This window comes from Rattus rattus, chromosome 9, assembly GCF_011064425.1.
Source record: "Rattus rattus isolate New Zealand chromosome 9, Rrattus_CSIRO_v1, whole genome shotgun sequence".
Taxonomy (NCBI): Eukaryota; Metazoa; Chordata; class Mammalia; order Rodentia; family Muridae; genus Rattus; species Rattus rattus.
Window position 1 is genome coordinate 28,771,495 of NC_046162.1, and position 142,752 is coordinate 28,914,246.

At 47.0% G+C, this 142,752-nt stretch overlaps 3 protein-coding genes and 1 non-coding gene across 4 annotated transcripts in view; 1 reads left to right on the forward strand and 3 right to left on the reverse strand.

The window, feature by feature from the left end:
- Positions 1-657: 657 nt before the first annotated feature.
- LOC116910760 lies at positions 658-764 on the reverse strand. Its single transcript, XR_004389270.1, has one exon. It is a non-coding gene; the product is annotated as a U6 spliceosomal RNA (small nuclear RNA).
- Positions 765-6,500: 5,736 nt separating this feature from the next.
- On the forward strand, positions 6,501-96,687 carry Adam19 (ADAM metallopeptidase domain 19). Its single transcript, XM_032912071.1, has 23 exons — positions 6,501-6,730; positions 10,852-10,937; positions 14,945-15,015; positions 44,162-44,240; positions 50,592-50,668; positions 62,709-62,901; positions 63,517-63,582; positions 68,279-68,350; positions 71,250-71,416; positions 73,098-73,182; positions 75,070-75,209; positions 76,988-77,165; positions 78,518-78,607; positions 81,429-81,624; positions 83,769-83,877; positions 85,077-85,290; positions 85,941-86,018; positions 86,127-86,235; positions 87,416-87,554; positions 88,281-88,365; positions 88,605-88,829; positions 92,335-92,487; positions 93,210-96,687. The coding sequence occupies exons 1-23, from the start codon at positions 6,634-6,636 to the stop codon at positions 93,261-93,263; spliced, it is 2,763 nt and encodes a 920-aa protein (XP_032767962.1). The 5' UTR covers positions 6,501-6,633; the 3' UTR covers positions 93,264-96,687.
- A 1,259-nt stretch (positions 96,688-97,946) lies between these two features.
- On the reverse strand, positions 97,947-115,075 carry Nipal4 (NIPA like domain containing 4). The gene is made up of 6 exons (XM_032913688.1): positions 114,956-115,075; positions 110,637-110,876; positions 105,974-106,030; positions 103,785-103,875; positions 100,692-100,852; positions 97,947-100,219 (listed from the first exon to the last, which is right to left on the reverse strand). The coding sequence occupies exons 1-6, from the start codon at positions 114,996-114,998 to the stop codon at positions 99,591-99,593; spliced, it is 1,221 nt and encodes a 406-aa protein (XP_032769579.1). The 5' UTR covers positions 114,999-115,075; the 3' UTR covers positions 97,947-99,590.
- A 21,860-nt stretch (positions 115,076-136,935) lies between these two features.
- The window catches only part of Cyfip2 (cytoplasmic FMR1 interacting protein 2), a 100,865-nt gene continuing 95,048 nt past the window's right edge, over positions 136,936-142,752 (reverse strand). The window contains exons 30-32 of the mRNA XM_032913809.1: positions 141,296-141,534; positions 139,636-139,783; positions 136,936-137,341 (exon numbers count right to left, since the gene is read on the reverse strand). Of these exons, the coding sequence (XP_032769700.1) occupies positions 137,174-137,341; positions 139,636-139,783; positions 141,296-141,534 (555 nt within the window). The 3' untranslated portion in view covers positions 136,936-137,173. The remainder of the gene's footprint in view (positions 137,342-139,635; positions 139,784-141,295; positions 141,535-142,752) is intronic.

The following is a 142,752-nucleotide window of genomic DNA, read 5'->3' on the forward strand; positions in this document are numbered from 1 at the left end:
TTTCTGTTTCCATGATTTGTCCATTGATGAGAGTGGGGTGTTGAAATCTCTCCCTATTATTGTGTGAGGTGCAATATGTGCTTTGAGCTTTAGTAAGGTTTCTTTTATGTATGTAAGTGCCCTTGTATTTGGAGCATAGATATTTAGGATTGAGAGTTCATCTTGGTGGATTTTTCCTTTGATGAATATGAAGTGTCCTTCTTTATCTTTTTTGATGACTTTTAGTTGAAAATCGATTTTATTCGATATTAGAATGGCTACTCCAGCTTGCTTCTTCCTACCATTTGCTTGGAAAGTTGTTTTCCAGCCTTTCACTCTGAGGTAGTGTCTGTCTTTGTCTCTGAGGTGTGTTTCCTGTAGGCACAGAATGCAGGGTCCTCATTGCATATCCAGTTTGTTAATCTATGTCTTTTTGTTGTAGCATTGAGACAATTGATGTTGAGAGATATTAAGGAATAGTGATTATTGCTTCCTGTTATATTCATACTTGGATGTCAGATTATGTTTGTGTGCTTTTCTTCTCTTTGTTTTGTTGCCAAGACAATTAGTTTATTTCTTTTTCTAGGGTGTAGCTTGCCTCCTTATGTTGGGCTTTACCATTTATTTTCCTTTGTAGTGCTGGGTTTGTAGAGAGATATTGTGTAAATTTGGTTTTGTAAAAATATGGAATGTTTCTCGAATTTGTGTGTCATCCTTGCGCAGGGGCCATGCTAATCTTCTCTGTATCGTTCCAATTTTAGTGTATGTGCTGCCGAAGCGAGCACTCTTCTATTCTTTTCTTTCTTTTTCTTTTTCTTTTTTTTTTTTCGGAGCTGGGGACCGAACCCAGGGCCTTCTGCTTGCTAGGCAAGTGCTCTACCACTGAGCTAAATCCCCAACCCCTTCTATTCTTTTAAGACAGGGTTTCTCACTGAACTGCAACTATGGCTGACCAGTGACATTTGGGGATGTATCTGTCTCCACACTCTTCCCAACCTGTGACATTTGGGGATGTATCTGTCTCCACACTCTTCCCAACCTGGGCACTATGCTTTTTTCTTCCTTCCTTCTTCCCTTCTTTCCTTCCTCCCTTCCTTCCTTCCTTCCTTCCTTCCTTCCTTCTTTTGAAGATTCATTTTTATGTATCTATGTGTTTGTGTGAGAAAAATGGCAAGAACGCTCAGGTTCTTACGGCGGCCAGAAGGGGGTGTCAGATGCCCTGGAACTGGAGCTACAGACTGTGGAGCTCACAGATTGAAGAACAGCACTTGTTCTTAGCCACCTACTGTCTTTCCAGATCTCCTGTCCAGGGATTTGAACTCAGGTCTTTGTGCTCACACAGCAAGGGCTTATACCCACTGAGACACTTTTCTACCCTCTTATTATACTATTTTTTTTTTCAGTTGTTCTGTTTGTTTAAGAAGTTTTCTGGGGATGGAGTTTAGTTGGTAGAGTGCTGGACCAGCATACGTGAAGTCCTTCCTGGTACAGTAGTACCAGCGCACTTTGGAGGTAGAGGGTTGAGGGGCAGAAGTTTAAGGCCATCTTCAGCTACTTAGTATGTTTGAGGCCAGCTTGGGATAATGAGACCCTGCTTCATGGGGAGGAAAAAGTTTGCCTTTCTAGGAACACTATTCACTTCCCCACATTTTCATTCACTCTTTTTTTCAATTCATTTTGTTTTCTTTTTCTAAGCAGCAGCCATCGTGTTCCCAGGCTTGATGGTAACAGTAAAGGAAAGAAGTTTTTTTTTTTTTTTTTTTTTTTTTTTGCTGAATCGTTCATAACAGCACCTCAGAAACTAAAGGGAAAGTTTCTCCAGGAAACTCTGAGGTCTGCCTTGTGACTCAAATTCTACAGTTTATGCTGCGTCCAATGTTTTGCATTGAAAACTGTCTTACATGTTGCAAAAGAAGAGAAAAAGAGGCCCCATGCTGTGCTTGGCTTTAGTCTTCAAATACATACTACGATCCTGGGAACTTGGTATCAGATTACTATAAGAACCTGCCTGCTTCGTCAATTCCTCATAGGCTTCTACTCTCAATTTTTAATTCTTTTTTTTTTTTTTTTAGATTTATTCATTTATTATATATAAGTACACTCTAGTTGTCTTCAGACACACCAGAAGAGGGCATCGGATCTCTTTACAGATGGTTGTGAGCCACCATGTGGTTGCTGGGAATTGAACTCAGGACCTCTGGAAGAGCAGTCGGGTACTCTTAACCGCTGAGCCATCTCTCCAGCCCTCAATTTTTAATTCTTAAGAAATTCTTCTTCTCTCTTCCCCCACCGTGTGTGTGTGTGTGTGTGTGTGTGTGTGTGTGTGTGTGTGTGTGTGTGTTTAGGACAACATAACAGAACCAGTTTTCTCCCTTTACCCTGTGGATCCTGGCTATCAAACTCAGGTCATCAACCTTGGAGGTCAACACCTTCACCTGCTAATCCACCTGGCTGGGCCCCTTCTGCTCTAATTATCTAAGGGTAAACGGTCCTTAAATACCCAGCAAATCAGTGCCAGCAAATGGAATTTTCTCAACGTATGACAAGACTCATCTTCTTGTAAGAAGAGGGACATCAGAGTTCCCCTCACTCCCACCCCTCCTACAACCCTCCTCCCTGTGCACGTGGGGAAATGGGGCATAAATGCAGAATATTGAAAAAAAACAAACAAACAAAAAAAACGGTAGCCATCTGCAGGCTGGAGAGGTCTAACCAGAAACTAGCCCCGAAGGCACCTTAATAGACACAGTAAATTGTGTGACGCAAGGCACTGATCAGTTATTTTGGCATAGCACTCTTACCAAAACAATGCAGATTTAGGTGCTGGTAAACTGAGTGTCCCGGAACGATGGCGACTCAGGAGCTGAGAAATGGGTGGGTGCTTCCAGAGCTGTGAGGAGTGTGTTTATAAAGAACCAAGCGTCCCCTGAAGAGTGCAGAAAGGCAGAAATTAGGTGATTCTAGCAAGGGCTGAGTCAGGAAAAAAAAACCCAACGAATCGAAAATGTCTTAGTTCCAGGAGGTACTTATTTTATCGTGAACATAAGAGATAGAAATATGAACATTAATGGTGATTCAAGATGAGTTGATAACTCATGCCTGTGATCCCAGTATTATAGGATATCCACAAGTTCAAAGCCAGTCTTGACTGTTTCCATCCGTCCGTCCGTCCGTCCGTCCATCCATCCATCCATCCATCCATCCATCCATCCATCAAATAAAAACCAAAGTGACTCTGGGGAGATCTTAGGAACCAGTGTTGGCAGTCAGAACCACATTATGAACTGTGCTCCACTGTTCTGTGCCAAGCAGAAGCTGCAAACAAACTTGGATACCCATGTTAGCCTCGTATCGCCATGACAAAGACCTGAGATAAACACCTAGGAGGAGAGAATTATTTGGGCTCATGGTTTCTTTCCATGGTCACTCGGCTTCGTGGCACTGAGGTCTATAGCAAGACAGAATTATGAAGGGAGTGTGGAGGGGAACTCAGAGTATGGCCTCCCTACCCCCAGAAAGCAAAGAAGGGTCCGGGTGGAGAAGATAGCCTTCAAAGGCAGAACCCCAGGAGCTTACTTCCTCTAAGCCAAATGGACCTCCCAATGGTCCATTCAGAAAGATTAACCCACTGAAGAAGTCAGCAACCTCAATAGGCGATCATCTCTGGATGGTGCCAGCAGCCGGGGGCCAAACCTTCCTACACAGGGACCTTAGGTGGGGACACTTCCTGTGTCCCAACCACAGCAGGTCTGCCCTAGGCTGTGGAGATGCCTAGCAGAAGCATCTTGATTTCTGGGTGTTGCTCATTTAAATGCCAGAAAGAGACAAAAGAGAGGAATTGCAAGGGAACCTCACCCTGTTGATTTGGCTCAGTCTAGACCTATTCGTTTGCAAATAGTAGAGAGAACTTGAGAGGTCATTCATCTGTCTCCATCAGCCAGTTCTGCAGAAGCTGAGGATACAGAAGGGATCCTAGGAGTACAGTCAGGGAATAAGTGAGGCTATCAGCTACCTGCTTCTCCTTGAAGAGTAGGGAACAAGGACTCAGTGACCTTCCATAGTTCACCAGGACTTCCACTCCTACCACAAACCGAGGGCATTTTTTTTTTTTTTTTTTTTAGGATGCAGGGTCCTCTCTTCCTTTTGCTCCCATACTCTGGCTCTGACAGAGAGCTGTGGGGTTGAAGGATGACGCTGCCATGCCAGGTCACCTGGAGGCCAGATAAGACATTTGGCCTGGCTAAAGCTGGACTCCTTGGTACCTGCATTCCATTTTTTTTTTTTTATTACTCTCTTTGAAATACCCTCCTTTGTAGTGCACATCTTTAATCCCAGCAGCACTCGGGAAGCAGAGGCAGGTCGATCTCTGAGTTTGAGGCCAGCCTGGGCTACAGGGCGAATTCTGGGATAGTCAAAGCAAGAGAGAAAGCCTACCTTGAAAAAAAAGAAGGAAAAACAACAAAAAGAAATGCTATCCTTAGGATGTTCACACCTCGTCAAGCTCCTAGGACTGAGGAATAGTTTTGCCTGAGGGCAAGCCACTCCTCTCTCAGACATTCCTAATTCAGACGCTGTTCAGATGGGATTTTGGACTTTCAATCTATGCTAGTATGAGCTGGCTTTGAGGGCCATTGGAAGACATTGGTGAATTTTTTTTTTTTTTTGCATTTTTGCATGTGAAAACACGATCTCTGAAGAATGAGGAGATAGTATTCGATGAGCAAAATCACTCCCCTCATTTGTTCGTTGGAACCCAAGCCCCAGTTGTATGTGGAAATGGTACCCACAGAGAGATAATAAGGTTTATCGGGCCCATGAGTGTTGGCTCACATATAGCATGGGTTTCCTCAGAAGACACCAGCGCTTGCTCTCTCTACTCCCACGGCCAGGGCCAGGTGAAGACACAGTTGTTTACAAACGAACAGAAGTTTATCAGAATCTGACCTGGTGACACGTAGGACTGGACACTCCAGCTTTCCAGGACAGACAGATGACTCTAATGCCTCAGACCAGTCACACCACTTGCGGCCCCCGGGTGACAAGGCAACTCTCTAAGCCACTATCTGCTTCTCCATCGCAGCAGATGGAGAGAACTCACACAGTTCCTGTCCACACCAGTGGTCAGAATGGTTTGATCTCCCTTCCCCCAGTGAAATCCTTGCAGACTCACCCAGGCATTCTTTTTGAGAGTTACGGGCCTGACGCCTTTGGTTATGCTCCCTAGCTTTGGCCAGAGAGGTTCAGGATGTGGGGTGGGGGGTGGGGGGTGGGGAAAGGAACTGACAAGAGTAGGTGCCAGACTAGGCTTCTAGAACCTCCCCCTTGAAAGTGAGCTAACCAATTCTATACAGATTACTTCTGGTTATCTTCTCTTCTGTTCATCGCTCATCAACTAAGGCATGTTGCACCGGGCTTTGTAATATTGAAACCCAGACGTTAGGGACTTAACTTTGTGCAGGTTTGATTCCCTTCCCCAGAAGGGAGATATCAGAGATAATGCTAATACCTACCCCCTCCAGAAGACCAGCCTAATTATCATTGTTCTTCTACACTGTGTCAAGCGGTCCGGATTGGCCTCAAATTTACCACCTAGCAAAGAATAACCTCGAGCTCTTGATCCTCAGGCCTCCGCCCCGCTAAGTGCTGCGATCACAGTGGTGCACCACACTCCTGGAATTATGAGGTGCTGGGGATAGAACCCGGGGCTTCATGAGTGCACGGCAAACATTCTACCAGCAGAGATACATTTCCAGTCCACAGCGACTCATTACAAGATCAGGTATCAGAGGCCTTAGAACGCAGGGAGTGTCAATAAAAGCAAGCCCTAAGTGTCTGCTACTGTAATTTTCTTAGTGATAGTCATTACTTGTGGGTTTCATCAATTCCATCCCAAATTCTGCTCTCTCCTGCCCCCTCTTCGTCCCCACCACACAGCCCAAGGCTTCCCTCCTCCGTAATTGTGTCTAGGCTGTTTCTTGGGCTTGGTGTTCGGTTTCTGCTCTCCTGGAGTACAGAAGCCCGGTCCTCTGGGATGCTGGATCCACAACCACCCCGCCTCCCACCCCTCCCCCCTGTCAGAAGGAATGGACTAAAGGCCCAGATTGGAGTCCTGATAAGAAAACAACTTCTTTTAGCACTTATTTCAGTGCCTTGGAATTAACTCTTTCAGAGCCTGCCTACAAGAGTAGTCAGTTCTGGAAGGCAGCGCTGGAAAGAGTCGCCCAAAGAGCTTAGCATAAAGTAGGATAAAATAAACTAGCTTCAGTGATGTAGATGGAGGGGTGGTGGTCTGGATTTAACACTTTCAATCCCAGCCCTGTAACCTTCCAGGTCTCCAAAATGATGAATTATTTCAGAAATTCGGACCATCTCTTCCCCCTGGGTGTCCTTCACCTGAGTCAGCGATGCTCCCAGGGGGCTTCGCTCGCTCCTCCCCTGCTGTCCCTCCAGCTACCACCACCCCCCTCCTCCGCGTGGCGCCTCCACTCCTCCCTCTCCAGGCTGAGCCCTGAGGGGCTAGGGGCGGAGCGTCTGGGCTGTGGGCTGGGTGGCTTTTAGGCCAGCGTTTGCTTGAAAACCGCCGCCGCCGCTAGGCCGGGGGCAGGCAATGGCAGGGGATGTGTGATTGCGGACAGTGAGAGGGCCATTGCTATCATGCCCGGGCGCGCGGGCGTCGCCCGGTTCTGCTTGCTGGCTCTCGCTCTACAGCTACAGTGGCCGCTGGCGGCATGCGAGCCGGAATGGACCACAAGTAAGTGGTAGCGCACAGAGGGGTCGGGGGATGACTTGGGGTGGTGGTGATGACTGGGGGTGTCTGAGAGTCGCTCTCGCAGGCCAGGATCTCAATGACCGCTCTCCCTGAGCTCTCCGCCACTCCCCGGGGCATGAGCACCGCCACCCCTAAGCCTAAGAGCCCACGCTTTGTTCTCATGTGGTGAGCCACGGGAGGTCGTGGAGCTGGTGCGCTCACTGAGCAATCAGAAGGCTTTGTGTCTCTCTTTGCTTGCCTTCCTTTCTCCATCTCCTCCTGTTTTCCTACTTTGGGCTTCTCTTTCCGCTGCTTTCCCGGTCTTTGCTGTTTTCTCATGGCTCATCTCCGCTCCGCCTCTCTCATCGCTATTTTGCGCCCGCTGCTTTAGCAACCCCAGAGCATCCCCAGAGGAGCACCCCAAGCATCCTATGCAGAATGGGTAAAGGGAGCCGCTCCCTGGCTCTTGCTGGGGGTCAAATGCATACCAGTGGGGTAGAAAATCAAAAGCTTCCAATAGGGTAGGGAGGTTTACTGGTTATCTCTGAAGTACACTTAGCATCCCTGCGTTGGCAGCGACCCTACTAAAAGACCATAAAGGGCGATGAGCACCCATTATGCAAATTCGTAAGGTGAAGTTCACTAACGAAAAACCAGATGTGTTTAGGTATGCCCCACAACAAAGATCTCCGGACACTGGAAACAGGAGCTTTCTTTCCACCTCACCCATAGCCCACCTCCTCTTGGTCTCAGTTTCCCCATATGTGAAGAAAATGGGATGGGCTCCGCGCTTCCAGTTTGGACGCTGGATAATGTCTGTTTCTCACAACTGTTTTCCCAGACAACACTCCTTCCCGGGCCGCATCCCTCAGAGGCTCTCATAGGATTTCGCGGAAGGGACGGTCCCGGAGGGGCAATGCCTGGCTTCTGTCATTTTGACCCGGGAGAGCTTACTAAGCCTTAGCTCTGCAGTAGCTGGAGAGCTGGGCTGACTCCAGAGGGGTGCTTGCTGTACCAACCGTCAGCGTTTTTTGTTTTTGGTTTTTTTTTTGGTTCTTTTTTTTTTTTTCGGAGCTGGGGACCGAACCCAGGGCCTTGCGCTTCCTAGGTAAGCGCTCTATCACTGAGCTAAATCCCCAGCCCGTCAGCGTTTTTTAAATCAGGCTAGCGACACCCTGGTATGTACGGGCTGGGCAGGCTGCAGCCCCCGCCCCATCCTTGCAAGAACTGGTCCTCCAGCCAGCAGACGAAGCCTTCTTTCAACGCTCTTGTCTCTAAAGGGAAACTGGGTTTCACAGGAAGGAGTAGGTTCTTTTGTTGGGCATGGGGTTCCTTGAGGAAGAGGGAGCCAGGTCCTGTTGAAGTTTGATTTTCCAACCCTAACACTTGCACGGAAGGAAGACAAGGAAAGTAAACTTCACTGAATCTGGGGCCTTAAGAACAGTCAGTGAGGCAGAGTCACTGCAGACCTGGGAAGAAATAAAAATCTATGAGTTGTAAAGTGACCCATGATCCCCAAATGAGCAGTTGCTATTAATACTTTGCTTTCCCTCTTCCTGCCTTTCTATGATTATATACTGATGAATCTGGAAACATACCACACACACACACACACACACACACACACACACACACACACACACACACTTTAAAAGGTACTTCCCAAACCATGACATTTTCCCCAAACTATGATTTTTTTTTCATGGCTCTAAAGGTTCTACCAAAGGGCCACAGAAATAATATCCCCAAAGTTAAACTCCAGGCTCTTATACAAATGTGACAAAGATCTTTCTTCATTTATGAGGTGGCCAAAGCGGCCCCTAACGCCAGTCAAAAGCATTAGCAGACCTCTGGGGATAAAGGGATTGGCTCAGCGAAGTCCTTTCCGGTGAGACAGAATCAAGCAATTGTTGGTTATCTCTCTCCTATCCTGAAGTCACTGGAATCTTTGTCATAGGTCTACAGTTAATGTTAAACTCCATGGAATACAAGGCCTTCCCACCAAAAGCTAATAGGAGAGCCAGAGATAACATTCTCTTAGCCAAGTCACCCATCCTTTTGTTAAACGGTGCTCCGGAGGGCTCTGATGCTGAAAGCATGATTCCATGTGCGTCTGGCCGTATTTCCAAGTTGTGAGCGACCCTTCTTCAGCTGTGTCGTGTTCTTAATCGGTACTGTTTGTCAAGACTTGAGACTGCTCTCAGTGCTCTTCACCACCCTGAGACCTTTAGTCATTCTCTACTACACCGCACACGGCCCTTCTGTTTAAGAGTTAGACTCATCAGTCTCTACAGAGGTCTGTATGTCTGACTTGTTCTCCCCTGAACGTGAATCACCGGGCACAGCAGCAGACGGTTAGGAACTCAGAATGTTTTGGATAGAGATGTAAATGTATCTGTCCCTTCTGATTTGTACCAATGTAAATGGAACCAAACCAATGAGATTTTTTTTAATCACATTTTTGAAAAGGAATTTAGTCAATGGTAATCCAACCACTCTAGCTTTTTTTTTTTTAAAGACAGGGTTTTGGGTTTTGTTGTTGTTGTTGGTGTTGGTGTTTTTTGTTCTTTTTTTTTTTAGTGTATCTTTGGCTGTCCAGGAACTAGGTCTGTAGACCAGGCTGGCCTTGAACTCAGAGATCTGCCTGCCTCTACCTGAGTGCTGCCCGGCTCTAGCTACCTTTGTAGTTTAATGGTTCTCTGGGACAGGATTCTATGTAGCCAGACGCTGTCTGAGAACTTCCTATGTAGCCAAGATGGCCCCGGAACTCTAGTCGTCTTGCTGGGGTTACAGATGTGTACCACAAAAGCTCAGCCATCTTTCATATTCCTCATGGGTGAGTTACAAGGACCAGAACACTGGGGTCCTTGGTGACATCTCTGGGAGTCTTCAGATTTATCCTGTTTCAGAGACTTAGTTTGCTTAGGGACCAGGAAATTCCCAATTTTTAAACGGTGATCTGTAGGTAGCGTTGAGGTTTCCCATCCTTGAACATGGCTCTTCTGCGGTTTTGGCCTCTTTTCTTGGGAATTCTCTGCCTACCTCCAAGGGAAGAGAAGAGAAGATTGGAAGTGAGAAGATTTGGAGCCAAAGAAGTGAAATACGTCTTTGAAGTCAACACTGGGAAAGTCAAGTTAATGCTAATGGTTGGTCGGTTGGGAGCCAATGCCACCTTTACTCCTACCTGTGGCCCTGAAAGACCTCCCAGGGAGGTGACTGTCAGCTCCAAAGGGAAAATTAAAGCTCTTTAGTCCCAAACGCATCTCAACCTACTGCTTATCCCTGGCCTGCCTCACCACTTCATTACCCTCCATGATGCTATCCAAGTTAGAGCCCCTGTCATCTCTCACCAGGGCTCTGGTGCGTCTCCAGCCTTGCTGCCAACCTCCCTGCTTCTCCTCTGTCCCTGTCCCCTTCCCCCATTCTCCCAGCAGGCAGAGTCACCTTTCAAAACAAAAACAAAACTAATACAGATCATACTGCTCTTGTGATCTTTTTTTCTAAAGACACCAGAACCTTCCAGATACGTTCGTAATGAGATCCAGACCCTCCTCATACCTTTGTGTTATTACAACCACAGCCATCTCACTTAATGCATCTCCTACCAACATCCTGACTTAACAGACTCCCCATCCTTGCATAGCATATTTACCAATGTCCCCGACTTTGTAGACTAGTTCTCCTTCAGGCCCGTGTCTGCAGTTGTCACTCTGTGCTCTTCCCCAGAGTTTTGCACAACTGGCTTCCTCTGGCTCCTCAGGTCTTCAACATCACCCATTTGGGCCATCCTGTTTAAAACAGGAAGCCTGCTAACTTCCCTTTATCCTGTGGCCCAATCTTATTATTACTTTTTTTTTTTTTTTTCAGGGCAGCTAAGTATCACCTGAGAATGTCTGCTTATTTCCTGACTCTTGGCAGGGACTAACCTTTATCACTTTGTCACCAAGGCACAATGGCGCCCAGCAGGTCTGCTGAGACCACTGGGAGGAGCACCTTCCCGGAAGCAATGGCTGCCTCCAAGTGATTTGGAGCACCACTTGGGCTTCTGAACCATATGCCTGCTCCTGAGTGCGGGAGATGTGGAGGTCAGGGATTCTTATGGTTATGTTGTCTTGCGTTGGCAGGAGGAAGCAAAGAAGACAGCCCTCCGCTACAACATGAACTCATAATACCTCAGTGGAGGACTTCAGAAAGCCCCGGGGGAGGAAAGGTAAGATGCCCAAGCTCCTTGTTGGAGAAGCAGGAGTGACAGTTCCCTTCTTGGGGCCTGGAGCCACCCACTCATCGCCACCACTTCTGTTTCTGCTGCTGGCCCTACCCTCTCGCTGTGTCAACTTGGGATATCTTAGCAGGGACTTTCTTCCACTCTATGACGAACTTGTAGGGCCATTCCCAAGCCCTTTTAGTTAAGGAAATGAAAATTCACAGTAATACCGACATGAATTGGGGCTGGAGAGATGGCTTAGGAGTTTAGAGAACTTGCTGTTCTTGATAGAATCGGGGTTCAGGTCCAAGCACCCAGATGATGGTTCACAACCATCTGTAACTCCAGTTCCAGGAGATACCTCTGAGGGCACCTGGCATGCATATGGTGCTAATATATACATATACTATGTTATATATGTATATATAATATATGCAGGCAAAACACTCATGTACACACAAACACAATCTTTTAAAAATGCACAGGTTAAGTGCAAATGTGTGATTTTTGTCATAGCTCTTGCTTGGAATTTTTGTCTTGTTTATTTTTCTGTCTTTTTTGTTTTCTGAGGCAGGTTCTCTGAACTCGTGTCTCGGTCTCCTGGATCTAGGCTTACAGGCATATTCCAGGGCGCCAACATGTGGCGTACCCAGCTCTCTTTTGAGGTAGTCTCCATTGTAGCTTAGGCTGACCTGTATGTAAATCTTTACCTACCTGCCTCCATTTCAGAGATTTAAAGATTACACTGTGTGTCACAGTATCCAGGCATTTTTTTTTTTTAATAAGAAGCAAGATAGGGAGATAGGATTAGGTTATATAGCTCAAACTATCTTACAGATTCCTTGGTCCAGAACAGTAGCAAAAGTGAAGGCAGTTGGAACATGGTCCACAGAGAGAACTCGCATTCAGGATGTTCTCAGAAGGGAGATACGGTAGTTGCGTGACAGTAACGTGTTGTGTGACTTTCCACTTTACTTGTGCTTCCTCATTTATAAATGAGTTTTAGTGGGAATAAAGAGGAGCAGAGCTGTGGGGAAGGGCTAACACTCCTTTTCAGCAGGATCTTGCTATGCTCCCCCCTCTGGCCTCTAACTTGAGAGACTCTGTTGCTTCGCTTTGCCTTCCCAGTGCCAGGATTGATTGCATGGATACGCTGCTGTGCCCACTTTGAAGGACTGGTTTCTGTGATCTCTTAGGGGCCAAATGGCCTGTGGTTTATTGGGCAACAGATAGGAGCAGGATTAAAGCTGGGGAGAGAAGTGTCAGGAACAACTTCAGACAATTGTGGCCTTGGAATCTGGAAAGATAAACAGACGAGAAACGCCCAGAATTCCTTAAGTGACTATAGAGTCATCCAGACATGTCGCCGGCTTGGGCTTAGTAAGGGAACATACAGAGAAATCGCAAGACAATAAAAGTAGGGAACATTTTACCCTAAAAGCGAAGAAAAAAAAAAATTCATGGACTCATTTCATCCTCGAGCAGGAAAGGCTGAAAATAGCTTCAAGGAAGCGTTAGACAAATTAATGGATGACCGTTCTCGGGCGGATTATGTTTTTTGAAATGTAAGGTCTTGTATATTTCATCCACCACCATTACTGCCAAAGAATGGGTATGACGCTTTTTATAGAGGCTCCTTTGTTGCCTCCAGATGTTGGACGCTGGGTATCCTCAGGAAGGGCCTGAGAAACAAAGCGGAGGACCAGATCCTGTCTTTGTTCCCAGCCATTGTCTGCCCAGAACGTGGCTTATTGTATTCTACAAGGACTATCAGCCCAGTGCCTGGCACCATAAATATTTGTTGAGAGAGAGAGAGAGAGAGAGAGAGAGAGAGAGAGAGAGAGAGAGAGAGAGAGAGATGTGTTAGTTTACTATGATTCTTATTTGCACTTGAGTAATTCATTGATTAGACCTTGCTTAGACGCCGACTGTCTATGAACTCTAATAGAGATTTTTGAGGAGGACGATTGTGCACCAGGCGAGCTTGTCAGACGGTGCCTAGCTGCTTAATTTTGTTCTAAACAGATAGGATTAGGAGCCCTTCTCTCAGGGAAGGAAGGACAGTGGGGTCACCTTCCAGTGCTTCTCAGGGGGCACATGTTGACCCTTCCTCCGGCGGTGCTGAAGTTCCAGGAGGAACTGTCTGTGGTAGAGCGGGACAGGGAAGCTTCGCAGAGCTGTGGCATGCAGTTTCGTTGTTTTGCTCGAACCGTTTCTTGGAAACAGGGAACATCTGATTTTAAACCTCTGTGTCAGAGCACACCCTCCAGAAACAGATAATTTTGGATTACCTACATAAAAATAAACATTAGTTCTCATGTGTCAGGTAATGTGTCTGTGGGGGCCACATGGTATCACTTGCTCTGTGCCAAGATTCTTTTTGTGTGTGGGCCATCACATGGGTGATGGCCTCAGGCCTGGGTAAGGACTTGCTGGACTTCTGTTGTCATGTGCTCAAATGCCCGCTGGGGCTGTGCGTCCTTGATACTCAATGTGACTGGACTGGGCAGGGCTCTCACTCCAGAAGTCCCCAGGGCGAAAAACCACAAGTGGGAGGCAATCACATCTTGGGGGTGGGGAGGCACTGGCCACGTGCTGAATCAGTGCTTCAGAATTTGGGAAGTGAGTCTCTTAGTGGAAACGCCTGGGCACGCATCTGTCTCCCTGTTTCCTGAATTTCCAATGTCCCCTCTTAAGATGAGGCAACAGGAGGATTAGCTGGGCATTGGGCAAGGTACTTGATTGGGAATGTTCTTATCTCATCTGAGGCCTTGGTGGTCTCCAAGTCCACAGCTAAGATCCCAATTGGGAGTGAGTGGAACAGGGGTTAAGAAAGGAGTGTGATTGGGCTGTGGGTGCTGCCCAGTTTATATTGAGCTTGCCTGACGTCCTGGGTTTCTTGCACAATACACACATGGACAGCAAAAAGCAAAAAAAAAAAAAAAAAAAAAAAAAAAAAAAAAGGACGTAACAAGTGTCATTGGCTCCCTTCAGATGGCCTTATATTGATGAGTTAGTTTAAAGATTAAAAAAATTTTGGTCCATATTGTCAAATTATTTTTCAAAGGGTTCCAGTTAAATCTTTCTGGCAAAGGGTCCAAGGGTGACCATTTTAAAGTATACTCCACAGCATTGCGATTCGCAGTTTTAAATGGTCTATGTCACTTTGGGTTTTGTTTAGGATATCCTCTTTTTAAAAAATATTGTCTGTCTGTCTGTCTCGCTGGGGAGAGGAGAGTTCTTACCCATGATGCTTAGCATTGCTCTTCATGCTTGCTGGCCATTTGCATGTCTTAGATGATCTGGGCTGGGTGTGTGGTGTGTTTGGCCGTTGACAATCCGTTTATGTGTAAAATACACCCGACCCTGGGCTTAGTATACAACCCTAATTTGTGGGCCTTTTTGGTTGGCATCCCTTAGATGATTGGAGTTTGCAAATTGAAGGCCCAAATGAAAGAAAGCAAAACGTAAGAGAACCCACTTGGCTAGTTTTTAAGATGGTACCCAGTGTGAGGGTAAGAGCTTCCTCTGAACTTGGCATTGTGACACACCCTTTACATCCGTTTGTTCGTCTGGCCCTTAAGGGTCCTCAGAAGGCTGATTATGGCCATCTCGTGTCATGGAAGAGACACAGGGAGGCTTGGTAACAGCCCAGGGTTACACGGTCACAGGTGACACCCTGCACACCACTCCAGGGTCTGACTCTCCTGGAGTTCACATCTGGGGACCTTCACAGGATTCCATACACCTGCTCAGCCTCCAGCCTCAGCTCCAGTTTCTCTCCTTTGCTTCTGGGAGAAAGCAGATGGGGGGAAGATTCGGGTTGTTTGGAGGCTGAGGTCACTCCAAGCTCAGGCTAGAAGAAAGGCTAGTGACCTTTCCTCGCTGGCTTCCGGAGGATCCCTGTGTTGGCACTGTGTCAGATCCGGTGAGGGGGGGTCGGTGGGGCGGGGGCGCCTGGGAGCCTAGGTCCCTGCTTCCAGGAACTGACTTGCTTCTATTGTTGTTTTTAGCATCCACTCACAGCAGAGCTCAGGGTCATGGCTGAAGGGCGAGAGCTGATCCTGGACCTGGAGAAGAACGAGTAAGTGGGTTTCTCCCTTCTGTCGTCTGACACAAAACGATGAACTCACGTTCGGTGCCAGTCGGACGAGGTGTCACAGTTGGAAAGGAAGAAGTTTAGCGGTGTGGGCCCCAAGCTCGGCATCCTTGGTCCCTTTGTGGGGGCATCTTGCCAAAATAGAGCTCTTCCCTGGTCTCTTGACTGCTGGGAGATTGGCGGGATATTTCACGTCCTGCTTGGACTTCCTTAGGCTGCGTTTCCGGTGCTTCGTGGAGTTCACTGGGGGCAAGCGTGTGTGTGTGTGTGTGTGTGTGTGTGTGTGTGTGTGTGTGTGTGTGTGTGTGTGTGTGAAGGGCGGGAAGGGACTGGAGGCAGCTGCTGTCTTAGTTCCAGCTCAGTGTAGGCAGGAAATGAAGGCGATTAGAGGGAGACCAGGAGCAGCAGCAGGCTGGGCAGGGATTTGGCACCTCTGACCCCGATTCTTTCATCTACCCAAGATTCTGCTGAGACACGCATTTGCTTGAAGCCTTCTGGCTTCCACAACCAGCTTTTCCCTAACCTCATTCATGCTGGGCGGTGGCCTAGTTCAGAAATATCTCCACATTGATTCGCCTTCCCTCATAACTGTCTCGATTCATGGATGCAGGGTTGAATAGATGACCCTGCCTAGCTGTGTCCATTGATTGTCTGCCCATTCAACCCCAGTCCACCTGGCCTCCCAGAGCTCTTTCTGCTTGGCCAGGGACTCCGAAGGCTTTTATAATTTCTCCACCAACGGTCCCACTTTTTATCATCCACATCGACATTGTAGATAAGGATGCTTGGTTTGGAGAGCTGCCCGTCTGCTCTTGGCAGTCTCAAAAACACCCTGGAAGCTGATGAGTAATGAAAGCCTCGCTGCCAAGAAGGGGCTAGAGCAAGGCCTTCCCCCATCCAAACTGGTGGGAATGGCTGCTTGGCTTTGGTGGAATGGGAGAAGAAGGATTTATTCCAAATTTGGGCTCGTTGGACACTTGCAGAGGAGGATCGGTGGAATCCCCAGTGTGGTGAGAGGGCAGCCGGTACAGGGACAGAGTGTTTTATGACCCTACTCTAGGGAGATGTGGACAAACATCTGCTTGCCAATGACAGATCCAAGTAAGGGTGCCATCAAAGTCCAAATTTGTGAACCAGTAATTTTTATTGAGGTTGTTTATAGTAATAGGGGTGAGGGGTTCCCTATGGGCATAGAAGTGACTCAAAAGATAGCAGCCTCTCCAAGGCCCACTCAGCACGAGTAACAGCCCAAGGTTCACTACATGGCTTACAGGCAGTTCTGATGGTCTGAGCCTGGTCCAGGACCTGGGCTGGCTGGGCTGGGCTGGGCTAGGTTGGGTTGGGCTGGGCTGGGCTGGGCTGAGCCTCAGGGAGAGAGGCAATCCTTTCTGTTTATATATTGTTGAGGAGGGAGGGGTGGGCCTAGTGATTCTGGTCATCTTCAGGGACTTCCTTGAAGCCCTGGGTTGTTGATTGTTTACTTCCTGAGTTTAATGAGCTTCCTAGTGGAATGGAATGTTTTAACTCTCTAGCACCCACCCTTTGTCTTGAAAGAGTCAAGGTGGATGGGAGGATATGGCCCAGGTTTCAGCACCAATGTTGTGTTGATAAAAAGACCAGGAGAGGGTGATATGTTCTGTGGAGATCTGAGGAAAGGGGGTGCCTCAGTGGGCCCATGTTGAGACATCCCTTACCCCTGAGGGACCAGTCACATGACAGTATAGTATAGAATAGAGTTTATTCAGGACATGGGGAGGGGAGTTAAGAGGGTAGTAAGGCAGAGAAAGAGAGAGAAGTAGAGAAATAGAAGAGTAGAGTAGAGGAATAGAGGCTGGCCATGGGCACGTGGAAAGAAGGGGGGGGAAAGGAAGGGGAGAAAGGGAACAAAGGGAGAAGAGGGTAAGAGAGCAAGAGAGCAAGAGAAAACAAGATATCAAGAGAGTGAGGAGGGGGCAAGCAGCCTCCTTTATAGTATAAGGCATACCTGGCTATTGCCAGGTAACTGTGGGGTGGAGCTTAGACAGAATGCTAACAGTTATCCTGGAGGGGATTGCTACGTAAAACAGGACTCTGTCCCTCTCTCTCTTCCCTCTGCCTCTAGGACACTGGCTTTTGGCACTCCAAAAAGATGGACATCACTGCCATGTTGGCTCCCCTCCCCCAGAGCAAAACCAGCCTTTTACTGGTTTGCTGGAATGTTTCTTTCCTTCTACCTTAGAATAGGGCTGGCCTGATGGCTGGCTACCCAGAGTGGGAAGCTCCTCCTTGCTCAGGGCTTCCCCTTTGACTGTGATGCTGTGCTCCTGCAAGGCCCAGGGAGGGCTAGGTTGCGTTTGGCCTCTCTTAGGGATCTGCTTGCTGCCTTACTGGCTCTGTGGAGTAACTGTTTCAATATTCCTGATTGCTGTCGGTGTCTGTCCTATTTACTCTGCTCTTCCTGCACTCCATTGAATGGATGATACCTTCAGGGGCAGATCCTTAGCTGGGTCAGCTAAGCAGGGACCCTTGTTCTTTCCTTCTGCATTGGGACTTCTGCAGAAGATCACAAGAAGTTAGACTAGGAAGATTTCTCAGATCAACAGTTCCCAATCTGTGAGCTACGACCTCTTTCTTTGGCAAACCTCTGTCCCCCCAAAAAATTTACATCAGGATTCATAACAGTAGCAAAATAAAAGTTATGAAGTAGTAATGAAAATCATCTTATGGTCGAGGGGGGTCACCACCACACAAGGAACTGTATTTAAAGGGTCACAGTGTTAGGAAGGTTGAGAACCACTGCCCTAGAGACTACTGAATGCTGTGGTCTTGTGCCCAAGTACGGAAACGTCATCACAGAACGGGAGAGGCACTTACTTGCCTAAAGTCACCCAGCAACTGTACGAAGAGGGCGAGGATGAGTGGAAATTGTGCTCTTGGGTTGGATGTGGAGTTGTAGCCTGTGACCTAGGGCAAGCTGCTGAAATCTGAAAGGAGAGTAGTGATGGCTGCCTCCTGGGGTGGTTGTGAAGGATGGGCCGAGTGGGCAAATCGTAGAATGTGAGCACACGGAGTTGTCTATATGGTGATTTTTAAAATTTCTTTTTAATTTGTGTGTGTGTGTGTGTGTGTGTGTGTGTGTGTGTGTGTGTGTGAGAGAGAGAGAGAGAGAGAGAGAGAGAGAGAGAGAGAGAGAGAAACAGGTTCCAACATTGATATATCTGCTCAGAGGTCAGGGGATAGCCTCCTCTGTCACTCTTTTTTTTTTGAGCTGGGGACCGAACCCAGGGCCTTGCGCTTGCTAGACAAGTGCTCTACCACTGAGCTAAATCCCCAACCCATCCTCTGTCACTCTTAAGGAATTCTGCCTGCTTTATTTTGAAACAAGATCTCCCATTGGCCTAGAGTTCCCTCATTTGGCTAGTCTGGTTAGCTAAAGAGCCCCAGGAATCTGTCTGTCTCCCCTTCCTCATCTTTGAGATGACAAGTACCTGTTACCATACCTGGCTTTTTTTTTTTTTTTTTTTTTTTTCTTTTTTTTTTTTTTTTTTTTACATGCGTTCAAGGATTTAAGGGAGGAAGTCAGGGCTTCAGTGAGCAGGCCCTGTTTGATCTTTAACATACCCACTGAACTGCCAGGGGCTTTATATAGGTGCCACCTATTGTCTGCGCCTGGCTGCCAACTTCCAGGGAGGCCTGTGAGAGCCTGGCCTCCTGGAGCCCACAGAAGGCTGGAGGCCTGACCAGAATGGAAACGGCATAGCCAAACAGCATGATCTCACCAGGTGTCCCTGGGGAAGGACTTCCTGCTATTTTCATCCAAATTGGGCTTTTTGTTTTTGCACACGTGTGACTGAACTGAATTCACTCCAACTGCACACAACTTCCGGATGTGTTTATTTTCCCCACGTCCTCTCATTCATAACACCAGCAAGCCCAGATTTAAAACACCTCTGGGGTGAGGAGAGGGGATTCTGTTTTTCTGAGTTTTCAAGTTACTGGGTTAACATTTTTTTCCTTCTGGTGGAATCTAATGAATCTAGGTCCTGTGCTCCAGCCAGGGTTTCCCAAGCCCTGTTGCTTTCCACTCTTAGTGGACTCCTCTGCTCTCCCTGTAGGGGTTCATCTGTGATGGTCATTGCCCTAGTGTAGGTCCCAGAGTTGAACTGTGAGGAAAAGAGTTCTGGTAGCCTGGAGCTCTTGTTATAGTGAGAGGGGAAACAGGGAGTGAACGGTTGGTTAGTGTACAGTGTATCAAATAATGAGAACTGTATACAGGAAGCAAAACACTGGGCTCAGGAAGAGCGCGGTGGGGGTGGGAGGGAGCCGATGTTGATGAACAGTAGTTAGGAATGACCATGGGAAATCTGAGCAGAGGCCTGAAGGAGTAAGCTGTTGAGACAGCTGAGGGAGACAGTTTCAGGGAGGGAATAGTCAAGTTCAGAGTCCTGTAGATTACGAGGATTTCAGCATCGGTGTCCCACTTCCTTGTGTCTCCCTATTCATTGGATTCTCTGGCCTCTCAGGAGCCATGGACAAAGGTTTCTGAGACAATGGTGAGGGGAAGGAGATTGAAATTTGCTTTTCATCACTCTGAGGTGTCTGGCTTTCCCCCTATCGATTCAAAGTCCTCGTGCTAATGCACAGCCCGAAATAGCAGTGAGCAGGCCCTTAATGGAATTCACACATGGAGAAATCAACGCCAAGAATGGTGCGGACAGGGGAGCAGGGGGAGGGGTCAGAGATGGGACGGGGCGGGGCGGAGCTTTAGCGGAGTCAACCGCCAAGGGGCAACATTTTCTCCACTTGGAAGCAGCTCAGGATAAGCTGATCACAGCCGCTTTTCTGTGGAGCGCTGGCAAAACAGAAATGACCCTGTGAGAAAGGGAGCACAGGGCTTCACGGTGTGGCTTGCACTCACATGCTGACCTTATCATTCAGCAGCGACATGTTCTCTCTCTTTAAGTCTCAGTCCCTTGGCCCAGGACTATAATCACAATCCTGCCTCTCAGAGCCGTGAGGAGGCAGAGATGCTGCGTGTGTGGAAAGGACCTAACTCAGAGTCTAGCGTACACTTAGTAAAAAGCAACTATTATTTCTTGCTCCGCTGTTTGCAAATTGCATAAGTGGGGGCATGTTCACTATAAAACACAGAAGGGCCGAGCAAATAAAGAGGTGGAGTGCACTGCTGCCTGATGGGGATTTTCTAGTCCTTTCTTGCTTGTTCCTCTGAGAACTTGGATCCTGTCGATGAGCAGTCTAAGGGAAGCTGATAGAGACTTCTAGTGTAGCTGAAAAAGAAAAAAAAATTAAAAATATTTATATTTGTTTTACGTGCATGAGTGTTTTGCCTGCATGTGTGTATGAGTACCATGTGTGTGCCCGGTACCCTCAGTAGTATCAGATCCCCTGGAACTGGAGTTACAGAAGGTTTTAAACCGCCATGTGGGTGCTAGGAATAGAAGCTGGGTCCTCTGGAAGAATAGTCAATCTCTTAGCCTCTAAGGCCTATCTCCAGCCTCCAGAAAATAGGTTTTTACCATATAAACCGTTCTGTTCAATTTATTGTATACACCCGAGTGTCATGAAAACTATACTGCTCAGTCTCAGAGAAGCATTATAATTTATTTACTATAACATCTAACATTTACAAGCTACATACCTTGGGACAGTTGCCTAGTTGTTAGGAGACAGTCACTTGTCACCCAGGCACCCGGTCTGGTGGACACAGTCCTAAGCTCATAGAAATAACATAGAGTTGACGGACACACCAGCCCACCCTCCTGAACCTCAACCTTCTCATCTGTCAAATGGGCTTTTTGTTTGAGTTGGGCTTAGAGAGCCTCTTGAGTCTATGTAAAGGACACTGTGTGCGTGGCAAAATGAAGTTCCTCCCCCCCCCCACCAAACAGTGTGTAGCAGGATGATGAGAAACCACGTCTCAAACCGTGTCCTTGAAGTAGGGGTGAACTGTTAGCTTAGGTCTCATCAGTTCAGGCAGCAGAAAGAACAGAAGGGGGGCCGATTACAGGGTAGAAATGACAGGCTCCGAGTCACAGCCTGTAATTTGGTGGCATACATCCATAATATTTTTTCTCTGTGACTCGCTCCCTCACTGAGGACTGCCATTAACCTTAGGGGCCATGTCTGACAAACCTCATGTGCTGTGCAATTAGGTGGACTCTTCTTATGCTGAAGTCACCATAGAAGACAAACTTCTCTAGGGAGCTGTGGACTCTAGTTCTCTTGCCTCGTGGTTACTTTTTCTAAGAGAGGCTCCACTAACCTCTCAAGCTGATGCCAAGACAGAGCTTTTGACCCAGTGGGCAAAAGCCAATGTATTACAAAGTCACCTTCAAAAACAAGTGAGGCCTGGGGATGGAGCTCAGCTCAAGTGCTTGGCTAGCATGCACGAGGCCCTGGATTCAATTCCCTGTCAGCTATGAATTGGCCATGGTGGTACATGCCTGAAATCCCAGCACTCCAGAGGTGGAGGAGGGAGGGTCAGCAGTTCAAGGCCATCCTCGCCTACACTTGAGATTGAACACAACTGGGCTATATGAGACCCTGTCTTAAAAACAGTCAAAACAACCAAAGGAGAAACAGTACCAGCACTATCTGGGTGGCCATGTCGGTCTTGCCACTTATCCCCTGGGCACACCCTGAGGCTGACTCTTCTCTCTTGAGGATAATACTCTCCTGACTTGAGTCCAAACCATAGTAATGTTTAGATTTGGTCTCAAGAAGGGGTGTGGCAGGCGGTGGCAGCCCATACTGTTGGAGTTGCAGGCACCAGGCAGAGGCGGGCCCATCTCAGTGAGTTCAAGGCCAGTCTGGTCTACAGAGCAAGTTCTAGGACAGTCAGGGCTGCACAAAGAAACTAAGAAACATAAAACATGCAGGGTTTATACGCACACACACACACACACACACACACACACACACACACACACACACACACACGGGGTGGGGGGGGGGGGGGGAGGACTTGTCCTTTGATCTTAAGGTACAAAGCTCATCAGTAACAATGGATATCTGTGCTATGCTGTCATTAAGGCAGAACTTGGGCACGTAGAGCTTTAGGGGTTTGAATACCCATTATAGCTTTTGATGGGTTAGAGTTTTAGGAGCCTTAATATCCACTACGGCTTTTTGACAATAAGCTTTCTTCCTAGCTCAGATATTATAGGACAGGAGATTGATTTTATCGTCCCGAAACTTGAGAGTCAGCCTAGAAAATTAAGTCATTTCTGAATTGTTTTGCTTTTGCCTTCCTTCCTCCCTCCCTCCCTCCCTCCTTCCTTCTTTCCTTCCTTTCTTTTTCTAAAGACTGGATCTTACTCTGTAGCCCAGGATGTCACCAAGCTCATGACAGGCCTCTGCCCTCCTCTTCCCAAGTAATGAGATTACAGGCAGGAGCCGCCACCACACCCGCTAACGGCCACTTGTTATCAGCCTCCTGAGTCTCTTCTCTTTCCCCTTAGCCCTAGTTGGATCGTTTAATGATAGTGGGACAGAGGCATGGCAAGTCGCCAGGCAGAGGGTTCTCTTCAACAGACAACTCGATTACTTACTGCCTCTCACTCCCAAATTTTTCTGTCTTACGGAGTTCTCTTAGAAATATTCAGCCTGAATCAAACAAGAGACAGACACAGCACTCCTGCTCCCGTGCTCCATCCAGCACCTTCTCAGATGGGGACAGATTTCAGTGTCTTACCTAGAGGCGAGGACACCTCCCTTGGACCCTGTCTGGTCGGAAATTCCATTGGTTGTTGGCAAAATTCAGTTTCCTGGGTCAAAGAGACGCTGGGAAAGGCTTAGCTGGTGTCCCGGTGCCCTTAGCAGACCGTGCTTTGCTGAGTTGCATTTAAATGAGTCACGGGCATATGGGTCACATTTCAGTTAAAATGCACATGGCCCAAGGAATTAAAGGATATCGTACTTTAACCAAGTATTCGGCAGATCCCAGGTATTCTAAATGTTTTCACAAAGCCTGCATGCAGCTGGACTCCTGGTTCCCTGCAGTTAATCCTGTGAGACTTGGTGCCAAGGAAGCAGCTGGACGGCTGGGTGGGGAACGACAGAATTTGATGAGAGCTGCCTGTGGGTATCTGAATATTTCCACAGACATTTTTCTGGGTGGGAAATATGAAGAACAGAACCGGCCCTACTCCAAGGCCATGAATGGGTGCATGTGTTAATGCGAATGCGGAGTGCAGTGAGGCCTTGCCCTAGCGCGACCCGGAAGTTCTGTTTGGGTTGTCGTCTCCCACTGCAGCTCCGAGACAGATTTATTTCACTTTACAGTTCCCATGTTGTGCGGAAGCCCTGACATTGTAGAACAAATGGAATGTCTGAGGGTCTGATAGGATCTCCATTCGAGTCAGACTATTCTCAGCCACACTTGCGCATAAGCAGTCTGTCTGATTGCCGTGGGCTGGAGGTTTACGTCTCTTTCAAGCTCAAGTATGGAGACGCTAACCCCTTAAGGCAGATATGTTAGGCATGGTTTTGTATGGCGATTGGGTCATGTCGTCTCTGCCCTTCATGACTTGAGTTAGGTGACCTTCTAAGAGTCCCCAGGAAGCTAGAACACTCTTACCATGTGAAGGTACAGCTAGAACCAGCTTCTACATAGCCCAGTGGTTCTTGGCCCGTGCCAGCTATTCCAGAATTGTGGGACATTCATTTCTGTACATTCATTTCTGTTGTTTAAAAGTCACGCCACCATTTGTATTTTGTTACAGCAGCCTGAGCAGACTATGGCAGCATCATTTCCAAGTTACTGGAAACAATGCCTTTCGGGGGTCTATTGTCCAGAGTTGGTCTCAGTATTAATACTTTCGAGTGCTCTTATGAAAGCATGCCCTGCACAATCACCTGGGGTGTCAGGCAGCCTCCAAAATGGGAACGACCAAGATGTGTTGATACTGAGCCCTGGAGGCTCTGCTTGTAAGGCAGAGAGGGATTTGGTCACAGGCAGGAGATGGTGGTGGGACCACATCCACATAGCATGGAGTGACACATGAATGAGCCCAGAGTGACTGGTAGAGGCAGATTCTCCTGTTGAAGCCTGGATCTTTGGTACAGTAATACTGATTTTATTCTTTTGGGGGAAAAAAAACCCAAGCTTCTGTGGTCTTAACACCAAACCTAGGAAACAAACACAAAAGTGTTTATTTATGGCTTCGAGATGCTGGGTTATATCTATGCTGTCCAATGTCTGGTCAGTGTCAAGTAGGTTTTCAATATGTGTTAAATTTGTTTATAAATTATTTGTTACTGTGCTTTATGTGTATGAGTGTTTTGCCTGCATCTATGTCTGTGCACCACGTGTATACATGGTACCCGTGGAAGCTAGAAGAAGGTATCAGATGTCCTGGAGCCAGAATTATAGACAGTTGCAAACCACCACGTGGATTCTGGGGAGGGCAGCCAGTACTCTCAGCTGCTGGAGACATTGCTCCAGTCTCCTGTGTTAATTTAAAACGATAAAGATTTGTTCTCTCTCTCTGTGTGTGTGTGTGTGTGTGTGTGTGTTTGTGTGTGTGTGTGTGCGCGCGCGCGTGCGTGTTTATTTTACTGGGAACTAAACTGAGAGCCTCACCTGTCAGGCCAGCATTGATCCACTCCGCTGTCTTTAGCCTTCTTTTTAACTTTTTATTTTTCAGACAGGGTTTTCTACTAAGTTGTCCTTGATTGACAGCTCCTATGTCAGCCTCCATCTACCACTTCCTTCTAGAACGTACTTTTCTGAGAATCTTGATGATGCAAGGCATTACCAGTGAAAAATAGTGACAAGAACAAAACGTTGAGAAACCTGTGTGTTTGTTACCTATCAGTCTTAAGTTCTGGGAACCTCTCTTTCTAAGAGTCCACTCTGCTAAGGCCTTAGGGGTATCTAGGGAGGGTGGTTGGATGTTAATAATGGTGACAGATGTCTACATAATAGGTCTGGTTTACAGCCCTTACATAGCTGGTTAATGTCAGCATCACAGTCACTGGATGAGATATAGGGACCTATGTTAGTTGGCTTGCAAAAGGGGTCTCTGAAATATTATAGTGTTTGAAGTTCACCAGGGTGAGAGGCAAAGAGATAGATGTGAGTCTGATCTGTTTGAGTCCAAAGTCCAAATTGATCTATCTGTCTGTCTGTCTCAGTCAGTCAGTCAGTCAGTCAGTCAGCCAGCCTGTCTGCCTGTCTGTCTGCCTGTCTGTTTGTCTGCCTGCCTGCCTACCTGCTGGTCTGTTTCTGTCTCTCTGTCACTCCCCTACCGTGTGTGTGTGTGTGTGTGTGTGTGTGTGTGTGTGTGTACAGAGATACATATTTGTGTACGTTCATGTGGTATGTGTAGAAGCCATAGCCCAACGGTGGGTGTCATTCCTTTGGAGCCATCCATCTTGGTATTTTTGAGGCAAGGTCTGCATTCTGGAGCTCAACAAGTATGCCAGAGATCCCCAGGGATCCAGCTGCCTCTTCCTCTCTAGCACTGGGATTGCAAACATGTGCCTCCCCATGTGTTGAAAGCATGGTTTCTAGGGACTGAACTCAGGCCCTCATGCTTGTCCAGCAAGCACTTTACTGAGTAAACTACCGCGCCCACCCCAAAGTCCAAGCCTCTTAACCAAGAAGTTATTTTGCCTTTCCTGGCTCATAAGCTTTGAACTCTTCTTAGTTAACATTAGTCTAGCACCTTCACCATGCCTTTTCCCTTTCTTTGTGTGTTAGTTACTGTTTCTCTTCTGTGGTAAAACACCACCACCAAGGCAGCTTATAAAAGGAAGTATTTAATTGGAAGTTTGCCCACAGCTTCAGAGGGTTACTCCATATTCTTCATGTGGGGGCAGGCAGTGGCTCTGGAGAGGTAGCTGAGAACTCACATCTGAACTTTAGGCTGCAGCCAGATACGGGCTTTTGAAACAGAAAAGCCTACCCCAGTGACACGCCTCTTCCAACAAGGCCACGCCTCCTAATCCTTCCCAAATAGTTCTGCTAATTGGGAACCAAACATTCAAATATATGAACCTGTGGAGACCATTCTCATCAAATTTCCACCTTCTCTCTTCCCAAGCCTTAATTGGATTTAGAGTGCCCATGTAATGTCATGGCGTAATTCAGACTGGTATGACCAGAGCCTGGCTCCTCTTTTCAGTAGAAGGTGGGAAGGTTAGTGTTGTCAGCTTGACAGAGTCTAGAATCACCTAAAAGACAGGACTCTGACCATGCCTATGGGGGATTATCTTGATTGTACTGGGGTGGAAAGGCCCACCCACCATGGGTGATGCCATTCCCTATGAACTGTGTTAGTAGAGGAAAAGCTGAGCAGCGACATGCATTCATAGCTCTTAGCTTTCTTATGATGGAGACTTTTTCTAATGTCTCCAGTTAATTTCTTGAATGTGATGTGGTCAGTGGCACCAAGTTCCCCTGGTTTGGTTTCCCCACTGTGATGCACATACCCATGCACTGTAGGCTAAAATAAATGCTTTTCTCACTTAAGTTGCCTTTCCAGGGGTATTTTTTTTTTTTTTAAATCACAGCAGTAGTATGAGGAAAGAAGACCAGGTGTAAGCTTTGCCAAGTTCTCTAACCTCAGTTTCCTTATCCATACCATAGCTAATTGCAATGACCGTGGATAGAATTCAATGATGTAATGACCTTAGGGAACTTTCAGTGCCCAGTGTGCTGTGAGTGCAATAAATAGCCATTATTATTTGTATTCTGCAGGGTCAGGAAAACAGTGAGGAATGATGTAAGAGGGAATTCCCCAGAGTTGATTTCCAAATGTAAAAGAAGAGTTGTTGACCTTAAAACCCAGTGGTAAAGCGCTTACCAAGCCAAAGGCCCTGGGCCCCCAGGAAAAAAGAACAAAAAAAAAAACAAAAAAACAAAAAAAACTCATTTGGCTCTCGAGCTATGCCCAGGTTGACCTAACCACACGCAAACATCAAGTGTAACAGTCGTGTTCTGTGTGGGCCCAACTGTACTTCTCTCTGGGCCTGTGGAGTCAGTCCCCAGGACTCCCCTAGTGAGGCCTGAGTCTGCCTGATAAGGCGGTTGGGATGGGCTTACCAGTTCCGGCCCTATCTCTTCCCTGGACTGGCAGCCAGGGCCGCCTGCACCGCAAGGAAGGATGTGCACCTCGTCTTTTGTCTCCAGCTTATTTCTTCTGGCTGCCCCTCATTGGGAGCCAGGGTAAAATGAATGGGAGGAAGCTGTCAGCTGCCCCGGTGGCCTCAGATGGACCCTAGCAGAGCTAAGGGAAACTGGGGACTTGGACGGAGTTGAGGACTGTTCTGGACTGCGAGCATCCCTACTCACCAGGCTTTTGACCTGAAAATAACAACTGCCCGGGGGTTGTGCTAGCTTAGTTTTTTGTCGTTGTTTTGTTTGTTTGTTTGTTTGTTGTCTTTTTGGTAAAAACTAGAGTCACTTAGGAAAGGAAAACCTTGATCGAGGAAACACTGCCATCAGATTGGCCTGTGGAACATTTGATTGGTTAATAATTGATGCAAGAGCGCCCAGCCCACTATGGGCGGTGCCAGCCCTAGGTAGGTGGTTCTGGGTTGTATCAGAAAGCAAGCTGAGAAATCCAAAAGGAGCAAGCCAGTAGGCCGTGTTCCTCCCTGGTCTCTGCTTTCAGTTCTTGCCTTTAGGTTCCTGCTTGAAGTTCATGCTTCGACTTCCTTTCATATGAAGAGTGAGCTGAAAGAAACCCTTTCCTTCCCAGGTCCCTTTTGTTTATGTTATGCAATAGATAGCAAACTAAGACACTTGTCATCAGTATTTTTCCACATTTGTCGGTAGTGGTGTGTGTGTGTGTGTGTGTGTGTGTGTGTGCGTGTGTGTGTGTGTTATATGTATTGGTATGTGGTGTGTGTGTGTTATATGTGTTGGTATGCGGTGTGTGTGTGTGTATGTGTGTGATGTATTGGTATGTGGTGTGTGTGTATAGTATGTGCAGGTGAATGTATGGGTACATGAACCTATGTATACACATGAGAAGTCCCATGTGGTATGCTAGCTGTCATCTTCATTGTCTTATACTTTGTAGGGTGTCCCGCTGAACCGAAAGCTTGCTGATCTGTCAGACCAGGAAACTCTTTCCTCTTGTCTCCAAACCAAAATGTTGGATTTGCAGGCATGCATATCTATGCCTGGATTTTTGCTAGGGTGCTGAGGATTTGGAATCATATCCTTATGCTTGCAGAATAGGTGTGGTACCCCACTAGCTACCACCTCAGCCTTATTTTCACTCTTTATAAATGGAGACACAGGAGTCCATGGTGATCATGATGGATCAGATGTTACTGTTTTTCTATCAAGGGAGAGTCAAGTTTCTGATCTCTTGTTACTAAAGTTAACCCTGCAGTAACAGGTGTGAGAGTCTTTAAGTGCTTGACAGATGTTTCTATAGCACTGATTTATATGATCATGTGGTGGTTATATTTGAAGGCTGTACCATTTCACTTGTATATATGGCTGGGAGAGTATATTATGGTTACATTTCCATATGCATCTAAGATCATTTAAAAATGCTTACGTGATATTATATTGACTACACATATAACTACACAGTTATCTTGTATTTTTAAATTTAATTTTAGTTTTTGAGAGTTTACTTATTTTTATTTTATGTGTATGAGTATTTTCCTGAATACATGTCTGTGTACCATGTGTATGCGGTACTCACAGAGGCCAGAAGAGGCCATTAAGTTCCCTTGGACTGGAGTTAACAGTGGTTATGAGCCACTGTGTCGGTGCTGGGAATTGAACTTGGGACCTTTGGGAGAGTAGTCGGTGCTGTTACCACTGGGCTGTCTTTCTAGCCCTCTTCCACAATTAACAAATCACAATTTCGTGAACCTGAAAAATGATCAGGTTCATGAAATGCTTGCAGTTTTTAACTGCTTTTCTCGTTGCTGGTAAGAGTCAACATATGGAGGAAGGCTTTCGTGGCTCTGCGTCTGAGGGGATGTAGCTTATCATGGTGGGATATCATGAAATAAAGCATGTGGTGGTGACATTTGGGTCTGGTCAGGAAGCAGAGAGAAACAAATGCTGACCTTCAGCTTTTCCTCCTCCTCCTCCTCCCTCCCTCCTCCCCTTCCCTCCCCTCCTCCCCTTCTCTTCCCCTTTCCTCCCCCCCCCCCCTTCTCCTCCTCCTCCTCCCCCCTCCTCCCTCCCTCCCCTCTCCTCCCTATTTTAGAGTTATTTATTTATCTTTATGTATATGAGCACACTGTCGATGTCTTCAGCCAAACTAGAAGCACGCATCAGATCTCATTACAGACGGTGTGAGTCACCATGTGGTTGCTGGGAATTGAACTCAGGATCTCTGGAAGAGCAGTCAGTGCTCTTAACCATTGAGCCATCTTTCCAGAGCACCCCATTCTCCCTCTTTTCTTTTTCCTTTTTATTCAGTCTCGGGCCCCAGCCCATGGGTCCTTAGTTCCTTAGGTAAACATTCCTGGAAACTTCTACATATGCCCAGAGGTTTATCTCCTCAGTGATTCCCAATCCTCAAGTTGACGCAATCCAGAGTCAACAATATTCCAGCTGTTTGGATGAATTTCATGTCCTCTCAGCAGGGGGCATTCAGGTTGTGTCTACCTTTTTCTCTTTAAGATTTTTATAAGCAGTGCTGGGCTGAATTCACTTGACCTCTTTGCACAGCACTCCCCTGGCAGATATGAATCAAGGGAAGTTACAGGTAACACATGCACATCTGAGGGCAAATTGCCTTTGGCCTCTCTCTATACCTTACATTCCCTTTCCCAAGATCCCACCCACGGTATCTCTTGAAACCCGAGCATTCCTACTTTTATTTCAAATAGCTTTATTGATACCAATCACGTGTACCCATTTACTTTACCCATTTAAAACAATTAGTTTGATATTTTTTAGCTGGACAACGACCACCATAATCTTACCTAGAGTCATTTCCTTTGTTCCAGGAAAAACCCATTATTCAATGTTACCCATTGAATTGTGTCGTTATCTGGGTACATCCTTATGTTGGAGCCTGAGTCCAGAGTAATCTTATTTGGAAATTGAGTCACATGCATTTTGTTAAGATGAGTAAGGTGGACTCCTAATGCAGGGTGACTGGATTCTGTATATAGAAAGGGAGTCAGGACACAGACATGCAAAGAACTGAGTTCTAATGCCATAAGCCGAGAAGCTAGGAGCTAGGAACCAGGCTGGGAAGGGGTCTCTCTTATGTCTGCAGCCAACAGAGGACCATGGCCCTGCTAACCCCACTCTATGGTTATGAACATCTGGGTTTTGAGCCACTTGACTGGGGATGCTTTATTAAGGCAGGCCTTCCCCTTTCTTCCCCTCATCAGTCTAAGCCACAGACCTCAACTTGCTGTTCTAGATTTGCCCAATCCGGGTGATTCACATAAAACCATTATGCAATATACCATTTCTCTTCCTCTCTCCTCCTCCTGCTCCTCTTTCCTGCTCCCCATCCTTCCTTCTTCCTTTCCCCTTTCCTCCCTCTGTCTATTCCCACCCACCCCTTTGACACAGCTTCTTATGCAGTTCAGGCTGGACTCACTATGACGTTAGCCACAGCTAGCCCTGAACTCCAGGTCCTCCTAGCCGTGAGCTCCAGATCCTCATTTCCTCCACTCTCAAGTACCAGAACTACAAAGTTGTACCTTCACATCCCGCCGTTAATTGGGTCTTTTACTTAGGGTAGTGTTTTTGAGGTTTCTATGGCTTACTGTGCCTTGGTATTTTTTTTTTTTTTTTTAGTTGCTGTATAGTATTCTATCCTATGTATATACCACCTTACGATGTCCCATTTATCTACCAGTTGATACATTTCCCCTTTGACCCTGAGCTAATTTTCTGTTCTTCGATGAGGGGGCTATTGATTGGGTGCGTCTGTTTACAGCCCTGTGCTAGGGGCTGTGTAGTGATGAGAATGGTTAGATTTTGTCCTCTATACGAGGATAACAAAGCAGGGCTGAATTAAGCGCTGAAAGGCCAGAAGAGAGGGTGTCTCTATCTGTAATGGCGTCCTAGGAGGATTCCCCAATAGGGTGCAGGGCACTTACTTGCAGCTCAGTTTTTGAGAATGGGGGCTGCTTCGGATGACACAGAAAGAAGGGATGAATGGGAGAATGAGAAAGGAATTAAGACTGGGAAGATGCTATGTAAATATTTGGTCTGTATCAAGGACTCAAGTCTTCATCATCTGTTAGGAATCCAGCACCCCTAAGTAGCCATTGTTTGACCTCATTAGTTATGTGTTAAACGGAAAGGAAGGGAAGGTTGGTTTCTCCTTCCACATCTGGGCTTCCAGGAGATTCAAATGTCCACTGGATATTTCGTTCTTCCACTTTCGCCTTTGAGTTGGGTTCTCTTGCCTTGGGCTAAGCATAACGGTCAGGGAGGTAAGTAAAACTTCTAGAAAGATGCTTGAAGAATATTTGACAACTGAGGTCTGCTTTGAATGGGAAGCATATTTTCTTCCATCTTACCTTGCTGAAGAGAAATGTGGATTGAACCTTGGGGATGAGCATGTATCTGGGGATTCCAGTCATTAAAAGGGGCTGAGCACAAGGCTAAGATGGTGTCCTTCCAGCTTGGATGGGTGGGTGGATGGATGGATGAATGGATGGCTGGACGGACGGATGGATGGATGGATGGATGGATGGATGGATGGATGGGTAGATGGATGGATGGGTGGATGGGTAGGTGGGTAGATGGATGGTCGGGTGGATGGATGGATGGGTGGATGGATGGATGGGTGGGTGGATGGATGGATGGGTAGGTGGATGGATGGATGGGTGGGTGGGTGGATGGATGGGTGGGTGGATGGGTTGGATGGATGGGTGTGTGGGTTGATGGATGGGTGGGTGGGTGGATGGATGGATGGGGTGTGGGTTGATGGTGGATGGGTGGATGGATGGGTGGGTGGGTGGATGGGTGGATGGGTGGTGTGTGGTGTGGGTGGATGTGTAGTGGATGAGATGGATGGATGGGTGGATGGATGGGTGGGTGGGTGGATGGGTGTGATGGATGGGTGGGTGGGTGGGTGGATGGGTGAGTGGGTGAGTGGGTGGGTGGGTGATGGTGGGGGTGGGGTGGTGTGGGTGGGTGGGTGGATGGTGGGTGGGTGGATGGTGGGGTGGATGGGAGGTGGATGGATGGATGGGTGGATGGGTGGGTGGATGGGTGGATGGGTGGGTGGATGGGTGGGTGGATGGATGGGTGGATGGATATACATTTGGGCAGAGCACTGCTAAGTCCCATCACCTCTTTTCTTTTCTTCTACCTCCAAGACCATGACTAAACTCTTTAACTAGGTTCCTTGGACATTTGAGGATATTTTCTTCCTTTAAAATTTTCTGCTTGGGCAATGGATCATGAGTGTTCTTGGGGAAAAAAATCTGTGAGAGCTGAAAGCAGCATTGGGGACACTGGAGCAATACTGTCAGGGAATTGACATTTTATCTAGGAAGTATTTTGATTTTAGGGAAGTAAACTTTTCATTCTCTCCATTTAGGGCTCGGTCACACATATGTGTGTATGTGCACACCTACAGACACACAGACACACATACAGAGACACACACACATAGATACACATACAGACACACACTCACACAGAAACACATACACAGACTCACATACAGACACACAACACATACACACTCACACGCGTGTGCCTGTGCGTGCATGCGCACGTGCTCTCCTGATTACTAAATACTAAATGAATAGGTTCTAGGCAAATTGGGGTGGAGTTGTAGTTCCTGACTAAGTTCAGCTAGGGGTAAGTGTTAGCTTACAGCTCTCTGGCTTTTCTAATGGGAGTCATTAGGGTCCTGGATTGAGTTTAGACAACTCATTGAGAATCTCTTTTTCACTAACTCTTTTCCTCCCTCCTTCCCTCCTACTTTGCCTGCCTCCCTTCCTCCTCAATTTCCACCCCTCCTTTCTGTGTTGTGGAAAGGGGGTGGGTGTTAGTGAATGTCCTTGGCTATTGGGTCTTCAAGTGCCACCCACCTTTTTAAATTTGTAATTGTTTTTGACACAGGACCTCTTACTGTCCTGAAATTCCCAAAGTATCTGTCTAGTGAGCCCCAGGGATCTTCCCACGTCCCCAGTATTGAGTGAGATTAAGCTTGTGTGTCACCACGCCTGACTTTTTTTCAAATGTGTTTTTCTGGGGGTTGGACTCAGGTCTTTGTGCTTGCCTTGCAAGCACTTCATCTGTGGAGCCATCTCCCCAGCCTTCTTTGAGAATTCTTCGTTTTGTCCTTCTTTCCTTCTGTCCTGTTACCCAGCAAATACTGTGAGTGTCAGCTGTGTGTCCGGTGTTCTTGGGCTAAGTAGGGGCGAGGTCATCAAGGGGCTTCATGTCTGGTGGAGGAGACACTAGACGATTACCATAGAGCAAGGTGAGCAGCTGGAGTGAAGCAAAGCAGAAGGTGCTGTTGGGAGAAGTGACTTACTGACCTAGACGAAGGCCTTCGGGACTTCTCAGAACAGTGGAGTGAGGAAAGAGTGCGGTGTTGCCTGCTCATGATGGTTAAATGTGTGTGTACCATGGTCCTTGTAAGAAAAACAAAGACCCAAAGACTGGGTGGAAGATGCAAAGAAGTCATTCTCTGTGGTTAGGACAGAGCAGAGGAAGGAAATGAAGACAGGCCTGGGGTGGGGGTGGGGAACATATAGGGATGATTTCCCGAAGGGCAGGGCCTCGCCGGAGTTTATTTTGAGAGCAATGGGAGTTGGTAGAAGAGGCAGATGGAACAGACAACTCCAAGTATACTTTAGGGTGACCCTTGTGGAGAGAGAAGGATGGATTGATGATTTGTGAGATGGAGAGTGGGTGTCATGGAGATGGGGAGAGAGGGCTGAAAGAGAGGGTGGACAGACACAGGGACCTTCTTGTGATTTTCTTTTTCCATCAAGTAATGAGTGAGACATCGGTGTCAAGTCCCCGGGGTTTGTCCTTCACTCTCGGTGAGACCTGGAATAGGTCAACTCCTTGCTCACTCAGGTCTTTGTTTTGCTCATTCGATGAAGCAAATGACTGTCGTCATTCTGAGAGTCACCACCTCTGTGGGATTGTAGCAAGACCTGTTAGGGAAATTGCTGCAAAAACTCAACTTCTGTCTCCATCATCCACACCTGCCTCCCCCAGTTCTCCCTCCTTGTCCGAACTTCGGTGCGTGCGTGCGTGCGTGCGTGCGTGCGTGCGTGCGTGTGTGTGTGTATTCATGGGGGAAGCCCCCTGCACATGTAGAGGACAGGGGTTGGTATCTGTTGTCGTTCTAGCTCATCGCCTCCTTGCTTCTAAAGATAAGGTCTTATCAGGCTGGGAGCTCGCCAGTTGTCTAGACCGTCTGGTGAGCAAGCCTCCAGGCATCCTTCTGTCTCCCTGTCCTTCAGTGAAGGAGGGGATCTGAAGGCAGGCAGGCCCTCATACTCACACATGAAGGCAGGCAGGCCCTCATGCTCACACAGCAAGCCAGTTTCCTGCTTTGCCATCTCCCCAGCCCTTACTCTTCCAGAATCCTAAGTGCTTCGTTTCTCAGGAGCCAGGCCAGTGTTCGGCCTCTGCCCGTCCAGCAGTAGGGACCTCACTTGGGAGCCCTGCTGGGGGGTTAGGGGTGGGGGTGTGTGTCTCATATTGGCTTTTGTGGCAAACAATAATACCTTTGAGTGGGTGAAGCTTAGCTAGGCGCTCCTCCGCTTCTTGACTAAGCTGGGTCTTTCTGGGTCTCTATGACCTAAGGACTGAAAGCTCTTGTCCAGTCTTTTCCATGGCTTCCATGGGTCCCCAAGAGTTTCTTCCCATCCCCCCAGGTAGCGTGTTTGGAGAAAACTGGCAGGGACCTCATATTCTCCTCTTGCATCAACCTCCCTGGGGAGAGGTCCAGATGGACCAAGTGGCTATAATGGATGCATTATATCAAGCATAGTTTCTTTTCCTTTTTTTTTTTTTTTTTTTCTCTCAAAACCATTCTGGAGAAAGGAATTCTGGGAAAAAGAATTCCTTTGGAGAGACACTGAATCACAAAGGAAAGAGTGATCTAAGCTCGGCAGGGCCACAGGGGCCCTGTTTCGGGAAGCCCTTCATTGCTTGCCTTAACCAAATTCTAGATTTAGGGCCTACGCGAAGGTCAGACTAGATTCTGAGAACTGGAGTATAGCAATGTGGTTGGGAAGAGTGTGGGTCGAGAGACTCTCAGCTCCTGGTGTCTAGGCCAGCCTTGACTTCAGCACACATACACAAACTTGACAACGGCCACACAATCACACACATCCACTCACGCACGGGAATACACGTAATGCATATGTGCACCCTTCCCCTCATAGTTTTATTTTTTTCTTTTCTTCTTTTCTTTTTCTTTTTTTCTTTTTCTTTTTGTTTTTTTTCTTCTTCTTTTTCTGGAGCTGGGGACCGAACCCAGGACCTTGCCCTTGCTAGGCAAGCGCTCTACCACTGAGCTAAATCCCCAACCCCTCATAGTTTTATAAATACAGGAAAATGGAAGTTGGCTTTCATACCAGTTCTAAAAAGAAGGAAGGCAGGTTGTGAAATGCGGCCTGAGTTTCTAGGGACTTTCTGGTAAAACCTGCCTTCACAGGGCCTGTCAGCTCCTCCCCGCTGGCTAAGGTTCTTAACTCAACTGCTTTCAAGTGCTTTCCTGGACAACCTCCTCTGATCTGCATCCTGAGAGAGAGGCTGGCCCCCCCGCTGGGTAGGAATGGTACCTGTCTTTGAGGGCTTAAGTCTCAATAGTCCCCTAGCACGGTGCCTGGAGTCTGACAGACTTAGTCAATATTTGTGGTGTGAGGTGTGTTGCAGATGTAGGTCCTGGAGCCAAGCCCTTCAAGTAAGTGCCTGACGAAGTCAGGGCGTGAGGAACCCAGGCTTTCTACAGCCTCTAACACACTAGGAATGGTGTTGGATGAACACCCTTCCTCTGCCGGCTCCTAACTTAGCCGCCACCAGGATTTCACATACTTGTGTGTACTGAGGTTGGAAACTGATTAGAACTTGCGTAACGATCTGTTACTTTTACTCTTCTCGGAGTCCTTATCTGTAAAAGGGAAAGATTGGGCAGAGAGGATAGGACATAAAGATCGTTTCCTTATGGTCGATGCCTTACGCACGGATTCTATCCCGTGCAAAGGTTTGTAGAGAGGGTATGGACGGCACGGGCTCGGTTTGGACAGGATCCAGGGATGATAGGCCTTTTAGGACCTGCTGTCAGGTGGGGTGGGGAGACTGATGTGCATGCAGTGGTCTCTTGGAGACTGCCTCCCCCCCCCCCCAAGGCTCACTCTTTTTTTTTTGAATGGAGCTACATATCCCATAACTTTTTTTTTTTTTTTTCTTTCTTTTTTTTTTTTTATTAACTTGAGTATTTCTTATATACATTTCGAGTGTTATTCCCTTTCCCCGTTTCTGGGCAAACATCCCCCCCCCTCCCCTTCCTTATGGGTGTTCCCCTCCCCACCCCTCCCCCAAGGCTCCTCTTAAAGCCTCTCTTCATGGTATGGCAGTCTTCTCTTCCCCCCAACTCGCACACCCTCCCCATTCCACCTCCCCCCACACCCTAGGACTCCCCTGCAGGCCTCTGTGGCCTCAGTTAATCTGATCAACAGCTACTGTGATTATTTACCAAATACTGGTTACTATACAGGTTGCTACCAGGGAGTATTTCTCGCTCTTTAAAAATCTGGTATTTCTGAGAAAAGTCAATTTCCCAGAACCATTCTTGACCAATAAATGTCCAGGATGGGCTAGGTAGGGCTTCATTAAACAAACCCACAAACTCTTATCATCGAGCTATTTCCTGGGCCCGTCCGGTCTCTCGCCAGCTAAGCTTGTCTGACCCTGAGATGTTGGCCCTGTTTGTACTAATGGATATTGATGCTCTCTCATACTCATGGTCAGGGGAGAGACCTGGAAGGATTAAATAATGATCCTCCTGGCTGAAGGATAAACCCTACTTATCCAGACCTGCTTTGGGCATAACATAAAAACAGCACTCAGGAGCTATTCGGAGAGATGGGAGGTCTTTGGAAACCAGGAGATACAGGCGAAGAGGGGTGTTGCTTTAATGCCTTGTTTAAAGGTGTCCTTAACAGGAGTGGAAAGACAACATTCCCATAAGTTTGTCTTTTAGAGAGCTGGGCTGGTGGGTGGTACCATCTTGCTTCTTAGGGTTGCTTTGGAAGTTGGTCCCCTAGACAACGGGAGGGAGGGGGCTTGCTCAAGTGGGAGGAGGGCTCAGCTCTTCTCTATAGGAACAACCTTCAGCCTTCCAGGGCCCTTCTGCGCCCTCACAGAGGAATGCTGGTGCTTGAGAGCCCCTGGAATTAGCAGTGCCTTATTTGGCCATGGGGCTTTTGCAATTCTGTTTCCATTCCTTTGGAGTCAGAGGTAGACCAAGCAAAGTGCAGGCTGATTTGGGGAAACTTGGTTCTCTCTTCCTCCTTACTGTCTTCTCCCTTTGGAGGACCAGCATAAAAGGAAATTATACGTATGATTTATTTTTTTCTTTATTCTGCCCAAAATGTGAACTAGCACAGGTCATTTCATTAGAGTGACTCAGAGTCTGCTTTTCAGCAATGCTTCCTCTCCCCCACGAGCCCTGGGCGGCACCGTTTACATTTAATGGAAACCCGGGGTGATTTTTTTCTACTGAATGGAAATATTTGCAATTGTATAGTCGTTTACTAAAGCCTTAACATGCGAACATCCGATTTTACAGGGTTGTGTGAGCGATACCCTTATTCACTGTGAGTAGTGCTCCAAGCCAGGCCACTTCGATGGAGTCTTAAGCCTGAGTCTCTACAGAGTTTCTCCCCTCCTCCACAGTCCTTGTGTAAGGTTAAAATGAACCATAGTCATCCTTGACTTGTTTCATGGTCTGGAAGGACCTTCGTGCAGCTGGCTCTCAATCCAAAGCCTTTTGGGTGTGTCCAAGGTTTGTGCTGTCAGAAGCCTTCGGGCCACACGGCTTCCAATACAGCTGGTGCTGTATTTGTAGACAATGTCCTAGTGCAGTGTGAAAACCGGGGACAGCCCTGGCTCCTTCAGTACCATCATTAAATTCTTTTTAAAACCCACACATAAAGCCATACTGATCTCTAGGTTCTCTGGAGACTTTGCGGAGAGCAGACTAGAAGGCTAGGGAGGGAACTCCGAAGGTTAAAAGTTGAGCTGAACCTAACAGAGCAGGATCATCCCTGTCCCCAGAGCCTGAACAAAACATCACCTGAGAAACAAAAAGATCTAAGACACCGATTTCTTACTAGTCCCTCAGAGAATATAATTCTCAGTGGGGCCGGATGGGTTCTGGGGCTTCGTGTTTTCTTTTTTAAAACCTTTCCTGGTGTTGTAGAGGGATTGGGCCGGAGTCCATGACCTTAAGAGTGTAAGGAAAAAAAATAAAAGGCAGCCATATGACTAACCGGGCAGGGTGAGGACCCACCTTCAACCACTCCCTAACCCTCTACCTCCACCCCTTCCTACCCCCTATCCCAGCCCCAGGTCAAGAAACAGTGAGAATCCGGCTCTCACTCCATGTGCACAGACACTTGGGTACTCTGAGGACTAGACCCACGGGGAGGGGCAGCCGGAACACAGCCTGGGAAGGAGCAGAGAAGCTTTTGTTCATGCCAGGCACATGGGAAGAGGGTGTTTTTCAAGGTCGTTTGAAAACCGTCTCCGTACCACTTTGCCTATCAGATGCTGGGGGGACGGTGAGCGGGACACCACGAGGATGCTGTGTGGAATTCGCTAGGTCTCTGCTCTTCCCCCCAGAGAGGGGGTTTTAGCCACGAGAACCATCTGACACTTCAGTCAGCAAATAGTTCGGCAACAGTAGTGGAAGCAGTTCTGTGGGAAGCGGTGATGGGTTTTTGAAGGCCGAAAGCCTTAGGAAAAGCTCCTCAGAGCTGTGTGCAAGCTATGAGCTTTGGGCCTTGGCTGGCCTAGTGATTCCAAGTTGCTGTGGGGGAGAAGGCCTGGGAGGGATGATGGGGTGGGTGGGATGGGATGGGACTTAGTTTCTTAGGTTGGCCTCAGAAGAGTTAGGGTGGTGTTTTGTGTTTGTTTGGTTTTTTTTGTTTGTTTGTTTGTTTGTTTTGTTTTTTTAGAGATTTATTATTTTTCTTTATGTGTCTTAGTATTTGCCTGAATGTATTATATGTTCACAATCCGCATACCTGGTGCCTACAGAGGCCAGAACAGAGTGTCTGGTCCCATGGAACTGGAGAAACAGACATTTATGAGCCACTATGTGGGTGCTGGAAACTTAACTGGGTCCTCTATAAGAACAGCAAGTGATTTGAAACACGGAACCATCTCTCTAGCCCCCAAGATGGAGGCTTTGTTTGGGGACTTTGGGTCTGGGTGACAAGGGTTTTGTCTCTCCCTGTTTAGGGCTGCAGAGCCAGCCACTGTTATCACCATGAGGACCGTGACATAGCAGAGCCTTTTCTACTCTGAGCCTGCCCAGGGTCTCCTTAGGGCAGAAGGGACAGGATTGAAAATAAGGGAGTGCAGCACAAATGTTTCCTCTATCAGCGTCAGTGGGGGAGGGGGAGGGTGGGAATCTTGAATAGTCTTTCCCTCCTCCTGGATCTCCACTCAAAATCATTTCCTGAAAACCCTAACGCATGCCAGTGGTAAGACAGCTTCCTGCCACCATGCTGAGCCAGCCCCCCTATCAGAGAGATGAGAGAAAGATGTAGTTGGAGAAGAGACATCTGGCCACTCAGCATCCGTGTATGTGGTCTCTTTTCTGGGAAGATGACAACAACTTTTGTCCTGAGTGCCAGAATCCCCCTGCCTGGACACACGGACATATTCAGCCTTCTCTTGGGGACAGTGGAGAGTCTTTGAAAGCAGGGCTTTGTCCCCGTTGGTAAAATTATACAGATGGTGATGAAACATGACCCCTTTGCTTCTAGGAGGGACCTTCCTGGCCCACATCCATAGCCCATTCAGGGAAAAGGTTGTTTAGCTAGAACTAGGCCAGAATTTCTTACATTAATTGTCTTGCTCCTGCCCCGTGCTTAGCTTTTACCCCATGGCTCTTAGTGCAGATCTTCGTATTCAAGGTGCCTTGATCATGATAGAAGGCCACGGTTTCATGTTCTCATCTCAGAGAATCCGTGCTTAAAGCGTCTGGCTCACAAACCCAAGGCTGAAATCGAGCTCCAACAGGGTTGAGGTCCCTGACAAGTGATCCGGCCCCTTGTCTACAAAATGGGAAGCGGTAGGGACCCCTACCCCTCAGGTGTCCTGTTAAGGCGCAAACGCAGCATGACCTAGCGTTCAGGAGGGTGGGCAGTAAACTCGTTGGGTTTCTCAGGTTTGCAGCAATCCAGGATGTGGTGAAGGCAGGAAGGTGGGGGGTCTTGGACAATTAGACCATGTACACATGTTTCTGAAGTTTTTTCAGAAACTTGTGGTTTAGGGTTTTGGGTCTAGGCTTGTTCTCATATCAAGATTACCTGGGGGTGGGGTGGGGAAGAGCTGTTGAGACAGAAGGCTGTACCTCAGCCTTTCCTTCTGATGTAGTAGGTCTGGGGTGCGGCCCCCTCCTTTGCGTTTTTCCGTGTGGAGTAAGCATACTTGTGTACCTATTCATGTGGTAGCCAGAGATCAACAGTCATTTTCTGTTGGTCTTCACCTTATGCTTTTCGACAGGCCTTCTCACAGTCTGTAGCCCACTGATTTCTGTTAGACGGGCTGGCCCACAGCCACAAATTCTAGGGATCCTCCTGTCTCTGCCTCCCTAGCACTGAGGTTAGCAGACATGTGCTGCTTTCTAGGTCCGGCTTTTTCACTTGATTCCTGCAAATCAGGTCCTTGTTCTCACACAGGGAGTCTGTTAGCACCTGAGCCACCACTAACTTGCATTTTAAAACTCTCTCTCTCTCTCTCTCTCTCTCTCTCTCTCTCTCTCTCTCTTTCTCTCTCTCTCTCTCTCTCTCCTAGTTTTTTTTTCCTTTTCTTTTTTTCGGAGCTGGGGACCGAACCCAGGGCCTTGCGCTCGCTAGGCAAGCGCTCTACCGCTGAGCTAAATCCCCAACCCTCTCTTCTAGTTTTTTGAGACAAAGTTTCTCTGTGTAACTGTGGCTGTCTTGGAACTCACTGTGTAGACCAGACTGGCCTTGAACTCACAGAGATCCACCTGCCTCTGCCTCCTGAGCGCTGAGATTAAAGGGCGTCACCACAGCCCGGCTTAGAGTCAGATCCTTTGAACAGGTACTGAATGCAGAGAAGTCATTTTTAATTCAGGGTGAGGACTTTACAAAGGACATGTAGTCAGAACTGGAGTGAGTAGTTTCAGGAGCTCCCGATCTCTGGAAGTTTCTCTTGTTGAATGGCTACCTGGTAGGTTTTTATACTAGATAGGAGGCTTATTTGTTCATTAATTCATTAATTCAGTCATCCGCTTATTCAGGATAAATGTGTATTGCCCGCTTTGGGAGCCAGGAGGAGTCTATAAAGACAACTGTGGTCCCTGCTTTCAAGGGATTATGTAGTCTGGTGAGAAATCTGTTTGATTTTTTTTTAAGCTTCTTTAAATGCTGAGTCTCCAAGAGACCCTCGCTGACGAGGGCAAGCCCCCAGAGAGGCTGCAGAAGCCATTTTCTGCACATGTGTGCCTGAGCGTCTCTAAGTGGGTGCCTATCTCAGAGGCTCAGTTTGGATTTCTCTCTTTGGCACCCCCCCCCCATCCCATACATTTTGGTTCATTTTAATGATGCCACCAGGTAGGATAAGTGATTCCCCAACCCCGTCTTAAAACCCTGAATAAGCTCAAAGTGTATTTACCTCAAGTGCATTTCCTGTGGGAAAAATTTACATCTCTTCCTTGGCACCCAGGGTACGCCATTACACTCTGAACTCTCAACCAGCCGTCCATTACTCAGTCCGTGAAAGCGGCCCAGGAAATGGATTCTAGGAATGAGCTAATCGCTTTTCCTCTCCTCTCTTAAGCGATCTATGGGTGAATTAACAGTCGAGGAGAGCTAGAAAGAGACATGGGTGAAATCCATTCATTTCTCTTACATCCTAAGCCTTGTTAGACGCACTATTGAGGAGCTAGGAATGTGGCTCAATTGCTAAGAAAATACTGCCCAGCACCCATGAAGCCTGGGCTTGACCCTTAGCACCCTATAAAACTGGACACGTTGCCACACATCTGCACCTGCAATCCCAGCATTCGGGAGGTGGAGACGGGAGAGTCAGAAGTTCAGGGCCCATCCTAGGCTGTATAATGAGTTCGTGGCCATCGTGGGCTACATGAGACCCTGTTTTTAAAAGTGAGAGTAAAATAAAAGCAATGGTGATAATCGTTATTTTCTACCCAGCTCCTTTCTACCACGACTGGGGTTCAGCTCGCTCCCTGTATTATTAAATTGCTTGATTCAGGAGGTCTAATGCCCATGGGAAGAGGAAACTGCAGAGAGAGAAAGTAACCAGCTACCGGCTGTAAGGGCAATACCGGTCAGAGCAAAGCCTCTGTCTTTCAGATCCGAGACCGTGCACTAAGCCCCTGAAGTACTCATTAATTCCCTCCCTAGTTAACTATATCTTCCATTTAGTAAACGTGCTGGAAGACACAAGCAGGCATAACTGTGGGGCCTGGGCCCATTGGGAGACTTCTGGTTGAATTCCTTCAGACCTGTGAATGCCTACCCTCTGAATCTCTGGATGCTTAGGGGAGATGGGCTGGGAGACACATCCTGCAAGCTGGCAGCGGATCCAAAGTCTGTATGTGGCTGAGTGTTCCTCTGGGTCAGCTGGATTTTGTGTTTTTCTGGGTTTACATATCCTCTTGGGTGGTTTCTCCTCAAGACTGAATGTTAATTCTTGAGGCATCTGCTGTCTTGACTGCATCCTGGGATGGGAAGAGTCCAGCCTAGGCTTTGGAGCCATGTCCCTTCCTCTGGGAAATATCTCCTCTTCCCAAACCTAGTGTCTCTTCAGATTTCTCTGACTCACCATTCTGGCTTCAGCCTGTGTTTTCTTCTAAGAAGTAGTTTTGAGTTAGGATTTCTGTTTTCAAAATAAATATTTGATTAAGTATTTATTTATTTCAGCAATATGTAACTTGCCTTGTGAACATCTGCCCTTCCTTGAGATAGCCACTACTGACAGTGGACTTCTGCCTTGCCAGTTGTTTTCAATACATGTACCTGGGGTACACTGATCAGTTTTTCATTAAAATGGACTTGAGCATACACATATTTCCGAAATGCCCTCCAACTAATTCCTTTTTAGACTTTTCACATTTATATATATGCATTTCTTTCTGTCAGTCTTGAGTTTCTGATGGTTTGTCCCATTAAAAATCAGAGATAACTTAGCTCCCTGACCTTACCTTTCCGGAGATCAGTTCTGTTAGCTAAAACGTCTGTTTGGTTCTTTTATTTTGTATTTTACTTTTGGAGGAATTCTAGGAAGCTTGTTCTGTATCTCCTTCAGTGAGGAATCCTTAACCTCAGTTTCAAAGGGTCTGTGACAAGAGAGAAACAGTATCTACATTTAGGAAAGGTAAAAGGTAGGTGCGGAGTGATGCCAAGCAGAAGCAGTCGTTCGAGGGACAGCTGACCCACAGAAAGTCTAGGCAGGTGGCATCAGCAGCTCTGTGAACAACAACTATCCCTGACATTTGTTTAGCCCTTGCAGTATCACTCACTCCATTGGCTATGCCTAAACATAGACCAGGACCAGGTATGACCCCTTGATTGACAGCCCTACCCAAAAACATTCAGCGGAGGTCAAAGAAAAATGAGGTGTCCATGCTAAAAATTAGCATATCCCATGTTGGAAGGACCAGTTGAATTTTACAATCAGGTCCTCCAACTTGGAGATATTGTGACTGTGTTTGCAATTTCTGGATCTTTCTCAGGACCCAGAAAAACAAACCAAGATGATTGATTTCATCTTGTCAACTCCATCTAGAGGGAGTGACCAATGACAGATTTCCTCCTGGCTTTCTTTCTGTTCTTTAGTCCCCTATAACTACCACTTCCTTCTAGTCAGGGTACCCTTTCTTGGTTCAGTTAAAGTCACGGAGTGCCATCACCAGGAAGATAGAATCCATCAATAAAGGTTGAAATGTCTCCTCTCATTTTTTTTTTTCAGGCACCTTTTTGCTCCAGCCTACACAGAGACCTGCTACACCGCAAGTGGCAATCCTCAGACCACCACGCTGAAATCTGAGGTGAGCCACGTAGACATGGGTCCATCAGTAGCTGCCCTGGCTGGGTGGAAATAAATATGTGGTCCCCCCTCTGAAGGTCTGGCTTCTGCTGACCAAGACCTAGGACCCAAACAGAAGCAAACTCTGTTTTCTCATAGTTGCTCCCTGTCCTTTGCCAGAGAAAATGGCAAAGCAGAGAGAGGCGGAATGTTTGAGGGTAACTTGACTGAAATTTGTGTGAATCATTACAAAGTACACCTATTATTAGTCCTGTGTTAATTTCCCATACATTAAAAATCTTTGAAAGGATTAATTTACTCATCATCCTGTCATTCCATCCAAGTAGATGTTGATTAATCTTTTTTTTTAAAGTGCAGGGTTTTGCAGAGTTTTAATCACTGTGCATGCAAATTTATAGTAACATAAAGTAATATATAATATTACCAAAATGATATAACAACAAAGTTACATTATACCTTTTAAGTATGACTGGGGTTTCTTGTTTGTTTGGTTTGGTTTTTCCAGACAGTGTTTCTCTGTGTAGCCCTGGCTGTCCTGGAACTCACTCTGTAGCTGGGGCTGGCCTCGAACTCAGAGATCTGCCTGCCTCTGCCTCCTGGGTGCTGGGATTAAAGGCGTGTGTCACCACTGCCAGACTCCATCAAGTTCTGAAAACTTGCTGTTGTCTTAACAGGACATTTCCCCTTCGGAATTGTTTTTAGTAGGAAAGTTTTGCACCTTGTCAAAGAGTCATCCTTTTGCGAATAGCTTTTGCATCTTAATCTATTTCACCACACCCTGCGGGTGGACATTTAAGATAGTAAATCCCACCGGTTGCATGGTTCGTTGACTCTTCCCTTGGAGATTTCCTTCAGAAATCACAGGCTCAGAGCAGAGAATCCCTGGACCAGATGGAGGCTCCTGAGGCTCTTGGGAGGTGTAGGGAGGAGAAGAGCATGAGCTCCAGTGTGTTTTGGCTTCTGGTGTGTAGCACGGAGGAAAACAGGAGAGGCTCCACTGCTCAGGCTTCCACTGACAGTAACTGGACCTAGATCTCCGTGCAAGCCATTCTTCAAATACCTCTGCCTGCCTGTGAATATCTAACAAGACAGCCATCATCAGTTACAAACAGGCCTAGCCTGTTTTTCAGGCGCCCAGGAATGGGGAAAAGGATGGCCCATTCAAGTTTGGAGGCAGCTAAGAAAATGGTTCTCAAAGTGTGACTCATGACCCCTTTGGCAAACCGCTGTCTCCAAAAATATTTACATTACAATTCATAACCGTAGCAAAATGGCAGGTGCGAAGTAGCGATGTAAGTCATTTTATTGCGGGGTCACTACAACCTAAGGAACTGTATTGAAGGGTCGCAGCATTACGAAAGTTGAGAACCATGGCTCTAAGAGGTCTGTATAGCAGGATGTATTACCTGAAGAGGGGGGGTGCTCTTTTGGGTTCTGGATGTGAAGGTCAATGGGACTTCTTCCCAAGACTTTCCTGGGTGGGAAAGAAGTAGGAAGTGTGACCAGTGACAGCAGTAGACTGTACTGGATCAGGGAAACGGTCTGTCAATGGCCCACATCTCCACAAAACCCCTTCCTTTCCCCTTCTTAGAAAGCGCGCAGCCCATAGGCATTACAACTTTCCGGAACCAACCTCCTCGAATTCAGCCTCTCCTACTTCCATACCCACAACTCAAGAATGGGTCTCAGAGCACAAGTTAACGATGAGCTCATGCTTCCTGCTGTGAAAGCCCCCTGGGGTGGCCCCCTCAGCCTGAGAAGCTGCGGAATGCAATGACTTCATGGCTGAGCCTGACTTGTTCTTTGTGCTCTAAGCTGTGCACCAAGCAGAGATGTATTAAGGGTCTTTCAGAGCAGAACTCTGGAAGAGGATGTGCTCTGGTCTCCCGAATTCCCCCTCCTTCCTGAAGGCCTCCGTGGCTGAAGCACATCCTTACTGAACCCTGGGAAAAGATCATTGTTTTCTTCTATCCACCACTGCTGGATTCTTGCAAAGTCCCCACCCAGACCCAGGGGGCTCCTAGTCGGCCTTCTCGTTTGGAAACTAAGAAATCAAGGAAAAGCAGGAGTGGAGTAAATCAGAGCTGTTGGCTTACATGCTGAGAACAGGACTCTGCCGCCAAACTAGTCAGGCATTCTGGGAATTTTATCGGGACTCATTAGCTAGACCTGTAGGTTACAGCCCTAATCTAGGTCAGGTTACTGGGGGAACAGGTTTGGGAATGTGTTCCAACAGCAAGACTTACAAGGTTTGGTCTCTGAAGCCAGGGCTGCGGTCTTGGCTCTCACTAGCTGGATGACCTTAATCAACCCTTTGGATCATACTGAGTTCATTTTTTTTTTTTAAATCTCAAAAATTAGATGAGCTGAGTCAGTGCTATGGAAGAATAAGAGGAGTCACTGGTTTTTATGGGGATTCATAAATATAATTTCTAACTCCATAATTTACAGATGAGGGGATTGAGAAGGGAGAAATAACATGGCTACGTTTACATGGCAAGGCTCAGACTGGAGCTCATCCCAGTGGGTGGTAGCAGGTAGGAAAGCTTTGGGAAGTGTCAGTCAGGTGCCAGTTCTGCCGTGGTTGGGGATGGTAGAGGGTGGGGTGCAGCGCCAAGATGCTGGGGTTCACATCTCTGCTTAACTGAGTCACTAAAGCTCTTTACATCCGATCTTAGTCCAGAAGCTGAGGTCCTTTAAACTAACCTTTAGTTTCCCCTTTAGAATTGTGGGAGTAATATCTGCCTCATGATAAAAGTAAAAATTACCAGCTGTTGTCACATAGCAAAGAGCAGAGTGTTAGTTGCTAAGACTATGGCAAATACCCCTGACATGTATGCTAGTGCCCTTTGTAAATTAAAGAGCATGAGACAGTTGTAGAACAAACCATTGCGGAGAGCATGGGGGTGTGCACACTGCGTTAGCCAAAGAGGGCTAAGGCTTCTTCATAGCTACTTCTGGATCTGACTTCTCGATCCTTGTGAGGAACCGGCATTTTGGAATGGTGTCTGACCCACATTTCTGAATGCTTACCTGGCTCTCAGTCACCCCACCCACTAAGAACCCTGAAGGCCTGGCCCCGTGTCCCGGGGAGAACTGGTCTTTCTCACCGTCAGTGTGCTACACCCTGGGGTCTGTGGTCTCATTCCCCAGTTCTAAGGACCACGGTCAGAACTTGGTTGTTGATGATCTGCCTCTAGTTCCACGGGTCTGGGGACAGATGGAGAAGCCACATGACAGGCTGTCCTTTGAAAACAGAGGAACCCTTGGCTAGAAGTTGGTCTGTACAGTTGTTACTTGCCTTCCTAGATTTGCTGGAAAGCAGTGAGACCCTTGGCTACAGGGGGGCTGTGTGTGTGTCGCCTGCCTTCCCAGGCGCTGGGGGATGATGACCTTCTACCATAGTTGGTTTCCTTTGTGCTCATAAAGCAAAAGTCGTGAATCTGACTGGCGTAAAGCCCAGGAGACTTTGATACCAAGAGGAGACTACTGTTCTTTTCCGTCCTGGCTGTGTGTCAGTATGAATGGGTGTAGAACTCTCAGTATGACTGGCACTGCCAGCCAATGGACCACTGGTAGATGAAAAGTTACCTGTGATTCAGGGAAGGAACCCAGGTTGAGTGTGGGCTTGGCTTGTGCTTCCTGACATGGCTGTACGGCTCGATGAATAGGATGTAGAACAGAAATAGTAAAGGTCGTGGATCTGGGTCAGCCCCTTTGGTAGGCTTTTGTGTCCTCGGAGGCCATGCTTTATGTTTAGTGAAAGAATCTAATGAAAATATAGCCACTAATGTTTGCTGTCTAGCTAGCTCCTTTGTATGCAGGTCTCTCAAGGGCACTCTGAGTTTGGAGGTTAAAGATGTGGAAGGCCAGAGAAGTCATGTACACTGTTGGCAGATGTGGGAGCCTGGATTGAAGGCTGACCTGGCTGGGGCAAAATGCTTCAGTTTAATTACCCCCTCCCCCGATGGGTTTGCCTTCTGGATGCCCCCCACAAGGAAACAGCCCAGCCTGGAGATGAGATTGTGAGAAATGGCTGTCGTGCAGGGAATACGTGAGCATTTATGATTGCTGCTTAGTTTCCAGGTGCTGAGGAAGCCCTTTAAAGACACTGATTTTACTCCCAGTTTTTTGTTTTTGTTTGTTTTTCGAGACAGGGTTTCTGTCTTAGTTAGGGTTTGACTGCTGTGAACAGACACCATGATCAATGCAACTCTTTTTTTTTTTTTTTTTTTTGATTCTTTTTTTTTTTTGAGCTGGGGACCCAACCCAGGGCCTTGAGCTTCCTAGGCAAGCGCTCTACCGCTGAGCTAAATCCCCAACCCCGATCAATGCAAGTCTTATAAAGGACAACATTTCATTGGAGCTGGCTTACAGGTTCAGAGGTTCAGTCCATTATCATCAAGGTGGGAGCATGGCAGCATCCAGGCAGGCATGGTGCAGGAGGAGCTGAGAGTTCTGCATCTTCATCTGAAGGCTGCTAGCAGAATACTGGCTCCCAGGCAGCTAGGATGAGGGTCTTAAAGCCCACACCCACAGTGCCACACTTACTCCAACAGGGCCACACCTTCTAATAGTCACTCCCTTAACTGAGCACATACAAACCGTAACAGTTTCTCTGTGTAGTCCTGGCTATCCTGGAACTCACTCTATAGACCAGGCTGGCTTTGAACTCACAGGGATCTGCCTGCCTCTGTCTCCAGAGTGCTGGGATTAAAGGCATGTGCTACCATGGCTAGCTTTCCTCCCAGTTTTACCCCCTCTCTGTTTTTGGCCAACGAATCAATTCTGACCTCTTTGGGAAGAATGTTTTAACCATCTGAGGAGAGCGACAGTTGACTTGGCACACAGGCACTCTCAGAAACACTGTGCTTGTTTCCTAATTGCTACAATTAGCCTGGCAATCAAACTTTCCTGGTACCACAGAAATATTTGTAGCCGTGTGCCTTTGACTTCTGCATCAACTGCTTTTCGTTATTGAAATAAAGCAGCATGACTAGAAGCACCTTACAGAAGCAAGAATTTATTTGGATGTAAGATTCCAGGACAATAGTCCATGATGGTGGGAGAGTCACAGCAGCAGGCGGCCAGAGCAGGAAGCTGAGAGAGTACCGCTTCAGTTCCAATCGTAAAGTATAGAGAGGTGGGCGAGACCATGAAATCTTCAATCCTGTCCTCCAGTGACCTCAATCAACGCTGGACTGCCTATCTGAGTTACCTCACCGAGGACCACTGAGTGTTCAAACACTCGAGCCTGGGTTGGGGCCAGCAGATCTCATTCAAACCACTGCAGCTCCCTAATTATTAATGGCTACCTTTCACAAGACTATAAGCCCCAGGGACTGGAGCTAGGTGTCCATTTTCTCATTGCAGCACTGAAGCCTTGCCCAGGGCCTGCATATGGTGGTACTTGGCAGTGTTCATAAAGATAGAGGTTTCTGGCTGGGTTTTGGGGGATCACATGCCTTTGAGCCACTAGGACTAGAGAATACATCAGGCTTCGTGGAGCTAGGAACCCAGGAAGACGGGTTTAGGTGTGGAGGAATTCGGGGAAGGAAGAGCATCTTGAGCTGAGTTTTCAGCTTGAGGCTGCCCTAGCAAAGCCCTGTGAACTTGGAGGTTAAGACAGGAGAGATAGATTCTCTCTCTCTCTGTTTTGGAGGCTAAATGTCCAAACTACGTAGTTGGAAGAGCTGTGTGCTCTGTGAGCTCTCCAGGGCAGAGTACTTCCTTTCCTAATTCCTTAGTGCTCCTTGGCTGTGTTACATCACTCCATTCTTTACCTCTGTGTTCAGGTGGTTTGTCCCCTTATATCCTTTGTGTCCTTCCATCCAGGAAGCAATGAGTCATTAGATTTATGACCTCCTCTAACCCATGTGGCCATACCTTAATTTAATTACATGAGCGAAACCCTATTTACAAATGAAGTCCTAGTCTAGCTTAGTCTAGACATAAGAACTTTAGGAGGATACTATTCAGCCCACTACAGGGAGTTACAGAGGTGCCATTGAGAGACTGGTTCTCTCAGAAGACTTTTCCTAAGACTGACACGTCAGATTTGAAAATCCTGGGTTCTCCAACAGGACAGGAAGATCTTTGGCAAATCTTTTTGTCCCTGAGAGCCTCAACATTGTTTTGTCTGCTCAGTAGGTCTGGTGATGCCTGGCCTGTGCTATGGTTTGGGTTTCTATAAGCACCAAACAAAGTGGAAGCTTGGAAGCATTTTGCAGGTTGTAAGAGCTGTAAGGTCGGGGTTGGGAAGGAAGGATCTGTGACCTGTCAATCAATGAGACATTAACATTGCCACATCTATCAGTGCCATTTGACCCAGTGCTTCCTTTCTGTTTGCTAGGATCACTGCTTTTACCACGGGACTGTGAGGAAAGTGGATGAGTCCAGCGTCACTCTCAGCACCTGCCGGGGAATTAGGTAAGAGGTCCTGAAGCTTCTAGGGACAGCTGGTTCCTTCCCTCTACAGTGAGCAGGGCTAACCCAAGGCAAGGGCTTTGCAAAGAAGAGGTCAAGCTTGTGAGGTACCAGGAAAGTCCCAGATAATCTACGCATGTACCTTTGCTGACAAATGTGTTGTATTAAGATATAAATTGTTGCTGGGTGGTGGCGGCTCACAGTTTTAATCCCAGACCTTAGGAGGCAGACGCAGGCTGATTCTCTGAGTTCTCAAGGCCAGCCTAGCCTGGTCTACAAAGCCAGTTCTAGGACAGCCTGGGTTGCAGAAAGAGACATCTTGAAAACAAACGAAGATAGGAGTTATATTACTTAGGAATGATAAGGCCCACAAATCAAGAGACAATCATGACTGAAAGGTTAGCGTCACTAAAATGTTACCTGCTGTGTAACGGGCAGGCGACGCGTCACAGTAAAAGGAGGTGCGCTAACCATGAAGAGTAGAGTAGAAAGGCACAAGAGTGTGAAGAGACAGGAAGTTGGGTCCATGTGGGCTAGCACAGAGAAGTGAATGAGCTAGAAGAGCAGGCTGAGGAGTAGCTAATGTGAATAGCTTCATTAATCTTGGGACACAGGGCCCATTGAGTTGTCTGATACCCATCACTATGGGTAGGTGAATAGTGGCCCAAGAGGATGAGAAACTAAGGCAGGGTCCAGGTGGCTGGACCCTGGGCTATTTGTTGGCTTGTACTGAAAGGCACAGTAGCTGGCAAAACGTTTGCCATCTCCAGGGGTTGGGTAACCATGGGTGTAGGGGGGCCGGGGGGGGCAGTTCCTCCTGGGCCAATGAGCTCCTAGAAATGAAACCACTGAGAGAGAGCAAACAGGTGACACGCTGGTAGACTCCAGGCTGAGTTTCAGCGTTCTTCACTCTGTGGTTGAAGGACGTTAAGGTTGTGTAGCAGGAAATGGGAAGAGAGAAGATGTGGGGAGAAAGAAGAGGATCACTTTGAAGACACAGGCAACTGAAAAGTTCCTACCAGATGATACTTGGAAAAAGGGTAGCCTTTTTGTCTCTAAAATAAACCAGCTGGGTTTGAGCCAGGAGCACCGTGTGCCTGGTGGGAGGTGGAAGAAGGCATCAGATCTCTCAGAAGTAGAGTTGTAGATGGTTGTGGGCCACCATCTATATGCTTGGAACCAAACTTGGGTCTTCTACAAGAGCAAAGTGTTCCTAACTACTGAGCCTTCTCTCTGGGCCCCTGTTTCTTTACTTACTTATTTGAAAAAATCTGGACTTTTATCTACACAAATTGCCTGGGTTTTGAGCACTGCAGTGCACAGCTCCTGACTCTAGGATTAACAGCAGGAAAAGAAAGTTCTGGTTGGCAATAGTCAATACCGCCAAGTACATGCTGGGGGAAGACTGTCACCACTGCTAATGTTAAGTTACATATTCAGTCTTCTCAAAGGCAGGGCTGGGAATACAGGTTTCCTATATTCTCTCAGGAACTGGTAGGAAGTGTTCTTTCCCTTTATCAGTTGCTGCTTCTCTCATTCATCTTGGGTGTCTGCTGTATGCCCATGCCCTACCTTGGTTGAGGATAAGCAAACATTGTCCTGTTGGGGGCCTTCTGTATTCTCATCTGTCAATGATAGGTATGGTCGTGTCATTAGTTCTGCAGCTCTTTACCAGCATACAAGATTTGTTCCCTCTACAACTTAGCTAGCTTACCCCTTCCCACCCCTACTCCCACCCTGTCAGTATAACTGAGGGCCCTTCTGACTGCAGGCCTCACGTCTGTTTATGAGTTGGTTTCCCAACCTTCCCTGAAAGGTTGTGTGGCGAGCTGCCCAAGGGAATTAGGCAGGAAATCGGGTTTGGCTGGGAGATGATTAGCAGTGGCTTCATATCCTTCACTCAAGTGGCCTCCTCCAGCCAAGCCAACTGACTGCTCAGTGGTGTTTATAGCCAGCCGTGGGCCACCTGTGGCCAGTGAGTAAACAATGACTTGTCCCAGGAAGGAGGAAAAGGAACAAGCAGGTGTGACCTTCTCCTCCCCGCCCCCTTCCTTTCTCCCCTCTGGGTCTAGAGCTGTGGGAACACACTTGGCTTGGCCTCTTGTAAATCATTCCAGCAGTCAGGCTGATGGGGGAAGCTCACCAAGCTACCCATGTGTTTCTGGTTTGCATGCTTCCATCTGGTGAGGTCCACATGCTTTTCTTTCCCAGCCCTCTCCTCCCTCCACATGCTAAAGAACAGAGGTTGGGGCCAGGCTGATTTAAGAGCTGGAGACTTGCATACACAATGGCTGTATTAGGTCCCTGGAGCAGAGGCAGGAATGACAGTGGCGCTCCAACCCTTATAGCTTCCCAAGGCCCCTGAAGGCTCCTATTCCCATGGAAGGTCTCCATGGTAACCATTCATCTCTCCTGGTACTGTGCTCCCGTGCTTGGAGAAAATGGATAGGATTTATGCTAGGCAGCCTCTTCGAGCTCAACATGAAAGAATCAGGAGAACCTCTAGAGCAGTGGGTCTCAGCTTTCCTAACGCTGCCACCCTGCAATACAGTTCCTCATGTTGTGTGACACCCCAACCATAAAATTACTTTGCTGCTACTTCATAACTGTTATGAATCCTAATGTAAATATATGTGTTTTCCAATGGTCCTAGATGATCCCCATGAAAGGGTCGTTTTATATGCCCCTCTGATCCCCAAGGAGTCCCTACCCACAGGTTGAGAACCACTGCCATAGCCATTGTGAAGAGCTCTTCTCTCCAGAGTACTCTGTAGATCAGTTTATCATTAAAGAAACAGTACCCAGTAAAATAAATCTAAATGTTAATAAACATTTAAGGGCACAATGAGAGACACTTTCTCACTCTGCTTCCCAGATTTTACCCTGTTTCCAGATAAAGTCATAGGCTACCAGTTTCTTATGTCCCCCATTTTCCGGCAAAAGGAACCTTGCTACATAATATAATGTTTTTTAACTTTGGACCCTAATCACCTTGGGAATTGGGTAAATCAGTGACCGTGGATCTTAAGATACAGCAAACCATTTGTGTTAGCCAGCTGGTGACTAGATGCTTGAAGTAAACAACTTGAACGGGGAAGATTGGCTTTCCAAGGGTCCCAAGCCTCACTGCTAGCTCTGTTGATCCCCGGTCCATAGTGAGGCAGAACATTCTTGGTAGTGGAGACAGTAGTCCTAAGAACTTTCCTCTCCTCAGATCTTCCTCCTCCAGGCAGACCTCCTGAAGTCTCCAGAGCTTCCTCCAAATAGCATCCCCAGTTGGGGATCACCTGCCCTGAGGGTGTCAGGTATCCATACACTGCAGCCTTCCTCGCACTTAAAATCTGTCTGTAAATGTTACCATGACATCTTGCTTGCACAGAGGCATAACTAACCCATAGTATAAGCGTAAGGTCTGATGATCATTTATGGAAAAGTTAGCCAGTACTGAGCCATGATTTCTTTGAATAAACCTGTGTGTGTGTCCCCATCTATTGTTGGAGAGGTGTTTGGTTGGTTTCAATTCCTAATGCTTATTGAAAATTGTTATTGTGCAGTTTCAGAGTTAAACATCCAAACACAGGAATGTAAGCTAGAAACAAGTGAACGTTATCTGTCCTGCCCTGTTTCTACACAAACACATTTCTCATCTGGGTCACTGTTGTATTATACCTGATTGGGATGTATTGTCTATTATGTATAAGTGAGACCATCCCATGCATATAGATTGGTTTTATGATGTGTTTCCGACTTAGGACTAAATCTTAGGTACACACGAATCTGTCAGATTACTTTAACAGGTCCTTAAACTCTTACGTACTGTCTGGTGAACTGAATTATAGTTTTTCAATGACATACAATACATAACCCTAACAGATCCAGTTGATGGATCAGATTCTGTCACAGCAGTTTTCTCTTCCAAGATATGGAGCTCTCATAGCAATTCTGCCTTCACAGGCTGGCTGGCTGGTTCTGGACTCTAATCCTGCACTTCGGGGAGAGATGGGTACTGGAGATTATGTCCAAAAGTGCACACCATGGACTGGAATGGCTATAGAACCATCATTCTAGAGCCCTGAGTTTGTGTCAGACCCTGCAGAGTAGGAAGAAGGAACCAAGGCTGGGAACGGGCGATCCTTCCCCCAAAACCACGCCTTCTTTCCTTCTGCAGGCCTAGTGATAATTCCTTCTGTTAGTGGAATAAGTCTTTGGATGGCAGGACCATTACACTGTGACAAGTTTAGGTTCTAGAGGCAGAGCATTCTTGGTTTAAAAGCTTGCAGCTGGAGAAAGCTTGCAGTTGGTAAAGTACTTGGCACACAGGCACAACGATCTGAGTTCAGTTCCCAGTTCCCAGAGCAGGATGGTGCACGCTTTTATGAATCAATGCGCTGGGTGAGACAGAGACAAGAGGATCTCTGGGGCTTGCTGGCCAGCCAGCCTAATTTAACTGGTGAGCACCAAACCATTGAGAGGCTTAGTCTTAAAAATCAAGATGGACAATAACAGAGAAACAACACCCAAAGTTGTCCTCTGACGTCCACATGCTTTCCACATGCACACCCAACCTGCCTTCTAACACAGTTCTTTATTATTGTATATGTATATGTATGCATGTATGTATATGTGTGCACATGATTGGGAGTGAAGGCATGTGTGCTACAACGTGCATGTTGAAGTCAGAGGATAACTTTATGAAATCTATTCTCTCCTTCTACATAAGGTCTATCATAAGGATCCCTTGGGTTCCAGGGATCCAACCCAAGATTGTATATCTAAAGCCTTTAGACGGTGCTGATCCATTCCTGAAATCTCAGTTCTCTGCCCTGTAAGATGGGAGTGGTGATACTGAAGTCATCTGAAGGGTTCACGTGAGAGGGTTATTATCTCCATCTCCTTGACAGCACAATCTTTGGTTGGATCACCGAAACCCAGGGGCTAGAACACATGGGCTGTGCTCTGTATGTAGATGCACTGAGTGGCTCTCCAACAAAATGGTTTGTACCTCACTTATACAGTATGCTTCCATGGCTGCTAGCTTTCCTAGAGAATCTTCCCTGATTGTTAGTGAGCATTGCCTAATTACTTTCGAGCAGTGGTCCTCAACATTCCTAATGCTGTGCCCCTGTAATTCAGTTCCTCATGTTGTGGTTACCCTTCCCTTCCCACCACCACTTCATAACTGTAATTTTGTTAGTTATAAATTATAATGTAAGTATCTGATATGCAACCCTAAGGGAGTCAAACCCACAAGTTGAGAACCACTGCTTTAGACTATTAATATGGCCGTTCAGTGGGAGGGCTGTGTCAGGAGACAGCAGAGACAAGATTCTAATCTAGGAAGTCTCCTTACTGAGCCTGTGTTCTCTGCCTGTGCTCTGTCCCAGCAGAAACTCAGCACCATGTGCTTTTCTTCTCTCTGTGCTGACCTGGAAGTTCCCTATGATCCTTTAGTATGGGTACAGGTTGGGAAAGTGGTGGAGAGGAGGAACCCAGGACTGCTACTTCTTAGGATCTCTCCTGATGAAAGTGGGTGCTTAGCTGTGTGTCCCAGGGATGACTTCCTTGGGAGTGGAACCTCTCTCAAGTCTTGAAGATGTATTTGACTGAGTCCTTCAGTCAATTGTGGGTTAAGCATGAATGAGCTTTTTGTTTCCTGACTGGCTGGCCTGCCTGGGTTCCTCCACATGATCTTATTCTATGATTTATTTTTCTCATTCTCTTAATGATGAGGAATAGGTTGGAGAGTAGCATCCTGGCTCTTTGCCTCCTGGGTTCTCTGTCCCCCACCTCTGATCTCTGCCTCTGCCAGAGCTAACATTTAGCAAATTAGATCAGTGGAGGCTCTTAGGATAAATGATGGAGAAGGGAAGAAATAAGGTGACTTGTGTCTGGTAGCAAGAAAGAGCCCCCAGAACCTCATTCTCAGAAACTCACCATCAATAAATCTGGGGTCCACTGTAAATGCTAGGTTGTGCCAACTCTTTTTGATCTCCAGTAATCCCAGAGGAGGACCGGTGGTTCTTAGGACTGGAGTGAGTCCCCAAGGGCTATAGTGAGGGCAGGAAGGGGAGGGGCCCAATGAATCCTGTTGCTGGAAGGGATACCTCAGTGGTTATCCCAAGCTTGAGTTATTTAGACTGCCTACTTGAGACAACTGCTCACATGCCATGGAAAAAGTTAGGAGCATGAGCTCCTGAAGCCTCTGAGTGTGGCTTGGTGGAGCATTGCCCATGGGCTTAGTGTGTAAGGGCCCATGATTCACTGAAGATACCGTGAACTTACCCTAGACTCAAATAGTATGTAAATGCAAAGAGTTTTATTTTGCAGAAGTCCAGCATGCTGGGGTCTCTCATTAACAGAATAGAGAGATACCCAAGTGATCTTGCAAACTTAATTTAAAGCACATTAGGGAATTCCAAAGTAGCCTCTGTGCTAATTTGTTGGGTCCATTTCTACGGACATTCTATTACTGGGGTGTGGGGGCTGGAAACTTACTGGGGGAGGCCTGAAAACTGCTGCTGACCCATTCTTCTTGTCCTGGGCTAGGTGGCAGGGCAGCCTCTGAGGCCTGAACCTGCCTGGAATTGCCCAGTTCTTGGAAACAGAGATTTAAGTCTAATCTCCTTAACTGCTAATTTGAAGCCTGTCATAGAATCAGGCCAGCCTTCTCAAGTGCAGATACTTGGTCCAGCAAGCAGTCTCTTGGGATAGCCTGGGTACCTTCTGAAGATTACTGAATAGCCTGGAAGTTCTGGTCCTGTGAATTCTGATGACAGGCTTAGAGCTTACTAGTGGATGCAGCTTCCCAAGGAAACAGACTGTATCCATTAAATCTTTAGCCACAGGGGAAAGCTTCTGATTCTAATCTCTCTGAACCTCAGTTTCTTCACTGATAAAGTGAGTTTGGTAGTTTTGCCTTACAATGTGCTATGGAAATTAAAAGAGAGTAGCATCTGCAGTCTATGTGGCACATGGTGACTTAGCTGTCAACGAACACTATTTGAGAGTGGAGCCCTCCTCTGCCATCTGCCAGGGAACTGGGATTCCACAGACAGGCCAGTTGCAACCTTGTTGATGTTTGGTCTTTTGCTATGTATTGTAATAACCTTGTTCCTTAATTTAAAACTATTGGTTAAATAAAGATGCCAAATGCCAATAGCTGGGCAGAAGAGACATGGGTAGGGTTTGAGGTTCATTGGGCTTGGGGTCTGAGGAGAACCACGAGGGGAGAAGAAGATGGAGAGAGGAGGAGACCACCATGGGGTAGGTGAGTCATAAAAATATAATCATGAGGGCTAGCCAAATTGGAGGTAAGAGTTGCCCAGATGGAACATGGCAAATTAAAAAATGGGATTGTTGATAGGGAAATAGATTCAAATCACATAGAGAGTAGATATTTGCCCAGGTCTAGTGCTAAGGTTTATTATAATAATAAAAGTTGTGTGTCTTTTATCCAGGAACTGAATGATCAAAGGCAGGGCAAAAACCTCTGGTTGAGATTAAATGTTTTCTACAACAAACTGGCGCCCAATATGGGTCTTGAACCCACGACCCTGAGATTAAGAGTCTCATGCTCTACCAACTGAGCTAGTATAATTTCAAATTAGAAGATAATGCTTTTCTGTTGCCAAAGAACATTTTGCTCTAGGAAAAGTATGTCCTGCTGATCAATGTGGGGATCCAGAGTTGAATTGGGGCAGAGTTGTTTTGTTTTTATCCAACAAAGAAACAAAGCTATGCTCATGAGAGCTAACATGGAGTAAAATTTCAAGCTACTCTGAGCAGCCAGCCTGACTCCTTAGAATGTGAGGCTCCCACAGGAGAAATAATGGCAACGTGTAAGAGCTGACTTGAAAATGGATGTCACACTGCTATGAGCAACCAGTCTCTATAAACACGGGCTTCCGCGGAAGAAATGATTACAGTTCAACCTAGCACTTTATACAATAAGTGAAAGGGAATTGGAATACAGTTGAATATAGAGAAAAAATTAATTACATAAAGAGAACAAGGATATAAGCATATTTAGCCACAGGAATATTAATCTCCAAAGAAGGGAGAAAGAAATGAGAATTGATATAAATGTTTTGAAGGCTCCATAGATAAATAAATTCAGGCCTTTGATCTCAATACTTGGGAGATAAAGGCAAGGACAGATAGGTTCCTTGTGAGTTCAAGGCCAGCCTAATCTATAGAACAAATCCAGGTTGGCCCGGGCTATACAGAGAAACCCTGTCTTAATAAATAATGATAATTGCTTTTAAACTGATTTAAGTTATCAAAGACATTAATCTCCAAAGAAGAGAGAAAGAAATGGGAATTGATATCAATGTTTTCAAGGGTACATAGATAATGAACAAATAAATACAGGCTTTAATACTTGAGAGACTAAGGCAGGATCAGAAGGGCTTCTTGTGAGTTTGAGGCCAGCCTAATCTACAAAGCAAATCCAGGTCAGCCTGGGCGCACACACACACACACACACACACACACACACACACACACACCCTGTCTCAATGAATAATAATTGTTTTCAATGTTTTAAATTATCAAAATAAAGGTGGTTATAAGTTCTATGGTTGTGATGGTATTACAAATCCTCTACGAGAGAGGTCAAACCTAAATTTAAAAAGAGGCTGCTAATTGGACCAATCTATACTCTTAATGATTTCAAATTGCTGGACCAAAGGCATGCTATGGCTAGAGAGATGGCTCAGCCGTTAGGGGCTAGGCTCACAACCAAACATATACACGTTCAGTTCTCATCCCTAATTAATTTTGTATAATGTTTGAATAAAGTAGCTGGTGTGAGCTGGCTGGGTGCTAGTCTTCCTGGGGAGGCTGTACCCCCCTGCTTCTTTGGAAAATGAGGACTTAGCATCTTAGTAAGCTTCTCTCTCTATTGCTGCACCTACAACCAACATCAATCAACACCTCCTGACTGGTCTCACTCGAGAGTCACTGCCACCATCACTACAGCCATATGCACACTCTCTTGATGACAGTAGATGAGGTAACAGAGAACTGCCCTGTGGACATCTTCCTACCTCCATTGTTACTTGTGAAGTCATGGGCACTGAGTGCTCCCTGAATGGGGGTGACTTTCTGAACCATTCTCCAGGGCTATTATGAAAGACAATAAAAGGTCAGGGTGAAGGTTGTAGGATGTGGAACCGGAGTGCTGAGGTCCACCCTGTTTGAACTCTTTACTACTTGTGTGAATTTGGGCTGGTCATGGGGAAAATATTTGTAAGGATCAGAGAAGTTGATATGAGACATTAAGCGCTTTTCAGCTTGGTGCCTTGTCCATAGAAAAGCTCAATAAGTTATAGCCACTACGTTGATTATTATCAGCCCTGCTGCCAAGTTCCAGTTGGTCACTGACCTATTCGGCCAAGGGTTTGTTCATATCATACCAAGCCAACTACGCCTTGTGGCTCTGTGTTCAGGCTTTCACTGATTCCTATGGGGGACTTTCCACTCACTGGGTGTAACATCGGTGCACACAGGATGACCAGCCGGCCTATGGTTCACCTCATTGCGTGGCCAATGTTGTAGCCATTATAGGAAGCTGGGGTGATGGGAGAGGCTCTGGTCAGCTGGGATGAAAAGATAGCTTGGAAACAGGATGCCCACACTGCCCTGGCCTCCGTTCTTTCCTGTGCAGAGTAGGGAAATGGCTGTGATCCTGCTCTTTGTCCTCCACTCTAGCTGTTAGGTGTCTCCCCATAGGCCAGCTGGCAGCTGCTGTGTCAGCCAGGATGCAGCCAGGAAGTTGATAGTCTTTCTCGTACTGGAATGAGGTCAGCGGGGCATGGGGTCATGGAAAGATCTACTGCCCACCTGAGTCTGTGATGTCTGTCCCCAAAGAATCATGGGCTTTTACTAAAGGACAAAACCTGGGTGGGCATCCTGAGAGGAGAGTGGTGGGTGGAGGTTGAGTAGTCACTCGTGGTACCAGAGGCTGAGCTGAGAATGCCTTTGGTATGGAATACTCAAAGGGCTACGATCTGGAGTGACTTGTTGCCAGGGTCCTGGGGATTCAGTCCTGGGCTCATCTTTCCCAGAATCTGGAACCCATTGCCTGGCTTCTTTATCTCTATGTACGGGAGGTGGCGGTTTGGAGAGTGGGTCAGAAGGGCAGACTATATTTATTCATGGCCATAGTTGATAATGCCAGCAACACTCTTCAGAGGGTGGCTAGTCACCACCTGATTGGCCTGACTGCAGCAGTGTTCCCAGGAGGAGATGAGATGACAGAGGAGGCTTTTGGCCCTCTTCCGTCCTCAGACACAGTCTACTGATTGGTAATTAGTAACCATGTGATGCACAGTTGGCAGACATTACTGTCTTTTCATTCCTACATCACAGTGTAAGGTTGGCACACCATAGGTCTTGGCGGATGAGATGACGGGGAGCTGCCCTGTGGGTATCTCCTTACCTCTGTTGCTAGTTGTGAAGCCATCGCTGGACCTAGAGAGCCACAGAGGCTTCAGTAGTACAGCACTATAAGCAGCTGCATCTAATGTGTGGGTGTCTGCCTAGGCTCGGGGTAGGTCGCGGATCCCAGTGACTATTCCCATGCTCAGACTGATCTTCAGAATGGCTCTTCCTGCCAACCATGAGTACAGTTGTTTCCCTGTGCTCCTGCCTTCCACCGCTATAGATTTAACCAACTGTGAATCAAATATTTTTGGAAAAAAACCTTTTCTTGATCATATATAATTTTTTCTTGCTCTTATTCCTAAGCAATATAATATATGTAACATATCTTTAAAATCGTATTTATTTACTTATTTACTTGTGTGTGTGTGCCTGAGTGTATGTTTGTGCACCATGTGGGTGCAGTGCCTGTGGAGGCTGAGAGAGAACTTCAGATTCCCTGGATCTGGAGTCAGAAGCAGTTTGTGAGCTGTCTGGCATGGCTGCTGGGACCAAACTCAGATTTTATGAAAGAGAAGCAAAGTGCTCTTAACTGCTGGGCCATCTCTGCAGGCCTAGCATTTACCTTTGTCTGTTGTATGATTTTTTTCTTTGTTTGTTTTTCAAGACAGGGTTTCTCTGTGTGGCCTTGGCTGTCCTGAAACTCGCTCTGTAGTCCAGGCTGACCTCAGACTCACAGAGATCTGCCTGCCTCTGCCTCCTGAGTACGGGGATTAAAGGTGTACATCGCCACTCCTGACTAGGCATTTACATTTCACTTGGTATTATAAGTAACCTAGAGGTGATATTAAAATATATGGGAAGACACGAGTAGGTGATATATCAATAACATACCATTTTATATATAGTTTGGAGTGGCTATGATTTTTGTTTCTGTAGGAGTCTAGACCCAAGCCCTTATGGATACCAGCGTTTGAACGATATGTAGAACCTAGTGAAATCTCAGTGAGTGAAGAAGTCAAGTAGCCCAGCACATACCTTTGAGTTCAGTCCTGGGTGAAAGGTTGTTCTAAGTGGTTAGTCATGGGTGTCGCCTCACCAGATCGCTGCTGGCACAGGACTGTTGATGGCTAGGAATGCTGGCTGTTAAGTACCGCCTGGCTCCCAGGCACAAGGGCACTTGTCTTTCACTTATCAAGAGCCCCGATGAGTTAGTACCTTATCATTTTTATTTTAGGGATGAGGAAATTGAGCCTCAGGGTCATGGGATGTTTCTTGAGGAGCATGTGAGCATCGAGTGACAGAGCTAAATCTAGAGGCCGGTTATCTTGCCGGCAGGCCAGTGTGCCTTCTCTGATCACATGTTACCTTTTCTGGGTCTATAAAGTTTTATGGTCATCTATGGGGTCTATGACTGTCATGGGTCATGCTTGATTTGGTGGCCTTTAGGAGTCCTAGTCTAAAACCTGAACTTAGGGAACTACGAGTGCTCTGAGATTCTGTTCCCCATGGTGTATCTCTCCATAGAGGGTCTGAGCTTGCATCAGCACTTCACAGAGGGGCTCATGGCTCAGTATGAAGTGAAGAAGCATGAACATCTGAATCTACACAAAGGACTTTTCCAGAAGCACTGACCAGATTCCGTTTCTCTTATCCACAGAGGACTGATTATAGTGAGAAGTAACCTCAGCTACATCATCGAGCCCGTCCCTAACAGCGACAACCAACACCGTATTTACAGATCCGAACATCTCAAGCTGCCCCCGGGGAACTGTGGGTTCGAGCACTCCAGGCCCACCTCTAAGGACTGGGCCCTTCAGTTTACACATCAGACCAAAAAGCAACCTCGCAGAGTGAGTTTTTAGGTTCCCAGGCAGACTGGAGCTTGTCCTCTCTTGCACCCTTACTCTGAGGTTTTCTAGATTGAGAGAGAATGGGTAAGAAAAAGGGGGAAAGCCCTCACGCCCCTCTCTTGGGATTGTTGATTGAGACACCGTCGTAAGAGAACCACTGTTTGTATTTAAAGTATTCTAAGATACCGATTTAAAAAACCGTATAAAGTTTAAAAAAATGTCCACTTCCTCTCTTGGAATAGCTACCTCACCCGATATACAAACTATGTTTTGTTCGCACTGAAAACGGAGGTCTGTGGTCTCAAGGTTACTTGGGAAGAAAGCTGTTGACATGGTCCCTTGTGGGGTGTTGGCCTTGATTTTGCCTGTCCTGGCCAGTTTGGCTTCTTCGTTTTTTGGGACTAGAGGATTAAATCCCATGGCTCTGAAAGGCCTTGAGCAGTAACCAGCTGCAGATGGAGATGGTGGTCCATAGCCAGGACTGTCCCTAGCACCTCAAGTAAAAGAAGGAAAAAAGCTCACAGCTTATTAACCAGTGCGGTTTCTCAGCTGCTTTTGGGATGAGCTGGAACCAGCCGTTTCTCCTGCACTGACATGCTTCTGTCTCTTGCCTAGATGAAACGGGAAGATTTACACTCTATGAAGTACGTGGAGCTTTATCTGGTGGCTGATTACGCAGAGGTAAGGGGTCAGTGATGGATTTCAGCAAGAAACCAAACCAAAACAAATAAACAAAATTGTCCCTCGAAAACATCCATTTAGCTTTCGGGGTGCTCTGGGGAAATATGGACTCATTCATCTCTTTTTAGTTTTATTGTATAAATTTGACTTTAAATCTGACCAAGGGCTCTTCTAGTCATTTTAAACAGTAAGGAAAAAAAGAAAACAACAAAAAGCCAAAGAAAAGCTCTCCAAGGGCTGGAGAGATGGCTCAGCAGTTAAGAGCACTAACTGCTCTTCCAGAGGTCCTGAGTTCGATTCCCAGCAACCACATGGTGGCTCACAGCCATCTGTAATGAGATCTGGTGCCCTCGTCTGTCATATATATGCAGAACACTTATATATAATAAATAAATAGATCTAAAAATTAAAAAAAAAAAAGCCAAAGAAAGGCTCTCCAAGCATGGACACAGAGGCATGGTTTGCTCAGACAGGATCTCATGGTCCTACGGTTCTGACACTTGCTCCTAGGACTGTCTGTAATCCTTTAGAGAATCTTGTCGACTTCCGCTTTACAAAGGCAGCAGGTGACTGCCACATCTGGTCACATACAATCTTCGCAGATGTGTATCTATTTTTATAACCACATTGGTGCTTCCAAGATGTCCCCGGAGCAGCAGCATATGTAAATCCTGCAAATCTCTGAGCCTCGCTCCAGATCTCTTGAACCCCAGATTGTCAGGGTCGGGTACCACAGTCCATGGTCTCATAAGACATTGGAGTGGTTTTGATGCATAGCGAGTGAGCTTGGGAAGCGCTGAGCTACAAGAGAAGGACAGTCCCTTGATTCATTTCCCTCGAATTGGACAGGCCCTAAGATTTCACAAACACCTGTCCACCTGGCTCAACATTTCTCTCAGTTTCTCGGGCAGCTTCCTGATTTTTCTGTGCTGCACCAACACAGTGGTTGGCATCGGGATGCAGCTGTGAACCAGAGCTGCTCCTGATTCTGAACTTCACTGTAGAAGCACAAAACCCTTGTAGCTCTAGGCATGATAGCCACTGCAATGGGCCCTTGGTGATGAGTAAAATGCTCACCATAGATCGGGTATGGTTTGGAGCCTTGGTAGAGCCTCTCCGACGTGCCGATGTCGAAGATGGCAGGTGGTGTGTAAACAGAGTTTGAATGGAGACTTATCCTGGAGTCTAGAAGTTCTGTTTTCTCCTGGGGGGCCTCCCATGTACCCACCACCCATATTCCCATTAACCACATCTTACCTTCAAGTCCCATATCATGTGGTGACATGACCACAGCCAAACACACTTTCCAGTACCCTGGCTGAACACTGAACCAAAAACTCTCTGTCCTCCATGAAGGGGTGGGGGGTGGTCACCACTGTGTCATAGTCTCATGTCCTCTCTGCTTGGGCCTACCAGCTTTCCCAAAGGCCTCTTTCTGCACAGCTCTACCTTTCCCTGAGCCCCACAGTGTGTATCAGGGCGGTGCCAGCGGGTGGGAGAGTTCAAGCCCAGGTTTGAGAGCTGATTTTTGAGAGCTAGAGGAAGGAAGAGAAGGCCCTTGAACCTTCTTAAAGACAGGAGGAGTTCACCGGGCAGAGGAGTGGAAGTGGAGGGCTTTCTAGGGAGGGAACAGAGTGTTTACTTCAGAAGAGTTTAGCTTTTTTAAACTGATTGTCTTATATTTTTTCAGAAGCCAGGCATGGGTGGGTTCTGGGGTTTTTGTTTTCTTTCCACTGGCTGATGTGTAGAGGGGGGAGCAGTAAGGTTGTTTTCAAAGCCAGCCAGGTACCCCACTCAGCCCTGCCCCACAGCAGCACCTTTGGCTGTCTTGTGAAGGTTCCTGGGAGAAAGCAAGGCCTTTCCTCCCAGATAGTTCTCCATTTAAGTTTAGCGTTTAGTGTTGTCTGATACAAGGTCTTCCGCCATTTTTCCTAAGCTACGAGGTGCTTTAATCAGATAAAATGTCCTGGGACTCCATTAGAGTGAGGCACTGAGAAAGCCCACCGCTCTAGTTAAAAGGAGAAGTATCATTCTTTTGCCCAGTGGGTCCTCCTTAGCGTAGGGTTTTAAAAGCCACTACCTGTGAGTCTCCAGCAGGCACAGACGAGGAGGAGATGGGGAGTGGTCTGCCTCCTGGCATCTAGACTCATAGCAAACCAGGAAGGAAAATCTCTTCATGAAGGTGCCTCCATGGCTGTGGGGCCAGACAGAGAACCTTACTGTTACGGGGGGTGGGGGTAGGGTGGGGGGTGAAGTATCCCTTAAGAAGCACCAGTCACATAGGCATCCTCACCCCTTTTTGCTACAGGGCCGTGATTCATACCTCCCGCTAAGTAAGGGGATCTCTCGGTCCTCGGGGTCACAAACATCTTTCAGCTGCAGGCTTTGGATGATTCATGTCAGGGTTGGAATAGGCCAGGCAAGATTTGCAACCCAGAGCTCTGCTGGCAGAAATGTACTCCTGGCCGTTAGTCTGAGAGCGCAGGAAGACGAATCAAGGGACAGACGTAGTCTTGGTAATTCATCATCTGGTGCTAAGACACAGCACCCATCTCCGGGATTGGAACTCACAGTAGCCAGAGGGGTCTTCGAGTGGGAAAACAAGTGAGAGAAGTGAGGCTGTGTCCTTGCCATCTAGAGAGCTGACAGCAGTAAGCGACAGCAATGGCTCTCTGACTGGGCCTGGGTGGGAGCTTCTGGGACATTCTCAGCATGTCCAAGCCATTGGGGAAGAGGAGTATAAGAGAGCTACTTGGGTGGTTCCGGACATTACTCATTAAGTGAAAGAGGATGTAAGGGGAGCAGAGGATGGGATTTATGTCAGAGAAGGGGAGAATTTCTTTAGACATAGGGCTGTCATGGGCTTTGACGGTACTAGTGGGATGTGAGGTCTCTGGGAAAGGCTGGCTTACCATGTTTTAAGTCCAGGGTTGCCTCAGAAAGCGTAGCATTGAAGCACATTGTCTTAAGACCGGAGGTTGTAAACCATGGCCCATGTGAGCCTATCGCATGTTTCTGTGAGTATTATTCTGGAGCAGGGCCACACCCTTTGATTTGTGGTATCCTGGAAGCTTCTAAGCCAACAAGGAGAACTGTGCAGTTGTGGTCCACCAAGGCAGAACTGAGCAGTTGTGACCCACCATCCCGCGGTCTACCAAGCCTAAGAATGTTTACTCTGAAGAGCTTCATAGAATAAGCTCACCAACTCTGGCTTCGGAATCTTCTGGAAAACATGATACACTGTTTCAACCACGGTGGCCCTATTGGGCCTTACTGTTTGAGGATAGGATTAATGTATTTGGAAGCCTGAAATCTCATCCCAATGCTGTGATAAATATTTACTAAATAAATAGAAATACTCTTGCCACAGGATCAGTTTAGAAGTCAGGTGGCCTTGATAATAGAAACTTCTAGATTAAACACTTTGCAAAGGTCTGTGCAGCAGGGTCCTAGAATGTAACTCTGTACGAGGTGAGGAGATCAATGGAGTTCTTTTCTGGTGAGTGTCAGTTCCAAGGAAGTCAAGGAATGTTCTAGAATCTATACAAGGGAGAGGAAATGGTATACCAGAGCTGGGACTCAGCCTTTGCCAAACAAATATTCTAGGGCATTTATTCAGCCTTTTATTTGTTGTCTTGTTTGGGTATTTTGGAGGATCTGGGGGGAGGAAACCTGGGACGGCTTGAAATTGAACCTACAGAGTACCCACCTAACAATAAATTCACTAGGCATCCAGATTCTGTGTAAAAATAACAGCAGACAAGACATGTCCATCGTTCGGGGCAGCGGCAGGTTATAATTCTAAAATCGTTTTATCTTCCCGTCCTGACAAGTTTCCTTACTTCATTATTGAAGGTGAAAGAGGTCTGTCCTTTTTCAGACAGAAGTGGTCACTATGAGGCCTCCTTATGGGACTCTAGGCAGACATTCTAATCAAGTACAGCACAATTTTCTCTCTCATGCTCGATTAGCAATGTCTGATTCCACAGTGATGAAGTCTAAGAATCTTTCTCACTATGGAAGGCACTGCCACTTGGAATCGCGTGGAAGGCAAAACCTGTTGCTGATGCCACGTGGTCCTGTTGGCAGCACCCTCTCCGTGACATTTGCATGACCCTCCACTGCAGTTAGTCTGTGCAAGTTCTCAGTGAGTTTCTTAGCTCTTTTAAGTTGTGTGCTTCTTAAGTGGAGGATTTGCTGTTATAGTTATCTCTGGCTCTCCCCCCATTGTAACGGAAGCTCCTGTAGTGTGGGCTCAAGACTTCATGTCTGTGTGTCCCCTTTTGTGCTAAGCACGACAGCTTTGTCTGTAGAATAGTCCAGCAACCATTAGATCAGTGATAACTGACCACATGCAGGAGAAAGCCTTGTAAGGCGTGTGACAGTGGCTTCCTATGGGGTTGATGAGCAAAGCAAAGAGACCAATCCCTCCTCTGATCAACCAGTGAGGTAGCCAGAAGCACTGTAATGTAAAGGCAGGAAAATAACTACCTGAAGGGTTAGAAGAAGATAACTATGTCTCCTCTGTTTGCTGCCTTGGGCTGGGAGATGGAGATAGCCAGGATGGAGATCAGTCAGGTCCTTCCCTCCGTGAGTCGTGGGAAGGACCATTGCTGAAAAATGACTGCACACCACAGACCCTTGGATGAGAACTGTGGAAGGGTCTGTCTCACCTGGTTCTCTTTGTCCCATTTAGTTTCAGAAGAACCGGCATGACCAGGATGCCACCAAACGCAAGCTCATGGAGATTGCCAACTATGTTGATAAGGTGAGACCAGGTGTGTACTTTCTGGGGGAGGTTGTGGCACCTCAGACGGTCACACGCGTTTGAGCTCCTGTTGCTGACTCTCGGGACCCTCAGCTATCAACCGGAAGCAAGCAACTCAGCTTCTTGGGTTGGGTTTTGTCTTTCGTTGGTTTCTGCCTGTGGGAGCTTTGTTTTGCGCTGTTTAATGTATCAAGTACAAGCATGGACTCACATCAGTGGCTTTCAGTCATGTTTATAGTTTTCTGATGGAATTCCGTTTCAAAAGTGAGATCTTACAGCCCCGCCCATGTAAAAGCCACATGGCAGCAGATGGCTGGAAACAGAAGTGCCCCCAGCTCTGACCCCCTGACCTTTCTCACAAATGAAGTGGTTTTTGAGGAACAGTGGACAAGGAAGAGCCCAATATAAGAAAGTGTGGAGGATGTGTTCCCTCCAGGTGAAGCCCAGTGATTCTTTGACTTAAGCAGATTGAAGTGGGCCAGGATCAGGTGTGCCCAGAACCTTTAAAAGTCAAGGTGCATCTTTCTAGAGCTGATGTATTGAACTGTTTGAGGACTCCCCCCTTCTAGGAAGTCAGGGTTGTTTAAAACATGCACTTAGGAAATTCACAGAAGTTTGAGCTCTACTAAATGGGGTGTTCTCAGACCCAGAAGTATTCTAGGTGAAAGCAAGTTCTAGCACAAAACACAGAGACGGTACCTTGGCAATGGCAGCCCCTCTCCACAGGCTGGCACTGTGGACCTTAAAAAGTAAGCTTTGACATGCTTTGGTCACGTGCCCCCTCTTAAGGGGCAGTGTTGGTGGGTAGACCTAAGGTTTTATGCTTGTCACTGGATGACAGTTCCAGCCCTTGGGTCTCATGTCTCTTTGAGACTCTGATAACCATTTCAGGACACTATAGAACTTTGAGGCTTTCTTCGCCTGCTAGAGGTTCACAGATCACAGATCTTGGGCTGGAGAGGTGGTTCAGCCAGTAACAAATAGAAATTAGAAACTTTCAAGCTGGGCAGTGGGAATGCACACCTTTAATCCCAGCACCCGGGAAGCAGAGGCAGGTCTTGGAGTTGGAGGTCAGCTTGGTCTACAAAGTGAGTTCCAGGACAGCCAGGGCTGCAAAGAGAAACCCTGTCTCTAAAAACCATAATTAATTAATTAATTAATTAATTAAACCAAACTTGCAGTGCTTAAAAGGCAGAGTTGGTTGCTGTGAAGTCGCTAGATGAAAAGTTCACAGCCTTGTGTTTTTTCTCTCAGCATCTGTGGAAATAGACCACTGATACATAACAAGAGAAAGTCAAACACTGGCCTTTCCTGGAGGGAAGGATTCTAGAGACACAGCAGAGTCCTGTGTCCAGCTCCTAGCTCACCAGCAATAGCGTTCTTATCGATCCTGTAACCAAACACTTAACATCTGGAAAAATGTGTCTTCCCCAAGGAGACAGGAAGCTACTGCCACCTGTGTAGGAACCATTGTCCCAGACCGACACTGGGAAGGTGGAGGCCTTGGCTGTCTGGCTCTAGGAATTTTCCTCCTGCACTGGGTGATTAGAGCGGACCTCTAGGTACTGATGAGAAATGGAATTGAGATATCAGCAAACACACCCAACAAATAGACAGTCCCGACAACAGAGAAAGAAAAGATGCGGAGGGGAAAGAAGGTAGCCGCACACCCTGGGTGTTGATGCAAACCCTGTGTCTTGCGGACGATGGTCATTCTACCAAGCCTCTGGCTGCCCTCCCAGCACACAAGGCTTATCATTCCCAGTAGGGTGAGGCACATGAGCTCCTCTGAAATTTGTTGAGCCAGCTATTTGGATTGAACATTTTAAAGCTAAAGCTGGAAGGACTTTACACATTTGCTGAATCAGGGGCCCGATCCACAGTGTTTTCTCTGGACTGTAAGAAAAGCCAAAAGCCCTTCAAAAGCCCTTGAATGAAGCAAATTCAGATGTTTTGGGGTTTTCTGTAGTGATAGATGGGGCAAAAACAGAAGAACCGGGAGCCCATATAGACTGAAGTTTCCTGGGGCAAGTGAAGGATCTGAATGTGTGTGTGCGTGTCTGTTGTGTGTGTGTGAATGTACATGCATGTGTATGCATGTATGTGCGTGTGTGTACATGTGTGCGTGTGTGCATGTGTGTAGTTTATTGTTATATACGTATTACATGATCCAGGCTCTTCAGCAGCAGATGGTCACAAGGGCCCTGGGGGCATAACCTGGTTCATTCTGGTTGCAGAGTCTTTCTGCTGAGATTTTGGGCAAATTTCTCAACCTCTCTAAGCATCAGCACCTTCCTTGTTCATGACAAGTGCTGGATGAACAGTGGGACACCAGTTACTATTGTTAGCCAGGAAGGAACCCACCACTTTTAGATTGAGGAGATCTATCCTTTTGTGGCCTCCATGTATATGAGGGTTTTTTCTTTAGGTCACTGGTGGGGTGGGGAGACGACCCTATGTGTAAAGTATCTGCTGGGTGCATAAGGACCTGAATTCCCAGCACCCATGTAAGAGCCAGGCATGGTGGCATACGCCTGAAACTATGTGGCTGGTGGGGGAGGCAGGAGACAGGGACAGGTCCAACCTTGGACCTTGGGCTTCCCGTGTATATGTGCACACACAGGACACATGCACATGTAACACACAATCACTGACACAGTAGCATCAAGGTCAGGTCCATCAAAGAACACCTTGATGTCTTTAGGGTGCTGTTACCTCTACCTTTTTTAAACCTCTGTTTTGTAAGCCAAGATACCCCCATTTGACCACCGGAATGCATCTCTCTGAAGACGGTATTTCCCACTTTCTAGAGGCAGTGGGCAGAGAGCAATCCCAGCATCTGTGCTCTGAGCTCCTAGGCCAGGTGGTGAGAGAAACTGGCCTTTCTGTGTCTTTTCAGTTTTACCGCTCCCTGAGCATCCGGATCGCGCTTGTCGGCTTGGAGGTGTGGACACACGGGGATAAGTGTGAAGTCTCAGAGAATCCATACTCTACCCTCTGGTCCTTTCTCAGTTGGAGGCGCAAGCTGCTCGCCCAGAAGAGCCATGACAATGCCCAGCTAATCACGTAAGCAGCCCTTTTCTGGTCCTGTTGCATCAGCCTTGGCTGTAGGGCCTCTTCCTGCCATAGGGGTGCTACGTTCACCCTTCCTTTCACAGGGGCAAAAGGTTGTCCAAGACCTCCCCCGCTCCCTGGGCCAGATCACTGGGCATTCTCAGACTCAGAACACCATGAAAGAATGTTTAAAAGCCTAAGAATGATAATAGTCCTCTGACGTGTTTTCTATCCATGAGAGGAAATTAGCCTTACCCCTCATCAGCTGAGCAGCTGAAGCACTTGGGTGTGTACATTAGGGGGGTGAGTGGATGACTCTCGGTCACAGCCGATAGCCTGAAACAAACAATCTTGAGCATGTCAGCTGACCTCCCACCACAGGCTACAGGAGATGGGTCCTCAGGTCCTTCATTCACCCAGTTCTCTGGGAACTCAGGGCTGAGTCTCTGGGAAGATCTTCATGCTCGGCGAGAGGAAATACTGAAACATTTGGCCAAGTGCAATGTTAGCTTCCCAGCAGCCTCAGAAGGAAAGGAACACTGATGCGGTCGGGTGCTAGGTGACAACCTACTAAGGGTGATCGGTGTATATTAGTGTTGGCCTTCCGGGGTGCCTTGAGGGGGTTCAACAAAGGCACAATGAGGAATAAACTCCTTTACTTGTTTGTTTGTTTTTAAATATAGCCAAGTCAGGAATTATTTCATCCTTGGTGCCTTGATTTACCCTTTCGTAATAACTGGGATTTTCAACATCTGCCTGTCCCTAAAGCCTGGACTCTCAGTGGTCACTTGAGGACTGGCCACTCACTGAGAAAGTCTTTGTTTACTGAAACATTTGGCCTGAACTTGTGGATTGAACACCTTGAATCTGTTTACAGTAAAGCTTCCCCAGAGCTAAGGACAAGCCCGTGAAATGCCAAGTAGGGCGTTCAGACACACGGATACATGGATGGGGTCAGGGTGCTAGGTGACAGCCCCCTATATATATTGAATTCATTGAGCAAACCTTTACTAAACAGTCGTTTATTCCTCCTCGCCTACTCTGGGTGGGTGCGACTGAGAGAGGGATATGTTAAATCAGGGGGAACTGGCCGTTGACAGGTTAGGGTCATCGTTGCAGTGCAGAAGGCAGAAACAGCTTAGCCTTGCACCCAGCTGCAGTTTATGAGGCCCTGAAAGGGACTCAGCTACTTTTTTTGGTCCTTTCATGATGTGTGGACCACGGCATCAGCCCCGCAGCTGCTGTCCGGCTTCCCCACTTTTGCCCCCAGGACACGTGCCCCCGACGGTAAGGCCTGAGCCCCTGGCCACCGGCGAAGATGGACATGATTCACTTGGGCATCACAGCCTGGACCACACCCTTCCCAGTGACCCCTGTCTCTGACCATTTTCTATGAATCAGGAATGGGGCACAGCTTTTTAAGCCCTGCCTTCTTCCTTTTGGAGACCTTGGACACATTCTGAGAGGGAAAGTGACCTTTCTTCTCTGCTACTGAGGGAGGAAGTGAGGGGAGGTGAGAGGTGTGGTATCCTGAAAGTTGTCCAGTTGCTGGGTTACCAGGCTTGTCCCCTTGAGGACAATCTGGGAATGTCAGTGGGGTCAGTGCACAGCACAGTAGCCGTTCACTCCTGTCCCAGGGGAGCAACTCTCTCAGCTCCTACCTGAATTACATGTCTTTTTTTTCTTCCTGCAGGGGCAGGTCCTTCCAAGGCACCACCATTGGCCTGGCCCCCCTCATAGCCATGTGCTCCGTGTACCAGTCTGGAGGAGTTAGCATGGTGGGTCTCAGACAAGACAGTGGTGTTGCCTAAGGGGACAATGGCTCCCAAGAGAGGAGGCCGGCTTGGAAAAACTGATTTGATATTTATATATAGTCGCAGAAGTAAAAAGCATTAAAAAAGAGCAAATGTTTCAGATGAAGTTCTTAGGTCCTAAGGAGAGTAGCCAGGGGTAAAATTTCATTCACTGTAGTTTGTGTTCCTTTGTAAGCAATTGTAAAAATAGACCTCCAGGTCTGTCTTGTGTTATTCCACAAGGGCTGGAGGAGACAAAGCAGGAGCTGGAGGATGGTGTGTGTGTGTGTGTGTGTGTGTGTGTGTGTGTGTGTGTGTGTGTGTGTGTGGGGTGTGTGGGGTGAAGTGTTTCCAGTCCGGGTCTTGAGTCCTTAGGTATTGCATTGTGAAATGAGAGCCTGTCTCAAGAGTCACAGTGAGGAAATTGCTGTCTTTTGAAATTCTGACTTGGCAAGAGCAGGTTTCTTGTTTTGTTTGCTTGCCTATGTAGCTCTTGCTGGCCTGGGATTCACTGTGTAGACCAGGCTGACCACAGACTGAAGATGACCTTGAGGTTCTCTTCTTCCCGATTCCATCTCTTGAGTTGGAATTGAGCTGGGTTGGCAAGTGTTGGCTAACATACCAAGTTCAGTGCGGTGCTGGGATCGAACCCAAGGCCTCACACATGCTACTCCAGTACGCTACAGTTACATCCCTAGCCTCTGTATTTCTAACCGGGAGTGGATATGAATCAGCAAGCCTCTTCTCTGCTCTCATGCGTTATTTTATCCCTCTACCCATCGTGTACTTTTATTGACAAGGTAACGTGAATGTTAAACCCCAGATTCTAGAGTAAATTGGTTTCAAAGAGCAGCCATGCGACTTTGGAATTAATGCCTGTCTTTAGTTGTAAAGGTAGCTTCATGGCTTATGGTCTTAGGGCAAGAATAAGCATTAAATGAGATAATAAAAGGAACACAATTATATATTTAGTAAACACTTTCTGTTGTTATGTTTTGGAGACAGGGTCTCACTACAGAACACTATGTCAGAACTCACCATATAGACCAGGATATGTGTGTGTGTGTGTGTGTGTGTGTGTGTGTGTGTGTGTGTGTGTGTGTGTGTCCTCTAACAGAGATCCTCCTGTCTCTGTCTCCTGAGTACTAGTATCAAAGTCAGGTGCAACTGTGCCTGTTATAAATAGCCTTGTGGCTGCTTTTGTTTTACTGTTTGGTTTTGGGGATGGGTCTCACTACACTGCCCAGGGTAGTTTCAAACATCTGGGCTCAGATAGCCCTCCTGCTTCAGCCTCTCAGTTGGCTGGGACTGTAGGTTTACATCACTGCACCAGCTCCATTTGTTTTGATGGTAATTGTACCAGGTTATGTCTGGGGTGGCCCTTTCTGCTGTGATGCGCTCAGGAAACACTGAGCCAAGCGTATCTACTGTTCAAGTCAAGGTTGATGTTTAAGAGATACATCAACAGGTCTGCATCTTTTAAGAACACAGGTAACAGTCTTTTGAGGATTTGCTTTTCTAATGAAGACAGTGCCTTTAGACTTGTTAAGAGCAAGTTATGAAGAGTCAGTATGCTCAGTGTTAGGGGAAATCAGTGAGCTGTCAGGCTCAGACAGGAAAAAGTCATGCAGGCCAGATAGTGGTGGTGCATGTCTATAATCCCAACATTCAGGAGGCAGAGGTAGGTGGAACTCTGAGTTTAAGGTCAGCCTGGTCTACAGAGTGATTTCCAGGACAGTCAGTCAGGACTACACAGAGAAACCCTGTCTCATAAAAAAAAAAAAAAAAAAACAAAAAACAAAAAAAAAAAAAAAAAAAAAAAAAGCATGCAAGAAATCCCTGGTCTTGAATTTGAAATTCTTCTCTGAACAGGACCACTCCGACAATGCCATCGGTGTAGCCTCCACCGTGGCCCACGAGATTGGCCACAACTTTGGCATGAGCCATGATTCTGCACACTGCTGTTCTGCCAGCGCAGCCGATGGTGGGTGCATCATGGCTGCCGCTACGGGGTGAGTCAACCGGAAGGGTGCAGGTGGGGAGAGGAGTGGCGTGAGAGATACAGGGTCAGCCTGACCCAAGCAGTCCTAGACGGACCCAGTGAACCTTTCAAACTGTTGATGAAGACAGTTTAAATGATGTTTACACGAAGCAGGAGTGGACAGATGGGTTGCAGGACGCCAGATTCCTCAAAGCAGGATCTAGAACCCTGGATTGATGAATAGTTTGTAGTTTTCAGCTATAAAATTGGCTCAGAATCATTTTGTTTGCTTGTTTGTTTTGTTTTGTTTCGTCTTGTTTTTGTTTTTGAGATCACATGTGAGAGAGTCTTGCTCAGTCTAATCTTGAGCTTGGGAATTTAAGCAACCCTCTCACGTCAACTACTACCACACCCATATGCCCAGTTCTTCGAGAAGCTTTGCTGAAGGCCTGTTTTGATGAGAACCATAACCCTTGGTCTTTCCTCTTTGGAAGCTTTGTAGTTTATAGAATAAGAGGAGAAGGGGGCCATCCATTCACTCCTAAGGGAATCCCTGAAACAAGGATACTGAGACTCCCAACACTTAAAAGGACTTTCTAAACCAGAGCTTTTGAAAGAACAGGGTTATCTTGTGTTTGAATGTGTACATCATACCGTTCTCCAGGACTTGAGCCACTCCCTGGAAGGCAATGTAGTCGAATCCTTATTTGTTCTTCCGTTCCAAGCCTCTAGGGCATACCTTTTGAGTTTGAGTTCATGGTTAAGCCCACTCCTCTCTCTGCCAATCCCAATAGAGTGTGTGTAGACAAATGGCTGACCGCTAAATTCATTCCTACTCTAATTATTTTTAAGTTATTCACACACTGTCATAGCTTAATGATTAGTAGCAAATTCCTTGGGGGCCTACGGTAGTACTGGAGGAAGCCCTCAATGTTTAACCTTTGACTGTTCTAGAGACTTAAGCACAGGGCCTTACCAGGGTCTCTTTACAGACCCATGTTGTGATAGAGCAGTTTTCTGATATTTACATCTTGTGCTGTGCTTCTGTGTGATTTTCCTATATATACCTATAATGAATTTAATGTGTAAAGTAGGCACATTAAGAGTTTAAAAACACCAACTCATAATAAACTAGAATGTTTGAAATAGTAATGATAATAAAAGTTACCTCACGTTTAGGATTTGTTCATTTCTGGATGTTTTCATATCACTGTTGACTAGCGGTAACGAAAACCAGGGGTGGCAGCTGCGGATAAGGGACCCAGTGTGCTTTTGATTCGTTTCCATAGTAGCTGGCGACTGTGGTGCCTTCATACATTCTACTGTGGTAAAGACCACGCATTTGTGTGTTGGGTGGTGGTGTTGGTTATGAAAACAAAGATCAGTTCCTTAGCCCATGAGTGAGTTAAACACGTAGTCTTGGGCTTTCTGGTTCTGTTTTTCATCATGAGAACATAACCAACCATCTGGCGTTCTGTTGAGCTCTCAGTCTGGAAACCCATCTCAATGTACTTCTCACCCTTGACCTACCTCAGCTCCCTCATGGAAAAGACAGAAATGACTGTTCTGTTTCTCCACCGCCTTTTTTTCATTTTTAATAAGAAAAAAAAAGTAACGGTGTGTCCTGTTCATTGTCTCATGGTTCAGGGTGAAAGAACTCTAAGTTCACGTTACTGATGAATGTTCTGGTGAGGCAGAGGGCTTGTGTGGGGTTTCCATTCAAGCGAGCTTAGCCTCTTGAGGGGCAGGCAGGACAGCCAGCTGTTTGGTGTGCTTCAACTCGCCCAATGCCTCCTCCTTCTCTGCCAGGCACCCTTTCCCCAAAGTGTTCAGTTCGTGCAACAGGAAGGAGCTGGACAGGTATCTGCAGTCAGGAGGTGGGATGTGTCTCTCCAACATGCCAGATACAAGGACGCTGTATGGAGGCCGGAGGTGTGGCAACGGGTACCTGGAAGACGGTGAAGAATGTGACTGCGGAGAAGAGGACGTAAGTGTCAGGGCCACACTAGAGGGAGGGACAAATCTGCATTGTCTGCAGAGCTTAAGGACACTGAAATTGTTCCTATTGAAAGGACAGTGTGACAGATAATTTCCTTTGGAAAGGACAATGAGTGATTTCATAGCGGCCAGCACTTGTTAACGTGAATAGCACAGGCCCTCCGTGTGGGAGATGCGGACAGCGCGTCTGCCAGGTGGACCATTTCTATGGCCTTTGCAGCTGTGGTCAGCTCAGTCATATCCAGGATCAGGGTGGAACCCTTTTGAGCAACTGCCCTAGCCACAGACCATAATCCCAGGCCACGTATCTCTCCCTCCCCCACAAGAGGAGCCCCAGATGGCCTCTTGGGCCCTCCAGCTGCAGTGAATTCATTTCTGGAGGCCACACAGCTGGATGAGCTCATGACCATGAGCCCGGTGAGGAGCCTTTAGACACCAAGCTCGTGCTGTTTAGCCCGGAGAAGAGACGATTGGAAGGGCGTGCTGGAAGTGCTCTCAGGGAAGAGCTGCTGAGGAAGGAGAGCTTCAGAACGAGTGTGGAGAGCACACACCCTAGCTCCGTCATTCCTGTGAGAAAGATGTTTTTCTGAAGAAGAAGAAGAAAAAAGCAGAACTATACTGTTTCGTGTCTATTTTTTGAAGGATGAGAAAGTGTGTTAACCCATGCTTGACAGTTGGTGAACTGTAAGCAACACGTGACTATGAGACTGAGGTATACTCTGTCTGCTGAGATGTTCTTTTGACTTTTAAAAAAAACCACTTATTTAGTGTGTGTTTGTGTGAGTGCGTGCGTGCGTGTATGTGTCCCCCCCCCCCTCATTTCACCATGTGGAACTCAGGGATCAAACTCAAATTGTCAAGGCTTGGCGACAAATGCCTCTTCCCACTGAGCCATCTTCTGACCTCCTTTTAAAACTATAACCCTGTAACTTGCAGAATTTAAAAAAAAAATCTAGCGGAAGACCAAGGACTATGAACTAAAAGCAAAGATCAGCCCTGGCCCTTCAGCATAGGGGGAATTCTTTTAAGGACATCGTGGATGGTAGGATTTTACAAGCTCAGTACGACCACATAATTATGGGATAATACCTGCTCTGAATCACCACATAGTCCCATCCAAGTTGTGGTATCGCCAAGGATGCAGCACCCGTGTATTTTTCTGTCAAATGCTCATTACCCTGGTAAAGGACTGCCAAGCAATGCTCTAGTGAGGCCTTCTAGGGAGCAGAAAGCAGAGCATGCTGGGCAGGCCATGGAGGAGGCAAGGGCTCCCCCTGCTGGGCGCCGCCTCTTGCCCTGCTGCTGCAGTGGCCAAGAGCTCCCTGCCTGTTGCCTTTGTAGGAATGTAAGAACCCTTGCTGCAATGCCTCCAACTGCACTCTGAAGGAAGGGGCCGAGTGTGCCCATGGCTCCTGCTGCCACCAGTGTAAGGTAAGCGTCTCCTTTCCTCTGCCTCAGACCTTGGGGTGACAGCCGAGTAGGTGATGGCTGCGTTTCGGAGGGTGGTCCTTACCACTGGTCACTGTGGTAAGAATCTGTGCTTTCATGTTCAAGACTCTGGTTGAACCCCATCACTGGGAGAAAGAGAAGGGAAAAAGAGTGTGTGTGTGTGTGTGTGTGTGTGTGTGTGTGTGTGTGTGTGTGTGTGTGTATTTGGAACTGAGAATGTCCCTTTAACTAAGCCTACTGGTTTTCTATCCTGGACCTCATTGTGCTCAAATCACACACTATATATATAATATGTTATATATATACACATATAATATATGTATGATAGAAATATATAAATATGTTAATATATAAATATATAAGCAGATATATAAATAAAATATATATACATATATGTACATATAAAATCTAAATAAAAAGAACACATGCATATTGTGTATATATGTATGTATATCATTTTATGTAACTATATATGATATATCTTACATAGAGCTACATACATACATATATATGTGCATATGTAGGAGAGATCACAAGCCTCAGCTCCCAGGCCCAGGAAGGCTTCATTTTCACTTGAATACATGAAAAACAAACAAACAAACAAACATGATTTCGATGAACATAAGTGACCATCTTGGTAGATGTTGGGCACCAGGATGAGAATATGTTGACTGATTCAATCTTCACCATAGCCCCATGGGGTACACATTACTGCCTTCATTTTAAGGTGAGGAAAATGGGGTCATTAGGAGATGGGTAATGAATTCCAGATTCCATCAGGACCTGAACCCAGTTCTCCCTGACTCTGAAGCACGCACTCCTAATACCAACGTGGGAAATAAATTATTACCATTAATAGTCATATAGCACCGAATTTGAGAACTTTTTAATCTAAATCTGACAATTCAGGAAGTCCCAAAATATAAAGAAAAAACCAAACTAGCAGATTTGGTGATTAAAATCTGACCCAAATGGATATCAGACTAATTATAGTCTTTATAAAATATTACCTAAATCAATTTTATTTCATCATCATATATAGCATATTAATATTTTTGTTATAAAGGTTATCCTGGGCCTTGTTAGAGGTCATGTAATACATATTTTTCTAATTATATACATCTAACATATTTGTGCAGATTTGTTAGACACACACACTAGTACTATGGTATTTGAACTTTTGAGTTATTAATCTGAAAGTCTGAGTACCAGAGAAGTCTGAGAATGGAGCTGTGGCCTATCCCACCCTCAGCTTGCCAAGAACACACGGTGTTCACCTATGGTACCCCACTGAGCATGCTTGCTCTTAGCAGCCAGAGAGGGGGCTGTAATCTGGAGTTCTGGGTAGACAGGAAGAAGTACTGGTTAAGTGCACACATGTCCCGAGGCTTCTGTGTTGCCGCTGGCCCTGCTCATCCTTGCTCATTCTTTGTTCATTCTTTCACTGAGCCTTTCAGCCTAGGAATGGCTAGCAGAGGAGCCTGCTGGGTTTTTTCCCCAGAAGAGCTGGTGGGTGGCATGGTCACTCGGAATCAGGGGAGGGCCTACCTGAGTCATAGGTGTCCTTGCCTGGCTCAGGGGAACTTGGACACCTTCTGTTCTGACATGGAAGCCCCCAGAAGGCTGTGCTGAGTCCTTCAGGCCTCAGACCAAGGCTGAAGAATAAGCATGGAGTGACCTTTCACTCCACTCCGGGATCTCAGATTGAGTCTCACAAAGGGTTCCTTGACGTCAAGCCCTACCTGTGTGAATTTGGGGGATTTTTTAACTGCCCGAGTCTCAGCTGTCTGTCCGTCTGTGGACTGGCATGATATTAGAAACACTGCTACAAGTAGCAATATCAATTTCATGGGCAATTTCACGTGAGGGTCTGATGACATAAGTAGTCGCATAGCACTCAGCCCCGTGCTTTTCGTAACGGTGAGGCTGTGTTGGTTGGAGTCACAAGCCGGGCGAGGCCAGACACATTTACAGTTCTGTTATTCCGGGGGCTCAGCCAGGAGGATCGACGTGAGTTCAAGGCCAGTCTGTGCTAATTAATGAGTTGGAGGCTAGTTTCAAGAACAAAACAAGAATGTTGTACATCGGAAACTCGCATGAGGGCTGGAGAGATGGCTCAGCGGTTAGGAGCACTGAATGCTCTTCCAGAGGTCCTGAGTTCAATTCCCAGCAACCACACGGTGGCTCACAACCATCTGTCACGGGATCCGATGCCCTCTTCTGGTGTGTCTGAGGACAGCTACAATGTACTCATATACATGAAACAAATTAAATCTTTAAAAAAAAACTTACATGAACAGAACAATAATGCTGTAAATTGAAATTTTGCATGAATGCCAATTCTCTCTGTGTGAGTACATGCATGTGTACATGCATGTATGTATCCTCAGGGAACTGGTCTGCTACATACCATACCACATGACTTGGAATATACTGTCTCACTTCTTTAATTATATAAGACTATCATGCAAACTAAATAAAGTCCTAATAACACTTCAGCGAAAGGCGGTTATAATGGCACAGAGAAAACTACAGATTGTTACATAACCATTGCTTCTCAACTGCTGTGTACAGGAATTGCATTGAGCTTGTCTATGTGGACACAACTTTGAAGGTACTCCGTCACTGTTTGTGCGAAGGCCAACGATGGCTTGAGCTCATTGAAGGCGTGCGATAAGCGCTGGGATATGAAAGCAATGGAAAACTGTCTTCCCCAGATAGGATGCCGATGAGCTCCTGGCTGAAAGGGGGTCGGGGGACAAGGAGGAAATGACTACTTTTCTCTTCTCATTCCTCAACCTAGCTGGTGGCTCCTGGAACCCAGTGTCGTGAGCAGGTGCGGCAGTGTGACCTCCCCGAGTTCTGCACGGGCAAGTCCCCCCACTGCCCCACCAACTATTACCAGATGGATGGCACCCCCTGTGAGGGCGGCCAGGCCTACTGCTACAATGGCATGTGCCTCACTTATCAGGAGCAGTGCCAGCAGCTGTGGGGACCTGGTAAGGACCCTCCTGGAGAATACGCTCTCTTCCACTCACTACTTCTGAGCCTGTCTCCCTGCTGGCCACTTAGCATGGTCTAGAACGCCTTCAAATACCACATCACATCCTCTTAGCTCGAGGGAGACATTCGAAGGCAGCCAGGTGACAGTATTTCTCATCGTCCCTTGAAGCTTTTAGTTTGAACACTGGGCAGACAGATAACAAATGCTCTCTCCCCAACACACCAATGAAGCAGAAATGGAGAAGAAAAGAAAATGAAAAAGACCCTTAGGCTTCAGTCCTATTCTGGGAAAGCAAATTTTAACTGCTGTAAAGTGGAATTTCTTCATCTATCAGATCTCAAAGACGCCAAGTGATGTGGTAATCACAACACCCATCCTAATATGGCATTGTGGAGGGTATGAGGAAACAGATAGGACCCCATAGAAAGCAGTTTAGAGATACATTTTAATGTGCCTGCCGGTTCTATTAATTACATTAGGGCTTACATTTTTTCCACGTATCCTTTTTTTTTTCCTGAGAAGTTTTTCCATGATATGAGCAATTTGTGAGTAAATGAAAATAGGTATATACAGCAAACGTCATTTACTGATCATAAATCATAACGAAATTTATTTTAAAATAATCTTCCATATATAATTTTACTGGAGCAAACGTACATTTCAACAAACTGGTGTGCTTGTTTATTTTTTCATGTGCAGAATTAAGTCTTGGCTAAATAGTTGATAGTGTAGGACATTAAGGGTCTTTTATGGTTTTCAGAGTTGACTGACATTATGATTTTATAGTTGTGAGGGACTGGGACACCAACCCACATCGATATGTGGTGCAAAAGTTACAGAAGTATGTTTAGGGCCTTACCAGAAATTATGGGAAATTCTAATCTGACCTCCAAATCCTGATTCGTTCAGGGATTTTTATTTTTACTTTTTGAGATGAGGTCTCAGTGTGTGGCCTGCTTGCCTGAAACTTATCATGTAGTTCAGGCTGGCCTGCAACTCCCAGAGATCTACCAGCCTCTTCCTCTCCAGTGCTAGGATTAAAGGCGGGCACCACGCTCAGCTCCTGTGTTGTTTTGTTTTGTTTGTTTTAAAGAATCTAAAGTCAGGAGCTCGAACAGCTACTTTATAAATCAAACTTTCTAACGTAATCTTAACAATAATCTGATGTTTATCTGCCGAGGACTGACAGCAGGGAAAACATTCTTTGTTTTCCTTAACGAACCCAATGCTTAAGAGACAAAATACATAGCACAAAAACACGACCAGTCCTTATATAAAGTAGCCTCAAGTCTGAGCTGGTTTCAGGGGCATTCATTGGTTGTGTGCAGCGTGCAGCTGTGTTGAAAACCAAACTCTTGCAAAGTCATGGGACGCAACATGGATGAGCTCTGACTTCATTACACATTCTGTAGTAATTAGTTTTGGGTCAGTGCACATTCAGAATCCCTTTAGTGTTGTCAGATTTTGAGCCTCCTCCCGCTCCTACCCCATTCAGGTGTGGGGTTCCATCTGCCCCCATTTTCAGAAGCTGGGCGTTACACTCCTTAGAAGCAGCCTCCCAGTGTACTTGCTCAGGGATGTGAAGATGTTGTTAAAGATGTCATTACACTGCTGCTAATTGCTGCAGCAGCATCCGCTGTGCCCTCAAGTCACGTGGGGCTGAGTTCTGTGTACAACAAACCAAGTTGAACCACAAAGTGCAGAGCAGAAAGAGAAGAGAAGAGACTCCCATTCTTTATTGTGTTCTCTCAAGAAGATGCCCCAGAATCAAATCTGAGGGATGCAGAAGATAGAGAAGACAATTTATTTTTCTCGTAGCCGCACTGCTAAAGATGGTTTCTTTCCTGTGATATAGGAGAGGGAAAACAAGGTGGATATGAAGAAAAAAAAAACTCCAAAGATGTGTTTTAGTTCTTTTAATGTTTGGGGCATGAATTATTAGTCTTTTACGGTCCGGAAATAGGGCAGCTCTTCCTCATTAACGAGCCGGCTTAGCATGCAGCTGCCAAAGACACAAATCTTCCATGCAACATTTTCCCTGAATCGCTCTTGAGAATGTGGAAGTGTCCGCCATTAGCCAGGGCTAGCTCTGTCACGGGGAGCCTCTGTCAGGCTAACAGATGTTTCTTGCACACTTAGGAGCCAGGCCTGCTCTTGATCTTTGCTTCGAGAGGGTGAACGCTGCTGGTGACACCTATGGTAACTGCGGCAAGGGCTTGAATGGCAAATACAGGAAGTGCAGCCCCAGGTGAGACCGCAATGCTGGCCCGATGGGAGGGAGAGTGACCAAGTGAGCCCTGCTCTGTCCTCCTCACTCCCACCTGACTTGGTGTGGACAGCCTCCCACTGGCTTTTACACAACTCAGTTAAAGTCTGTCTCTGTGCTCTACCTGTCCAGTTGGCTCTAAGGAAGGGACAAAGAGGAGTGGGCAGCTTTGCATTCTAGGAAGCTGATCAAGGTTGCTTTGGCAGCTCTCTTAAGAGCAGGACAGGATCTCTCTCTCTCTCTCTCTCTCTCTCTCTCTCTCTCTCTCTCTCTCTCTCTCTCTCTCTCATATAAAGAGTGGGGCAGGAGATGGCTGTGATCTGAGATGACAGTGTTCCAGCACATCAGCGTCGTGGATCACAGACCGGTTTTTGCAGAGTGTTAAAATTATGCCTGGTCCAAAGAAGCCATCTCTAATTCGTTCATCCCAGCCACCCACTCACTCCTCTGCCCACCACTCTTGCAGATTTACCACAGGCAAGGTGCTGAATTGAGTGTCTAGAGCAAGGTTAGGTAATGGAGTAATAGTTAGTGGCCTAGGGCGTTTCCCCCAAGAAGTTCTCTAGCTGAGCTCTGCAGCAGTGAGGAGTCGAACCAGCGTGTAAAACAGTGCTTTAGGCAGAGACGGGGTAGAGACAGTAAGCTACGATGTGTGGGAAGGAAAGGAAAGGAAGCCATGTAACTGAGCGTGGGGAGAGGAAAGCAGGAATTAGACCCTTAGAGATTTAAAGGCACCGCTGGAAGATCTGGATTCCTCCCGTGGATGCTGCAGTCAGGGGTCTTGCAGGCCGGGACAAAAAGAGGTAATAATGTAAGTCAGGGAAGCTGTGTAGGAGGGAAGACGGATGGGGATTGAAAATGTTCAACCCTTAGAACAACGACGAATGGGAGGCAGAGGAAGACCCAGCTCATGGTTGGCTTGGGAAATGGTTGTGGGATAAAGATGACCAAGTATTCATGTCATTCAGTTGTCCTTGGAGTTCGGACATCCTAAGTTGAGCTCTTGGCTTAGGTCTGCTAAGACACAAGGAACCCACTCCTTTTCTGGGTCTGCTGGATTCCAGCCCACTCTCTGGTCCTTTGCTCTGCTCCTCCGAAGCCTGCTGACTCGGCTCAGACAGAAGCTCTACAATGCCCCAGCTTTTCCCCAGCCTCTGATACCGTCCTCTTTCCCGGCCCAGGGATGCCAAGTGTGGGAAGATCCAGTGTCAGAGCACCCAGGCCAGGCCCCTGGAATCCAACGCAGTATCTATTGACACCACCATTACCTTGAATGGGAGGCGGATCCACTGTCGGGGCACCCATGTCTACCGGGGTCCTGAGGAGGAGGAAGGGGAAGGTGACATGCTGGACCCAGGGCTGGTGATGACTGGGACCAAGTGTGGCCACAACCATGTGAGTCCCTCCATAACCTCACTCAGAAACCAAGAGGCAGAGACAGAGATTGAGAAGTGTGGGCTCTGGAGGAATGATGCATGGCTCCCAGGGTAATAGCATCCCACCGACAAGCACCCTATAGACTGTGGATTAGGCGTAAATACGGGCTTCGCTATCATCCATGCCGTAAGCTATTACACGAAATAGAAGCGGACTGAGAGTCAGGGAACCCAAGGAAAATGACGCTCCCGATCTCACGTATTTAATTGTGTTAGTAAAATTATGAACACAGAGGAACCCCCATGATATGCCCAGCACAGAGTAAGCTCCTGCCACATTCATTATTTTTAGGCATGATACTAAAATTAGAACACATTCATTGTTGGATAGCATATAATCAGCATGATGCTAGACCGTAAACATGCTAGACCTAATTGCTGGATGTAACATTTCAGCAATGTTTGTTATTCCTTCTCCAATCACAAGGGCGATAGCAGAATTCAGTTACCCACCGCCCCCCCTTTGGAGGCCTTTTGTGTCTCTCACTAAAATATATAGACCAGAGCTACGTTTTGGGGTTCCCATTCATGCTAAGGACAAACCTCCCACCCCATAAGCCTCCCCCACGTCCCTGCTGCTCCACTGATGGCTGCTGTTCCTTGTTGCAGATTTGCTTCGAGGGGCAATGCAGGAACACCTCCTTCTTTGAGACGGAAGGCTGTGGGAAAAAGTGCAATGGTCATGGGGTACGTGTGTCCGTGCAGAGGTCTGGGGTCCTGGGTGTCGTGGGGGCATGCCCTGTGGGAGGTCACAGCTCTCTTGGGAGCCGATACATCTGCGGCCCTTCACTCTAGGTCTGCAACAACAACAAGAACTGTCATTGCTTCCCTGGCTGGGCTCCACCTTTCTGTAACACCCCAGGAGATGGCGGCAGCATTGACAGTGGTCCTTTGCCCCCTAAGAGTAAGTGTTCTGCCTTTGTGAGAGGAGACCATGGGGATCAGGGGTTGGTTGGCAGGAACCTCCAGCCTGTTGACATTGCAGTATGGCACTGTTGTCTACAAAAGTGTCAGGCTTTATTCATAACCGTGAGGAGATACATAGAGACTGTGGGCTACAGGTTGGGTTTGACTGTTACAGAAAGCCCAAGTTGGCTTCACTCTCCAGATTCTGCAGGGAGAGGGCCAAGAGAAAGACGCTGAGTGGGAGGATGCCAGTTCTTCCTATGCGGCCTGGGCCTGGGCTTAGATGCCTTCCTGTCCTTTTACTAAGGGGAGGGAGGAGGAGTGAGATATTAAGGGAGATGATAGGTCATTGGGTAGTCACAATTATTTGGGGGAGCAACTAGTAATTAGTCCTGTTAGGGACACTATCCTGGGGTGCATTTATTGGTTATTTTGCCTTTTGTTAAATGAAGGTTAAGAAATGGGAAAACAGACAAGTTTTATAGTTCTTAGGGGAGGCCTCGGGAACTCAGCCCCTGTGGTTTCCAGATTTTGTTTTTTGAGTAATGGCAAAAGTACTTTAAAAAAGGTATAAAGGTAAAAACAGGGTGTGGTAGTAGCTAGCTAGCACTTAGGAGGTTTGAGGCAGGAGAATTGCTGCAACTTTGAGGCCAGTCTGGGCTCTAGCAAAATAAAAACAGACAGGAAGGAAGAGCAAGCAAGGGGCACTTCACCAATGTGGGCATCCATGTCTGTTTAAATTTATGACTCGTGGAACCATGGAGACGGCTTTGGGCCCAACCGTGAGGGAAAGAGTTCTAGTCCTAAGGCATCTGAGCCAGTATTTCTGGCCATTGCTCTGTGTCTAGGAAAATCATGATGCAGGCTGACTTGATAAAAATCCATTAGCCAGAAGCTGACCGTAACTGACGGGGTCTGAACCGCTTTGGGAAGAATCTTTGCAGCTGAAGAGAAATGCCTGTGGGGACTGTCTTTAAAAGCATGGGCATGGACATGGGCATGGGCCTGGTTCTTTAAGCTAGTATTAGGGCGCCAATACTATATAACGTGCATGTCGAGTGTGTTCGAGTTTGTTTGAAATCAGTCATAAATATCTGAAGGACAACCGAGGCTCTGTCAGTTTATGGTAGCCTGAACCAACGGCCTCTAATTCTCTCACTTGTGCTGACTTCCGGCAGGTGTGGGTCCTGTGATTGCTGGGGTGTTTTCCGCCCTCTTCGTGTTAGCAGTCCTGGTGCTATTGTGTCATTGCTACAGACAGAGCCACAAACTGGGCAAGCCCTCAGCTCTCCCTTTTAAACTGCGGCAACAGTTCAGGTGCGACGGGGCGCTATGCCCAGCCCTTGTGGGAAGGTTGGTGGTGGTGGGTCTAATTCTTGGATGGTGACAGCAGGGAACATGCCACCCTCACCCCTTCTGTCCTGCTCGGTCACCATGGCAAACGTTATTAGGTAATGGCTGTGATCGATTTCTACTGAGCCTGGTTGTCAACTCGAATTCTTCCCAATAGAAAGTCCTTAGCCAGTTCAAACTGGGGGAATGACATAAAATCTATTTACCGTCCCTGCCTGGTTAACTCATGTCTTATTTTTAAAGTGCAGGAAGCTGAGGCAACAGAAAGGGATGATAAGTTCAATCAGTCACAGAGATAACTAGACATTGACCCAAGAAGACAAATGATTAATTCATTGAGATATTGATGGGGCGTATTCTCTAGAGTTCTGTTAAGTGTACTTGCACTGGAAGGGATTTTTTTTTTCTGCCTTGCATCATTCTATATCCACGATGGTGGGGGTCGGGGTACATGATGGCTAGTGATACTCTATCTTCTTATTGGGGAGGGAGGGGATCTGCTTTGTGCAAGGCTTCTCCAGTGGCCATATGTGTACTTATTTATAATTTAGGAGATGGGTTTTAAAGGATCAGCCCACTTTCTCCAGAGGAGGGTTGGTTAGATTTGTCCATTGGTCTAGGTCGGATTTGCTTATCCACACACACCATTAAAGATCTCCCTCTCCCCTGTCCCCTCTTCCTTGTTTCCAGTTGTCCCTTCAGGGTGTCTCAGAATGGTGGAACTGGCCACGCCAACCCAACTTTCAAGTTACAGACACCCCAGGGCAAGCGAAAGGTAAGGGCTTTGCACCACTGAACTTGATTGATTTCCCTTAATCCCTGTTAGGCTTTCTTAAGTGCTTATGTGTGCCCTTGGTAATGAAAGCTATTTTAGGGGCTTGTCAGTTGGTTTTGAAGCCTGGAATCTGGAGGTCAGCATGTCTGTTCTGCCTTCCGATGAGGCTCTGGTCACCTCATTGAGAGACACATAGAGAGGATTCCTCATCTCAGCTGCTCTTTGTCTCCTTCATACAGGTGACTAACACCCCTGAAACTCTCCGGAAGCCCTCCCACCCTCCTCCCCGGCCCCCTCCGGACTACCTACGAGTTGAATCCCATCCTGCACCACTGCCAGCACATCTGAACAGGGCTGCTGGGAGCTCGCCAGAAGCTGGAGCTCAAATAGAAAGAAAGGAATCAGCCAGAAGACCTCCCCCAAGCCGGCCCATGCCCCCTGCACCTAACTGCCTACTGTCCCAGGTAAGTGGGTTCTCTGAGACCCTAGGCTGGGAACATTGCTCATAACAGGCCAATGAGGGGCACTGGGGTGATGCACTGACTGGATTTGATCATCTTTTCTTTGTTCTGGTGAATACAATGGGTTTCCAGACGCTTAGCAATAAAGAGTAAGAGGTATCTTCCCAAACCGGAGGTAGGAGTGCACACCTTTAATTCCAGTGGTTAGGAGTAGAGGTAGGCAGATCTCTGTGTTCGGAGCCAGCCTGTTCTACATAGCTAGTTACAGAACAGAAAAGGTTACACAAAGAAACCCTGTCTTGAGAAACCAAAATACTATTGCTGCTGCTACTACAACTATCGATCGATCAATCAATCGATTGATCAACATCATCATCATCATCACCATCATCATCATCATCTCTTCTGGATGGTCCCTAAGCCACATGATGCTTTTTTCCTATTTGATTTCCACCCACTTTGTACCCCAACCTGACCTCTTTCAGCTCCCTAAGACCTTGTCCACTTCAGGTCATCGCAGATGCTGTTTTTCCTCATATACACGCACATCCCTTCGCTTGGACTATTCCTCTTCACCCTCAGCTGTGACCTCAGGTAACACTTCTCCCGAGGGACTTCTCTCACCTAGAAAGGCTGATCTTAGTACCCTGTGCCTCTCTCATTGTACTCAGCCCTACAAAGTGTACCCACTAGTTAGCTCTCACTCACGAAGAGTCTTACTGAAGGGCACAACATGATGCCTCGCTTGCCTGAGGGGTTCTCTTGGACACGATGGGTCTAGACTATCCCCTTCTGTTTGGCTGGCACTCACAGCTTGGAGCTATAACACAGTGGCTTTTCCCTATAGTATGTGTACTCTGGTTTAAGTTCCCCTGTGAAGACATAGGCATTTCTTGGGCAGTAGCCCAGTGTGGTAGCCTCTAGAACTAATTGTATTTGCTTTCTTTTGGTATGGTCCAAAGGGTTCCCCGGGACCGAAGTTTCTCTGATCACAACCACCACATGGTCAGCTTCAGGTTTGGGATGGTCCCTAGGGTATGAGACAGTGAGGGTATCAGGTTGGGTTCTGTGCTGGGAAACTGCCCCTCACAAGTTCCTGTGTGTGCGGCCAGGGCGTGACATACAAATCCATGCAGAGGAGGGATAGAGTGCATCTGAACCGTTATGGTGCAGGGTGAGCATAACCAGACTCATTCCTACCTAATCACTTTAAACACTGCTCCATGAGCTAGGCATACCCCAAAATGGGCCAGCTCTAATCTCTGTAAACTATGACCTTAAACTAAGCATGCTCAGGGAGGTACGCCTAGCGGATGTGAATGAACTCTGGGTAAAGTTGGCCATGCTGCCTTTGGAGGGCATAGTTTAGCAGATCCTCATGACGTTCTCCTTGCTTGCTCAGGGTAGAAAATCCTCCTCTGTGCTGTTAAGTCTTGGCCCTGTTTATTCTCCCACCAAGGATTAGGTTCTGGTATCAGCCTGGCTTCCTTAGGAGGCTCAGTGCTGGGAGGCCCGGGGCAGACATTCCGATAAGGCTCCAAGACAGATAACAACTGCCAGGGGCTCACTCTGCAGTTTCTGCACTGTCTATACCCTGTAGTCTTTCCCTGCAAGACCTGAGCTCTCTGGTACACTGGGGGTTTCATCCTGTACCCTCCCAGATCAGCGCCCCTCCTGGAAAGGGTAGAGCTCAAGGGTGTGCAGTGGCTTTCTGGGCTCAGGCATTTTCGACTTTTCTTTCTGAGCTTCAGGTTTTGCCCTGAGAAGTCATTCGTGTAGGAAAACCAACTCTGCTGTTTGTCTGCCCCCCTGCATACTCGCCTTGTGTCTATCATGGAACTCGCGAGCACCCCTTTTAGGCAGGTCAAGGAACTGGCTTCTCTCAAGTCCTACCAGCTCAGGGACAGGCCATGATTTTGACCCTAAAGGTTTTGTTTTTCCAATCACAAAAAGCATATACTTGTTTTTTTAAAAAAAATCGAGTAGTGGGGCTGGAGAGTTGGCTCAATGGTTAAGAGCACTTACTGTTGTTGGAGAGGACCAGGGTTCGGTTCCCAGCACTGACATCAGTGAGTTCCCTGGGATCTTCTGGATTCTGTGGCACCTGAGCATACAGGGCATAAACTCACACATATAAATAATAAAGATAACACAAATACCAAGTGTGGTGGTGCATGCCAGTAATCCCAGCACTCGAGAGACCAAGGCAGATGGATTACTGTAAGTTCAATGCCAGTCTGATCTATATGATGAGTTACAAGACAGCCAGGGCTATGTAGAAAAACCCCGGCTCAAAACTGCATAATTCTTTATTCTAAAAAATTCAAGTCATACAGAAATGTGTCTCTTTTGAGAAATTTGATTAGCTCATTTATTTATGGTATTGGGTTGCCTGATTCCTGAGTACTAGCTGGCCCCCAAAGCCTGTGATGTCTCCATGAATCAGACAGAAAAGGTGCCCTGCCCACCTCTATTTAGTTCTAGCCAGAGATGGCTACAGACAAAAAAATAAAAGCCTGGTAAATTATTTATGTTAGTAGCGATAAAAGATATTAAGAGAAATAAACTAGTTAAAATAAACTTAGGCTTAGAGGAGCCCCATGTACACCCACACACACACACTCTCTCACACACATAAACACATGTGTATGTGCACGTGAACACATTCTCACACATACACACACACCATACACGCACACTCTCTCTCACACACATACACATGTCCACACACACTCACACACACCATACACACACACTCTCTCTCACACACATTCACATGTCCACACACACTCACACATACATACACTGTCATGCACACATACACATACTTTCTCTCCCCGCCCACTCCTCTCATTCTGTTTTCCCGGATCATCATACCCGCCCACTTCTCTTCATTTCCGTAGGCGGTCTCCTTTGTGTACACACTCCTCAGTCGGGTCCATGTCACCTTGTCTCGCAGGCGGCTGTCCTCATGAGCCCAGACCCCCTGCTCTGCTCTTTGCACATGCTGTTGCCCACGTCACTGGCTAAGTTTACATTGTTCTTCCACTGTGGACATTTTGGAAGTTTCTAGGTTCTCTGGTGTTATAAACCGTGTGTGCACAGGGACAGCCTTCTGCACCTGTGCTAACAGTCTTTAACATGGTCAACGGCAAGTAGGATTTTTCACATCAGGAAATGACCTTTTCAATTTTTTTTTTTTTTTTAATTTTGAGACAGGGTTTTGACTTCACAGACCCACCTGCTCCTACCTCCTGAGTGCTGGAATTAAGTGTGCCTTATCATACGGTGCCCATAATCTAATTTTAATAGAGACCACTAACTTGCTTTTCAAAAAGGTCTTATTTTTCCTTAGTATGTGACCACATTACGTACCCACCCCCAGGCGAGTCCTTTAAACATGAACAATCTGGTATGTAATCTGGTCATTTTGTTTGTGATGCATAAGATATTAGGTATCTTTTCTTTCGAAAGGAGCCCCTCAAGTAAGACTTCTTGCTCCCTGCAGGATTTCCCCAGGCCTCGGCCACCTCAGAAGGCACTCCCAGCGAATCCTGTGCCGGGCCAAAGGACTGTTCCCAGGCCAGGAGGCACCTCCCTGTTTCATCCCCCTACTACTGGTCCTCAGCCTCCCAGGCCTCCAGCAGTGTCTGTTCCAAAGGTGAGTCCGCGGAAGGACCAGAGGAGAAGCGTGTGGCTGAGAAAGCAGCTTCTGTGCTCTCGTGGTCTAAACTGAGGGTCTAGAACAGAAGCAGAAGTGCACACAGCCTTGCTTGGAGGTCTGCTTGGCTGTTACCTCACATGAGCAAAGGGAGGTTTGAATTTATATGAGAAAGAAGTCCTCACACAGAAGCCTGAGCTCTGGTGGCTTCGTTGGCACCTGAACAGATAGACCACTTTGAGTAAATCCTTGACTTGATAAGAAGGCTTAAGATTGGCCAGCAAGGTGGTTCAAGGTAATTTTTAAAAAGGCCTAAGAGGCAGCCGGGGCCAATCTCATTATATTGCTGTGAAGGCCAAAGCCATTTGCTTATACAATCCTGTCAACATATGTCCCTGTCCTTCATGCTTCTCTCTGGCTGTCATGTCCTTAGCTTAGTCTTGGCAGAAGGGGTGAGGCAAGAAAGCTGGCTGCCAACCCATATTCCCATGAAGCACTGGGAAACTATTGTACTGAAACATGACGTTAGGGGGAGGGGCTGAGTTTCCAGCTTTCAGGGTGGCCACACAATGCTTTACTGCGAGGGCTGGTGGCCCCGAAGCAGCCACAGGGACAGACTTCTGATGGTCCCACTTCTGTTCTTGGCTGTCAAGAGCAAGAGGCCAGTTGGCCAATGTTCCACCGGCCAGCACTGAGGTCACGTCTTTTCTTTTCCTTTCTAGCTTCCTGAGTACCGATCACAGAGGATTGGAGGGATAACCAGCTCCAAGATCTAGACGTGTCTAGAAGTTTCTTGTTTCGCTTGAAGACTCCGGATGCCATGGAAGGTCCAGAAGGAAGAAGCCTGCTTGGCCACCCTGAAGCTTCTCCAGCCTTCTGGAACCCACCTCATCCCCAGAATCTCCCTTCTTGCCCTAGTGCCTCCTGCTCCCTCTGAGGCCCAGAGGGTCTCATAGCCGATGGCTTCTAAGTGTTGTCCTGTGCAATATACAGCCCGGGTAGGAAAGGGAGACATGTGGAGGAGGCTTGGGGACGATTCTCCCTCAGCCCGCTAGCCAAGAGCTACCAACAACGCTCAGGGAAGTCTTGAGCTGGGGTCCTCCTGTGCCGAGCTTGGAGAAGGTATCCATCCGGGTCCTCTGCTGGCAGGTACACACAGGAGCTTCAGTGATTGGCCTCCCAGGCTGGGCCTTACCGTCTCTTTGCTTTTATGGCCCAAGGAAGCTGCATCCCTGCCCCAAGGCTTGGTCAAGGTGCCTGTTCCTGGCTATGTGGCTGCATGTGACAAGCCATGCTCCCCCACATCCCCAACCATTCTTCACATTCCCACTCCCATATTTACATGGGTCACTCTGACTCAGACAGGTACTATTTGTAAGTAGTGTAGACAGCAGGGGGGAGCGGTCAGCCTGTGTCCCCTCTGAGCCGTGACGCCAAAGGTTGCTAAGGACTTTTAGAATCCCCAGCCGTACATCCCAGTGTTCCATGTGTCCCCTTCTCCTCCTCTTTCAGCATCCCTAGCCTATGGTGCTTTGGTGGTGGACCACTGCAGTCCTGACTTGCTGGTGACTATATGCTAGTGACCTCCAAATCAGGATCCTGCCTCATGGGGTAGCCACTGGACTTTCTGCACTGGATCGCAGAGCATTGAGCCGAGGGGTGTGTGTGTGTGTGTGTGTGTGTGTGTGTGTGTGTGTGTGTGTGTGAGAGACAGTGAGAGAGAGAGACAGGCAGGCAGACAGACAGACAGACAGCTCTGCATGTACTTGTATTTTATGGCCTCAAGCAGGATAAGGGGCCTCCTTCCTTATTCCTGACCTATATCTAAGTAAGGTTCTCCAGGACAGCCACAGTTATACTGAGGGGGACTGACATGTTTGGAATCCTGGCTATTAGTAACGTCTAGGCAGGGGCACCAGCCCCTCCCTAGTGGTCAGCTCTGAGGTGAGATTGTTGACTATGAACAGATCACAGTTGACAGTCACGGTTAACTCTCTTCAACCATGCCCTTCCATCAATTCTCTCCTGGTTACTGCTCCTATGTGATTGTCTTGGAAGATGCTGGGAGGTGGGAATGGGACTGGCATGGACCTCCTCTTGCTTGGTGCTCTGCCTCCTAGAACAGTTTTCACACATGGAGGCTATCTTCCACCCCCAAAAAGGTGCTAATAGCACTCCAGAGGGTTCTCTAGGGGCCTTCCTGCCAACCGCAGCGAGCAATTGTTAGCTCTTGGAACCCTCCAGAGGAAGAGGCAAGCTTTTGACTCCCCATTTACCACCCCGAGGCCTCCTTCTATCTCTTCACAGAGACAAGTGAGAGATACGGCATACATGGCTGGCGGGTAGAAAGATCTCAGGAAAACATCTCTTTTCTTTTCAGGGTGACTGTGCTGTTCACACTCTCTGAGTGTGATCCAAAAGCTTACTTAAGGCCTTGGTCCATCTCCTGTATCAGTGTCTCATTTCTGTGCTTTACCAGATGCCCAGTAACTACAGGTTGGGCCCTAGAAATAGAGGCCACCCCGATTCTCACCACAAAGTTAGAAACCCTCCACTTTCTTTCCCTTGAGCCACATCAGAAAAAAGACCCATTTCCTTGCTCATTGGCAATCACTTCGGTTTTTTTCTCTTTCGTTACTCTCGTACCACCTCCACCCCATAAAACTATACTGTGAACCGTAAGAGGGCAGGATTTTTTAACTCAGTAGAAATGTTGGCAGCTACTCTCCAAAAGCCAGGGAGGCTGTCACAGGTAGGAATCCCTTCCCGTCTGCATTGTAGGTCCCATACAGGTGTACCTAGGCTTCAAAGACAGGGCTCGTCCCAAAGGATTGTCACTTAGGAGATGAAAGAATATTACCACACGGGGAGGGGGTGCTTGCAACAGAACACTTCAGTCTACCTACACCAAGTCTGTGAGGGCATGCAAGACTGAAAAGGACTTTTCTTATGCACAGAAAGAGAGCAAGACTAGAAATAACTGTCCAAGGCGTCTCTGTTCCTGGCCACTGAAGAGAGATGTCAAAAGGCCTTGAATAGGTCAAAGCCAAGGCTCCAGTGGGCTGAGGGAAGGTTTGGAGCTGGATTTCGTGGTGTACACCTTTAGTCCCAGGAGAGGTAGGTGAATCTCTTGAGTATGAGGGTAGCCTGGTCTAAAAAGGAAGTTCTAGGACAGCCAGGGCCACACCGAGAAAAAAAAAAATCAACTCTACAAAAACAAGTAAAAATTAAGACAGGATCTCAAGTATCCTAGGTTGGCCTTCAAGTCACTTCAAAAGAAGAGAAAGAAAACTGAGGGTGACCTTTGAACTCCTGAGTGTTGGCTTCTTCCCGAGTGCTAAGCCTGCCAGTGTGTGCTACCATGCTTCATGTGGTCCTGGATTCAAACACAGACCTTCATGTGTCTATAGGCAACCACTCTACCAACTGATCTACATCCCTCAGCCCCAGCCCCTGCCAACCTTAGAATTGCAAAGCCATTTCTGACCTGTAAACCTCAGCTCCCAATCTCTGTAAGATGTGCAGCCTTGGCTAATCCCTTCCACACTGCAACTCCCTGCTTGCTTCCTATTCCTTCTAGCCTTGGTGACTTCCACTCATAAGAGAAAAGCCCCCTTTTCACCCCTGCTCCAAAACATTGTAGATGTTAGGGTCTGGATGCTCTCTGCAATTCAACAGTCCCTTCTGTTGCAGTAGCCCCCTGCCACACTCCAGTAATCCTTCAGTGTCTCCTCTGGGCTCAATCAATTTGCTTATTTGACAAAGTGAGCGTGAGACTTGTATTCTTAAAATTGGAGGTTAGTCATTTTGTCAAATGCGTGTCATGACAGACCCAAAAGGACTCCACACACAAGCCAGGGACACCAACTGGAAAGGTGCCCCTCCCCCAGGGAAGCCTGCTAGGGAGAGGTTCTGTAGAACCCAAGCCCAGCAGCCCAAAGTCATGCACCCAGTGTCCTCTTGTATGACTGTGTAAATGTCTGTCTGGGATCCAGGGCAAATGTGAATTTTCTTTTGATTTGGGAGATTGTTCACAGGAAATAGTCCTCTCCTCTCATGTCCTCCTATTGATTGTTTACAATATTTGTACATCTATGCAAAATACTTGAATGGGCCGTGGTGCCTTGTTTTGTTTTTTCTTGTTTTTTGTTTTTTTTCCTCCTTGTTTGTATTTAATTAAAACAAATTGTCATTAGGAAATGCTATCTGTTTGGACAGCTCTTTTGCGTGTGAATTGTTTCAGTATCCCACTGCCTGGACCACTTAAGGCATGTGACATGAATGTCTTAGAGGTTTCACACAGACGACCGGTCTTCCCAGTAGGCCATGACCTGAGCCACAGTGAAGCCCCACGTTTTCCCATGGCCAGTAGAGAGGGTTGCCTGCTTCGTACCTGTGCTCAAGATGGTCTGGCTTCATTAGATCTTGGATCACCAAAGACTTTAATACTCTTTTACATTCTAGAACATTCTTCTACACTGCTGCCTTTAGAAGACAGCTGAGATACTCTGAGACCACCTCTCTTCACTAGGGGGTGTGATTTAATGAAGGGGAGAGATTTAGTGTGGGTCTCGTGGGCTGAGTAGGTAGGTAAAGGGATGCCAGGTTGTATGTACTTTAGAGTCCCTGGGCTTGTGTAGAGTCAGTTCATACTGCTAGTGTCTCTCACTACCCCACTCATTTCCTCCCAGCCTCAGTTTTGAGGTTTTCTAAGATTACTGATAACCACAGGAGCTTTACTGTGTAGGTCTCAATAAACTAATTTTTTTTTTTTTTTTTTTTTTTTTTTTCCGGAGCTGGGGACCAAACCCAGGGCCTTGTGCTTCCCAGGCAAGTGCTCTACCACTGAGCTAAATCCCCAACCCCTACTGTGTAGGTCTCAATGAAAATAGCCCCCACAGACTCATAAGAAGAGGCATTAAAGGAGGTGTGGCCTTGATGGAGTAGGTGTGGCCTTGTCGGAAGAAGTGTGTCACTGGGGGCAGGCTCTAAGGTTTCTGAAGCTCAAGCCAGGATCAGTGTCTCTTTCTTCCTGATGCCTATGGATCCAGATGCAGAACTCTGAGCTACCTCTCCGGCACCATGCCTGCCTGTGTGCCGCCATGCTAACAGACTAGACCTCTGAACTGTAGGCAAGCCCCAGTGAAATGTTTTCCTTTATAGAAGTTGCCATGGTCATGGTGTCTCTCACAGTAATAAAGCCCTGATAGGCACCTCATTGAACCCTCACACCGATGCTAGGGAAGCAGCATCCTTCGTATTTCATAAGCTTTTTGCTACACGCCTGGCTTCCTACTAAGGGCATAGCCATTGACTGAGTGAGTGGTACTCAGAAATACAGCAACCTTCCCTGCTTGAGTGAGGGCAGATCTTGGAAGACACAGGAGGGCTTTGCTTTGGAGATTGGGGGCTGGCATCCCAGTATGAGAGAGGGACCAGTAGAGTGAATTTACTCCGTGTTCAGGGAAGGTCAGGACATTTGTCAAGTAAACACACTCCGAAGTCTTTATTACTGACCCCAGAGCCCACACTCTCAGATCCCTCCGTTTGCCACCACCCCCAAGAGCCAATGTATTGCATTGATTTCAGTCACAGTCAGAAATCCACATTCATTAAAATACTGGGGATTGGAGGTGGGAGGGTACAGGGGCCCAGAGTGTTGATCTGCCCTAAGAGCTTGTCCAAGGCTAGAAACAGTTTGACCTGGCTGTGGGGATCAGATGGGAGCACAGGATGTAGGCCGGGAGCTTGGCAGTGCTATCTGAATTGAAGATCGAGTTTCCCCTTTCCCTCAAACTGGCTCCTAACTTCACTCTCTTATGGTCCGTGTGTCAAGCCTACACTTCCACTTACATGGCTATAAGAGGCTAGGAAGAAAAGGACCCCATTCTCTCTCTCCAGCTGCTATTCTCTGCCTGCTTCTGGCCAAATGGTGGGATGACCAAAGGTGGCCCCAAGAGCAGGGGAAGGAGCTACAGCATGCTGTTTCCTGTGTGGACGGCTAAGTTGTCAACGGAGATAAACTCAGTTCCAGTTGGGCCAACAAGGCTGTGTCAAGCCTGACCTCCCACTTGGTCACTGGGATTTCGAATCCAATTCCACTAGATACAGCTCGGAATTTCCCCCACACTTTCTCAGGTCTGGTCCTTTCTCGGATCTGAATCAGGTCAAACATTACATCCAGGTTTCCAGAGAGCCCATGACTCCACTCTGACAACCATGACATTGTTTCTTATCTCTCCCCTACCTCTCCAAGTCATATTATGGTCAACTTCTCGATGCAAAGAAAATGCATTTTGCTAAACGCCACCATGACAGCAGTCTGCTGTTCTTGTCCCAGAGGCTGCTAAGTGAACATGGGTTTGAACAACAGAGCTGGACTAGGAGGCATCCTCTGCTGTTGGTTCTAAGGTTACAGCCTACATGTGTCAATGACAGATGGACACAGGGAGGGAAGGGTAGTGGTGCCTGCCACTGGAGACACAGACAAGAGGTGACCTCCAGGCTGGAGTGCTTGGAGAACAGGCCAGTTGAAACTTCCCTGAGACTTCAGGTGGTATTCACAGTAAGAAGGTCAGCTGGGGTCTTGCTTCTGTCTACAAGAAACACCAGGCTACTCGGCATGTGCTTGCTCTACACCTTGGCATGACGAGGCATACAGATTGCTCTGCAGTCCCTCACAAGCTCCATTCCCTGGGCTAAGGACTGAGAAGTCCGGCTTGACAGGCTAACTGGTAGAAAGGATTTCCTGATGACCGATATCTGAGGGAAGTTCTTGAGCTGGGCTACATTCAGCAGGTCAAATTCAACCAACAAGATGGTGGTGTTGAGGGAACCAGAGGGAAGAGGTTCTAAGGACTTGCTGGCTCCAACAGAAACTTGTGCATTTAGTCACCAAGGCTGTATCTCCAGGAAGTGCTGCCACCTACCTTATTGGGTAGGGATTTGTTTTCTTCTAGGAACAGCAGTGAGGTATAAATGAGTATCTCAGAGGAAAAAAATAGCCCTCGGCAACAGATTTGCTGAAAGTAACCAGGTAGTTATGAACTTAAGAGGTCAGGCTGGACCATTGGATGTCTCCTCTTACTTATGTATTCCAGGCTTTAAGAGTGGATCATAAATACTTTGGGCTTCTGTTGTGGTGATGGTGTGCTGGCAAGTTCTATGTTGTCCACAAGGACATTCTTGTCTTCTAGTTTAATGACCGTGGGCTCTGGGGCAGGGGCTGGAGTTGTGTTTTTGTGAGTGTGGGGCAAGCTGATTTGGCTGATGTCCAAATCCTTGAAAGCATGGAGCATGAAAACACCCAGGATGATGGTGACGAAGCCAGACAGGGTGCCCACAATGTCCACAGCAGACATGGTGTACCACTCCTTGAAGAGGACGATGGAGGAGACCACCACCACTGTGGTGAAGAAGACGTAGTAGATGGGGAAGACCAAGGAGGTGTTAAAAATATCCAGTGCCCTGTTGAGGAAGTTGACCTGGATGATGATGGAAAGCCCCAGGATGAGGGACAGGATGTAGGGGAGGGGGTGATGCACAACTGGTAAGCCCTGGAAGAAGTTCCTAATGGTGACGCCGAGCCCCTTGACGGCTGTCACAGAGAAGGATCCGATCACCGAGCAGATGATGATGTAAATGAGGATATTCCTTTGCCCATAACGTGGGGCCACAATGAAGATGAGGATGAGGCAAGACACCACCAGAAGGACAGCAAATACGATGAACCCTTCAGGAAAGATGGGTACAAGTTATTCAGTGAAGGAATCGGATAGTATCTAGGGCTCTGGACTTCTAACCTGACACATGTGGGTTCTAGGCCCAGCCTCAGACCTTCTAGTAACTCATGCAAGTTACTAAACTCTTAAGACGTTAGTTTCCTCATTTGGAAAAAAAGGATCAAACAATGGGATTCCCTTTATCTTGAAGAGCTATTTTATGAGATGATGTATCTTCTTGCATAAAATGTTTTTATGATAAAAATAATGTGTGTTTAGAGACATGCCTGGGGCATGATGAACGAGAAGTACTTTGTATTCACATCAACCCAGGAAGCCTTGCTAACAGGTACCACCCAGCTTCCTTTCTGTTGTTCACCTTTTCCTCAAGGGGGCAGCATGAAGATGGCCAGAGCCCAGTTAGGCCGTCTATACACAATTCACCCCTTAGCATTTTCTGCAAACCCAGTGCTTGAAGCCTACCTGTGTCTTTCATCTTGGAAGCCATCTCTGCAACGGTAGTGATCTTCTCCTCTTTGGGGGCATGTATGACCATCACTGTGCTGCCGGCCATGCAGATCACACAGCCCAGCTTCCCTAGTAGATTCAGGCTCTCTCCCAGGCAATAGGAGGAGAAGACCGCACTGTATAGGAGGATGGGAGAAAGGGATTGAAGGGGGTGCCTATCCCAGCCCCCAAAAGACACATGGGGGCCGAGTAAACACTTATGGAGAACAAGAGTCCGGAACTCACTTCTCTCTGTAAAAAGCTTCCTAGATTCCTTCCGTCCAACCCCAAACTTTCGAAAGTAGAAACACATTTCTAGGGGATTGTAATGTGTGCTGGAGAAGCAGAAGAAGCATGTAGATCTCTTTTATGTTTGAAATGGAAACTGTCCCCAAATCCAAAAGTTCGTGGTTGGTTTATTGTCAAGTTGACACAAGCTAGAGTCATCTAAGAAGCGGGAACGTCAGATTAGCAAATGCTGCCATCAGATTGGCCTGTAGGCAAGCCTATGAGGGCATTTTCTGGATTGATGTGGATGAGCAGTGGGCAGTACCATCCCTGCGTAGTCCTGGGGTGTATAAGGAAGCAAACTGAACAAGCCAAGAGGAGCAAACTCCTATGTGACTTCTGCTTTAGTTTCTGCTTCTACGTCCTTGGCTTTTCGCCATGACGGTCTGTAATTTGTCAGGCCTCTCTCTCCAAGTTACTTTTGGTAATGGTGTCTCATCATACCAATAAAAAGCAAACTAAGACAAGTTGAGGGAGCCTTTCAAAGTGCTCTTGTCTGACTCCTGATCGGCTGAACGCACTGTCCTGCAGTATTGCTAGGAGATGTTTTTCCACCATGGCTCATATGCTCCCATAGCAGGGAACGAGCCAAATGAGTACATTGTAGGTTCACACTACTTACTCCAAATGCTCTTCCTGGAAATTTCTATTTCCTGCTTTGGGTCATAGAATATGAATCTACTTCTCCTTCACGTGTATATGCCAATATAAATCACCACACTGATAATGATAGACACTATGTCTTGGGCCATGTATTTCTTAAGAGGTACTGTGTTGGTGTCAATCAGACAACTATATGACTTAACACATGCACTGCTCCCAGTTTACAGATAGGAAAACTGAGCTCACGGAAGTTTAAATGGTTCAGCAAAGTCCTTTGACTGGTAAGCGGCAAAAGCAGGTTTTGAACAATACGTCGATCTTATTACAAAGCTAGTGGGTTTTCCTTTATGTTAAAGAGAAGCTTTATGCTTTCCAGAGTCTTTCCTGAGCAAGATCCTCTAGCTTGGTGGTATCATTTCTGTTCCTTCTGTTTCTTCTGGGAAGAAAATGGGGGCTTGGGCAGGCTGGGAATGAGCCTCACTTGCATTACGAAGGTGGCATTAGTTCACAGTAAATGCCCTGGGTAGCATCAAAAAGTCTTGGCTTGAAGGCAAGCCTGTGGACCATTTTCTTGATTGGTGATCGATATGGACTGGCTCAGATCCCAGTGGGCAGTGTCAACCCAGGGTAGGTGGTCCTGGGACTATATGCAAATTGGGCAAGGCTAGAGCCCCAACTATTTCACACAGGCAGCACCAAGCGGTGGAGGATCCTATGCCTCTCAAAACACCCAGGAGTGGGAATTTGTAAACACATCAGGTTTGGGAAGTGCTTGGGACTGAGCAGCGACACCAGTCCGGCCAGTCGTGCACTGAGAGTCAGGAATCTACTTGCCTCACAATTGCAAATGTTTCGAAATTATCACCAAGTGGAAAAGCAACACAGAAGGGATTGTGGGTGCCAGGCGTGGTTGGCTGGGGTTTATCAGAGCTCCAGAGGTAGCCTCTAAATGAAAGCATCCCTCAGATGTGGCTTAAGGACTCCCACAGAAGTACCTATGTTCATAGCTTGAGAGAAATGGGGTATTAAGATGAGGTGTAATTTTTTTTATTGAATTATCGGTTTGGTTGGTTTGGGGATGCTAGCCGTCAAACCCAGGCATACTAGGCGAGTACTCTACTCCTAGATCACCAGCTCTAACAGCCTTAATTTTTAAAACTGTTGTTTGCAAAGTCTTTACTGAGAGGCAACATAGTCTAGCAAGGCTGGGCTGCTAACACTTGGCGTCTGGAATTATACTCCGTAGGTGGATCCTGGTCTGACAACATTGTCTTCATATTGACATACATAAGTGGAAGAAGGTTTGCTCTACCACTCAAGGAAAAGAAATAGACCAAGAAGTAGAATTTGCTGGAAAGTTACCTGGGCCAAAGTAGTTAACCCCTCTGGGTCTTGGGAACGAGTGGAAGGATTAAGTAAGTTAGTACACGGATTACATTCAGATGCTTTAATGCGTAGTTTTCCTCTGTAAATTGTCGCCATGGGTGCTTGGAGCTAGTTTCTTCTAAATCCGTTGGATATGTTGTAGCCCCATTTAGCTCTCTGGGTCTGTATCATTAGCATTCTATTTTGCATATGGAAGAATTAAGGTTTGACTCCAAGACTTATGGATCCATAGCTGCTAAGGTTTGAGCATGGCTTAGTACTTGGGGCTGGGAAGATGGCAAGCACGAGGACCTGAGTTCAAATCCCCAGCACCCACCTAAACACGAGCTGTGGTGGTTTGTGCCTATCATCCTTGTGCTGGGGAGGCAGAAACCAGAGGATTCCCGAACTTATTGGACAGCCAGCCTACACAATTAATTGGTGAGCTCCAGGCAGTGTGAGACATTGTTGAAAAACAACTAAGGAAGACAATGAACTCTGCCCTCTGCCCTCCACAGACAGCTTACACAGAAGTATATACATATGCACATGCATCTGTATACACAATTCACATGTACAAATACTACATACACACTATAAACAAAAGAACACTGGGGCTCATGCTCTTGGTTCATTGAGGGGATACTGAGGCGCACGGCAGCCATCCATGAGGGCCTGGAGCTCCGAATAGCATGTGCCTTCTTTCCAGGACTTGGACTAGTTTGGGGTAGCTGCTCCCACTTTGGTAAATTCAGGTTCTCAAGAAACTGAAACTAGGAAATAACCAGAGGTGTCAAAAGAGGGGACAGTGACCTTATGAGGACGCTCAGTGCTCCCAGCGGTGTGACAACCGTCGCAGGTGCAAACGCATAGGCCCCGAAGTTGGCAACTTCTCCAGCAGACACTAGGAAATTAGAGGAGAAAAGAGGCCAGGGTGACTCCAAGGCGCCACGTCCATTCCAGATGAATCTGGGCAGAGATGGCGTCGGTCAGTTCAACTGTACCTAAAACCCAAGACCAGCACTCCTTAAGATCCCTTCTGGATACTGTCTCCTTGAGACAAGGTCAGACCCACTCTGCTGTGTTCTCCCACTGTGCTGTAAAGGTGGCAAGGCCCCAGTCCCTGAGCTCACCGTGAGCTGAGAAACTGCCATGTTTTGGAATGTCCTTTAGCTTTCAGTACATACTCTGTTCAGTATGTATCTTAGGCCGACATGTTTTCGTCTCTACCTTTAAAATAGGTTCTAGAAAATTCAATAAAGGAGTAGTTACCATTATGGATTCTTTGAGTACCACTTGGTCCATGAACTAGTCTTTACTCGGGGAATTGTGGACAGTTGTGTGGATTAGTTTTGTTGTTGTTGTTGTTTTAATCAATTTGACACAAGCTACTCTCATCTGAGAAGGAAAGTGTCACATCAGACTGGCCTGGAGATAAGTCCATGGGACATCTTTTTTGATTGCACATTTTAGCAAGTGGCCCTGGGATTTATAAGAACACAGAGTGAGCTAGGAGACGTAAGCCAATAGCCAACACTCCTCAGTGGCCTCTGCTTCAGTTGTTGAGTTCCTGCCTTGGTTTCCCTCTGTGATGGACAGAACCTAAAGTAACTTCACAGAAACCAGGAAGTCAACCAAACCCTCTCCTCCTGGAGTCGCTCTGGGTCAGTGTTTTAATCACAGCAAGAAAACAAAACTAAGACAATAATAGTCCAAGACAGGCAGCTTAGAAATAGCTTTTATCAAGGAACCAAAAGGAACTTTCCATTTGTCTGAGTTTCTAATCTGCCCTTCCCTGCAAGAACCTTTTCCATCTGCCTGCTGAGAGCACAACCAGGGTGTTGTGCGTGAAGACAGGTGGTGAGTAGGCTAGCTCAGCCCAAGCTAGCTCTACCAAACCCTGCTTGGAAGATTATTGGTAGAAAGTGTTAGCTTCTACCTAAAAGAATTAGTCATTGGGGACTAAGAAGATGGCTCAGTGGTTCAGGTCACTTGCTGGGCAAGCAAAAAGACCTGAGTTCAAATCCTCAGTACCCATGTAAAACCCAGTCATGGCTGAGTGTACCGGTAGCTCCAGCTGGCCAGCCTCGCAACCACGGTGAACCTCAGGTTCAGTGAGGAACCCTGTTTAGAAAACTAAAGTGTAAAGCATCATGGGAAAACACCTGACATCTTCTTCTGTACATACATGTACACGTGTGGGCAAAAACATCCTCTCCTCACCACATGCATGCATCATACACATAATAATAATAATAATAATAATAATAATAATAATAATAATAATAATTTTTAAAATAGTTAGGCTTTGATAGCCAGACAGGAAGGGTAGGTAGACAGTGGGAGTGTTGTGAACTCTAGACAAAGTAGCAGAACGTCCATGTTCAAAGTGCGTCAAGCACTTAACTGCATGGAATAGGGCAGTTTCTTTAGGTTCCCAAAGTCTACCAGATGGAGCGCCAAGACTGTGGCCATAGAAAGTGCTACCAGTGCCCTGTATCTCCGTGGCAGCTGAAAGAACACACTTGTAGTCATTATGACTTGTAGTCATTAAAAAAAAAACAAACAAACAACTAGGGTTTCCTGTATCTCAGCCTGGCCTTGAACTTGCTATGCAATTGAGATTGACTTTGAACTTCTGCCCCTTCTGCTTCTCCAAGCTCGGGAGTGCTGGGATTATGGGCACATTCACTGTGCGTGGTGTATGTGGTACCTGGGATTGAACCGAGGGTTTTGTGCACACTGGGCAAATGCTCTCCCACATGAGCTCCACCTCAAGCGTCTGTCCTTGTATCCTTATCTTTATAGAAGGGGCTTCCTTGGGGGCTGAGAAAGTAATCGCTCAGAGTAAGATGTGTGCAGGGACAAGGTTTTCCCAAGGAGCTTGGCCTTGGGCTCCCAGTGTCTATAACAGAGACAGGACCATTTCCTCTTCCCTTCCTTTCATCTCCATCCCAGCTATCAATAGATCACTGTTCTTGGTAGTGAAAGAAGCCACTTACTGGTAGCAAAGCCAGCCCACCACATTGGGTCCTTCAGGTAGCCGTAGCCTCCGTTCACTATAGAAGGGAATAGATGCAAAGTTAAGCGTTGGTGACAGCTTGTGGGGTCCTGCCTTGACTGCCTTAACTGTCCCCCAGAACTTGCTTCTTAGTATTTATATCCAGTGGCCCTGTTTCCTATCTGTGGCACGGACTTGTCTTTTGACAAACTGTGTGTCTAACTACTTATCAGCATCTGTTGCTTCTTTTACAGATGCCCCGATCTCTGCCCTCAACATGACTCTTGACATTTGTTTGCAACTCTGCTACTTGCTAAATGAAACTCAGGAAATGACACTTCTAGAAACCAGAGGCCCTTCTCTCCCCTCCTTCTGCATCCAGTCTGTATGGCTGATTCTGTTACCAAAAAGCAAACTGCCCCCACCTCCTACTCCATCATGTCTGGCCAAGAGAAGCAATGGCTTTGTTACGAGATACCGTGACCATATGCTTATTCCGGTAGCATCTTGTTTCTTGCATGGCAGCCAGTGGTTTTGAAAAAAGGCAAATTGTACCACTTTCCTCCATATAGCTGCCCAGTGTCTTCTACTTACCCTTCAAACAAAGCCCTAATCCTTATGGGGACAGGCAGAGGCTTTGTCCCATCTACCTCCTCAAACACTCCTGTTGTACTTTCAGATTCAAGAATCATTAGCTCTTTCCTGCCCCCAAGCTCTTGATCTGTGTGTCTCCCTGTGTTCCGAATGCTCTCCTCTAGCGTTGGTCTGAATCCAAACCCACTATGGGGGTCTCTGCTGTTTCCCAGAGGTGCCCAGTCTGGTCTCTAATTACTATTGTTTCTCCTTGAGGTGGCCATTCCCCTTCGTGGCTCTTGTCACTTAAAAATGTAGCTTATCTGTTCATCTTCAGCTGTTTCCCCTCGTGGCATTAGGAGCATCAAGAACTCTGTGTGCCTTGCTCAGAACCCACAGCTTAGCCAGTGCTGAACAGTATGAAACAACCATGACAATGATGATGGTAGTAGAAAGACCTGAGGGGAGGTGGCTATTCTTAGAACACTGATTTTTCTAAACACAAATTCTTTTGTTCTTATCAGGTCTGTAAAAGTGTTACTCCCCATGCCGTGTTAAATGCACTTTACCCTAGGAGCTGAAGTCTCAGAAGACAGTGAGACAGGAGACTAGGGCAGGGCAGATACTAGGGACGCCATCTTTCTGAATGGTTAGTCAATCACACTTGCTCTGTTCTTCAGTGAGCGTAAGCAGAATTTTTCTCAAGGTCACTGCCTGCCAAACACTTGTGTAGAATGAATGAAGGGCAGTAATGACCCTTGCCCCAAATGTATCCCTACATATCCCAGTGTTCTTATTTTCTTTTTTTTTCCCCCTTGAGACACAGTCTCTTACACAGGCTGGCCTAGATTTTCATACGTAGTCCAGGATAACCCTAAATTTCTGATTCTCCTGCTTCTACTTCTCCAGTACTTAGAGTGCAGGCATGTATCATGCCTGGTTTATGTGATGCTGAGATGGTACTCAGGGCCTTGTATAAGCCAGGTTATCATTCTGCCATCTGAGCTATATCCCAAGCCCAGTCGTTCATCCTGGAATACATCGTGGGTCCGCCTAGACCCTCCTGCTTAGGTAATGCTGATTGTGGTACTAGAGCTGAGGGCATGGCTCTTACTAAAAATGTTACCCCTGAGCACCTCTGGTCTTAAGCCCCCTAAAGTAAAATGCCTACCAAAATCCCAATGCTGACATAACACCATATAGAAAATCCCATAGCATTAAACTTATTTTTCATGCACCAAGTTATTAACTAGCCATGTAAAATCACCTTCAGTTCTTTCTGAAAGGTAAAGGGGTGGGGGGACAGAAGGAGTTTTACTTTCAGACTTGAGTCCCATCCTCAAGATATCTCATTCATATGCAAAATACTCCTAAATATGAATAATAAATCTGATACCCCAACTGTTTTGTTTCTGATCATTTTACATAAGACACAATCATCTTGTACATGGCGTCTGAATAACTATTCAGATACTACTTGTCTCCCTCCTTTTTATATATCAAGGGTGATGACCCAACCCAGAGCCTTGTACACACTAGACAAGCATTCTACCACCGAACTGTTGAGCCCCTCTCCCCCTCTCATCTTTTTAACAGAGGATCTCACTATGCAGGTGTGATGGCTATTCCTGGTGGTCACCTTGACTACATCTAGAGTGAACTACAATCCAAAAATGGAGGGCACGCCTCGGATCCAGATCTTGAGTCTGGAAGACACAGGCTTCTGTTCCGGATCTTGACATGGGATGATACACACTTTTGATCCAGATCTTGAGGCCTAGTGGCCAGGAAACATTTAGGCCCAGGCAAGGTACTACAAGCCTTTAATCCCAGAAGACAGAGGCAAGCAAGCCTCTGAGTTCAAGGCCAGCCTCGGACAGAGCAAGTTCCAAGTCCAGGCGTGGTGGTACACTTTCAGTCTGGGCCACACCTTCTGCTGGGGGCCTACATAAGGACAATGGAAGGAGGAAGACCCACTCTTCTTCCCCTGCTTGCACTTATTTGCCAGCACATCTGTTGGAACTACTTCTTCAGGATTCCAGGGTATAGAGAAGAGCAGCTGAAACACCCAAGCTCACGGGACTGAGTAACTACTAGATTCTTGGGCTTCCCATCCACAGTTGCCCATGGTTGGGTTAGTAGCACTGCAGACTGTAAGTCATTCCAATAAGTTCCCTTAATATAGAGAGGCATTCCATAAGTTCCGTGGCCCTAGACAACCTTGACAGGAGTTTAGAGAGATCGTACGCATGAACTCACTACGTAGTGTAGGCTGGCTTTGACTTCACGATCCTTCTCGCTCTATCTCTGCCGGGATGGTACTGTCCTGGTTAGTGTTTTGTCAACTCAAAATGCTAGAGCGATCTGAGAACAAGACCTTCCGTAGTGGTCCCTGCCTCAAACAAATTGGTCTGGAGGTAAGCCTGTGGAATAGTTCTTGACTGATGTTTGATGTGGGAGTCCAGCCACTGTAGCTGATACCATCCCTGGGAAGGCAGTCTGTGTTGTCAAAAAAAAAAAAAAAAAAAAGCATGCCGAGCCAGCCATGAGGAACAAGCCAGTAAGTGGCCTGTCCTACCTACCGCTTCAGTTCCTGCCTGACTTCCTTTGCTCAGAGTGTTTGATCACAGCAATAAAATGCAAGCTAGGATAGGTGCTGTGCTCCACCACTGGTCTGCCAAACTGATGCTGCTCTTTGTGGAGTTTCTAGATGAGGAAACGGGGGTATAGAAAAACACATTTCTTGCCCAAGGCTGCACTAACAGCAATCAAGAAAGCAGACTTGTCATCGGAACAGCCTGTGTCTAAAGCGCAGCGTCTCCTGGGAAAGAGTCAGGCGATGAACAGGTCCGAACAAGAACAGGCCATCTGCCCCAAACCTGTTTCTCCCTCTGCATTCATTGCAGAACACTGCTGCCACCATCTCCTGGTTGCTCAAGTCACAGAAGCCTGAGTCACATCCTTCTACCCTCCCCTGGGAGGCAGGGAACATCAAAGCAGGTGAGTTCTACCTCCTCAAACTATGCCTGGAATCTACAACATCCCTTTACTGTCCTACCTCTCGCCCATGGTAATGCCCTCCCACGGCTTCTACTCCAGGACTCTAATCCAGTCTCTACCCAGCAGCCAGGGACCCTTTGCAAATCAAGAACGTGATTCATTCCCATTTGTTCCTGTTCCAAATGCGACTCAAACTCTACATGATCCCGTTGAGCTGGCTTATCTGCCCCTGCACTCTCTGGTCATCCTGAACTGCCTTCCGGTCCCCATCCAGCCTGGTCTCACCTCTAAGCCTCGGCACTTGCTGCTCCTCCCATCTGTGATTTGGCTCCCCTTTCCTTGCTGGTTCACCATTCAGGTCTCAGTGTAAGAATCAACATTTATAGAAAACTTCCCTTCTGCACCCAGATCTGAGCTTTACATATTCCAAACTATGCCCATAGGAACCGGTATCACCCCTCCTAACAGAGGTACTCAGCACACCACAGCACTCCTATGGGCTGTCTGTCTCTCTCATTCGATCAGATGTACCGCATGTCCCCAGGTCTCACACTGCACCTCGTACACGGCAGGCAAGCCATACCTGACTGAGTTCAACAGATGGTATAAATTCCTTTCGGTGTGATTTCCTTTCTTGAGGATTATTTCAGGGAATCACACCCAGTCTTCCCAAATGAGCAAGACTTGGCACTTGGGCCGCAGTTTGCCTGGATGTGCACGGGCCCCTGAGAGTCTGACCTGATGTGGGCTGGGGCATTTGTGATCCCATTTCACAGGAGAACTTGTGACTTTCCAGGAGGGCTGGCTGGTAAGAATCCAAGCTGAGGTAAAGCCTGGAGCGTCTGATTCTCCTGTCTGATCCTGAAGCTTCTCTGTCTTTACCCTAATGTAGACATCATGGAATTCTTGGGAAATACTGGATTGTAAAGGAAGGTTTCCAGCTATTGGCAGTGGGGATTCTCAGTAGGGTTGACAACGAGCTCCAGTGCCCACTGGAGGCCCCATCCTCAGATTGTCACCTGAGTCCCTGGAAAGGGAAGCCATCCACCATAGGTGCCCCTTGCCCCTCTCCTAGAGCCTGAGGAGCCTACCTGCCCTTGTGGCCCCTGTGGCCACAAGCCGAATGAGGCCTTTCTTCTTAAGGATGACACTGGTGCCAATGAGGAAGCAGGAGAGGAAGGCGAGGCCCACACCAATGTAGAAGCCATACTTCTTCCTGATCCTCTCTTGCCAGGTGATCAAGGTGGCATTGTAGGGCTCTTCAGGGCCGATGCCTCTCACAATCTGACAGAGGACCTCTTGAGAGGAGCAGTAGAGGCTGACTATGGAACCTGGAGGGAAAAGCATGGTGAAAGCAACACTGAGGATATGGGGATGGCTTAAGGATGCTGGAACTGACCTCTGACTTGGACTTCATGTTTCTACCCAAACACCAGACGGGAACGAAAAGAGAAAGTGTATTTCCAATCCTCAATGCTTTGAGCTGTTTTCTCACCATGGATATCATTTGCATGGACTTAGCAAATTATAGGACCTCCTGTGGAATAGGTGACTTTTTAAAATCCCCATTCCACAGACAAAGAAATGGAGCCTGTGTGTTTACTTGCTCAAGGACACGAAGATTACAGTTGGTTTTAATGTCAGTTTTCAGAGGACTTGTCCTGTTTGTCTTAACTGACATGGAAATTGCCACTTTCAGGTGGCAGCCTGGGTTAAAAAAAGAGCACGACAGAAGGAAGATTACTGGCCTTTTGCTCACTCTGCCTTTCTTCGTGCTTGGAGCTCATTTACCCTGTTTCTCCTATAGCAGATTCCTTCCCGGGTGACAGATCCAGCATTTCTGGGGTTCTCTCATACACTGAGGACCAGCTGCTCTGCAGGAACTCTCCGGGATTTGAGCAGCAGACTGGGAGGGCTGAGACACCCAATCTCAATGGACAGAGTAACTAGCAGGTTCTTATGCTCTCCAGGGTAAGACAGTCATCGTGGAAGTGCCCTGACTTCTGAGGCACCCAGCCTCAAGGACCTGGTAACTACCCAGCTCTCAACCTCAGAGGAGCAATGTGACTGTTGTCACTACTGCAACATAAGCTCATTTCAAACATTCTTTTAATGTACATTCATTCTATAGAGACAGTTGCTGTAGGAAACCTGGACTAATACAGATTGTCTGGTTTTGAAATGCCAACCTGTGGTACTGATGCCTCCCACACTGCTAAACACAGCCAGCTACACTTAGCCATTGTCACATCCTCAGGGACCCCTCTCAACATCTGGGCTTTTGCTCTCCAGTAATAAGCTTCTTCACCTTCATGCCAGATGTAGCTGGAGTAGGAAGTCACCTCACAGAGTTCACCCAGACCCTGGCCAACCTGCTGAGGAGTGAGCTTCCTGTCCTTGGGACTTCACCATTCTGGGACTTATTTCTAGGCCAGCGGCTGTGGATCCTTTCAGAGCACAACTGGATCAGTGTTCCCAAAGTCCCATACAGATCTGTCTCGTCACGTTACTCTTCTTGCCTGATTCTTTCCTCAGGTCCCAGAGCCAGCCGCCCACCTGTCTCACTAGCACAGACACCAAGGGCAGTCTTGGGAGCAAAGGGCAGACCTTCAGTGGCACACAAAGCTATACACATCCTGGGCAACACAAGAAGGCACAACCAAGACTCTGCCAGCTACCATGCACATGGCCCCCTGCTCTAGAGTTTACCTTGCGGACTCTTAACAGCCATTCAGTGAAGCAGTCACAGAGACCATTTCTAGACCCTTAGTAGAAGAGATTGAGTTCAATCATCTTCCTAAGGGGACACTGTAATAAAGGTAGGTTTATGGCCATACCCACCCTGGTTTTGTTTGACCTGTAATAAAGGCGAAGCCAAAAGTAAACCCCATGCCCCATGATAAACAGGCTGCCCACAGGGCAGGGATGTGGAGGATCCATCCATCTTCATTGTGGTCTATACATTAAGATCTGACCATTACAAATAGTCCCAAAACTGGGGAGCTTTCCCAGGAACATTGAGAGTTGGGATTGTACTGGAAGCTCAGAGGGGTCAGCTCATCTCTCTGGCCATGACTGGCAGTAGCAGCTGGATCATTCTCAGATAGACCTACCCTTGAAATTCTTCAGTTTACTCAGTTCCCACAATCATGTTTGCTATTGGCCTTTCTGCCTGTTTCGGCTCTACCATATATCGCAAGTGTTTAGACCTCAGTGTCAGGGACCTAAGCCTAGAGCAGGTCCCTTTCAGACCATGCTGGAGTTCCGACTCTGCCTAGATGCTTCCCAAACCCAAGACCAGGGAGCTTGAGATTTGGCACATCTGCAGCAGAGTAGCATCTTGGTGGAGCAGAATAAAGCCAAAGTTGACCTTTGAATGTGTCCCCAGAGTCACGGAGAACCGGTACAAGAGCCCTTCAGAAAACCCAACTGGTCTTGGATGTATCTCAATGGTAGAGCTCTAGCCTAGGATGGGCAATGCTGTAGGTTCCCACCCAGGTACCAGAAGAGAGAAAAGGAGGCATTCATTAAAAAATAGTGAGGGGTCGGAAGGGCAGCGGAAAGTGGAAGGGGAGCAGATATGAGAAAGGCACAATTATTGATGTCTATGGAATTGTCATAGCGGATCCTCCGTTCTGTATGCTAAGTTTAAAAAAATAGCAGTAAAGTGGAAAATAAAAACCAAACGAAACAGCCCATCTGACCCTCGTATTTTCTGCTGGGGAAACTGAGGTCCCATAAAGAAAACAGATTTGCTGGAGTTGGGGCTGAAATTCAGTGGGATGTTTGTGTGTCTTTTGCTATGAGAAAAGAAGTCATCATCTCTGCCCAATGAGACTGGTTCTGTCCTGCTCGCTCCTGTTCCACCAGCTCAGGGCATCCTTGTCCACGAACCTCATCTGGGGAGTTCCCTGAGCTCAGGAAACGCAAGAAAGTCTGCTCCCTCACCTTTCCCCTGCTTCTTCCGGCTCACTGATAGTGGGCGGAGCTAGAGGGCTCACCTCAGTCAGTGCCCCTGAGCTCAGAACATCAGTGGAACTTTTCTCCCAGTACAGCGAAGCTATAACCAGAGAGCTGATGTCCAAGGGAACTTGATTCAGAAAAAAGGTACTAGGAGGATAACCCTTATCTTTGTCTCTAGAATGTTCTACAACCACAGATGTCTGCTTCCTTGGGATAAGGAGTGAGGCTGGAAACGGCCCGTCTGGTTACTCTGAAGACTGAGGTTCAGGCAACATCTAAGGCCTGGCTTCAAGCTCTTCGATGAAGAAGGGCAGAAGTTAGGGACTCAGAGCACCACTCAGAGCACCACACAGGCTTCGCTTCTAAGACAGGACAAAAGCAGAGAAAGTTCTAGATGAAACAGAGAACAACAGCCACATAGGGCCAGGAGTCTGAATCCAGGAGGTGGTTCATATTCCCCACCTTGGTAGTTGCAGCTAATTATTAGAGCTGCCAGAGCCTCTGTTTCTGCATCTCTAGAATGGGCACAGTGAAATTGCCAACTATATGCCCTGGGGATGAAGGCCAGTGTTAGCATGCCTTCCTAGCATGTACAAAGCCCTAGGTACAGTTTCCATTGCAAGAAAGAAAAGAGAAGAACACACACACACACACACACACACACACACACACACACACACACACACACACGAGAGAGAGAGAGAGAGAGAGAGAGAGAGAGAGAGAGAGGCACATAGACATATGCACACTAGTAATAAATACATTTAAAAATAAAATCTAGGCCCAGTGACACAGGCTTGTATTTCCTGGCTGAGAGGGACCGAGGCAGGAGGATCACACATTTTAAGCTATTCTGTACAATTTAGACGTCTTTGTCTAAGTACAACGAAAATAAAGATAAAACAACTGCTCGCATTAGAGTTGGTTTTTTTGTTTTTTTTTGTTTTTTTTCTTTCTGGGATTAAACGGTGATAGGACCAAGGTCTACATAGTTAAGAAAATTCCAGAAAATCAAGAGTAATTCCTGAGCACTGTCTGAAGTTCTTTCTTTCCCTTTTCAAAATGTGTTGTGTCATTTTGGGATGTGGAGCCTCTCTGCTCCTCCACTCTCTGGTTAGGTGATGGAAAGATAGTCAGCAGGTGTAAGGCTAGCCTGCAATGAGCTGACAGTACCCCTGAGTTTTCTATCCCACCGCTTTCACAGGACACCTGCCCCAGTGCGCTCTGTTTTTCTTCTTTCAATTGCTTCAGCTCCCTGCAGCTGCCACTGGAGGTGACATCTCCGGCAGACCCGGAACTTCGGACAGTTTGGGGACCAAGTGGGAATATATGATGCTGACCTCCCCCTTCCCAGCCTTCTGGCCCCAGCAGGTGAGGAGGTGGGGACAAGGTGAGAAGCTCAGCGCCCGCCTACGCCCCCCACCCCCACCCCCACAGCCGCACGCACCGTTCTCGCAGCTGCCATTGGAGTTGGCGACCCGCAGCTCCATGGGGACCTGGGCTGAAGGCGCCCGAGGTCCGCGGCTCCTGGACAGGTTGCCGCGACTTGTCCCAGCGTGACTCGGGCACGAGAAACCGCTGGGGTCGGGACCCAGGGGTGGGGAGAGTGACGCGCGCCCCGAAGGGGAGGGTCCTCGGGGAGGAGTCACCCTGTGCCTTGGGCAACACCGGGCGCTGGGGAATCAACTCTGGGGCAGGGGCTCATGCCCTTCTTGGGTGCGACCGCAGCTGGGTGCCAGCCACCGAGTCATCGGCCAGAGCCAGGGGCAAGAGAGAGGGGGCGGGTTCCCTGGGCCCCGCCTTTCGCCTTTCCGGGATGCCAGTAGCTTCCTCAGTGGCAGAGTTTGATGCACTCCGGGATGGCACAGAGGAAGGCCCTTTGGGAGGTGCAAGTTTCCAATAAAGGTCTGAGAACCTGGTTCCTCCTCGCTTTTCTTTATCCTCCTGGTCTATTACTGCCTAACTTAGAGGTCTCATCTGTGCTGGGCACTGTGGGTGATCGGAGCCCTTAAATGTTCAGTGCATCTCTGTGTCTCAGGCATGGATGATGGCGGGGGATTGATAGGCTGAATGGAAGAAGGAAATGATGTGGTTGGCCGTCCAAATGAATCAGGCTAGTCTGTTCTTACATAGTTCTGGGAGAAACAAGTTAAGACCAGCCATTTAGAAGCAGAAAGTTTCTAAAAACTCACCATTTATAAATTTTACACATATTCAATAAAGTTATATAAACACACCTGCTTACATGATAAAAGTCGTGGTTGAATGTATATGTGTAAGAGTGATGGCATATATATATATATATATATATATATATATGTGTGTGTGTGTGTGTGTGTGATGGAATATATATACACATATATGTATATATATACACACACATATATATATGTATATATATGTATATATATATATAGTCATTGTATACATGCAGCTTCCTTACACCCTTGTGTGTATGTGTGTGAATGTCCACGCCACTCACGAGGAAGTCAGAGAACAACTCTCTTTCTACCATGTCCTAGGGACCCAACTCAGGTTAGCAGGCTTGTGCTGTTTCCCACTGAGCCTTCTCATTTTTTTATTTGTCAAAAAAAATACCTGGACACGGCTATAATGATGGTGATGATGGTGATAATAAAATGAAGGAAGGTGTCACTCTGCAGGTGACAGTGAAACTGAGCCATAGCAACAGTGTGAAGTGCCTGCCACCAGCCAGGCAGAGTTCCAAGTCCTGACCAGACCGGGCTTGTTTAACCCCTATGTCCACCATACAGGGTACACACCTTTACTATCTACAGAGAGCTCGCTGAGCACAGTGAGCAGGGAACTTGGATCTCAGCTGGGAATGGGAAGAACCAGTATGGAGCCCTCAAGGGTTCATGAAGACCGAGGCGCCAACCAAGGACCCTGCATGGGACTGACCTGGGCCCTCCGCACATCTGTAATGGTTGTGCAATTGGTCTTCAAGTGGGAATCCTAACAGCAGGAGCAGGAGTTGTCTCTGACTCTGTTGCCTGCCTTTGGGACTCTTTCCCCCTACTGGGGCTGCTCATCCAGCCTCAGTAGGAGAAGACGTACCTAGTCTTACTGCTACCTGATATGCCAAGGACGGTTGGTATCTAGTGGAGGCCTCCCATTTTCTGAGGAGAAGGTGAAAATGGGTGGATGGGGGGCTGGGTGGGAATGAAGGACCGGGAGGAGAGGAGGGAGGGGAAACTTCGGTCAGAATGTAAATTAATTAGTTAGTTAGTTGTTTAATTTTGAGAGAGAGAGAGAGAGAGAGAGAGAGAGAGAGAGAGAGAGAGAGAGAGAACCAGAATGAAACTCATGATGTCAGCTGGCACTTGAGACTGAACCCTGGAGCAATAGGTCAGATCTGGCAGTGGGGCCATCTTTGGATACTCAATATCCACAGGCTTTATTTATCTCATCGAGCTTCTCGTGAGGGAGGCTCCCTTTCTAGTCCATGTGAGGAGAGAAACAAGGCCAGAGCCCCAAGCTTGATCCTTATGGGCACCGCACCCCGACTCCATCTTGTTTGTGGCTTCCTATCTGGTCACCAAAGAGTGGTTTCTCCAGGCGCATGGCTTCCTCTAACGTTTTGGGTTAGTCACTTGCTTTCCCCTAAGGATCCAGTAACTCAGCTTCTTGTTTGTTCTGTCTCTCTATGTGAACTGTCATGGGAGTGGGGGGTTAGGATGGACAAGCAGAGGCTGGAGGAGGAAGAGTTATCATAGGCATTGAGGAAGGAGCAGCCCATGGAAGGCCGTGGGTCCTGTGTGCTGCCTCCCTCTGAATGTGTGTGAAGCCGGAGCCCAAACGGGGTTGAGAATCTTCAAGAGCAGCATGAATCAGAACACTGAGCAAGGAACTGGAACAACTGGCTGAGTGTGGGAGACTATCGCTCCATCTGATCGTGCTACCCCAGAGGGAAGAGGCGACACGATAATTTTTCTTTTCTTGTAGTTCAGCATTTCTGCAGTACGGGCTGGAACACTGGCCCTGGCCCGACCCCAAATCCTCCTCACGTTCAGACTCAATCACTTGTGTCCTAAGGACAGAGGCGAGCACATGCATATGGCTTCCCTCTGGTTAGACATTGCAATTCCTTCCGATTGTGTTGAGGTACTGTGGACAAATAAAGCCTTCGTGTATGTGCGCACATGTGCACGAGCATGCCTGTGTGTGTACATTCATGTGTGGGTGCTCTCTCTCTGAGAGTCTCTCCCTGAACCTGGAGCTTGCTGCTTCTGTTGATCTGACTAGCCAGAAGGCTCCCAGCAATCCTTCCATCTTAGCTCTTCCCTCCTCCCAGCAGTGCCCGGGCTCCCAGGCAAGCACTGTCACAAACTCAAGTGCTCATGCATGCATAACAATCACCTCGCCCACAGGGACAGCTCCTCAGCCAAAACTTGCATGTGTTTAAGGGATGCGATGTAATGACCTGATACATGCTCCCCTTGTGAAAGATTACCACAGTCAAGCTGAGTAATACTTCCACTCCACATTTCACATTGGGGTGTGTGTCTGTGTGTGTGTGTGTGTGTGTTAAGAACACATAAGATCTGGTGGCTTTTCTTAGTAGCCTTTAAAAAAAAACACAAGTATATTTAAATTATTTTTGCCGTGGATGTGTCTATATGTGAAGAGAGATAGACATATGTGTTCTGCAATACGTTTGGTTTTATATGGATTTGTCAGTTGAGGAACGACAGTGCTTGGGAGTCCTGGGTAGATGTCCTATGCTTCAGTGAGCCTTCCCAGGCTCAGGTGAAGTTTGTGTTTTAAGCTGGAGAGAGGACCGAGCCCACAGAGGGCTTTCCATACCCTGTGGGGCCTCAGGCTCCCCATCTGCTCCAGGAGGGGGCAGGGCTGCTTAAGGCTGGCATCGGGGCAATCTTATGGGGCGCACATAAAGGGCCCTATTGAGCTGCAGGCTCCTCGGCTGCCATCCTGACAAAGCCCTTTTCTGCTCAAGCCACAATGGCTCTGTCAGGCAGGTAGCAGGGCCTGCAGCATTGTCTTCCCCCATCAAGAACAACAGGGCTCACTGTTTGACCCAGCCTTGGTCTCCCTGGGGCGGGTGGAGGCTTTGAAAGAGTCTGACCAGCGAGGGACAGATGGGTTCTGTCCTTAGGCAACCAGGGACTGGTAAATCAGCAATAAATCTTTTGCCCAGTTATTTAAGGATGAGCAGAGAACAACTATGTTCAAACGGCATCTTCTAGAACCTTGACTTTCCTAAGCTCACGTCCAAGGATTGGTACTAAAGAGTTGCACAGACAGAGGTGGAGCCATTGGCCACACGTGCCTAAGGAGCCCTTGACAAGCAGCCAATCCAGGCAGAGGTTTGTTACGAGCATCAAGCAGCTTCTGTTACGCTTTTGGACCGGACGATCCTTTGATGTAGGGTCTTTCCTGTGCACTGTAAGTTGTTTGGTAAGATCTGGCCTCTCCTTTCAGGTTACCAAGAACATAACCCACATCTCCACCTTCTGCCCTTGGATTTAATGATTCCCCCAAACACCTCCAGATAAACTGCCAGATCTTGTAAGAACCACAAAGATCTCAAAGGACAAATGAGATGATAACCGGAGAAATACATGAGAGGAATAGGTATTTAATTCATTTTCCTATTGCTCTGTTTTCCTTTGGCTTTTTATAAAAAACGACACCTGTTAAAATTGCTTCAGCAGCTTAGATGTGTTTCTCTTGGACAGGGTTGTTGATGATGAGAAAACTCTGGGCCACGGAAGGAAAGTGAGCAGTAGTAGGTCACAGAGAGGGGGAAGGGGAGGGGGAGGGGGCAGGAGGAGGGGGAGAGGGAGAGACAGAGAGGGAGAATCACTCCAGATCACCTCTACTACCCCACACATGTCACAGTGAAAGGACATTTGTAAATGTCCTTTGTTGGGGTGTTTTCAATGTCATGTGGTCAAATAGCACCTCCAGAGGAACAGAGACAAGAGTGCAAACGATACCATTCGTATGCTTGCTGCATGTTACGTGTGCGCTCCTTCAATTTTTACAATGGCCTTGGAGAACGGGCTCTGTGTTTAGCTCCATTTCCCAGGTTAGGGAATGGAGGTTCACCTAGGACACTCAGTCATAAATTGCGGTGTCAAGACTCAAGTTCTTGCGTTTTCAATGCATAGTACCTTAAAGCTCTAGGTCCAGGGACACGACACGAAATATGGGAAGGTCCCTCCTCCATCTTAGATTCTATCCCGGGTAAGTAATAGTCTTCAGTCCTTCCCAGCTACGCAAAGCTGGTCTTCATGGCAAGGGCTCGTGTCAACTCCTTGGGTTGAGTAGGAACCATGGGGACGTAGACCATTGGAATGGAGAGGCTGGACTATAGTTTTTCAGGTATGTCCATGGCATGGCTACTGTTCTCCTAAAGAACTTTATTGTCACTGGAAATATTGCCAGGAATGGTCAAACATATGCATGGCCCAGCTATAAGAAGGGCTATATCAAATAACAGGGGTCTGCATACAACTGGTAACCAATACTGAGCGCTTTGCCAGTGGACTAAGCCCTTGACTGATAATAGCTGGTGTGGCTATGACAAGCAGGCACTTAGAAAAACCTCAGAGAGGTGGGCTGACTTTTCCAGTTTGCACAGTGATGGATAGGGCTGGGATATATTTTTCTCTCTCTTACAATAGTTCTCTTAATTAAGGCACTGGTGTGATGAGGCTAGCCCCTTCTTTTCCAGCCCCTTCCCGGTCCACTTCTCTGGATGGCTGGGGAGATGGGACCCACACAGAAACCGTTGTGAGGGGATCTATGCCTTCTCACCAAAACCTTATTTAGGTGCCTGGAAGGACTGACCAAATTCAACCTCTTTGTTTTGCGAATAGAGAAACTGGCATAGAGTAGGACAAGATCATGATCAACATCACTTGGGTAACAATCTACCCTTGAAAGCGACCCCGGTCACTTTTGCTTCCCTCTTGTCTTTCTTTTTGGCTGAACTGAGGGTAAATTGTGAGTTAAAAGTTTGGGATCATTTTTCAAGGATGAGTCAATGTGTTAAGTTTTTACTTCCATTGTTCCATTTACTTGTTACAGGCTTATGCACCGGACACTGTCATTAGTGTCAGCTTAGAAACAAGAAAACTAAAGCTCAAGAAGTTAAGTAACTCCCCTTCAGTGACACAGTGATGGATGAAACCCAGAAGACTGGTTCTAGAACTCGTTTCCTGGTCACTCTTCTTAGGCCAGACCAACATCTGCCTACATATGGAAGGGTTTGACATCACTGTCGAGGGCAGGGCTCATTCCGAGGCACACGGCTGGAAGTTTGGCATCGCTTGGCCTTGGTGTGGGTGTGCAGAGAGTCTAATGCACTTAAGACTGTAAGATTATCAGACCTTATGGGAAAGCAGCTGTGTTGCTGTCACTAACGTGTGCTATTGCTGCATGACTGGCGTGTTACTAGAGTGTCATATGTATCACTCATATTCATGCAATCCACATTAGGGTAATATCACTGCATGCAAACTTCATGGTGAGCCCACGGTGTATAACTTGAAAAGTTACATTTAGTTATTTTACTTCATAGGGGTTTGGAGCACATGCCATAGTGCAAGTGTGGAAGTCAGGTGCTGCTTCTCTCCTTCCACCATATGGGCTCTGGGGATTTGAACTCAGGACCTCGGACTTGGCAGTAAGTGCTTTTACCCACCAAGCTGTCTCACCAGGCTGTTGTACAGCAATATTTGTAGTTTTCCCACTGATGGTGGTGAGACTTGCTCACGTGGACATGGACGCTAAGTCCAGGTTTGGAGCTCTCCAGGTCCCTGTGCTTTTCTGTTCCCCGACATTTGCTTCTGAGTCACCTGAAACTTCAGGGCAGCGAATGGTGGAAATGGTAAGAGTGCTCCAATGTTGGGACTTGCTGTGCTTGTCGTGTGGGACCCAGAGAGCTCTGAGCGAAGAGCGGGGAAGAAGGACTCCACAGTGGGAAAGCAGCTTGACAAAGAAAGACAAACGGACTTCCAGCTTTGCGCCCCCCCCCCCTTTGTGCTTCAGGAAAACAGTTTATTGGGTAAACAGAAAGGAGGCTTGGCAATTTTCTTGTAAAGGTAAGAACCAGGGAGAATCTGACAGACAAACTTCCCACAACTGTAAATTGGGTTTCAGCTTACTTTCCCTGCTTAGTGGTTCCATCTTCCAACCCTGGGCTTAATCAGCTCGCTGCGGACTCTGCAGCCTGAGCGGTAGATGGGAAAGAGGACGGGGGACATGACTTCTCTTCTCTGTTCTGCCACTAACACTTGGGACTTAGGCAATGTCTTCTCATGCTGCATTGGCTTCCCACATATGTACACTGAGGATGAAGAACTCAGAGCCTCCCCTCCCCTTTCCTTTTAGTAAAGTCAGAGTAGATGGCAAAGCTTTTCCCCTTAAATAGAGAGTCACGTGGACAGACAACAACCCTTCAAAGTCAGCCTCTTTTGGTGACCCTGAAGCCTTGCCCCTCGTATTTCCACGCTGTCTTTACACTGCCTACTCCCACACCCATCAGTGATTGGATACCCTATCCATGCTTGGATACTGGAAGCTCCTAGATTGACAAGCTGGGGCTAGTGTGCTCTGCTGGGCATACACCGTGGGGCACTGGCCTTGTGGGATACTCTCAGATTTGGCTTTGGAAAAATGGTCAAGTGCCTTCCTGCATGGAAAGGCTTGTTACCTTCTCTGCTCTCCAGGTCCACTTGTGAGGGCCCTGGGACACCAGCCTGCTACGAAGCTGGTCTGAATACTCCTGTCTGAGTGTTGAGGGTCTGAGTCCCAAAGGAGAATTCCTACTTATTCTGGAGTGGCATGTGAGGTGAGATCTGGTGTGGGAGAAGAGTTTTGCCAAAAGTTCAACCACCTTCAGACATTTTGAGGAGGGGCAACCCTGTGCCTGTATGTGACTCTCACCTCAGTCACTCATATCATAACCAGGACAAACTCGGGTTTCCATCTTACAGAATACAAAGCCCCAAACAACCTTGGCTAAGAAACAAGAGGGTGAAGAATTATTGACTGTAGCAGGTAAAGAGTGCACAGGAACCATTTCCAAAGCAGTGCCCACCCTGAGGAGAGGAAGTGTGGAGGCTTTGAGAGCATAAATATAGATTAGATTAGATATATAGATATAGATGCAGGTGCAGACTAGATAGAGATAGAGAAAGAGATGGAGAGAGAGAGAGAGAAAGAGAAAGAGAGATAGAAAGATAGAGAAAGAGATAGAGATAGAGAAAGAGAAAGAGATAGAGAAAGAGATAGAGATAGAGAGATAAAGAGATAGAGATAGAGATAGAGAAAGAGATAGAGATAGAGATAGAGAAAGAGATAGAGAGATAGAGAAAGAGATAGAGATAAAGAGAGAGAAAGAGAAAGAGAGATAGAGAAAGAGAAAGAGATAGAGAAAGAGAAAGAGATAGAGATAGAGATAGAGAGATAAGAAAGAGATAGAGAAAGAGAAAGAGATAGAGACACATGGAAGTTCAAAGCACTTGTAGGTGGGCATACTCCTGAGCATGCTCAGTTTAAGAAGGAAAGATGGCAGACACATTTGAGGGTCAGGGAGTGCATGTTCCAAAGGTTAAAAGGATGGAGAAGAATACCCTGGGCATACTCAGTATGGACCACAAAAATAATGGACAGAAACACCATTGAGCATAGTTAGTTTTCCTCCAAAAGTTTTAACCGAAAGGAAAGGGACTCTCTGGAGATGCATTTGGACAGCAGTGGCCTTCTAAAGGGGCTTCCCTCAACTAGTGGCTAACAAAATCTATACGACCTTAGATGAATCACTTGCCCTTTCCAAGCTCTGTTTTGTCTGTATGACGAGGATGACGGTAGTGATTTAATAATAATTTTAATAATGGTAAAATTGTCTTCTATTGAATATTAGGAATGTGTAGATTCTTTGTGTGTTTCCCTTGTAGTAGCAACAGCCACCTATGAGGTTGGTGTCACATTATCAACCTAAAAACATGGGGAAACTGAGGCATAGAACAGTTGGCCAACAGATGTACATTCCCAAAGCTGTAGCTATCAGATGGTGAGCCAAGATGGTTACTTGGCTCCATTTCTTCTGCAACATCACAGAGATCTCTTACAATAAAACTGACTCAACGGCCAGCTTGGGATTCTTGCGAGATAATTAAGGACAACAAAATCACATTCATACACATGAGTAGCTGCTCTGCTGGTGGGTTCTCCTTCCTTTTCTCCATGCTAAAGGCACCCGAGGCACTCTAATGGGCCTGAAGGTAAAAACAGAGAGAGAGAGAGAGAGAGAGAGAGAGAGAGAGAGAGAGAGAGAGAGAGAGAGAAACTGTCTCATAACTGTCTCATTTCTAGGGATGGGGAAGATAGGGTCTCATGTAGCTAAGGCTGATATTGAACTCACTTGCAGCAAAGAACTTCTAGTCCCCCACCCTTTGCCTCCTGAGTGCTATCACGCTCAACTTATGTCATTGTTGTACAGGACCATGGTCCAAAGCTAAACCGTTGCCATCTTCAGGAGTTTGGTTGGGCTCGCTTGCCAAAGAGCAAAGACAGCTGGGCTTGTTGACTATTATTCTCTGATGGAAGGAGGGGGTGGGGAAGGCCAGGGAGCCCTCACCTGAATATCCAGCCAGCCCTCCCAACCAGCTGTAGGTAACACTTCCTTAATTATCTGTGGTGTCTTACTCTCTGTGAAGCTGGAGGCTATAGGTGAGGGAAGGGTGAATGGAAGGGACTCCATTTATGAAGTCATGAGGACTCCTTATCTCTGCTTGCTACAGACCGTCCAGTGTGGTGCTTTTAAGGCCACCTGTTACTGTGAAGGTAAGCCTAGTAAACTCATTGATGCCCTAGAGTGAACTTTGGTTGAACTGCTCCTTGCTTTGTTGTGGAGACCTTAAAAGATGGTAGATATTCTGTTCTCCCCAAAGGACAGAATTTTAGTAACAGGAATTTTGCTGCAGGAGGCGTTAGTAGAAGCTAGAACTTTGAGGAGCTGCTAGACCACTGAGTTACATCCCCAGCCAAGTGTCTCTAACACATGCTTCCCATTCTGGGTTCCACGAACAAGAACAGAATCTTTCTGTGTCCAGTGAAGTCTCCCCTGTCTTAGGCCCAGTGCACACTAGTGTTTTATATTAAAGTCACTGAACTGGCCTGCTATAAGAATCCTTGTTAATTTAGTCTAACTATATCCAACCCAATTGGTCATGAAATCCCATCCTGTCAGAACACATTTGAGAGAAAGTTGATTCCTGTCCCTTTTATGCATGTGAGGTCATCCCCACCCGGAAACTTTACATGGATTGCCCAAAGCCATCTAGCCTCCTGGTGGCGCCTACTCTTGTAGACAAACCCCAGTTTCTTCACTGAGCTGTAGGGTAGATGGTTAAAAGCTGGAGTCAGCAGCCTGCACTCACCGTTCTTCCTATCCAGCTTCTGCAGCCATGCACTCCAGAGCAGTTTCTTTAATGTCCTCGGGCTTCTGACGACTCATTAGACATATACAGATAATACCGCATACACCTAGTACGGCTCCTGTGGTGATTAAGCAACTGACAAAATGAAATATGTCGAATAGCACCAGGCACCAAGTAACAGGTTAATTGACACCATGCCTCCTGGAGTTATGCATAAAATGTAGTTGACCTGCATGTCCGTGGCACTCAAGTTGAGGCCTGCTGTTTGGTCACAAGGCCCACTAGAGCCTTGCTAGAGGGAGGCCGGAGGCTGAGGGCAGCTCTGGCGAGGCCTATGCTGTGGCCAACGGCCTCAAGTGGGCATACACTAATGCATCTTTCTGAACTGTCTTTCTTCTCCCTACCCCTCATCTATGCACAGAGGAATCTATGCTGAAGTTGTCAGTTTAGAAAACTAGACAGATTTGGAGGTGGGAGGTAAGGCAAGATTGTGCAATACGAGGGTATTTGCTTTTAAACCAGGGAGCCCTGGCATCAAACTCAGGCCTTACCTCTTCCTAATTGCCTGATTCTGACCCAGTCACGTAAGTCCTTTTTGTCTGTGTTTCTCTTTTGTTACGTGAAGGTCATTGTAGCTTCTGAATGAAGGCAATTCTACTTCTGAAGCCTGCCGGGACATGCAAAGGAACATTAGCTATTAATTAGTTAGCATTCACTCAGTGCATTGTGGGTCCTGGTCTAGCGAGCAGGGACAAATTCACATCACAACAGGGAAGGTCGTTGTTCTCAGGGATTGTACATTCTAGAAGGGGTAGATATGTCACCAATAAGCAGAGAAATAAATAGAAAGCAAAGGGGAATGTAACAAGCAGGTATAAAGAAAGAAAGACGTGGCCAGGGAGAGACTGAATACTCAGATCTCTGGGAAAGCCTCCCCTGACAGAATGGTGCTTAAACTGCAGTCTGACTGCCTTTCCAGATGCACTCCTCTCCAAGCCTCTCCTCCTGCTATGTTCCAAGGAGAGAGACACCCGGGGCTGATCCACAGTGGGAAGAACCCCAGGCTGACTGACTGCTGGGTAACTCTGCTATCACCACCACACCGGAAATTCAGGTTCGCTTGCCAAACCTGTTTGAGAAACCCTACAGGAATCCAGAGCGTGGGTTGAGGTTTCCCCAGGGCTAACCAAGTGAGACAGTGGGGTGTAAGCAACCCCTTTGAGGTCCAGGACATGACTCCTGCCATCACAGATGCCAGGACCCCGAGTTCCCCCCACAGGGGCAGAGGAGGCACAGAGCCTTCTGCCTTAGTGTTGGCTGCAGACCAAAGCTGTGGACCAATCAGAACACACACATTTTTTCCCCCCAGTCCGGTTAAACTCAACTAGTGATAATTATCTACATTTTGCTCTTCAAAAAAATGTAACTGTTGATTTGTTACCATCCCATTAGATCTTAGTGCTTCCGTGTCTGCTGCTTTCCACCCTCAGCCCATCTGTTCTATAGCGAGGTTGAGCTTTAGTCGGACCCTGGTAGAGCCAGAGACACATGGTCTTCATTTGGGGGAAGGTCACACTGTTAGCGTCTAATGTGTGCATCGCTCAAAGGATGTGTGTGTGGTGTGTGTGTGTGTGTGTGTGTGTGTGTGTGTGTGCGTTCGCACGGGCACACACGGACAAGAATCTGAACTCTGATCCACGTGGTTGCTCAGCAAGTATTTTATCCACTGAGCCATCTCTCCAGCCTCTGGGTAGTGTCTTTATACGTGTCATCAGTTAGTACAGTAGGATAAATTCTAGAAGCAGAATTGCTGGGTTGAAAGCTTTGACTCTGTAAAAAAAAAAGTGGAGTCTTGCCAAAGGGCTTGTGGTTCAGCCGAATGTCAACATTCCCCTCCCCGTCCACATCTTAAGTGGTGGTACCTGTTACCTCACAGCCATGAAAAGACTGCGTGATTATGCTGAATATCTTTCAAATATATTTTATTATTTGATATTGTAACGTAATCAGGTCATATCCCCCTTCCCCTTTCCTCTCTGAACCCTCCCATGTCATCTCCTTGTCGTCCAGTCCTATTTGAAATTCATGACCTTTTAGAAAATATTGCTGTTATATTTCTATGTGTATGTTACATTTATATTTGTGTGACTTTACACATTCCTATATATATATAAATACAACCTTCTCAGGCTGTACGCTGTTACTTGCGTGTACATGGTTTTAGACCATTTGGTACCGGGTAGCCCACTGATGAGCTCTGGCATTCCGAAGGCTGTTTCTCCCATTCTCGGCATTTCTTAGCTGTGTGTGGTTCTTTTGCACTGAGACATTGCGAGCTTTCCCCTTCCCCGTTAGCGTGTCTTGTGATGTCATCCTTACTGAGGTCATATTTAAGCAGCCATGCTGGTGAGACTTGAGTATCTCCAGATGGACCGGTAGCCTGGGTTTCCCAGGTGGCCCTAATATAATCACAAGGGTCTTTGAACGAAGGATTCAGAAGGGTTAGGGTCTGGGAACATCACGGAGTGTGGAAGCCTTCGTTGAAGTGATATGGCCACAGCCAAGCAGCCTCTACGAGCTTGCAGAAACCAGGTACAGATTTTGCCCTGATGTGTCCAGAGGAAATCAGGCTTCCCAACACCCTGACGTTAGCCCAGTGACTGGGCCAGATGATGTTTATTTCTTTGCTCTCCGTAAGATAATAAATTTGTGTTGCTACAAGAGACTCCATTTGAAGTAACCCAATAAATCAGATGCAGGAATTAATATAACGTGTGTTTTCTCTCACTTCCCTCTCCTCTGAGAATGGCTAGATGCTGTTTTTTCTAAGTCTTCAAACACTCTAGCCATTCCTTTGGAGAACCTGAGGCTGACTGTGACTGTCTAAAGACGATGTCCCCTTACTATTTCTGAATGTTCACGGATGTTGGAAGTTTGCTAGGGGCCTCCTGAGGTAGGAGATTTCCTTCAGGATTTCACACCACATCCCCTAGGGCATACACAGTCTGGCCTTGGAAAATCTTATGCTGTCTGGGCAAGACATCCCCAGAGAGCATCATTCTCATTTGGGGGATGAAGAAAATGGAGCCCGAGATAAGGAAGCTAGGAGTAGAGTCCCCTGTCTCCTAGCGCTCTGGGCAAGCTCTTCTGAAGATAGGAAGGGTGGAAAAACCAGCCCTGGGTGAAGTTGGGGTTTGGGAAATGCCTCAAGTCACAGGGGAATCCATTTTTCTTAATGACTCACCCCCAAGGGAATAAAGGCCTTGCTTGGGCTTGCCTTACCAGATAGGGTGAAGTGACACTTCTGGTAGACTGAGGCAGGTATGAGGGTTCAGGGAGCAAGGGAGAATCCTGGGCCAGTGATGAACCCGCCAAGCTTCTATTGTGTTTGGGTCCTTGTGTATAAAATGGAGCAATGGCATTGACATTTGTAGGGAGGGGAGGTCAATGAGAATATTTGGGGGCTGGTAGCTGCATTCTGTCTTACGCCGTCAACCCTACCCTTGCAAACACCATTGAACTGACTTTACTTTCTCGAGCTCACCCAAAGTCTTGGCTCCCTGCCAGAGAGTGTTTTAAGACCTATACAACTGGCTCTCTTTGATTTCTCCTTTTCCTGTCCTTTGGAAACCCCCACGAGGCAGAAATGCCTGGGTTTTATTCAGACTAATGAGGGTGGAGCTCACAGGCAGCCTGGTTTTTGTTCTGATAGCACTGGGTAGCATGTTTTCCCAGGGAAATCTCATGGTCTTTCCTTTCCTCTGGAGGAAGCCTGCGGCAGCTAGACAGCAGAGCATCTGGGACCCAGTGGGAATCACACGGGAGGAAGCTTGGGGGGGGATGGGATAAATCAAACCATATGGAAGTGGGGGCTGGCTGTGGGAGTTGGTGACTTGCCTCCTACACGGATCAAGTAGGTGTCTTCATCTCTTTCCCACCACAGGCTTTATCCTGTTTAATGTGGCAGTGCCTGGGGGCAAAGGTAGCATATACCATATGTCTCTAAGTAATTACATGGTCCATGTAACTAATAAACTCATAAAACATGCTGTCACTGGGACTTGACACTTCATTACACTAAGTAAAGTAGAAATAAAATCAGGATTTTAATATGACAAAGTAGGCAAACATCCAGTCTAATTAAACACAATAGTCCTTAGGATTTCTCAGTTGCTGGATTTAAAACATGTACCCTAAGTTCTTCTATGCATTCTGTGTTTTTGTTCCCTGAATGCTAGCAACAGTAATGGTTTTAAGAAAGATTTATTCTATTACGTGTGTGTGCTTGGCTAAGTGTGAGTGTATGTATGTGCATTTCGGGTATGTGATATTGTGCATGTGAGTGCCTTTGGAGACCAGAAACAGGTGTCAGATCCTCTGGAAGTGCAGTTATGGGAGGTTGTGAGCCATTTAGTATAGGTCCTGGGAACTGAACTTGGGTTCATTCAAAGAACAAGTGCTCTTAACTGCTGCTCAGCCGTCTCTCTGGCCCCTGTAATATTCTCTGCCCAGGTTTTCTGTTTGTTTGTTTGTTTTGTTTTTGTTTTCTTTTTTTGACACCGGGTTTTCTGGCTGTCCTGGAATTCACTCTGTAGACCAGGCTGGCCACAAACCCAGAGATCCACCTGCTTCAGCTTCTGGAGTGCTTTGATTAAAGGCCTGTGCCACCACTGAATATTATCACTATTAGGATTTAAAAAAATAGTCTATGGTTAACTTTGGGTCATAGCCCTAGGATGACTTCTAGAAAACTAACTTCAGTTTGAAGAAATTCTGTTCTGATACGGGACAGTTCCCAGTAAGAGTTTTAAAACAATTCTTAGCGTCACAAGTCAGCCACACACATGACATGTGACATTTGACGGCAATGACAAGGCCATGTGTGACTATTGCTACAACAGGAACATTAAAAAATATTTCTATCGCATTACACGAGAAGCACATGCAACTCTCTTAAGTATCTAAATTTATAGGCATTTCTTGATTTGTTCTTTTAAGTGGTTGTTTCTGGGACATTATAAATGTATCCTGGACGGCGTGGCAGGCTCAACGGTTTTTCTCACCACTTTCACTCATGCAAGCTTTGGTTTACATATGCTGGGGCTGTTCTGTACAGCAGCATGAGCTGAAGGTGGATTCCTGTTTTGTTGCAATGTGGATTATCCGCACATGTACACCTTTTCTGTAAATTTCACACTTGTTTTCTAAAACGTATGTATAAAAAGCGTTTAAATCCCTTCAAAGTAAATGCGAGTGGAGATGCCCTTGGATTTTGCAGTATCAATAGTAAGGAAACGTGTGTGCTAAGTAAGCAGTACCCAACATTTTACTTTCTTTGAAGACCACGCTTTTCTATATAGTTGAGGGTGTTCTGCCGTTTTCCTGAATCCTTCTAGTGCATTTTCTAGCTTGTCTAAATTTAATCCCATTGCTGTCTTGTCAGCAACTTCATTTAGCATCTGAAAGTTGTCAGAAAGCAAAATTTGATGTTTGGTTAAATGTTTGATGTTTGAGTAGATCCACGAAATACTTAGTCTTTTGGCTCTTGTTCCGAAAGATCCCAAAAAAGATAGAGTCGCAATAATTGACCGTGTCTCTTATTAAATTCCAGATGTATGCTGTCTGTGGGCAGAAGTATTCCTGGGGTTCAGGTTGAAGTCTGTGCCACGGTTAGAGGCCTGATAACATTCTCCAGATAATGTTCACAGGTGAAGGCTGTTTCCTTCAAACTCTTAGTTTCTTTTTGTTTTTGTTCTTTGTTGGTTTTGTTTGTTCATTCATTTTTTATTATTTTGTTTTTCTGTTTGTTTTGTTTTGTTTTCTGAGATGGGGGTTTCTCTCACCCACTTAGTCTACCCCGAGCAGGGTGCAGGAGACCACCCGAGTCTCTACAGAGACATAAACCTTTTAGTAACTCTCAGCAGCTCAAAGGTCTTCCCCTCCCCTACCAGGTTTGGCAACTCTTCCTTGATTGGTTGCATTTTTCACCTTATTTGCATACTCACACTTAGCCATTCAGGGCCCAGCTGGCACCCCATGCATTCTGGCATCTGAGGCTGCCAGAATTTCTTCAAGATGTGTTTGGGGGAATTTGTACTGCTGTTCAGTGTTGCCTTTTCTTTTTTTCAACTGAGCACACTTAACATCTGTTGGGAGTTTTTAAAGCATTGCCTAATTCCCATATTTCCTTCTTCATTTTCTCAGTGGGTTTAAAAGTGGGATATTGTAATCCTTTCCCAATACTGCATTGTGATCCATCTCTCCTTCAGACCCTTTAATATTTGTTGTCTATACTTATAGGCTGCTAGGTTGGATGAGCATATATTTACATTTGGTGCATTCTCCGGATTAGCTGGCTCCTTTGTTGTTCTGTCAATAGGCATGCCTTTGAACAGTGTGCGAGCATTTTGCCGTATAAAGCTACCTGGATCTTCTTGTTTCCCATTTGCGTGGCACGTTTCTCCATACTTTCTGTCTATACTTCTTTAAGAGCAAAGTGGGTCTCTTGTATGCATACATCATACATCTTTGTGCCTTTAAAAATCCATATATTTGGGCTGGGCATGGTGGTGCATGCCTACCCTTAATATCAACTCTACAGAGACAGCCAGATCTCTGCAAGTTCAAGGCCAACTAGGAAAACACAGTGGGATGCTGTCTCAAAACAAAACCAGAACAAGAGTCTTTTCATTCATAGTGTTTTTACTGAGGAATTCAATCCATGTTTATTTAAGACAAATTATTGTTAGGTAAATATTTCCTACTAAACCTTTGTCAACTGTTTTCTGGTTCTTTTGCAAATCTTTTTGATTTCGCTGCCTTTTGTGGTTAGATGCATTTTGTAGCTTTGAATTCTTTTGACTTTTCTTCCATTTCTAGTACGGATTTTTGCTTTGTGGTTACCATTTTGTGAGAATCATTTGAAGCTGTTAACAGCCTGATATTGATTGCCCACATCTGGAGACTCCTAGCCTCACTCCCACATTGGAGGGTTTGATATCAGAATTCCTATCGCTCTGTAATATACATATCCCTTGAAAACTTGAGCTGAGTCATTATCATTTCTTCTCCTCTTTTAAACTTTAGGCTATGGCTGAAGTTACTTTCTATACCCATTATACCCCATAATATTCTGAACATGGCTCTGGATGATTCGTGTCATTGTTTTGTGCTTTTGTGGACTTTATGAGTTAACAGGCTTTTGTTTGGGCTTAAAGTCTTCCTTTCCGAAAGCCTGCAGTGGTAATAAATTCCCTGGCTCTGAATTGCTTTGAAGCATTTGTATTCTCTCTCATTTGAGAGAGACAATTTTGATTGATAAAACATTTGTGGCCAGCAAGATTGTATTTTTGCTTCAGCACATTGAAGATATTATCTCTCTTGTCTCTGGCCTGCAGAGTTTCTGATGGAAAATCTGTTCACCATTAAAGTGTTGACTTTTTGTGTGATGTTTTCTTATCTCTTTTTTGTTCACAGATTTTTTTTCTCTTTGACTTTGATCTCCCCCCCACCTGTGTGTGTGTGTGTGTGTGTGTGTGTGTGTGTGTGTGTGTGTGTGTGCACGAGTGCCCGCGCATGTCTGTCTGTCACATGCAAGACCAGACACCAGTATCAGGTGTTTTCCTTAGTCATGTTTTACCTGTTAGTTTTTTCCTATTTAGTTTGAGACAGGGTCTCTCTCTGTATAGCCCTGGCTGTTCTAGAACTCACTATATAGACCAGGCTGGTCTCAATCTCAAACATTTACCTTCTACCTCCCAAGTGCTGGGATTAATGGTGTGGGCTATTATGTCTGGCCATGTTAGCTCTTGAAACAGGTCTCAGTGAGCCTGGAGCTTTTCAATTTGGTCAGATTAGCCAGTTTTCAGCTCTAGAGGTCCTTTAGACCCCATCTCCCTGCAGGGATTATAAATACATGCTGCCTTGCTTAGCTTACATGAGTGCTTTTCACCTGATCAAAAATCCTCACTCTTGTGAGGCAAGCATTTACTAAGGAAGTCACCTCCTCACTTCTTCGCTTTGATTTTTAATACTTAGAATGTTCTAGGTTATGGTGAACTAATTTTTGGGTTTGGATCATTATGCTTCTTGTGTCTATGTCTTTCTGTGTCTTTCTTCAAATTAGGAAAGTTTGGGTCCTTCCTTTCTTTAATGTCCTAATGTTTGCTGAACATTCTCATTCATTCTCTCCCTCCCTCTCTTCCTCTGCCTCCAGCCCCTTTCTATTTTTTCATGTATTTCCCCACATTTGTTTTAAGGTTTTCTTTGTATACTCCTGTAGTTCCCTCAACTCCTTTAAGAGAATTTTTGGAATTCTTTATATTGACCTCCTTCTTTGGGTCAACTGTGGGAGCTTTATCAGTTTCTTTTGTGGGTGGCATTGACTTCCTGAGAGTCTGTAACCTTGCATCCTTCACTGGTACCTGCAAGCCTGAGAAAACAGCCCTCTCTTAAGTATCTCTTTGGAAATTACTACGTTGGAGACAAGCTAGTTCAAATGTATGGCAATATCAGACATCAGTTCATGCAAAATGACAAATTTTGGAGGTCATTGAAAGAACGATTTTGTGTTTGGTAGCCAGGCCCCTCAAAGGACACTGCTGGGATGTGGTCTAGAACAATAGCTGGAAGGGAGCTTAGATAGAAAAGCGAGGTCTTGGGAGCCTGAAGGTTGATTCACACCACAGCAGCAAGGTGATTGCCGATGGCTCTAGTGTGCAGCTGATATAGATGGTCACTAGGAAATCTGGGTTCCCTCCTGATACCAGACTCTGATCAATCTTACTGCTCTAGACCCACTGAAAGCCCAGTGACCAAATTTTCAAATCTAGTTTGGGGGATCTGGTCTGAGGATTAGCCTAGGCTTTGGAACTCTCTTGAAATTCCAGCTTTGCTGCTTTGTATCTGTGTGGAAATAGTCTCTCACACTTCTATAAAGATGTGTGTAAAGTGTGTGCTACACAGTGATGGCAGATGCTTAAAAAGAATGGTTAGATGTAGCATGGTCCCTATCTATATCCATTAGGCATCCTCGAATATTATTTTCCAATCTTTCCTCTCAAAGCTACTTCTGTGCGTATGTGGGCATCGTCTGTGGTCACACTCATGTGTAAAAGCTTATGCATATGCAGGCTGGAAGTTGATGGCAGGAATACCAGAGGGCTCTTCAGCCTTTTTTATTGAGAGACAGTCTCTCAATCAAATCCAAAGCTCGGTGCATGGCAGGCTCACTGGCTGCCATGCTCTGGAGGTCCTCTGTTCCACTTTCAGAGGCTGGGATTACAGATGATGAGCTGTCTGCGCCTGGCACTGTGTGGGTTTCTGCGGATCCAAACTTTAGTCCTCACACTTGGCTCAATGAAGGTTTTAACCATTGAGTATCCTCCTAAACCCCAAGTCAGTTTTATTTTATTGTCTATCTGCCTGCCTGCCTGCCTGCCTGTCTGTCTATCTATCTATCTATCTATCTATCTATCTATCTATCTATCTATCTATCTATCTATCTTACTTTTGGTTTTTTGAGACAGGGTCTCTCTAGGCAGCCTTGGCTGTCCTGGAACTAACTACATCTGTAGATCAGGTTGGCCTCGAACTCACAAATCCACCCGCCTCTGCCTCCAGAGTGCTAGAATTAAAGCTGTGCTTCACTACTGCCCAGCTACTTGTTTTTTTTTAATGGTATAATTCATTTGGGTGGAAAACAAAATAATTTATTAATTTAGGGTGTATATATGTGGCACACTGTAATTTTCTTCCATTTTATTTCATTTTGTGTAGGCATTAATTAGTTTTAATGTGGCCTCCATAGCTCAATGAGGGCTGGAATGTGGCCAAGAAGTCAGGACAAAGATGCTGGTTTGACTGGTCTGGAAGCAGTTTTAATGGAGATGAAAATGTTTTATCAACTCAACACAGGTACCCCCAAAATACAAATCAAAATATCATCTTCAGCTGCATAGCAAATATGATTTAAGAATTTAACATCATTATTCGATCACAAGCGTAAATATAAGTTCACCATAAATAATGTAAATTCATTGTACAAAAAATCCCCAACAACTCTTAATACAAATATGGTACACATTTGACAGTCTCTGAAACAGAATTCTTTTTAAAACATTTTAAAATCTAAGCTTTTTTCTTGATTTTTAAATACATTAAAAAAAAATCAAAGAGGGGTGTGGGGTGGGAAACAAGGACCACTAGAGAGGAAAGAGCATTAAAGTTGTTCAGTGTCTGCAGACAAGTGCTGCAGAAATGGAATCTCTGTCCTCAAAGTGAGGACCTCGGTTTATTGGGATCAAATCTCTTGAGGAGAATGTGACTCTTCCCAGAGGGTCAACTGTTGGGGTCAGGAGTACAGGGTATGAGGGATGAGCTGCCAGGAAGGCGGCCTTATGAAGTAAACAGCCCACATCTCTACAGAGCAGCGAGGGAGGATTAGGAGAGAAATCCGTTAATCACACACTATCCCCAGCCGGAGCTGAAGAGCTGGAAGGTGGGATCTGCTTCTGGGATACATCTCTGGTCATTGAAAAATAATCAGACTAAGAATTAGCAGTGCCAGACAGGAGGACTGGACAGTTTCCCTTGCAAGCCACGCCCCTACAAATGACTCCCTTTCGTGCTCAGAGAGACTACAGAGCAATCCAAGCTACGGCAACGGCTCTGAGTCTGTGGTATGCAGTAACGTTTAACTGGGAAAAGGCTGATCTTATGGCCCTGTTCCCAGAGATTCAGAGTTAGTGTCCAGAAACGAACACTCTAGTGTACCATCCTCAAGGGTTCTAATTTACGTGACTTCCCTGGGGTACGTGGCCGTGTCTGTCAAAGTGCTGGTTACACACACCTCTCCAGCTCTGTGTGGTTAAAACACGGTGATGGATAACAGTCACCTTACTGGGGGAGGGGGTGGTTACTTCTGTCTGCTCTCCTCCCCAGGCTGGCAGAGGAGCATCTATCATTCTTTCCTATGTTTTGGGGGCTCAGGGCTATGTCCTCTCTCTGTAGGTCAGATGACTAGCTCTGTGTGGAGACATGGGCAGTCTCCTTAAAGATCTGCTATACGTGGAGACTGTGCAGGGGTGTTTTAGTTAGTCTAGAACACGGACGTTAATACACCGCTGTGAAAGAAGCTCTACCTCAGCACGGGGCTTGAGCAAAAGGAAGAGACCAGGAAGCTGAGAGCAAAAGAATAAAAACGTTCCAAGAATCTTTTAGTAGCCAACATGAGGAACATTCCAGTTTGCTTAAAGAAGACTTCTTTTTGGGTGGAGGGGTCTTGAGATCGAAAGCTTGTTGATAAAGATTTCTTTCCTCCTTGCTACCCTGTCTCCATTTGAAGTAACCCCTTTAGATTTTCTTTCTTGGGGGATTTTCCTAGATCAGGTTCTGTGTTAAGCAGTCACCGGTTGGTCACTCGCTAATGTGATGTGCAGCGCTATGACTGACCATGTGCACTCCCATGTGGTCCAGGGCTAAGACTCTGTGTGAGTCTTCCCCTACTTCCACTCAATGTGGTGTGGTTTCACAACTCTTATTTTCTTCTCTCTAGGGCTGTCCTGCCAGGACGGTCTAGGGTGGGTGGTAGTGGGGCTGTAAAAGATCCCTTTTCAGCATCATTTGTTGTTTTGACAGTTAGCAACCTCTTCCTGGCTCACCAGGGATCAAACTTTGGTGGTAGAGTCCCCAATATCAAGAGCAGGAAGTGAAGTGACCAGGACACTGGAGGGAGAAGCCACAGAAGATGGGCGAGTAAGCTCGGGCATACAATTGGGCCAGGCTGATATCTCTGTTATGGCTCCACTCTCCTCTCCTATGTCTCTAAGACTGTGGTGCTGGATCAAATACAGACACTGGGTAGGAAGTTACGCTTTTGGGAGGTGGTCTTGGGAAGTAATCACAGATGGGGTGGGCAGCCGCAGGGTGGAAACAGTACCTCTTAAACACAGTTAAGGTGGAAAAAAAATAAAGAAGAAAGCACACACTGCCCTGTGTTTTTGTTGTTTTTTTCATTTACACTATGGAGAAACCCACCATGGAGATATCATGGGAGAGCATGCAGGAGCCCAGCCCTTGGGAGTGGTATAGATGTGTTGGAGAGGTTTTTCTTTTCCTTCCAGGCCTGTCCCCCACACTGTCAGCTGGACCTGCTGCAGGCTGACCACTGTGTTCTCTCTTCCTGCTTCTCCTCCTCCTCCTCCGGGTTGAAGGTCTGCAGGATTTCCTACCTAGCAGGTGGTGGCCAGTGACTGGTGGATCGGGGGCTGGAAGCAGCGTACGTGCTCTACCGTGGAGCTGTCTGTCTCCACGGACTTCATGTACTTGTTCAGAATGGCAAAAACCTCATTGTTCAAGATCTGGTACTTCCTGATGCGGTCGGCCATCTTCTTCAGGGGCTGTAGAAGGATGAGGATGCTTAGGTTAGGATCAGGGTAAAGTGGGAGGTGGAGAGGGGGCTGAAAACCAGGTGCCTGACATCCCAATAGTCTCATTTCTCTTTCCTTTAAAGATCTTCTCTACGGTTCCCAAACAGAATGCCCAAGGTTGCTGATAACCTTTGCAAGTCTCAAGGCTTCCGTCAAAGCTCCCGTAATCAGAGCACTGCAGGACTGTCACGAAGGCCAATGGGATAGAGCTGTGAGGCTAGAGACGAACTGTGTGTAATCAAACAACTCTGGACAGGATGACAAGACCACCTGACGTCTGTGTGAGTGTCAGGGGCAACCTCGCCAAGCACTGGGAACACTGGATCCCTACTTGCAGGTGAATGTCAGACCTTATTCGATATACTGCATCCAAGTGGGAGGTGGGAGTGAATCAAAGACTTCAACGTGACTCAAACTATGAAGTTCTTAGAAGAAAGCACAGGAGTAAATCACCGGGATATGTCAGGTTTGGCAGCAATTTTTCTTTTTGGCTATGACACCGAAGTCTCCAGCAGCCAATGCAGAGGGAAGACTTGGGTGCATTAAAGGATATCATGAGCGGAATGAAAGGACGTATTTATAAAACAGGCAAGAAGCCGTTATTCTGAATATATAAATGCTATAATCCAAGCCCAGTGAGGTGGCTCAATGGGTGCCAAGCCCGAGGCTCTCAGGGGGATCCCTAGGCCCCACATGTCGGGACGAGAGAACTGACTTCATTAACTTGGCCTCAGACCCACCCCCCTATGTGTGCTGCGGCAGACTTCTCCAAACACACACACACACACACACACACACACACACACACACACACACACACACACACACACGCATGCTCACAAAGGAAGTAAACGTGAGAAAAACTTAACCAGCAATTAAAATCTGGAGAAAGGACTCAAAAGGCATTTCTCTACCAAAGACACACAATGACCCAATGATCTATGGAACTCTGGGTTCTTGGGTGTGGGTGGTGGGAATATAAAATGGTGCACACATCAGGAAAGACAGTCTGGCCATTCCTCGAAAATTAAAGGGAATTACCAGATTGTCCAGCACTTAGACTTCTGAGTGTATACCTCAAAGAACCTGAAGGAGAGACTCAGTAAGCGGCCTAAGTTCATAGTTCTACTCCTAGTTGCTAAGGTGAATGCAATGCAAAGGCCCATCAGTAGACTGTGTCCGCATACGATGAAGTACTAGTTAATTATAGAAGAAGGGGACTCCGACACAGTGCGACACGGATGAGCCTCTTTCTGAAATAAGCCAATCACAAGAGGACAGAGACTGTGTTATTCACATTATATAAGGCACACAGAGTCCTCATATCCACAGAGGCAGAAAGAAAAATGGTAGCTGTCAGGAACCGGGGAGTCATTTAAATGGACACAAAATTTCCACAGGAAAAAAAAATGAAATAGTTCAAGGCCTGAGGATGATGTCATATGATACTGTCAGGGTATTTAAAGTAACACTGAACTGGATACTGGGAGACAGCTACTTACAATGACCACAGCTCTTAAAACTCCCTTTTTTGTAAGGATGCTTGACCACACAGATCAACCTTCTTAGTGCTGTGACCTTTTAATACAGTTCCCAGGTTGTGATCCCCGGCCATAAAACTATTTGTTCCTACTTCATAACTGTAATTTTGCTACTGTTATGAATTGTAAGTAGCCGCTGTTCAGGATATCTGATATGCGACCCCTGCGAAAGGGTCATTCCACACCCCTGCCCCATTGGGGTCAAGACCCACAGGTTGAGGACCAGTGTGTTAGCCACCCACCTATATGCCTCCATGCTGTGTGGCAGCTGCTCCCTGTGTCTGGAATCCACCCTGGCCACGAGCCCCATGTACTGCCTGCCATTCAACCCAAGTCCCAACACTATGAAGACCTCTGCCCTTGTCCCTTCCCCTGCCATTCAGTTTAAAGGCTCTGTTTTCCCACAGCACCCAACAGCCACGGCTATAGTGTCTGGTCCCCGTGCCTGCCACGGCTGTAGTGTCCGGTGTGCCGTGGCAATGGTGGCCAGCACCAACAGGGTCTGCTTGGGACAGGGAAGGGACATTTGAGGTCAGGAGTCTGGGCTTGTTACCCAATCTATCATAGCATGTTATGTATGGGCAGGCCTATTCCAAGAATGTTTCCAACTTGTGAGTGTCTGTGCCTAGTGATCGCTCTCCCTCCATAAGCAGTTTATGCTACTCCTTCCTGAAGATAGCCTGTTGCCAGCCCTCACTTTGCAGGCCAGCCATATCTGCTTACCACATTCTTAATGATCTCATCCTTCCCGTCCTGTCGCTGCACCTTCAGCAGATGGTAACAGAAATCAAACAGGTCAAAGCGCCGTTGCTGGCCCAGCAAGACAATGATGGAGCAGCCGGCCCAGTTCAAGCCGTCACCGAAGCACTGCCTAGGGTGGGGAAGGAAACAGTGAGACACCCTCGCCAAAGCCAGCTTCCCCAAGGAGACGCAGTCAACTTGGAGGAAAAGAGGAACACACAAAGAAAAACCCAACCAGACTCCCTCTGTCTCTCCTCCTGCCCTACTATGTGTGCTCGCGTGCCCACACATACACGTGGAGGCCAGAGGTGGAGGTTGGGGGTCACCCTCAATTGCTTTTTACCTTGCGTTCTCAGTCTCTGTCCCTAACTCTGGCTCTCCAGTGCAGTGAGACTGCTAGTGACTCTGGTCAACGAGCTTTCATGCATCCTCCAGTCTCAGCTTTCTTAGTGTCAGGATTACGGTGCACAATGCCTCACGTGGCCTTTTGGAAATGTGCATTTTTAATGGTGTGTCGGTATGGATGTGCACACACGAATGCAGGCGCCCACAGGAGGCAGAGGCCGGTGGCAATGGGCCCTCCTAGAGCTGGACTAGCAGGCAGTTGTGAGCCATTGATATGGTGCTGGGATCTGAACTCTTGTCCTCTGCAACAGCAGTATGGAGCTCTTAACCACTGGGCCATCTCTCCAGCTCTTCCCCTGGCTTTTAGACATGGCTTCTGGGGCTAGAACTCAGGTCCTTAAGGATTGCAATGAGTCATCTTCGCAACATTAATCGGCCTTTGAGACTCACATGGCTTGTCTCCGGAGGCCAGTCAGAGGAGGCCGTGTTGACTCCTTGGCCTCTCAGAAGCCCTCCTATAGACCGCAATGCCCAAGAGACCCGTGGATGACTATAGGGTCATTCTTATGTCACTTACTCTGTTCTAAGGTAGTAGCCCAGGCTGCCCTGGGCATCTCCACCACTTCCCCCTTCACAGGGTTGGAAGGACACAGCCCTCCCCCCAACCCCCAGCTGAGCTTTCTCCTCTCCTCCCTATCCCTTCCTTCCCTGTTTCTAGTCCCCAAAGGACTGGCTAATCACCTCTGCCACATCACCCTCAGTATGAAGCTAGACAGGTTCAGGAAGAGCGGGACTCTGCTCCTGTTTTCTCTGCTGATGGGACTGAGGGTGATCTAAAGACTCCCCATTTCCTACGTGGAGTCTTGCAGGGGTGAGGTGAATGCTCAGGGCCAAAGGCTGACACTCACAGGGTTCGTTCTTTCAGTCTTGGGCCCCGATTCTGCTGACAGACATTTACTGATCTTCCGGTTTACTATTCCCCATTCACAGACCCCATCCCAGATATGGCCACGGGATCAGTTCTAGTCTGAAAATTCAGGTCTGACAACCAAGCTCCATTCTCTGGGGTTTACAATCTCCCCTTGTCTCCAACCAGCCCCATGCGACACCTTGACATGGGTGCTTCCGTATTCTGTTTGTCCCCTTTAACCTCTGCAGGCCAAGAACAGTCCACTGTTGTCATGCCCAGCACTGGCACAGTGACCAATATGTATCATTGTTCAAGCCACTTCGGCCCCTCTCCTCCTTTCTGGCTAGTGCATCCCCGTGGTGAGGAGAGGGGAGAGGGTGCACTCACTCAGCTGTGAACTCGTTCGTCCCCACAGGGATGCAGTAGACAAACTGCATGGCGCTCCACAGCCGGTGGAACTCAACACACTCATCCACGTGCATGACGCCATTGGTGGGTGGCGGGCCCCTCCAGATGGGGTCCTGCAGGTAGCTCCGAATTCGGGTCAGGATAACCTCGAACATGGACAGGCCACAGCAGAGCCGCTCCTTGGTCAGCAGGTCACCCTCCCGAGCGATGGCAATTTGCTGGGACAGGAAGTGTACGTAGGTTAACACTGCATCGTCCACATCTGAGAGCCCATCTGCCCCACTTCCACTAGAGAGTCCCAAACACTGGTGCCAGCCACACCTAGAACTTGTTCACTGGAACCGTTACTCTTCCCAGAGCAGGGGAACAAGCCTGAGAACTTGAGGGCATGAAAGTCTTATGGTCATCGTTACCCATGGTCCCATCAACAGAAGACTGATTTTAAAACTTATCTGACCACATACTGGTCTCAGAGGCCGGTTGGGGCTGAAGAAATAGGGTCAGTGCAGGTACAAGGACACAAGCTCTGTCCTCCAGAACCCACATTAGTAAGTCAGGCCTGGTGTGTGTGCTTGTAATCGAGGCACTGGAGAAGCCGGGGTGGCTAACTAGGTACCCAGAAGTCAGAAGTGCCCCTATCAGTGTAACACTATTAGAGTGTGTGGCACGCCAGGCTCCTGATGAGAGGCGGCTCCGTCCAATTCTACGGGTAGATTATTCTAGTCACGGGCGAGGATGCTGAGGCTCAGAGGTGCAGCCAAGGAGATGGATAAGGCTTGGATTCTGCTCAACGAAGCTTAGTTCTACAAGTTAGATTATGAGGCAAATCCAGCAAGTTGGAGAAAATGACATTTACTACAACGCCTTCAAACACCAGCACAGCCCCACAGAAGACGGCAGCCCATGCGTGGGGGTGCGTGTAGAAAACATTTTAGGGGGAGTCAAGTTAGCCGTGGGTGCAGATGGGCTGCGGGAAATGGGTGGGCTTTTCACCTTCGAAATAGTTCTGTGCCGTGGAATGTGCTAGAAGGAACGTATGTTACTGTTTTAAAATAGGCCACTGACTCCAGAGAATCATTTCCTCTAGTCAGCAACCCTTCTTTGACAATGGTGCATGGTCTCTATTAGTAACGCAAACAAGTGTCTCATCTGGTCCTGGCTACTGCATCTCCAGCAATCAGACAGGCAGACGGGCACATCAAACACACGACAGCCTCCCACATGGGTCTGTGCTGTGAGTGAAAACATCGAAGAGCGAAGGTGCCGAAAGCTTCCTCAGAACACGTATTACAGTCTAAGGTCAAAGTCGGGTCTTTCTGTCTGGGAACAAAGCTAAAGAAAGCTGGCTTTTGAGGCTGCAGACTCACAGGACACATATGGAATTAGCTCCCGGGGGGAGGAACGGTTCTCAGGGGCCCATTCTGGAGGAGACAGGA

Bases quoted from the DNA above. Each gene is read 5' to 3' on its own strand.
- Adam19 (XM_032912071.1), top strand. From the start codon at position 6,634: ATGCCCGGGCGCGCGGGCGTCGCCCGGTTCTGCTTGCTGGCTCTCGCT. The intron at 68,351-71,249 runs GTGAGACCAGGT...GTGTCTTTTCAG, and splicing joins TTGCCAACTATGTTGATAAG to TTTTACCGCTCCCTGAGCAT. The intron at 88,366-88,604 runs GTAAGGGCTTTG...TCCTTCATACAG, and splicing joins CACCCCAGGGCAAGCGAAAG to GTGACTAACACCCCTGAAAC.
- Nipal4 (XM_032913688.1), bottom strand. From the start codon at position 114,998: ATGGAGCTGCGGGTCGCCAACTCCAATGGCAGCTGCGAGAACG. The intron at 103,876-105,973 runs GTAAGTGGCTTC...CTAATTTCCTAG, and splicing joins GTGGGCTGGCTTTGCTACCA to TGTCTGCTGGAGAAGTTGCC. The intron at 100,220-100,691 runs GTAGGCTTCAAG...TCTTTCCTGAAG, and splicing joins TTCCAAGATGAAAGACACAG to GGTTCATCGTATTTGCTGTC.